The 144,179-nt window shown below is 36.1% G+C and overlaps 1 protein-coding gene and 1 pseudogene across 9 annotated transcripts; both read left to right on the forward strand.

Annotated features, from left to right (window-relative positions):
• Positions 1 to 22,847: 22,847 nt before the first annotated feature.
• Positions 22,848 to 108,163, forward strand: RBM26 (RNA binding motif protein 26). 8 transcript variants are annotated; one of them, XM_081130706.1, is made up of 22 exons: positions 22,848 to 23,384; positions 51,892 to 52,010; positions 53,225 to 53,361; positions 56,223 to 56,311; positions 56,965 to 57,182; positions 58,822 to 59,082; positions 59,341 to 59,580; positions 59,996 to 60,166; positions 60,461 to 60,616; positions 64,188 to 64,299; positions 65,403 to 65,562; positions 67,569 to 67,733; positions 68,621 to 68,752; positions 69,975 to 70,046; positions 78,557 to 78,682; positions 79,022 to 79,096; positions 80,461 to 80,628; positions 82,063 to 82,167; positions 85,655 to 85,870; positions 87,345 to 87,431; positions 98,158 to 98,271; positions 105,430 to 108,163. In XM_081130706.1, exons 1-22 carry the CDS (start codon positions 23,314 to 23,316, stop codon positions 105,451 to 105,453), a joined length of 3,018 nt encoding a protein of 1,005 aa, XP_080986832.1. In that variant the 5' UTR covers positions 22,848 to 23,313; the 3' UTR covers positions 105,454 to 108,163. The 8 variants fall into 8 exon arrangements, with proteins under 8 accessions (XP_080986832.1, XP_080986827.1, XP_080986829.1 ...); XM_081130701.1 differs by lacking the exon at positions 105,430 to 108,163 and adding an exon at positions 99,909 to 100,770; XM_081130703.1 differs by lacking the exon at positions 105,430 to 108,163 and adding an exon at positions 99,909 to 100,770 and having other exon boundaries at positions 60,476 to 60,616.
• Positions 52,229 to 52,666, forward strand: LOC308554017 (large ribosomal subunit protein uL22 pseudogene; annotated as a pseudogene). Its single transcript has one exon. The product of its transcript is annotated as a large ribosomal subunit protein uL22 pseudogene (transcript).
• Positions 108,164 to 144,179: the final 36,016 nt, after the last annotated feature.

Below are 144,179 nucleotides of genomic sequence, written 5' to 3' on the forward strand. Positions count from 1 at the left end.
TTTATAATGTACCCACTTATAATAGAAATAAATAATTAATCAAAGGTGCTGAACTTTGGGAATATGAGCTGTCAGTTTTCCTTTCCTCCCTAAATACTGAGTTCATTATTTTGATCACTTGGGTCAGTAGCTGGGGATAGCCCATCCGCTGCTGAGCACTTAATAAGCATTTGGGGGAAGCTCCATCTGGAAATGATTTAATTAATTTTATTAGAAAGGGACAGAAACTAATTTTTGTGTTTATAGCACTTGTTTAGAAATAGTCCCAAGAAAGAGTTACTGCTGAAAACTATGTGACGCGTTCTTAGGTTTCGTCTATAACTTTTATGATAAATATTAACCAGGTTAACTTCATTCATTCAGTCGGCCCACAAAGACTTGCCAAACGCCCACTGTAACATTCTATCTACGTCAAGTTCCCTAAAAGCAGAGCATGAGATGGGGATTCTTGCTGAAATGATTAGCTGAGGGAGGGGTCCCAGGAGTAGGAGAGTTAGGGAGGCAGGATAGTCCCGAGGAAAGAAACTTAGCAAGGACGTTGTCTCATGGGGACACCAGCTTTAGTCTAGTCCCACAGGAAATTCTGGTCCCATCTTGAGGAAAGGGGACCAACTAATGCGCCCCATGTCAATTACTGGATGGGGGCTGTAACGCTCAGGACGTGGCTGATGCAGTGTCCTGTTCTGCTGGAGGGAAGAGAGCAATTCTCCTGGGTGGCGACAGCTGTGAGTCGCTAACAACGGATACTCATTACAGGTCGGAGGTGCACAGACCAGCCTGATGGGGGAAAGGCATTAACATAGCGCAGAAGATGACTGTGTTGGGTGCAGTCATGATTTGTCTAATTTTTGAAATAGGAAGTACCTTATAGGTAGCAAGTTACCACTCGTTTTCCAGTTTGGCACAGTATGGGTTAAAGCACAAACCTGACTTCTAGCAGTGTTACTTTTACTATATCCTAATTGCTGATTCCAGCAAAATTTTCTTTCAGAGAACTGAAGACCCCGATATCATTTTAGGACTAAATGAGTTTTGTAACAGGAAAGAGTTAACTGCTCAAAAACATATAACTGGACTTTTCCTGCTTGCAATGACTTTAAGAAAAAGAATCCAATATCTAAATTTAGATGAGAATAAAAAATAAACAAAGAGGCAGCCTCAAACTGGAGATAAAAATGAGAAAGAAGAGATCAATTTCTGCCTCTCACAAGTGAGGAGGCAGAAAAACCTTGGGCTGGACTAATGCCTAGAAATGAAAGAGTAGAAAGAGATGTCTTGTCACCAGAATTTTTTTTTTTTTTTTTTTTAACAGCAGTAAGTATTTTAACCACATATAGTGAGGAAGAATCTCGAAAGAAACTGAATTAGAATTCTATTTTTGAGTCTTTAGATTTGATATAGACAAAACCAGAATTTTCCTTTTCTCTTAAAACATCCTGGCTTTACAGATGTATTTATGTTGGCTTTAGGCATTCTGTAACTATACCAAGCAGGCAAAATGGGAAGGTTATAAATTCTGTTTAATTTATCTATCTGTGTGTATCATAAGTTCTTAATCTGGAGTCTATGTCTGCCCAAAGGGCCCATGGATAGAATTCAGAGTGTGCTAAAATATGATGGGTAAAAAATTATACATCTTTATTTTCATTAATATTTAACTGAAATTTAGAAAATTCCTTAAGTATGAATGCTGGCAAAAATCTTAATACCTGTGGCCCTGTAACCAGTAGAAATCATAGAAACTTTAAAATCACAGTGAAGTTGTAGCAGATACTTCAAAATATCATTTATGTTCATCAATCCCTCGAAACTACTTCAGTATCGGTTCTCAGCCTCCCTGTCCACAGACACTCTTGCACTGGTGCTAGTCAACTTCTGTGCAACTCTGGGACTCCAAATGGTGAATCTATATAACTTCATAATAGAAAAAAATTTTAAAGATTTTTAATTGATTTTTTTGAGAGAGAGGAAGGGAGAGAGAGGGAGAGAGAGGAGAGAGAGGGGGGGGAGAGAGAGAGAGAGAGAAACATAGATGTGAGCAAAGCATCGATTGGCTGCCTCCTGCATACCCCCTACTGGGAATTGAGCCTGTAACCTGGGCATGTGCAACTGGGGCATGTGCCCTGACTGGGAATCTAACCAGCAACCTTTCAGTGCCAGGGACAATGTCCAACCAACTAAGCCACACCAACCAGGGCTAACCTCATAATAGAAATTTAACTCAAAAAGCTTTGGAGAATTTTGGTACGCCTTAAAAGAATTTATTATCATTTCTTGCTAAGCAAGCTATGGGAACTTTAATTAAATTTATGATAATATATTTTGGAGAACCTGGGTTGTCAACACTTGTAACCAAAATAACCAAAAATTGGCAGTCAACTGGATGTCTTACATGACATGCACGTTGCCATAAAAAAGTTTATCATTCTTATTCATGCTAAGCAACAACAGCCATCACACTGATAAGTGTTTTTAAAACAATTTTATCTTTGGCTTGCCTATATTTTAAATCTATTGCTATTTAGCATATTTTTAAGAGCTCATATATTGTTATTTTACAAAAATAATATTTTATAATCATTTCAATATAATTTATTTTTTTGTAATCCTATACATTCTATGTATTCAAAACATTATTCTTTTTTTTAATCCTTACTGAGGATATTTTTTCCATTGTTTTTCAGAGAGAGTGGAAGGGAGAGAGAGAGAGACAGAGAGAAACATCGATGTGAGAGACACATTGGTTGCCTTCCACACGTGCTCGACCAGGGCCAGGATCAAACCTGTAACCGAGGTAGGTGCCCTTGGCCAGAATCGAACCCGGGATCCTTTAAGTCTTCAGATGAACGCTCTAACCACTGAGCAAAACTGGCTGGGCCAAAACATTATTCTTAATAGGAGTCCCTAGGCTTTATCAGATTGCCAAAGAGGCCCATAATATAAAAGAAGGTTAAGAAACCTTGATTTAGATATGTTATTTGTTGTTTATATAAATCATATCATTGAATAGTCACTGGCCTTTGCTTCTGTAAAGCAAAAATAAAATAAAATCATTTTCATTATTTCCTTAACTATTTTTTTCCTATTTTTATACCTTTAATTTTATGATATGATTTTACATATCATAAAAATCACCCATTTTAGATGTACAATTTAGTGATTCAGCTAACTATCTTATTGAACTGTGCAGTCATCACCATAAGTCAGTTTTAGAACATTTTTATCTGCACCTCTCTCATGCCTATTTATGGTTCTTAGATCAATAGTAGGCATATTGAAATTATTGTTATTTTTTTAAATTTACATTTATTGTTGAAGGTATTACAGATGTCCCCTTTACCCTCCCCCCTTGATCCCCTTCACCTGCATCCACCCCACCCCTAGGCCTTCCCCACACTATTGCCTGTGTCCATGCATGTATGCATGTAAGTTCTTTGATTAATGTCTCCCCACCCACTCCCCCACCCCTACCTTCCCTCTGAGATCCCTCAGTCAGTTCCGTGCTTTACATCTCTGGATCTATTTTGTTCATCATTTTATTTTGTTCTTTAGATTCCAGATATGAGTGAGATTACATGATATTTGCCTTTCTCTGACTGACTTATTTCACTTAGCATAATACTCTCCAGTTTCATCCATGCTGTCCCAAAGGGGAAGATATCCTTCTTTTTTATAGCTGCATAGTATTCCATGATGTAAATGTACCATAGCTTTTTTATCCACTCATCTACTGATAGACACTTGGGCTGTTTCAGATTTTAGCTAATGTAAATTGCGCTGCTGTGAACATAGGGGTGCATAAGTTCTTTCTGATTGATGTTTCGGGTTTCTTACTATATATTTCTAGAAGTGGGATCACTGGGTCAAATGGCAGTTCCATTTTTAATTTTTTGAGGAACCTCCATACTGTTTTCCACAGTGGCTGCACCAGTCTGCATTCCCACCAGCAGTGTACCTGGTTTACTTTTCTCCATATACTCACCAGCACTTGTCGTTTGTTGATTTGTTTATGGTAGTCATTCTGACAGGCATGAGGTGATATCTCATTAGGCATATTGAAATTATATCCCACCTTTTTATAATTGATTTTAGTGTTTTTTAGGTTGTAAGAATTCATCTATAATGAAAGTCCCATGACTATGCTAACACTTAGTATAACATGACTAGTATACATTTTAGAAACAAGTTTAATTAAAAGATACTCATTCTAATTGATTCAGGCAGTAGTAATCAATGGATGCTAAAACTAGTATGTAAATGCTTGAGGACTAACAGAATAGTTACATAATTTCTAAGTATCTTTCCCAAAGGCATTTATTAATCATAAGAGGTAACATAATAATGCTACAGTGGAGAAACATGATAGACACCACCTTAGCCGAATGATCCAAGTTAACTTCACTCACAATGAGATAAATCAACAGAATATGCCTCCTAATGTGGTGCACTGAGAAGAACATGGCATCATTTCTGTTGTATTCCTGCCAAAAGTACATAATTTGAATCTAATCATAAGAAATATCAGACAAACCTTGATTTGAGGGAGACTCTACAGAACAATTGTCTTGTACTCTTCAAAAATGTCAGACTCATGAAATGCAAAGAGAGTCTCAGGACTTCTGTATTGAAGGAAGGTAAAGAGATATGACAACTAAATGTAATGCATGATCCTAAATTTCTTTTGTTAAGATGAATATTATTGCTTGGCCGCGCATGGCTCAGAAGTTGAGCATTGACCTAGGATCCAGGAGATCATGGTTCGATTCCCAGTCAGGGCACATGCCCGGGTTACAGGCTCGATCCCCATTGCGGGGGGAGGTGCAGGAGGCAGCCAATCAATGACTCTCTCATCACTGATATTTCTGTCTCTCTCCCTCTCCTTTCTCTCTCTGAAATCAATAAAGATTTTTATTTTTTAAAGGATATTGGGACAATTAGTGAAATTTGAATAAGGGCTATAGAGTAAATAATAGTGTTGTATCAGTATTAATTTTCTGATTTTGAAAATTGTACTGTGATTATCTAAAAAAATGTTCTTGGTTTTAGAAAATGCACACTGAAGAGCACAGTAGAAAAGAAGTATCATATCTGGAACTTACTCTTCAGTGGTTCAGAAATGTGTGTGTGTGTGTGTGTGTGTGTGTGTGTGTGTACTTGCGCGCATGTGTAGAGAAACTGAAGAAGATTGTGAGTATAATAAAAGTTAACATTTGGGGAACTGGGGTGGAAGTTATTCTGGAACTCTTTGTATTATTTTTGAAACTTTTCTGCAAGTGCGACATTATCTTAGAAGAAAGCAAAGTAAAAGAAGTTCTAAGTGTGCTCACTCTCATACCAAATATTGAAAGTTTTAATACCTCAGTTTACACTCCACTATTAGTTATTTTTAGCTACTGGCAAATTTCCTCCATAGATTTCTTGCTGTGCCCATTGCTTCTTTCATTTATTTGTGCTGTCCTTTTTTTGTTTATTATTTCCCTAGGACAGGTGATGCTGAGTTTAAAACATATGGCCATTTTCATTCTGCCAATCACCACCACCACGAACAAAAAAGAAATGCCAAAAAAGACCAATCGTTGTGAGAAACTAAAATAAGGTTTGGAAATATGGAGCAGAATGAGTCATACATTTTGGGAGTCAGCAACTTTGTTTGGCTGCTGATTTAACTGGTGACCTTGGAATATCATGTCATTGTTTTGTGCCCTACTCTCCTTATAATCTTTTTTTATTAGAGTGTTGAAAGAATTAACTTATGATTATGCATCACTTTGAATCTCCATGATTTAGGTATTAAGGGACTTATATCCCTATAAATAGCATACCTATGAAAATCCTCTTCTTGGTATTTTGGTAGTTATTTCAGAACTATAAAAACTTTTCGTGATGCTCTCAGTGTTACCAGCCTTGGCTTGCAGTGTACTTTTCGCCTGTTGTGTTAATGAATATTATTGAAGACAATAGGAATTGTGTTAATGAATATTACTGAAGACAATAGGAATCATGGCAGGGATTTATAGATCACCAGTACTTTGCCCATTTTTTTTTTCTTTCATTTCTAGAACTGAAAGTGTCTAAATTAACTCTTTTTTCTTCAGAGTTTTTACCCTCTGCACCAGGCCTGCTGTTGCTGCTTGCTTGGCATTCAACCACCCCTTTCCTGGCATTGAGTTTAACGTAGAGAAACATGCCTGCCCTAACTCAGTTCATATGTGTAGTTGGTACTGACCCAGGAAGATGGGGTCTATGATGTGTATCCAACCAACGAGAGCAGAACATGCCTTGTCTACAATGATTGTAGGAATGGGCACATGATACCAAGGACCATGAGTCCCTCTTATGACTCATTCTAAAATTATTAAGAAACGGGTTATCTCTTTCCACTGGGATTACTGACCTGGGAGACTGTAAGCAGTCTTTCCAGTAGCTGTCTTGCCACCATAAGGGGAGAGTAGTCCAAGCCTGTTTCCAATCCAGATAAAAGCTGGTGTGAGAGATAAAAGGAAGCAGTTTCCTAACGACCACTTGATCACCTACACTGTGTATGCCTACATAAAGATGCCTGAAGTTTGCTAATGGGTCATTATATTCACACACACACACTTTTTTTTTTTGTTGACAGAGAGAAAGAGAGAGAGAACTTCAGTGAAATCATTTAGTACACGTGGCAGAGAAGGTTGATTGCTTATTTTGTATCAATTTCCCCCTTTATCCTTAGTAACGTAATCTCAATTTATTCAAGGTGACAAGTGTTCCAGCTTTTAAAAAAGTACTTCCTATCCTCCTTGGTAGGTAGGTATGACCATGCAACTAAGTGCTGATCAAAAAAATATAGGCAGAAGTTATAGGTTGGGATTTATTAGAAGGATCTTGTTAACACAAAGCTTGGATGAGTCCTTTTACTTCTCACACTTTCTATTTATTCCAGCCTGAAATGGATATATAATGGTTGCAATTCCAGTGGCCATCCTGTGACCTTGGAGATGGTAGCCATGGTAAGAAAGGCACCACAGAAATACAGAAAGGCCTGGATTCCTGTCTGTGGAACTCTGTACTGGTGTGGATACTTCTTCTTTTTTTTTTTTTTTTAATATATCTTTATTGACTTCAGAGAGAGGAGAGGAGAGGGAGAGAGAGAGATAGAAACATCAATGATGAGAGAGTCATTGATCGGCTGCAGCCCGCAACCCGGGCATGTGCCCTGACCGGGAATCGAACCCTGATAGCCTGGATCCTAGGTCGATGCTTAACCACTGAGCCACGCCCGGCCAGGCTACTTCTTCTTTTGTACTTCATTTATGTGAAATAATAAATTCTTAGGTGTTTAAGCCATTGTAGCCAGGTCTCTAATTGCTAGTAGCTGACAAAATTCCTACTTGATATAACATACCCCTGCAGTCAAACATCAGTGGTACTTTAAGACATGTCTGGATTTATTTTTTGTGAATGGAAAAGGAGAAGAAATGGAAAAAGAATATTTTTGCTTAAAGCTATAAGCAATTCTCTTCATTTTTGCCTCATTTATGAATTTTAGGTGACAAACAATTAGTAATTCTGGCTGTTACTATCTCAACCTCTGTCCTGATCCTCCCTATACAATGAAGAAAAATTTATTGTTATTTTTTAAAAATTTGTATGAGTTTATTTAAGACAACTGGTCACATATCAGGAAACAAGATCTCAAAATGCTCCCAAGAAAATTTTAGATGGGTCAAATGTGGCAGTTCAGAGTCACAAAGCTCACCACTATATGCTTGTAGATGTTATCAACTTTTTCCTTCTATATTCTTATGACTGTTGTCCCATTTCAAGTCATCATCAATCTGTTACCTGGGGCTCCCTGCATCCAATGTTTGTTCTCTAAACCCAATCCTCTGCACTCACATCAGAGTAGTCATTTAAATATACATCATGATTTTTTAAAAATTGTTTAGAAAACAACTGCCTAAGTAAACTGGAGAGTGACCAAAATCAGGCAGAAGCTGGAGGGAGGTCAACACTTGAAAGAAGAGTCAACAGGTGACCACTAGAGTTGAAAAGAAAAATATATCATAAAGAATAGGCCCAGAGAGGAGGAATTCCAAATTATCTGCTTATATGTTCAATTAAAGCTTGAACTCTGCCAAGCTGGAGTGGCTCAGTTGGTTGAGCATTGTCCTGTGCACCGAAAGGTTGCTGGTTTGTTTCCTGATCAGCTAACCCCTGGGTTGTGGGCTTAATCTCCAGTTGGGGCACATAAAGATGCTTCTCTCCCACATCAGTTTCTCTCCCTCTCTCCCTCTCTCTCTCTCTCTCTCTCTCTCTCTCATTTTTCTCTCTTTAAGCATGTCCTTGGGTGAGGGTTAAGAAACAAATAAATAAATCTTATGCTTTTCTTTAAAAAACAAACTAAACAAAAAACCTGAACTCTACCTGCACAAGGAAGAGTTAAAGTAACCCAGATAAAGTCAAAGATTTGAACAGAGATTTCAGCCATTGCCCTCCATAGGGCAGACAAATTCTGGAGTATAAAAAAAATAATAAAAACACAACTCTTAGCAAATTAGGAATAAAGGGGAACTTCTTCAACTTTATAAAGGACAGCTATAAAAAAAAATCTACATCTAATATTGTACTTAATGGTGGAAAATTTGAAGCTTTCTTGCTAAGATAAGGTACAAGGAAAGGATGTTCCCTCCTCACCATTTCTTTTCAACATCTTACTGGAAGTCCTGGCCAATACAGTGAGACAAGATAAGGATATGAAGTTATACAGACTGGGAAGAAAGAAATAAAACTGTCCATGTAGAAATGAATCAAGAACAAAAACACTCTTGGAACTAGTAAGTGATTAGAGTAAGGTTGCAGGGTTATCAGGTTAACATACAAAAGTCAAAAAAATTGCTTTCCTGTAAACCAGCAAAGAACAAGTGGAACCTAAAACACATTACCATTTACATTAGCATCTCCCAAATTAAATACTTACGTATAAATTTAACAAAATATGTACAAGAGCTATATGAAGAAAACTTCAATCTCTGAGAAAAGAAAAAAATAACTAAATAAATGGAGAGATATTCCATGTTCATGGATAGAAAGACCAATATTATCAAGATGTCAGTTCTTTCCAACTTGATCTATAGATAGAGCGAAATCCCAATAAAAATCCCAGTAAGTTATTTTGTGGAATCTAAAGTTTATATGGGGGGAAAAACAGAATAACAAACTCAACATTAGAGGAACAAAGTTAGAGAACTGACACTAGCTGACTTTAAGAATTACTATAGAGCTACAGTAATCAAGACAGCATGGCATTGGTGAAAGAATAGACAGATAGATCAATAGAATGGAATAGAAAGCCCAGAAATAGACTCACATACATATAGTCACCTGATCTTTTAAAAAAATTGTGGTATAATTGACACATAACACTGTATTAGTTTCAGGTATACAACACAATGATTTGATATTTGTATATATTGTGAAATGATCACATAATAAGTCTACCCAGTATCCATCATCATACATAGTTACACTTTTATTTTCTTGTGCGAACTTTTGTTTTTAGTCCCCACTTGAAGATATGTTTATTGATTTTAGATAGAGAGGAAGGGAGAGAGGGAGAAAGGGAGAGAGAGGGAGAAACACTGATGCGGGAGAGAAACATTGATCAGTTGCCTCTCATAGGTGCCCTTACCGGGGATCAAACCTGCAACTTTTTTGGTGTATGGGACAGTGCTCCAACTGATCAAGCCACCCTGCCTGGGCTCTTGTGCGAACTTTAAAAATCAACTCAGCAACTCTCAAATATGCAATACAGTATTATTAACTATATTTGCCATGCTGTACATTACATCCTCATAATTTATTTATTTTATAACTGGAAGTTTGTACCTTTTGAACCCTTCATCCATTTCACTGCACCCCCACCCTTTGCCTCTGGGAACAGCCAATCTGTTGTTTGTATCTATCAGCTTGTTTTGTTGTTTTTAGATTAGATCATAGAGTATTTCTCTTTTTAAATATTTTTTCTTATCAACTGATTAGAGCGAGAGCGAGAGAGAGAGAGAGAAACATCAATTTGTTGTTCCACTTATTTATGCATTCATTGATGGATTCTTATATGCGCTATGACCGCGGATGGAACTGGCAACCTTAGCATACTGGGATGACACTCTAACTAACTGAGCCACCTGTCCAGGGCCTTGGAGATTTCTCATTGTCTGACTTATTTCACTTAGCATAATGCTCTCAAAGTTCACTGATATCACAAATAGTAAGATTTCATTCTTTTTGTGGCTGAATAACATTCCATTGTCTACATATACTACATCATTTTTATGCATTCATCTGTCATTGGACACTTAGGCTGTTTCCATGTCTTGGCTATTGTAAATAATGCTGTTATGAACGTGGGGATACATATATCTTTTAGAATGAATGTTTTTTTTCTTTCTTTTTAAAATAAATACCCAGAAGTGAAATTGCTGGATCACATGGTAGTTCTATTTTTTGTTTCTTGAGGAACCTCCATACTGTTTTCCACAGTGTTGCATGAATTTACAATCCCACCAGCAGTGTTTGAGGGTCCCCTTTTCTCCATATCCTCTCCAACACTTGTTATTTCTTGGTGTGTTTTTTTGTTTGTTTATTTTTTGTTTTTATAGCCATCCTGACAGATGTGAGGTGATATCTCATTGTAGTTTTGATGCATTTCTGTGGTTAGTCATGTTGAGCATCTTTTTATCTACTCTTTAGCCATCTGTATGTCTCCTTTGGAAAATGTCTATTCAGATACTCAGACAATTTTCAAAATGGGATTGTTTGGTATTTTTTGCTATTGAGCTGTATGAGTTCCTTATATATTTTGAATATTAACCCCTTATCAGACATATGGTTTGCAAATATTTTTTCCCATTCCATATGTTGCCTTTTAATTTTGTTGTTTTTCTGTGCAAAAGCTTTTTATTTCTTTTTATTATTTTTTAAAAAGACTTTTTATTGATTTTTAGAGAGGAAGGGAGAGGGAGAGAAAGAAACATTGATATGAGAGCAAGTCACCGATCGGCTGCCTCCTGCACCAGGAGTCAAAATGGTGACCTCTTGGTGCATGGAACTATGTACAACCAACTGAGCCACACCCACCAGAGCTCATCAGTTGATTCTTGTATGTGCCCTTACTAGGGATTGAACTGCAACCTTAATGTAATGGGACAACACTTTAACCAACTGAAATATTCGGCCAGAGCCCTATGGTATATTCTTAAAATACACTTGCTATCCACCATACAAATTTTTAAAAAAATGAGTAAGGCCTACAATATAAACTTACAGAAATATTTCCGAGATATATCAGTGATGAAAGCAAGATACAGAACAGGGCGTATGATATGCTACTTTTTGCATAAGAAAAAAATGGATTGGAATAAAACTTTATATTCATATGCTTGTACATTCATGAAGAAATTTTGGAAGGATATATAAAAAAACTAATAATGGATAGTGTTTATCTGTGTATGTGGAGGGGCTGAGAATTGAGTGGATGGGGATAAGTTTATATTATTTTTTATTACAAATGCAAGAATTAAATTTAAAATGTGTCATATTTTACCTATCATGTTTTATGTTTATAACTGGACAAGGTTTCCATTTTAGCTTAGTCCACTTTAAGAAAAGCAGAAATCTTTATATATATATACATATATACATATATACATTTTCCCCCTTTAACCCTCTCCACTCAGCCCCTACCCCTGCTAGGACTTCACCATACAGAAATTTTGGCAAAAAATTTTTTGAAGTAAAGGCTATTGGAAAAGTAAATGGAAAGAGTGTAATTTTAACTGCTTGCCATTTCTAAATAAAATAAGTGAAAGTGATATATTTTTTGTTTGGAAGTGTATTATTTTAAGCAAAAGCACAAAATTATTTTTACTAGTACATTTTTATTATTTAAATAACAAAAGTATTTTTCAGAATCTAACAGCTTTTAGAAGATAAAATAATTTTCTTTAGTAAGTTAAAAAGCAGAAAAATGTTTGAGCTCCCTCTGCTGGTTCAGCAGTAGCATATCAGTGTATTTTGGTTTTAGAGTATTTAGAAATAAATGGACATACGGTTAATTCCACTAACTCATTTGCCAGTATTAAAGAGAAGAGTTTTAAACTGTGTGTTTTTCATACTCTTATAAATTTTAAGTTCTGCTAATATACCACTAATATTGCCAAGATGAGCATTTGAACATAAATGTTCAAGTACCTGTTCCATTTAATACATCCCTAAATATGGTACCACTTAAGTGGTTTGTATAGAAAAAAATTTCTACATGCACCACAATATGTACAGAAGACTTTTAGTTTTTAAATTTATTATGGCTCTCAAATTGCAGTAATCATAAAACCTACATGTTGCGTTAGTATATTAAAATTTAATTGCCTGGCTGGTGTGGTTCAGTGGTTGAGTGTAAAACCATGAACCAAAAGGTAACCAGTTCGATTCCCAATGAGGGCACATGCCCAGGTTTCTGGCTCAACCCCCAGTAGGGAGTGTGCAGGAGGCAGCCGATTGATGATGTTTCTCTCATTGATGTTTCTATCTCTCTATCCCTCTCCCTTCCTCTTTCTAGAATCAATGAAAATAAATTTAAAAAAATTATCATTAAATCTTTAAAAAAAATTTAATTAAAAATATCATATTTTATATTTTATATTCCTTTTAGCATATTTTCAAGCTAAAAGGAATATAAAATATTTGCATAACTAAGCAATGATTTACATGACAATCTATATTGTTTTGTTCTTTGTCATGACAGAGTAATCTATAATATATTAACTTACGACGTGCTTCAGAAAATTACAAGCTACCTCTTTTTTCTTTCTATGATTTCTATTTTTATCTTGCTTATCACTGAGTAGTGTCTAAGTGGTGACTATCTTATCCTTCCATTTATCTACAAATTCTTTAATTTTTTTGCATTGCATTTAAATCTCTTTAAGAATACCTCTTTTAAAAATTCAAGTTTTCAGCCTGGTCGGGTGTGGCTCAGCGGATGAGCATCGGCCTAGGATCCAGGAGATTGGGGTTCGATTCCCGGCCAGGGCACATGCCCGGGTTGCAGGCTAGGCAGCTGATCAATAATGACTCTCTCATCATTGATGTTTCTATCTCTCTCTCTCCCCCTTCCTTTTCTCTCTCTGAAATCAATAAAGATATGTTTAAAAAAAAAATTCAAGTTTTCATCTCTCCCTTCAGTTCTATTTTCCCCTTGTTTGTTCTGATATTCCTTTCTCAAACTACTGGTGCCTCCTACATAAGATGTTGTTTTCCGTAGTGGTTTGCGTTTAATTTTGATTGTTGAAATACTAGGAGTTCCCCATGTGGTGGATGGTAAAGGTGTTTTTAGTCAATGGTGTGTAGGAGATAGCTGTTACCAGCCTATGAGAGCTCATGTCTCAGTTTCTTAACTTTTCAAGAATTTTGCAGACTAGTTGTTAAACACAGATTTTATTAAAACCTAAATTATCTAAACTTAATATTACATTAATTATATTAAAAAGGCAATAAATACTCAAAACTCATTCCTAAATATTCTACTTTATTATTCTTTATGCTCCTCAGGTTATTTACATCTATTGTATCTCTATGGTGGAAATAATGTATAATGGTGTGTCATTGTGATTCTCTTTCCAACTCAGCACTCAGTGATATCATGTGAGAGCATTTATACCAAGGAAACTGGGCAGGTGTTACAGAGCTGGGTTTGATTTATGTTTTGTTGACTGTCTAGACATAAGAAAGTGATGCAACAAATGTTACAGATGCAAGCATCTGGCAAAAATCAACTAAAACATTTTGTGAGAGCAAATTTGTTGTATGAATTTACAGTTAAGAGTATTGTATATTTTGTTGTTATTCATTAATTGTATGCTACACATCCTTTATATCAATAAAGCTTAAATACATACATATGTATCCATTTTGTTTTCTAGAAAGCCAGTTGCTAAACATTAATCAGCACACCACCACCAAAGTCTCTATCCCCAAAGGTACTATAGGTAGGCAAGTAGTCAATTCTCTGCTGAGGCTCCTGGAGGAATCACTGATATAATACTGTACTCACCCAGCCTCAAGGGTAGTGCAGTGGTTTTAAAATATGTCCATAAATTCTTGGATATACCTACTTTCTAAGAGTGAGGCCTAATTCACCTCTCCCTGAGTGTGGATTGTACTTGACTTTAATTAATAGAATGCGGTGGAAGTAATGGTGCTAGATTTCCAAGGCTTTTTCATAAAATACATTGTGGCTTCTGACTTGCTCTCTCTTGGATTGCCTGCTTTGGCGGAAACCAGCTGCCATGTCATAAGGACACTTAAACATCCATATGAAGAGTCCATATGGTGTGAAACTGAGGAATCCTGCCAACACCCATTTTGGTAAGAGATTCTCTAACCCCAGGCAAGACTTCAAAGACTGTGGCCCCAGAAGACATCTTAACTGCAATTTCATGTGAGACCCTGCATCACCACTTCTCAACTAAGCACCTCGCATAGATCATTATTGCTTCTTCAGCTCCCAACAAGTATTCTACAATAATTTCTACTGGTGCCCAGCCGGGCGTGGCTCAGCAGTTGAGTGTCGACCTAGGACCCAGGCAATCAGGGTTCGATTCCTGGCCAGGGCACATGCCCCAATTGCAGCCAATCAATGACTCTCTCATCATTGGTATTTCTCTCTCTCTTTCCCTCTCCTTTCCTCTCTCTGAAATCAATAAAGATATATTTAAAAAAATAATAATAATTTCTACTGGTTTTTTGGGGGTGGGGGCAGTTAACAGGGCTTAAGAGAAGTAGCAGAGAAGATGGTGATGTGCATGGACCATGAATCCAGACTGCCTGGGTCTGAATCCTGCCTCTATGATGTCGTTGTAAACTCTGTGATCTTAGCTGAGTTACTTCACTTCCCCATGTCTCAGTTTCCTCAATAGTGAACTAGGGTAGAGTGGTAGCTACTTCAAAGGCCTATTTTGGAGCTTATATAGAGCACCTAGGATGGCACCTGGCAAATATTTAATAAATTCCTAGATCTATTATCCCTTAGCTGGGTGACCTTGAGTGAGTTATTTAACCTTTTTGCATTTCAATTTCTTTCTTTTTTTTAAAAATGTATCTTTATTGATTTCAGAGAGAGGAAAGGAGAGGGAGAGAGAGAGATAGAAACATCAATGATGAGAGAGTCATTGATCGAGCCTGCAACCCGGGCATGTGCCCTGACCGGGAATAGAACCCCGATTGCCTGGATCCTAGGTCGACGCTCAACCGCTGAGCCACGCCCAGCCGGGCGCATTTCAATTTCTTGACTTTAAAATGAAGAAAAGAAAAATACCACCAACTTCATAGGACTGTCGAGGATTAAATAAAATATTGTATGTAACTTGCCTAACACATAATGTATGTAGTGCCTTGCATATGACAGGATTTCAACAGAATGGTAGTTTGAAAAAAAGTTGTTTCTTCTGAACTCCATAATACTTTATTTATATTGCTAATATGGCAAATATCAAATTATATTATAATAGCCTATACTGGGAACTCCTTGAGGACCGGAACTTTGCCATTAATCTTCTGTTAAAGAGAAAACCAACTTAGCTGGCCACTAAAATGTGACAGAGGAACTGAAGATTGAAACAAAAACTACAACTTCCAAAACAGTATTTTGACTCACAAAATGGAAAAACTGTAGAAAACCATGATATGTAAGGCAAACTAAGTTCAGACTCTTAATACCAGCTCATTTGGACCTGTGGTGTTCTAAATAAGACCACAGACTAACATAACAATGACTCTATGCAACGTCATGTGTCCTAAAGACAAGACCACGAATTATTTCAGCAACTTCCTTATTTACAAATTCTGACCAATCTCTGCCAAGTCCATCCCATGACTAACTCTAAAAGATATTCTTCCCTAACTTCTACCTGTTGAAATGTTGAACTTTTTTTAAAAAAATATATCTTTATTGATTTCAGAGAGAGGAAGGGAAAGGGAGAGAGAGAGAAACATCAATGATGATAGAGTCATTGATTGGCTGCCTCCTGCACGTCCCCTACTGGGGATCTAGCCTGCAATCCCAGCATGTGTCCTGATAGGGAATCAAACTTTGATCTCCTGGATCCTAGGTGGATGCTCAACTGCTGAGCCATGCTGGCCAGGTATAAATAAAGTTTTGAATGTGAAAAAAAAATATTTTGAAATGGGTAAGGGAAGAAGATGGAGTATCAATAATATTGACCATGAGTCAATTATTGTAGAAACTGGACGATAGGGAAAATTATACTTCTTTCTGCTTTTGTATAAGTTTACAATTTTCCATAATAAAAAAACATTTTAAAAAAATCAAGGAAGGTAAGGAGACCCAGAAAACAAAAAGATCACTGGGAAGGCCTAAAAGACTGGCTTGAATACAAGTTCCATGAGGATAGAGACCTTGCCCATCTTGTTTACATCTGTATCTCCAGGGCCTAGAGAAGTTTAGAGCACACACTAGACTCTCAATATATATTCATTGAATGAGTGAACACTGGAGAACAAAACCCATAACCCAGGTGAAAGTGATAGTTCAGATTAAGAGTCAAGACTCCTGGGATTCCTTTCATCTGCCATGCTGCAAATGACATTCCATTAGCTATTCTAAGGATAAATACCTTAAGAAAACCACTCCAAGAGACAACAAAACAGATTCACAAATTTCATTTTGGAATTCCATCAGAAGTAGGTTTTACATGCTTATATGCACATAATCCCTAGAGAGCTTCTGTGGGGACTCTGCCGTATCAGTGCATTTCATTGCTTTTTTTCATTTATTATGGAGATGTCTGTCTTTTGAGCCAAGGGTCAGGAAAAAAACTATGTATACCCTATTCTCCCCTTCCCTCTTTTATGGTCTGGTTAATATAAGTGAGGGGAGGAATAAACACCCTTTTGAAGAAGGTTCACCTCTACATTTTGTTCTTGTTTCCTTAGGAGCCTTAGGACAAAACTGTCCATTACAAAAGTAATGATGCAGAACCTTAATTAGGGCTTTTGAAATTCAAGCCCACTCTTACAGGGGGCCAGAGCTCAGCAGAGGAAAGTGACCAACAACAATGAAACTACAGACATCAGGCACAATTAAATGCCCACATAAGACACTCTATAATAAAGTTTTAAAGCTACACTGCCCAGTACCATAGCCACTAGCAACGCATGGGTATTGAGCCCTTTGTGATGTGGCTTGTTTGAATTGAGATGTGCTGTAAGTGTAAAATACACACCAGATTTCAGACTTAGTAACCAAAAAATAAAATAAAATATCTCAATAACTTTTATATTAATTGTACATTGAAATAATACTATTTTGGATAAATTGGACTAAATAAAATATATTATTAAAATTAATTTATCCTGTTTTTTGTTTTTGTACTTTTAAAAAATGTGGTCATTAGAAAATTTAAAACTACATATGTGGCTCACATAATTTTATTGGACAGTACTTTTCTAAAATGTGAGGACTTTTCCTCTATTGTGAAACAAAGTAATGAGCTCAGTGTATTAATAGCACAACTTCTAGTCTTCTAACTCTATATTGTTTTGGTATATGTATTTTTTAAATTTTTATTTATTGACTTTTAGAAAGAGAGAGATATTTGTTGTTCCACTTATTTATACATTCATTGGCTGATTCTTATATGTGCCCTGACTGGGGATAAAACTTGCAAAGTTCACCAACTTTGGGACAATGCTCCAATCAACTAAACTACTTGGCCAGGGCATATTTTGGTATGTTTTGGATCCCTTCTATAAAAGTACTGCTATGTGAAGTCATTATAATCAATCATTGGTACAAATGGAGTGTCCACCAATAAATTGGTGATTGTCCGCCAAACTCTTTACCAGACGTACTCTGACCTTATTAAGGGGAAAATGATAGTATGTTCTCTGATCCCAGTTTACACTATTAGCCATTGTTGACGTGTTTCCTCTTAAATTACCTAAGGACTTACCTCACCACAGCAAGCATTACTTTTCTTTCCAAGTTATCAATGTCTAGTCTCAAATGAGAAAACTATATTCCCTTTAACATTCTCTTAATTCTACTTCTAGAGAACTAAAAATCCTGGTATTTATTATGTTAAAGGTGATTTGTATCCCTTCTGTTTTCATATAAAAATACCTAAATTTAATTAAGCTTTTTCTTAAAAGACGTACGTGTGTTCATGTTTTCAATTCATCCTGACATACTGAATGAAAACCTTTCATGACTGGGCATTATATTTGAAATAAAATCTAGTTCAAAAATCTTAATATGGCCCATGTTGACCTAATTTAACCTACAGCCATTCCCCCCTCCCCCCCAACTTGATACCCTACCACATTTTTGCCCTTCTTAAGATCCTGGCATGTCCTTACCTCAGAACATCCCACAAGCTATTATGTCGGCCTAAAATGTTCTTGTCTCTCTTTCGTTTCACATGGCTAACTTGTACTTATTACTCACTCTTCTTAATCATTTAAATGTCATATCCTTAGAGAAGCCATGCTTCAACCTTTCTAGTCTAAATTATTACAAAGGTTCATATTTCCCTCTATTTTCTTTCATAATACCTAATATAATTTGTAATTATATATTTTCTCCTATGATTATTTGTTAAATGACCCCTTGTATATTAGGCTATAAGTTCCATGGGCAGGAATCATGTCTTTTTTGTCCACCACTGTATTCTCAGCAAGTATGTCTGAAACAGAGCAGACCTTTAGTAAACATTTGAACAAGGAACTGAAAAGGCTAAACAGAGTGCAAGAGTTGAAAATAGGAGATAAGGAAGTAACTGAAGAAACAAGGTACTTAAGACCATAGGGGATTAAATTCAGAGCATTAGATGTGTCTAGAGAAGATAAAGTGCATGTACATAAAAAAATAAAATGATAGGTGCTCATTAAATGATGGCCATAGGAAGTCAAAGTCTTGTTAGAATGTATGTCTTGGGAGAGGTCACATTAAATTGAGATGGCTAAGAATGATTTAAAAGAAGTAATTGGGCCAGAGGGGTGGTTGAATTTTATTATTAACTATATATTTTTTAAATTCTTAAAATGGAATGAAACAGATTATTTACTTGTGTTTACAGGTTGGGCTCTCTAGGGAGCAGCTGCTGAACTAGAGTTAGAAGTACAAAAGGTTTACTAGAGAGTAGCACTTGTGAAAGGGAGAAAGCAGTGTCGGGCAGGGGGAGCCATCAGTGTACAGGCTTGACAAAGCTTCTACCAGTCCAGTGTCAAGTAGATCCTTATACTATGCCTTACTCACTCTTGGCTGAGGAAGGGCAGAGGGCAAAGAGATTGCCCTGAGAATAGCGTAACTTCGGCTTGAAAGCTGAGAGAATCCAGAAGGAGGTAACAGCTAGAGGCTGTCAGCTAACCACACGCCTTGCAGTTGAGCAGTGAGTCCTTTCTTGAAGGTATGTCTGAGCAGGGCACCTCGGTGACCGCCATACATTACAGGATGCCAATCCAATCCAAATTAATCTATAAATTTAGTTAACTTTTTTTTTTTTACAAGCTCAACAAGTTTTTTCTAAGTATTTGGGAGATCAAAGGTTCACATTTAGCTAAGTCAAGTTTGAAAAAGAAGAGCAAAGATAGACTATTAAGACAGTCTATAAGATGATGGTAAATAAAAACATGGTACTGGTGTAGTCATAGACAAAGAGACCAACTGAGGAGGTCAGAACCAGACCCACATATAAATGGAAATATGAAGATATGATAAAGGTGGCATCAAAAATCAATGGGGAAGGGACAGACTATTGAGTAGAATTATAGAGAAAAATTGGTTTGCCATTTGGAGAAAAAATAAGCTATATCCTCACCTTACACCATATATATGAATGTATTCAAGAGAGAATAAAGACCTAAAAGTGGTTCTCTGGAGAGAGCAATAAACTGTAAAACAAAGAGAAGAAAACATAGAGAATCTTTGTGATGTAGAAATGCAGACTGAGTTTTTAAACAAGACCCCAAAAGCACCATTGAGAGTAATAAGATTGTATCCATCAGCTAGGAGAGAGAACTGGAAGAACCTGAGGAGTTAAGTACACTCTGGAGATTTCCTGGATCAGCACAGCTAAGTAAACCATAAGGATATATAGCTGTTTGTTAGGAGACATATCATTATGACTTACCTATACAAAATATTTTCCCTTGCATCTACTTTCATCCTATTTAAAATGAAGTACATATCCCTCAACAAAATTTTTAGTTCCAGACATTGTGCTAAGTGTAGGAAATATGAAGAAACAGAGCTTGAGTCCCAGTCCTTAAAGAGTTCATAATCTAGGTAGGGAGAAAGATGAACAAAACTAAACAAAATGTTTTAATTCCTATTCTACAGGTAGTAACCAAGAGGCAACTATCTTTGTCTAGGGTATCAGTGAGAAGCTGCTGGTATTTGAGCAATGAGGAAAGTCATTCCAGGCAAAAGGAACAGCACTAACAAAGTTACAGGGCTTTAAAAGAGCATGTGAGCTGGAAAATGTTAAGTCAGTAACCTAATACAGGACATTCTGAAATGTTTGCTACTGAATAGATATAGTAATCTGTGCGGGTTGTTTTAGCCTTTTCTTAGTAGCACTGATTATCACATTAACTAATTATCATATTTGAAGGCAAAGCCAAAGAAGATGAAGCACTGAAGTGGTGAGGGATAAATGTTAATGCGTAAGGCAGTACTAATGACTGACAGTGGAGTGATAACAAGCACTGTATCATGGATTTAGAGGAGAAAGAGACTGCAATCAACTACATTGGTCAGGGAAGATTTCATGGAAGTGGTACGGCCTCATTTGATCACTCAAAAAATAGAGAACTGAGAATTGACTCTAAATCAGGTGCTGTGCTTGGAGCAAGAGAGATTCAAAACTACAGTCTACTAAGGAACAGATAATCAGATAATTGCAAAAATAAAGCAATGAGTGCTATAATAGAAGCAAGCACAGGCTGATGTGATGTGCATACGGGAGGCAACCAATTGATGTTTCTCTCTCACATAGATGTTTTTCTCTCTCTCAAATCATTAAAAATCGTATTTTTTAAAAAAGGCAATGATGATGAAGGTAATTAAATATGAACTGAGACGGGGCAACCTAAGAGGCAGAGAGATTAAAAGGCTGTTGCTACTGTTTAGAGAAAATAAGAGACTTCAAACAAACACTAGCAGTGGCATTAAGAGAGATGTGCAAGGTTTGAGCTGCCAGAGAAAGAAGTAAGTAAAGACATTCTCTGTGGAAATGATGTGAATAAATATTTGGAAAAGTGGAGGATAAGCAAATCAGTTTACCTGGAATTTGATTAGCTTTGGAAGTCTGGAATGAATGGCCAGAGTTATGGAACAGTTGGCGATGAGGTTGAAAGCGTTGGTGGAGTCAGCCAGTGACATGGCTATTGAACAAATAGGTTAAACAATTAGAGTATTACTTTTTCCCTAGCAACATTAAATTTATAATTTTTTTTTTATTGCAGTAAAATATACATAAATGAAACATCATTTTAACCACTTTTGAGTATATAGTTCAATAGCATTAAGTCCATTCATATTGTTGGGAACCATCAACACTGCCCATCTCCAGAACTTTTCATCATTCCAAATTGAATCTCTTTACCCATTAAAAAATAACTCCCCAATTCTTCCCTACCCCTCCCACCACTGGCAACTACTATTCTTTTTGTCTCTAAGAGTTTGGCTACTCTACGTACCTCACATAAATGGAGACATACAATATTTGTTCTTTTGTGTTTGGCTTATTCCACTTAGCTAAATTGCTTTAATCAACATCCTGGTTATTCTGTAGCCGGATTTTAATTTGCATCCTACACTATACGCTATATTTGAACACAAATGTATAGCTTTTCTTACTGTATACTTTTTTCCACTTACTGCTTAAGGATAGTTCACTCCAGGAAATTATAAACTTAGTGTTCTTAACGACAATTTAGTGTCTGCCATAAAGAACTTTTTATTGGTCTACTTACTCCGTCTATATTGTGAATTGTTTTCATTTCATTATAGTTTATGGGCACTAGACGTTTTGTAAAATTCCACCTAGTATTTTAACGGTAGTAATAGCCAATACAGCAACTCGGACAGAAATCAAACTTATTTGACCCAGGAGAAGGGAAGTTAACTTATTTGGGATGCTACGAAGGCCCTCTTTCGAGGCTACGTAATTTCCTTATCTGGGGCTGAATCGCTCTAAACGGAGAGAATTAAAAAGACAAACACTTCTCCCCTCGTCAGCTGGAGATAAGCCCGCAAGTTTCACGCGGCTGGAAACTACTTGAGAATTGTCAAGGTTATCTCGCCTTTCGTTTGAGGCATCCCTAGGGTATGCGTATTCCGCCAACGAGCTGAAGAGTTTTTGACCAGCTACTAATCCTGTGCTTCGAAAACCACTTAAGAGCACACACAGAACGGGGTATTGCGACACAAGTGAGCGGAAGAGACGGCACCGCGCGGCACAACTGAGCCCGCAGGCGCACCCGCGGGGTGCTCTCCAGGGCCCCGGCCCCTAGCTTCCTCCCGGCCGACGCGCCAAGGCCCGCTGTTCCAGAGGACGAGCTGCCGCCCCTGCTGTTTCTGAAATCATCGATCTTTCCAACCTAGTAAAAAAATGAGGCCTTTATCCCTTAAGAAGATTAAAGTGTGAAAAGGTACAAAAGCCGCAAGCCACGCAAATACGCAAACCCAACGACCGCACTCCCAACAGTTCGCTCTCGGAGAACCTTACGTGTCTTCCCAGCAGGCTCCGGGAGTCATCGCGAGACTTCCTCATTTCTCGCGAGAGTTACCGGCAGCCATCTTGGGGTGCTGGGAGCCGGGAAGACCCCCCGAATCGTTCCCATTGAGCTGCTCTTCGTCTTCGCTTTCTTCACTTTGCCTCTTCTGCGTTACCTACAAGCACCTGGTCCCGAGGCTGAGAGAAAGGCCGGGTCTAGGCGCGTGTCGCGCTCCCGGTTCAGAAAGATTAGCTAGGGTGGAGGGAAGGGGGGAGGGCTCTGGCAAGCCGTTGCTGCCTCAGTCCGGGCCGGGGTCGGGGAGAGGGAAGCTCTTGGCACCCCGTGGACTCGCGGCCTGTGGCGGTCCCTGCGGAGCTGTTCACCGATCCCGGCTCGAGGGAACCTGCCACCGGCGCCTCCCACCGCGGCCCACGCGGGCGGCGCGCGGAGGAGGGGGCGGGGGCAGCGGCGGCTGTAGCGGCCGCGACCTGGGCGGGCGGAGGAGTGTGACGGGCCTCCGGGCCGCTGTGGATGGTTTCTAAGATGATCATTGAAAACTTCGAGGCACTGAAGTCCTGGCTCAGCAAGACTCTCGAGCCCATGTGAGTATCCGGGGCTATCTCCTTGCAGGGATGGAAGTGGGAGATTGGCGGGCACAGGTCTATGCAGTTTCCCCAAGCGCCTACGGTGGAGGCCAAAGCGGTGAACGGAGGTCCCAGGGCTCCTGTGTTTTCTCCTCTCCTTCCACTCCAGTCCCCAGGTTCTGCATATCGCTGAGAGACTTTATCTTATGGCTGAGTTGGTCCTTGAATCGATGTCTCCTGCTCTTGTCTTCCCGTTATAGGTAGACCTACCCCAACCTACACACACGCACACACGCACACACGCGCGCGCGTTTCCTGAAGGCCCCCAAATGTTTTTTTGTGTTTTTTTTTTTCAGTGAATCCGAGCATAACCTCCTGCCCACAGACTATTTTATCATGTTTATTTAAACGAATTGAATGGCCCTTATTAAGGATTTGGATAGTTCTTGTCTAAGCCACTTCCATTTTACCTAAATACTATTCCTGAAAGAAAAGCCACGTCTCCCATGTGCTGTCTGGCTCGTCGGCACCTCTCTTAACTGGCTGAAGATGTAACAGGTGCTGAGGTGCTTAGTAAAATTCCCGTTTCCCGCCTACACGTTCGTTCGCTTGGAGAGGAGGAAGAAAATGCAGTCTATCCATATGGAATATTTAGCAGTTTTAAGTGGGATGCTCTATATAGGCTATATATGTGTTTTGGGGGAGGGGGTTGAGAGTGCTGAAATGCTTTAGATGGGAAGAATTAAGGAGTGTTTTAAGGATTTATCTTTGAATACATAAAAATACAGCATGGGTCAAGTGTTTTATCAGAATTGGTTGATATACAATAAAGAACTTTAAATGCATTGGGGAAAATTCACTCATTCAATAAATTTATTAAGCACCTACTTGGTACTGTGGGAAGTGTTGGGGATGGAGCTTTCAAATTCAAAAGTTGACATAATCACATGAGATAACTTCAGATAATAAGAGCAATGATGGTTGCAATAATAGAGGGTCATGTAAAAGAGTGATTAGAAGTCTTTTCAGAGGAGGTGACATTTGAGCAACATCTTAGGGAAGGAAGGAACCATCTGTGTGAAAGTCTGGAAAACAAAATGTTTCTTGAAGGAACAGCAAGTGCAATATCCCGGTAGCAGAAATGATCATAGTGTGTTCCAGGAAGAGAAGGAAGGCAGTTGTGGCTGCAGAGAACCTTGTAGTAGGGAAAGAGAATGGAAGGATATGAAGTTGGAGAAATAGTCAGGGACCAACTCATGTAAGATTGTTGAGGCCTTGGTTAAGAGCTTGGTTTTTATTTAAATTATAATGGGAAGACATCATAATTTAAAGCAAGCAAAGACTGATTTTGTTTTAACTCTGCTTTGTAGAGATTAAGGGAGCAAAAATGGGAGCAGAGACCATTATAAAGGGCATTATAGGCAGAGATGTAGGTAATTTGCATTAGAGCGATAGTGGGGACAGAACTAAATATATTTTATAAGTAGATTTGATAGAACTTGCTGATGGATTGTATGTGGGAGATGAAGAAAAGGGAAGTCAAGGATGATGACTTAACTTAGCCTAAGCAACTACATGGGTGGTGGTAGAGAAGGCTGGGAGACAACAGGTTGACTGGAGGAGGGAAAGGTGGTTGGTTACATCTGAGCGAGATGTCAAATAAGTTTGTTGGGTATATCACTCTCGAACACAGGCCAGGACTAGAGAAATTTGGAGTCATGCAGATGGTATTTAAAGCCATGGAACTGTGGGAGATTTCCTAGGAAAATGAGTAGATAGGGAAGAGAAGAGATCCCAGGTCTGAGGTAGGAAGAAAACTGGGATATATGTCACTAAAGAAATGTGTGCCAAGAGGCAAGTTGTCAACTTGATGGGATGCTGTAGAATGGATGAAAAAGATGGTGGCAGACACGTGGCCCTTCGATTTGTCAAGGTAGAAATCATTGGTGGCCTTAGCAAACAAAAACAGTTTTACTGGAATTGGGTGGTTGAAGCCCTGTTTCAGGGCATTGGAAAGAGAGTGAGCATCAGTGTTGTGTAGTGGTTGAGGGAGAACTCTGGAGTGAGAATGGCTGGCTTTGAGTTTTGCCTCTGCCACTTACCAGCTGTATAATATTGGGTAAGTTGCTTAATTCAGTGCCTCTGTTTCTTCATCTCTAAAATGGAGAAAATAATGAATATGTTGTTAAGGAAATCTTTGAAGACTGCCTGGTTTATAATGAACGCTATTAGATGAAAAGAAAACTTAAAAAATGTTGAGTCAAAATAGTATTCCTTTTTTTAAGCCTCCAGTTTTTGAATTACTTATCAGTTTTACTACCATTTCCCTTTTTCCCATTAACCTAAAAGAAAATTACAGTTACTTGGTGTGTATGCTTATAATTTTTCTTTAGAGTTAACAAAGCATATTCCAGGCATCATGTAGCATACTCAGATGACTAGCACTGCAGTCATTACTGTTTGAATAAATAAGGCATTACAGTAGTAGGAATTGGGATTGGTCCTTTTCTAAGGTACATTGGTGTGATAAAATTGAGCCCTTACCCAGGTTCCTGTCCCTTTAACTGTATTTCAGGTGAATTATTTTAGATGGTGAATTTTAACACTAATTCCAATTAAGGCCTGTGGTTTTCTAACCTTGATTTTGTGAAACTTTCAGATGGGTTCATCATCTGGAGGGATTTTTTGCTTTACTTTAAAGCTGTATAATTGCCAAATAGCATCTATTTGAGGGAGGAACATTTGAAGGACTAAGGGTAAGCTGTAATTCAGATTTGTATACAACTTTTTAAGTAGTTGTACTAGTAAGGAATCTCATGGTTTCGACTTACCCACATTTTGAATGTATTAATTCAGCAAACATTGAGCATTTAGTCTACTCTTTGCTAAAGCATTGTGTTAGATATTGGGAAACTAGTAGGAAACAGTACATGAAGTGACCATCTTCATATTGTTTACCATTTAGCAGAGAAGACAGGTGTTGAACAAGTAATTACAAGACTAGTGAGTGTTATGAAGTCCAGAATGCTGTCAAAATATATGTCTAGGAGATCAGGAAAGTCTTTCCTGGCATGATAACATTTGATCTCAGACTGGAAGGATGAAGAGCAGATTGCTAGGGCAAAAGGATGGGAATGGAGAGCTCTGAGAGCATTCTGGGTTTTGGAGAACAGATTGGATGAGGCCCTCAAATGAAAGAAAGAAGGTGTCTTGGAGGAAATTGAGAAAAAGAGCAAGGGGAAGAATAGCATTGGCTAGCTCCAGAGAAGAACCAGATCATATGACTTTGTTGGGCCATGTTAAGGATTTTGGATGCCACTGAGGGATAGTAGGAAGCCAGTGAAAGGTTTTAGGGTAGGAGAGTTTTCAGATTGGTATTGAAAACAAAAATAACCTTGCAGTTTCAGCATGAAATAAAATTTGGTAAATCTGTATTTTATTTGATTATAGGTCTGTAGGTGTATCAGGGTTCTGAGTTTTCTTTTTCATAAATTATTGAAAATGTAGGTGTTAAAATTGACATCTTGAAATACTTAGCATTGAAGTTTTGTTCTCCCAAACATTTGCTTAGTCATACTGCTACTAATAAATAAAATTAGATATTGGCCTTTCCTTTAACATTCATTTCTTTTTGATAATGTTGAAGTCCTGTAAAAATTTAAGTTCTTTTTTTTTATGCTCAAGTTTTCTGTTTTGGTTTTTTTAAACAAAAAGTTTTCTGCTGTATTTTAAAACTTTTTGTGAGTTTACACATCACTAAATGTGGTACTTTTATAAAATCATGAACTGTTTTCGCTGAAGGGAATCCTCAAGATTTAATCAAACTCCTTAATTTTTTTAGAAAATAAAATCAAAAGGCAGACATTTAATGACATGCCCAGAGTTTGTGACTTTAGTAGTGAATAGAATGCCTAGTTTTGTGCCCCTGCTGCTAATGCTAAGGACTGCTGTGAATGTAGTATGTTGTGTAGTGAAAAGAAAATAAGTTTGTATCCACATAGACCAATGTTCAAATCTTAGTTCTGCCGCTTACTGAGTAATCTAGGCAGGTGAACCTCCCTTTTCCTTATTAGTATAATAGTGAGAATTGTACTTTTTCCTTCTGTAGTTGAAATTATTGAATGAGACACATTTTTTTAGAGCCTAGTCTTTTCCTCCTTCCTTAAATACTGGTTGATTAAACACAAATAGGTTACATTACTATTGCTACTGTTACTATTATCACTATCATTGCTGCTGCCACTACCCCCTAACATTTATATGCATTGATAAAAGTTTTCTATTCCAGGTTGTATAAGGTAAGCATTGTTACCTCCGTTTTGCAAGTGATGACACTGAGGCCCTGAAGCACATAGTTAAGTTGCCCAGAGTCACAAAGTTAGCTATGTGGCATGTGACTATAGCTATCTTGATTTAAACTAAAGCTTTTAGACTCTGGAGTTGTGTTATTAATTTGCTACTATACTATGCTTTCCTATTACTGTTTTCTATTTTTTACTATAACATTTTCTTAGTGATAGCTGCTATTGTAAAGGAGCAAGGTTCTAAGACGTCATGTTACCAGTGCTTTCAAGTTTAAGAAAGAAACCTCTTCGGAGTTTTTGTAGTCTTTTCCCCTTCACCCACACTTGTTACTGTACCTTTCTCACCACATTAAAATGTATTTTTATTCCTGTTTTACAGGAAGAACTGAAAGGTGATCATTTTACTCCTGAACTTTACTCCTGTTTCCTTCCTTTGATCTTTCCCTTTCTACAGATTCTTTTGGGCATAGAAAGTCAATCTTCCATTCTTTAAAAAAGAAAAACTTAGCAACAATAGCAGCAAAAACAAAACAAAAAATAAATCATACTTTTTCTGTAGTCGCTTGCATTCTAGCTTTCTTTCATTTTCAGTGGTAAATCTTGAAATATAGTAGTCTTTAATTTTTCATTTACCTGCAACCATTTATTTCTTAATGTGTTACAATATAGTTTCTTTCTGCTTATATTCAACCAGAAATGCTTACCTCAGTGTTACCAATGATTTATGTTTACTAAATGTAAAGATATATATTTTTTAATATTCTTTTATTGATTTTAGAGAGAGAGAGGAAGGGAGAGGGATAGACAGTTTACTGCCTTTGTTTTCTTTTGGAAGTTTTATGTTTTCCGGTCTTATATTTAAGTCTTTAATCCATTTTGAGTTTATTCTTGTGTATGGTATATGAAGGTGGTCTAGTTTCATTTTTTGGGCATGTATCTGTTCAAATGTTCCCAACACCATTTATTGAATAGACTGTATTTAACCCATTGTATGTTCTTGTCTCCTTTGTCAAATATTAATTGACCATAAATGCGTGGGTTTATTTCTGGGCTCTCTGGATATCTCAGCTGATTTCTGGATATTTCTTCTGTTCCATTAGTCTATATGTCAGTTTTTATGCCAGTGCCATGCTGTTTTGATTAATATGACCTTGTAGTATATTTTGATACTAGGTAGCATGATTCCTCCAACTTTGTTCTTCTTTCTCAAGATGCTGTGGCTATTCAGGGCCTTTTGTGGTTCCAATAAATTTTTGGAATATTTGTTCTAGTTCTCTAAAATATGCCATTGGTATCTTGATAGGAATTGTGTTGAATCTATAGATTGCTTTGGGAAATTTGGACATTTTAATGATATTAATTCTTCTAATCCATGAATACTGTATATGCTTCCACTTGTTTATATCTTTTTCAGTTTGTTTCTTCAGTGTCTTATAATTTTATAAGTACAGGTCTTTTACATCCTTGGTTAAATTTATTCCAAGATTTTTTTTTTTTGATGCAGTTATAAATGCAATTGTGTTTTTAGTTTCCCTTAGGGTTCTCTATATACAGTATAGTGTCGTCTGCAAATAATGACAGTTTTACTTCTTTCCAGTTTGGATGCCCTTTATATCTTCTTCTTTTTTGATTGCTAAGGCTAGGACTTCCAGTACAACTCTGTTAAATAAGAGTGGCGAAAATGGATATCCTTGTCTTGTTCCTGATCTTAAGGGAAACCCTTTGTTTTTGCCATTTTGTATTATGTTGGCTGTGAGTTTGTTATATGTGGCCTTTATTATGTTGAGGTATGTGTCCTCTAGTCCCACTTTGTTGAGAGTCTTCATCATAAATGGGTGCTGGATTTTTTCAGATGCCTTTTTTGCTTTTATTCATATGATCATGTGATTTTTATTCTTTATTTTGTTTATGTGGTGTATTACATTCGTTGATTTGCAGATATTTTACCAACCTGCATCTCTGGAATACATTTCACTTGATCATGGTGTATGATCCTTTTAATGTATTGCTGGATCTGGTTTGCTAATATTTTGTTGAGGATTTTAGCATCTGTGTTCATCAGGAATATAGCCCTAGAATTTTCTTTCTATTTTAATCCTTGCCTGAGTGTTTTTAAACTTGATTTTTAGAGAGAGAGGAAGGAGGGGAGAGAGAGAGAAAGAGATTGATATTGATCACTTGCCCCTTGTATGGGCCCCTACTGGCGATCAAACAAGCAACCCCAGGTATGTGCCTTGACCGGGAATCAAACCCACAACCTTTTGGTGTACAGGATGATGCTCCAATCAGCTGAGCTATGTGGCAAGGGCTCTTTTTTTGTAGTGTTTTTATCTGGTTTTAGAATCAGGATAATGCTGGCTTTGTTAAAATGAGCTTGTGAGTATTATTATTGATTTTAGAGAGAAAGGAATGTAGAGGAAGAGAGAGAAACATCAATGTGAGAGTGTAAGATTAATCGGTTGCCTCCTGCATGCCCTCTGCCGGGGATCAAGCCTGCAACCCAGGCATGTGCCCTGACCAGGAATCAAACCACGATCTCCTGGATCCTAGGGTGATGCTCAATCACTGAGCCATGCTCGCTGGGCATGATTAGAAATGTTTGATATGATTTCAGTCTTCTTAAATTTATTGGGACTTGTTCTGTGTCCCAGCATGTGGTCTAGCCTAGAAAATGTAGGTGTACTTGAAAAGAGGATATATTCTGCTGCTTTGGGGTGAAATGCTCTCTGAACATTCCAATTAAGTCTATCTGGTCTAGTGTGTCATTTAAGGCTGTTGTTTTCTTTGTTGATTTTCTGTCTAGCACCCCTACTCTGACTGTTACTGTCGATCTCTCCATTTGTGTTCAAGATTTCCTTTACATATTTAGGTGCTCCTATGTTGGATGTATAAATGTTTACAAAGGTTATATCTCTTGTTGGATTTCTCCCTTTATCATCATGTAGTTTCTTTCTTTGTCTCGTATTATGGCCTTTGTTTTAAAGTCTGTTTTGTAGGATGTTAAATATTGCTACCCCAGCTTTTTTTGCATTTACATTTGCTTGAAATGTCTTTTTCCATCTGTACTTTTAGTCTGTGTATATCTTTCCTTCTGAGGTGGTTCTCTTGTAGAAAGCATATGTATGTGTCTTGTTTTCTTATCCATTCAGCTGCCCTATGTCTTTTGAAGGGAGCATTGAAGCCATTTTCATTTAAAGTGATTACTAATAGGTATGTATTTGTTACTATTTTATTTTTATAACTGTTTCTCTTTTTTCTTTTTTAATTCATTTGAGAGAGAGAAGAGGAAAGGAGAGAGTGAGAAACATTGATTTGTTGTTCCACTTATTTATGCATTCATTGGTAGCTTCTTGTATGTTCCTGGATATGGAATCGAACCCACAACTTTGGTATTGGGACGATGCTATAATCAACTGAGCTACAAGGCCAGGGCTGCTGCTTTTTAAAGAAGGTCCTTTAACATTTCTTGTAATACTGGTTTGGTTTATTTTTCTTGTCTGGGAAGCTCTTTATTTCTCATACTAGTTGAGGGGTATAAAGTTAGGTTTTCTTAAAAATTAAATTTATTGGGGTGACATTGGTTAATAACATAAATTTCAGGTGTACAATTGTATACTACATCATTTGTATATTACATTGTTTGTTTACAATCCAAAGTCTAGTCTCCTTTCATCACCATATATTTGACCCCCTTTACCTTCTTCACCCGCCCCCCCCCTTCTTCCCTTGTGGTACCCATAACTGTTGTCTGTGTCTATGATTTTGTTTGTTCTGTTGCTTTTTGTTTTATGTTCCACATCTGAGTGAAATCATATGGCCCTTGTCTTTTTTTTTTTTCACTTAGCATAATATTCTGATGGACTTATTTCACTTAGCATGATATTCTCAAGATTCATCCATGTCACAAATGGAAATAGTTCATCTTTTTTTTTATGACGAGTAGTATATTATATTGTGTTTATGTATAACATCTCTATCCAATCATTGGTCAAAGGACACTTAGGTTGTTTCCATGTCTTAGCTATTGTGAATAATGCCACAGTGAACATAGGAGAACATGTATCTGTATGAATAAGCATTTTCAAATTTTCTGCGTAGATAACCAGGAGAGGGATTGCTGGGTCATATGGTAGCTGTTTGCCAGGGTGATTTGCTCAGTTTTCCCTCCTCTTTTTTTTTTTGTATTTTGTGTATGTGTTCTAGATTTTTGCTTTGTGGTAAATCATGAGGTTTACATAAAACATCTCAGATAAAATAGTTCTTTTTCTGCCGAGCATAATTTATCTTTATTTGCCTATAAAGATTCCATCCTTTTACTCTTCCTCTTTTATACTTTTGATGTCACATATCTTTTTATACTGTGATTTTGTTAGTTGTAGTAGCTATAGCTATTTTTAATATCTTTTAGCCTTTATGCTAGTTAATAGTTTAATATGCTAGTCTAAAAAATTATCATATTCATATTCTGTTAATCACAGTTTTGTGTACCTTTGTTTTTTTTTTTTTATTTCAGCCTGAAGAGCTCTTTTTATCATTTTTTTGTATGATAGGTTTAGTGGTGGCGAACTCCCTCAGCTTTTGTTTGTCTGGGAAAGCCTTTATTTCTCCTTCATTAAACTAAAGGATAACTTTGCCGGATAGTATATTCAGGGCTGGAAGTTTCATCTTTCAATATTTTGAATGCAATACTGTGTTGCTTAATGATGGAGGTATGTTCTGAGAAATGCATTGTTAAGAGCTTTTTGTCATCATGGGAACATGAGAGTACACTTACACAAACCTAGGTGGTACAACCTTCTGCACACCTAGAGCTGTAGAAGAAATGGGCTCAGGAAACAAGTTACAGAGGCAAAAGAGGGGCCCTTGGAGCTTAGGAGAAAGGAGGGTAAAGGTGGGGGAAGAGGTGGGGGACAAGAAAGACGTGAACTGTTTCTGTGGGAGAGCACCGAATTTTGCAACCTTTGTGCTGCAATGTTATAACATCACTAGGCAGTAGACATTTTTCAGCTCCATTATAATCTTATGGGACCACCATTGTATATGTAGTCCATCATTGACCGAAACATCGTTATGTGGTACCTGACTGTATGTCATTCTACCCTTTCCTGGCCTGTAGAGTTTCTGCTGAAAGTCTGCTGATAGCCTAATGGGGGTGCCTTTATAGGTTACTCTCTTTTTTCCCCCTGGCTGCCTTTAAATTTTTTTTTTTTTTTAACATTTGCTTTTTAACAGTTTTAATATAATGTGTTTTGGAGAAGGTCTTTTTGTGTTGAGGTAATAAGGTGTTTTTTTACCTGTGTGAACTTATATATCCAGTTCCTTTCTCAGGTTTGGGAAGTTCTCAGCTATTATTTCTTTAAAAACAGTCTCTCCTCCCTTCTTCTTCTGGGATACCTATTATGTTGGCTTTTCTAATGGAGTCTCATTTCTCATAGGGTTTCTTCACTTTTTAAAAAAATGTTAGTTCTTCTCTTCCACCCAAATCGTTTCTATACTTCTATTCTCCAGCTCACTGATCCTCTTTTCCATATAATCTGCTCTCTTTCCAGTGCATTCTAATGTATTTTTAAATCGAATTCATTTATTGAGTTCTTCATTTCCACAATTTCTGTTTGGTTCTCAGAATTTGAGTCTCTGCTAAAGTGCTCTTTTTGTTCATTACCGCTATTCCTGAGATCATTGTATTGCCTTTCTGAGTTTCCTTTTAGCTTGTTGAATTTCTTCGTAACAGCTAATTTCTTTCTTTTTTTAAAGAGCTAATTTATCAGTTAGATTGAAGTATTTCATGTCTTTGGGCTTCTTTGCTGGAAAAAATATTTTCTTTATGTGAATATTGTATTACTGTGATTTATGGTGTTCAATGAGAAATGCCTCTGTTGCTGCATTTGAAGTAGCAAACTCTTGTTTAGGCAAGACCTGTTTAATTTGATTCTAACAATTCAACAAGTTGGTAGTTAGGAGCCTTCCTTTTGTTTTCCAGAAGGTGGCGCTATAAGTAAAATAGCACAGTGGGAAAGATTATTAAAGCAAGGGAGTAACTTGATCAGGTCTCTTTTTAAGAATAAGTCCTTATAGCACAAGTTTTTGTTTTTTCTTACTGGAGCTGACTCACAGCTAAGTTTGGGAGTGGGGACATTAAAAAAAAGGTAAAGGGTGGTGGTAAAGCCCAGGGGAAGTGTGTACTTAGCACTTGGGGCTTGGGATGTGCCCAAAACTCAGTAGGGGGATCATCAAGTGAAGGGGTCCCAGAGATACCTGGGTGGTCTGTTCCCTCTTGCTTCCTGGGGCAGATAATGGGGAGACACTTTTCTTCAGTTCTCTTTGCCTATTTCCCTTTCCCTTCCCCCAGTCACTGCAGTCTTCCTTCAGAGAGAACAACTGGTCTCTCCAGCTGTAGCACTTAAGGACACATAGACCCCCACTCACAGCCTTCACTCTCCACCTCTGCCAGAAATATTCTAGCTTGCTGCTGAACTGGCCAACACCTTCTCTGCCCTCACTGACTGGCTTCTTGCCTGTCTTTGGTCCAATCCACCCCACTTTCAGGTGCACAGATGATTGGATTTCTTGGATGTCCTGATATGTTGTGCAGAGGTTTTTTGATTTTTGTTTTTTCTTTTTTACTTATGGATGTTTGATTAGTTGTAAATCAGAGGGGAGAGAAAAGGGGAATAACTCATCCTGCCATCATGCTGACGTCTGTAATATAGTTTTAAATGCAACAAGTACTTTTAGCCCTATAACTTGAGGACCTTTTGGGGCCATTTTATAAGAAATTGTCAATGTGATTGTTGTTATATGCTTATATTATTTTTCTTAATGATATCTCGAGTACTTATTTTACCCATTTAAAAAGTTTAATTGTTTATAACAGACAGACCATGAAAAAGATTCAATTTTGAAAACTGTTCCATAAACTTTCAGTGACTAGTCTGTCAAGTTTTTCATGCACCCTTTCAAATGTGTTAAAGTTTTGAAGCTTCTGATGACATTAAATAGCCAAAATTGGAAGAACAGTTAGGTTCTCTGAGGAATTATTACTTCATTATGGTTAGGAAGAGGTTTTTGAATGCTCCTAGCCTTTGTTGGTATTACATTAAAAAGAGATTTTATTGCCATGCCAAAGTGTTTGGACATTTTGGGGACTAGGTAATGCACAGTGGGGAAGATTATTAAAGCAAGGGAGTAATTCGATCAGGTCTCTTTTTAAGAATTATACTATGGTGTGCAGAGGATTGATTAGATAGCATTTTGAAGACAGAAGATTAGTGTCTGAAAGGTTAGGGTCGGTGGTGCGCAGCAAGCTAAATAGCCATCTCAGATGGTGTATAAAGAAAAATCGAATTTACTTAAGGACAAGAGGATGGGGAGTGGGGATATCCAAAGGGGAGGGCTACACAGCACTGAGTCAAAGGGTATTGGGTCCATGGTGGCAGCAACAATATACTTAGGATGGTGAAACAAGGAAGGTGCATAGAAGTAACAGGAGAACCTAGGCTGAGCTGCTTTGGTTCACTAAGTCAGAGAGAGAAGCGCGCCTTGGAGAGACAGGTTCAGGGGGTAAGACTGGGACGAGTTGCTGCTGCCCATTGCTCCCCTGGGGTTCCCTCAGAGGGAAAAAGGTGGATGGAGATGGCTCTGGCAGGCTCCCCTGGTGGGGAGGATGCACTGGTCCTTTGTCCTGAGTGTATTTATCTCTTTCTTGCAGGTGGAAATCTTAGGGGAGGTCTCAGGGGAATGTCCAATAGAATATTCGTCAGCTTTCCAGGTGTGCTTTTTCAGGGTCCTGGTCTCCATTGATTGGTCGTTGGCCAGGGTAGGGGGTCATTAGTCAGTGTAGCTGGTCCTGAGGCAGCCACTGCACCACTGGTCTGGTTTTCCTGTTTTTCTGGGCCTGAAGCTGAAATACAACTGAGGCCTAGATGTTATATTTAGGGATGAAATGCTCAGGGAGTTTAAACCCATGACCAGCAATAAGCTGAGGGAAGATAGGTTACCAGGTTTTTGTTATCTCAGTTTTGTCTCTTGCTAGGCATCTGGGGCTTTCTGCCCTGGTGAGTCTCTGTACCTGAGTTTTCTGTACCTGGCCTTTCCTCATGTCTGTCTAACAGTGTCTTTGTTCATTTGTTTGTTTGTTTTAATCCTAGTTTTAAGAATGAATTGTGAAATGCCTGAATTTGGACATTGGCAGGAGGTAGGACGAGGGAAGCTAATATTCTTGGTATATATACCGAATGTACATGAGGGCCATCTCTCACAGTTCAGGATGTGGTGGGAAAGAGCAACTAGGAAGGACTTGTCAAAATGCTGTAAACATTTTTATTGACTTTTATTTTTGTGCCTTAGATTTTTTAACCTAAATATATTTGCCATAACTGGCTTTGACCTAAACTGAGGGGTTTTTTTGGTGAGTTTTGGTTACTATGCCCTGTGATTTAGTTTGTCCTTATATAGTGTGGTAATTAGTAGATACTTCATAACACCTTGGGGTTGGGTCTGGGGAAAGAGGTAGACATAGTTATGTAGAACCCCTATCTGGAAAACAGACAAGCCCACCAACAGTAATAATTTAACAGTGATAGACATATATACAGATCTTAAGGTCTGGCAGTTTAGGAAAAGTATATAAAATGTTTCTTCTTTGTAGAACTTATTTGTTATTTATCTCAAAGGTTTAAAATTTGCTCATGAGTTTTCAGAAAAGGGGATTCTATATCTCTTGAAAAAGACCTAGAGGTAAAATGATTTTTATTGCACACTTAATTATTTTAAAGGTAACTAAAAGTGCCTGGAAATGAGAGGAGGGGAGGGAATGCAATGATGGTGAAAGCTTAGCATTTTATTCTTAAAAAATGACTCACCTTTTCAGACTATATGGTTCATTGCCTTTGTTTTCAAAATGAGAAACCTGAAGCTTAGAGAAATAAAATGCTAATCCAGGATTAGATTTGAAAAGGAATAATACTTAAAACATAGTAACCAGATTTTAATGCCTATTCTAAAGGGGGGGAAGGAAGTTTGAGTAACTTATAACTTTAAAGGTTTATTGTATTCTTTAGTAATCTGTTTTGTAACTAAGTAGAATGTGAATCCACATATGAGTAACAGAAGGAATGGCCTTTGGAAGGCAGAGTCCTTTCCCAGAGAACTCTTCTTCAATTATGAATTGGAATGTGAAACCATATACTAAATATGGGGTTTGTTGTGGGATGCCATGTCAGCATTTCATCTGCAGACCTCCTTTTAAGAGAGATTTTTGTGGCATGATGCTATAATCACACCTGTCAGTTTATCATTTGGGCTACATTCTTTGCACTGAATAGCGTAGAGTTTTACAGTCTAATATTGGGTCTTGTCTTTGAGAAGATGAAGATTGACTTTGTCTTTGAATTAGACACCTAATAAATATCTAAGTAATTTTTAAAACAGTGTTTCTCAGGTGTGGTGTAAGGACTCCTGGGCTTTCCTTTCATATTTTGTAGGGTCTGTGAAGTCTCTACTTTTCCAGCTGGTTACTTGTGTGAGACCAGCAACCTCTGTACTTGAGTTCTGGCTAGGAAAGAATTCAGAGCCAAGACACCAGCTATACGAGAATTTATTTAGTAAATCACAGAGGTAGAAAAAGTAATTCCTAGAAGAAATGGGCTTAGGAAATAAGTTATAGAGGTAAGGAAAGGTCCCCTGGAGCTTGAGAGTGAAGAAGCTAAAGGTAACGTGCCTGGGGGGATGGGGAGGGGGAAGGGAAAGATATTTTAGGGGAGGTCCTAGGGAAGATCTTAACAGAATATTCAGCAGCTTTCCAGGTGTATCCTTTCAGGATTGTGGTCTCCACTGATTGGTCGGCACTGGGGGCAGGAGGTCATTATACAGTGCAGCTGGTCCTGAGGTCATCCATGGATGGGATTGCTGTTCTGGTTTTGCTGCTTTTCTGGGCCTGGAGCTGAAAGACAGCTGAGGCTTGGATGTTATCTCTAGGGAGGAAAGGTCAGGGGGTCCAAACTGAATGACCAGCGTTATGCTAGGGGAGGAAAGGTTCCCCTATGGGCATGGTCCCACCCTACGATTGTCTGTTGCTAGGCACCTAGGGCTTTCAGCCCTGGTGACCTGCACAGGCACCTAGGGCTTTCAGCCCTGGTGACCTGCACCTGGCCCATTGTCCTTGCTCTGCTCATGTCTAGCTGCTTCCTGCCACAATTGGACTTCACATTTATTTGTGTCAGTCAATTCCTCTTTTTGATTATCCCCTCTCCAAAGGGAGGGAATAATCAATATGTTGTAGTGGATTTATTGTTATTTTAAATTAATAATTTTTAAATTTCCCAGTTTTAATTCTTAATATGGTAAATATTGATAGATATAATTCTTTTAAATAAAAGCTCCTTGGAGTTCTCTATAATTTTCTACATGTAAAGGGATCCTGAGACCAAAAAGTTTGAGAACCGTTCTCAGGGTAGGAAGGAATTGCTGCTGTTTTGGGATAATATAGAGAAATGAAGGAACTGACAATAGTTTTCAGTGTTAAAATTACATGTATTGTGATAATTTTTTTTCAGTGGTAAGAACCAGTTTGTATGATTCTCATGGATTAGATATGCTTATTTTGTGGTAGTGATTTTATTTTGTGAAATTAAGTGGATGTGATTATTCTTAATGAGTAACCTTTGCTGTAACTAATTGCTGCATACAAATAATATATTTTTGCCTCCTAATTTGAATTGAATGAAGATATATAATAAACTACAGCAATTGAATTTTTCAGTGTATGTCTTAAATTTGTTGCAGTGGAATTTGAATTTTTAAAAGAGTAGCCTACAGAATGAGAGAACCATGGCTGATGCAAATTAGATCTTTTTCTTGAATATAAAGTGAAAATTTGGTAGGAACAGACATGCATGTATATTGGAATTCTAAAGTTACTACATTAACATATTTAAATTTAATTTTAAATTCCCACTGCCACCTCCAGTTCCTTCTTTTTAAGATTAATGAAAATAGAAGCTTGGGTTAAATTTTATCAATTATCTTCCACCGAATTTCTAAAGCCTCTAAGAAATGAGCAAAACAAAACAGTTTCTTGAAATATTGTACTGGAGTGTTAGCTTTTTTTACTTTATTGTTTTATTACTATTTTGAAAGTTCTAAATTAAAAAGTCAAAACTAATATCGAGTGTGTTAGGAGGAGTAATTATAACCTTTATAATAGGTCTTATTTGATTTATGTTATTTAAAGTATTAAGAAAATTTAATTTTTTGGGAAGACTTTCTTATAACATTTGCTTTTTGCCTTGCTTTTGCTTCTCCAACTTATTCAGTGTGTCTACTTCCCTTTCCATATAACAATTGGAAGAGAATGACCCTTCTTAGAGTGTCACCTCTATGCTTTCCAAAGCCGTTGTTATTAGTTGTATGCTTAACACAATATATTCAGAGATTGAGAAAATTTTATATTTATGCCTTCAAAATCATTGGTTTGAATGACTTCATAGCAATATGGACATTAAATTTGTCAAAGCTTATTGAAGCCTTTAATTTTAAATCCTTACAGAGGTGAGAGATTAGAAATACAAAGGTTTATGAATGCCCACTTTGCCCAGTCCTCATGTATCAGGTAGGCACCCACCTCAAGCCTTTTCTCTTGTTGGGTATGTTGGCCTAGGCCGTCCTTTTTCCATTTAGCAAAAAACTTCTTGCACTCCATTTTGATCCCTGTTTAAATGTCATTTGACCTGAGTCCTTTTCTGATATTACCTAAGATATATTCATTCATTCTTCCTTTTCTTCCTCCTTCCTTTTCTGTATTCCTTTTCTTCTACTTTATCCCTTTACCTTGCATTATTTTTTTTTTTTTTGGAGCACTTGCCTACATAACAATACATTGTTTGTATGTACTTACGCATTGTCTGTCTCCTCCCTACACACCCTCTAAATTCTTTGAGGACAGGAACTTTATTTTTTTCAAAATTGTATCCTCAGGCTTTAGAACAGTGCCCAGTTTAGTAGGTGCTTATTATACATTTTTGAAAGATAAATGTGGTTTTTAGAAGGTAATCAATAAACAATTTATTTTATTCTCAGTAAAAGGGTCCCTGACAAAAGTGAACTATATTGATCTAGTGAGATAGATTTGTACATACTTTCTTTCAATATTCTGTCTCAGGTACTGTGTTAGGCCTAGAGGCTACACACGAGTAAGAAGTTCTGCTTTTATTTTTTTAATATGTTTTTAAAATATATATATATTTTTAATTAATTAAAATCTTAAATCCTCACTCAAGGATATTTTTTCCAGTGTTTTTTGAGAGAGAGTGGGAGGGAAGGAGGGGGAGGGAGTGGGGAGAGGGAGAGAGAGGAACTCCGATGTGAGGGATGTGAGAGAAACATTGATGGGCTCCCTCCTGCAACAAAGCCAACTGGGGACTGAGACAGCAACCTGGGCATGTGCCCTGACCGGGAATTGAACCGGCAGCCTTTCAGTGCATGGGACGACACTCAACTGAGTCCCACCTGCCAGGGCAAGAAGTTCTGTTTTTAGATTTTGATGTTTTTGGTAAAACTTGTATGTAGTGTGTACTTTATTTCTGTAGTGTTGTGTAATTGAACCTTTTTTATTACTAATATTTATAGATTAGTAATTGAAAATAATACTGTATTATATCATTTCATATAGCTGCACAATATCCCATGAACCAAATTAAGGATGATGCTCTTGCAGGTTTGTGAGGGACTTGCTATCCAGTGTAGTGCTTATCTTCCAGGGGCTGTTCAGCTTATGCTTGAAACCATTCTAATGATGGAGAACTCACTTTCTCTCAGTTTATTCTGTCTTTGGGAGGCAGAAAAAGTCTTATTTAAAAAGTCTGTCTCGCCCAGGCGGGCGTGGCTCAGCAGGTGAGTGTTGACCTAGGATCCAGGCGATCGGGGTTCGATCCCCGGTCAGGGCACATGCCCGGGTTGCGGGCTCGATCAATGACTCTCTCATCATTGATGTTTCTTATCTCTCTCTCTCCCTCTCCTTTCCTCTCTCTGAAATCAATAAAGATATATTTTTAAAAAAAAAAAAAGTCTCTAAGCCAAAATCTGTGGCTTCCACTTACTGGTTCTAATTATATCCCATGTGGGTTATATTGAATAAATGTAATTCTTTCTTGCGATAGCCCCTCAATTATTTGAAAACCTACAAAGTTCTCTCTGACATTTCAGTTTTCCAGACTGAGAATCCCAAGTAAGCTATCTGATCACAACATCCATTTACAGTTCTGTTCTTTTCCTAAGCATCTGTTTGAGTTTGTTTATATATTTGTAAAAGTTGTCACCTAGAAGCGAAAGCACTCCCTACTGTGTAGAACTGCCCTGTTTCCTTTTGTAGTTCTCAGTTTTCTTTTTTATTGCATCTTCATGATTTAAATTTTCTCCCAACTATTTCATACCTTTTTTCATTTGACATACTGTTAACTAAAATACTTAGCTATTCCCCCTCCACCTCACCTTTCACAAGTACTGTTGGTAACTCATGTCTCATGCCTGCCTTATTTTGTAATTTCTGGTTTTCTTTGCGTTTTCCCTACCTCCCCATACCCCCACTTGCCCTCCCAAAACAATACACACACACACACACACACACACACACAGACACATGCGCACAGGCGCGCACGCGCACCATGTAATTACTCTGAGGTTAGAATCATGCTTTATTGGCAGATTATGTTTTTACTGGGCTAAGTGCTTATGGAATATAGAATCAGTGGGAATTCAGCATGCTTTCTAAGGTGGGAATGAAGTCTCCCACTCTTTCAGTATTCCTTTGCCCTTACACATTTTCAAAATCTGGGTTTTTTTTTTTGTCTCTCTCTCTGATCTGAGAGAAGATTTCAGCCCCATTCTTCCACGTGTTTCCAGAATGCTAGCAGTATAGCAGAGGGTAAAGTCTAGCTCTGACAAAATATGTATCATTTAGTAAAGTACCTAATGAACAATCAGTCTTACTTGCCATGGAGACAGTTTAAAAAAATATCTAACCCCTTACAATGTGACTGTAGTTCTTTTGATTAGGTAATTTAGATATTTTACATCGTTGATTTTACATAGCAAGTTATCATTGCTAGATGTTGATATAATGCAGCATTAGCTGTTTTAATTAAGACAGAAAAGAGACACATTTTGCCTGTCCCTGATATGTACATTTTGGTATGTTATTAAACTTCCATAGTTCAGATTTATTTTTTACTAGGCTATAATTTGCAAGCACATACCTCTTTGTTTTGAAAAATATTGAAATACAAATAAAATGATTTCTTATAGGACTTAAGAAAAATCTCCCATTCAACGCAGATTTACCTGTTTTGCTGTTAAATGTGAAATTATAAACCTCGTAGTTTATAATTTGCAATCTTACAAATTTTATTTTATTTATTTTATTTTATTTCATTTTTTGTTTAAAATATTACAGATGTTCCTTTTTCTCCCCAATGACCCATTCCACCCCGTCCCACCCCCCCTCCCTAGTCCATCTCCACACCATTGTCCGTGTCCTTGGGTTGTGCATGTATGCATATAAATTCTTTGGTTAATCTCTCCCCCTCCACCCACCTGCCCTCCTCCATCCCTCTGAGATTCATCAGTCTGATTCATGCTTCCATGTCATTGAACCTGTTCTGTTCAAAAGTTTATTAAGTTCTTTAGATTCCACATATAAGTGGATAATGTGATGTTTGTCTTTCTCTGCCTGGCTTATTTCGCTTAGCATAATATTCTCCAGGTCCTTCCATACTGTCCCAAATGATACGAGATCCTTCTTTACAGCTGCATACTATTCCATGGTGTAAATGTCCCACAGCTTTTTTATCCACTCATCTACTGATGGGCACTTGGGCTGTTTCCAGATCTTAGCTATTGTAAATTGTGCTGCTGTGAACATAGGGGTGCATATCTTCTTTCTGATTGTTTCAAGATTCTTAGGATATATTCGTAGAAGTGGGATCACTGGGTCAGAAGGCAGCTCCGTTTTTAATTTTTTAAGGAACCTCCATACCATTTTCCATAGTGTCTGCACCAGTCTGCATTCCCACCAGAAGTGTACTAGGGTTCCCCTTTCTCCGCATCCTCACCAGCACATGTCATTTGTTGATTTGTTGATGGTAGCCATTCATACAGGTGGGAAGTGATACCTCACTGTGGTTTTAATTTGCATCTCTCTGATGATTAGTGATGTTGAGCATTTTCTCATGTGTCTCTTGGCCATCTGTATGTCTGCTTTGGAGAAGTTTCTATTCAGGTCCTTTGCCCATTTTTTAATTGGATTGTTTTTCTTCCTCTTGCTGAGTAGTATGAGTTTTTTGTACACTTTGGAAATTAGCCCCTTATTGGATACATCCTTGGCAAATATGTTTTCCCAGACCATGGGGTTTCTTTGTATTTTGAGGCTGTTTTCTTTTGCTGTGCAGAAGCTTTTTAGTGTGATGTAATCCCATATGTTTGTTTTTTCTTTTGTTTTTTCTCTTGCCCTAGGAGATGTATCAGTGAAAATTCCACTATGTGAGATGTCTGTGACTTTACTGCCTTTGTTTTCTTCAGGATTTTTAGAGTTTGGCGACTTACATTTAAGTCTTTTATCCATTTAGAGTTTATTTTTGTGTATGGTGAAAGTTGGTGGTCTAGTTTCATTTTTTTGCATGTACCTGTCCAATTTTCCCAACACCATTTATTGAAGAGGCTGTTTTTTCTCCATTGTATGCTCTTGCCTCCTTTGTCAAATATTAACTGACCATAATGGCATGGATCTATTTCTGGGGTCTCTGTTCTGTTTCGTTGGTCTATATGTCTGGTGTTGTACCTATACCAGGCTGTTTTGATTACAATGGCTTTGTAGTACAGTTTAATATTCGGTAAAGTGATCCCTCCCACTCTGTTCTTTTTTCTCAAGATGGCTGCAGCTATTTGGGATCTTTTTTGGTTCCTTATAAATTTTCAGAATGTTTGTTCTAGATCTGTGAAATATGCTGTTGGTATTTTAATAGAAATTGCATCGAATCTATAAATTGCTTTGGGTAGTATGGACATTTTAATGATATTAATTCTTCCAATCCATGAGCATGGTATATTCTTCCACTTGTTTATATATCTTCCTCTATTTCTTTTTTCAGTGTCCCGTAGTTTTCTGAGTACAGGTCTTCTACATCCTTGGTTAAGTTTATTCCTAGCTGTCTTATTTTTTTAGGTGCAATGGTAAATGGTTTTTTTTTTTTTTAGTTTCTCTTTCTGAAAGTTCATTTTTGGTGTATAAGTATGACATTGATTTCCGGATGTTGATTTTTATCCAGCTAACTTGCCAAATTTGTTTATTAAATCTAGCAGTACTTTGATAGAATCTTTAGGGTTTTCTGTGTACAGTATCATGTCATCTGCAAATAATGACAGTTTTACTTCCTCCTTTCCATTTTGGGTACCTTTTGTGTTTTCTTTCTGTCTGATGGCTGTGGCAAGGACTTCCAGTACTATGTTGAATAAGAGTGGTGAAAGTGGACATCCCTGTCTTGTTCCTGTTTTTATGGAAATGGTTTTAGTTTTTGTCCATTGAGTATGATGTTGGTTGTAGGTTTGTCATATATAGCCTTTATTATATTGAGGTATGATCCCTCTTTTCCCACTTTGTTGAGAGTTTTTATCAGAAATGGGTGCTGGATTTCATTGAATGCTTTTTCTGCATCTATTTTTTTAGGTGCAATGGTAAATGGTGTTTTTTTTTTAGTTTAGTTTTTTTTTAGTTTCTCTTTCTGAAAGTTCATTTTTGGTGTATAAGTATGACATTTTTGGTGTATAATCATATGATTTTTGTCCTTCATTTTGTTTATGTGATGTATCACATTTATTGATTTGTGGATGTTACACCAGCCTTGCATCCCTGGAATAAATGCCACTTGATTGTGGTGTATGATCTTTTTAATGTATTGCTGGATCCAGTTTGCTAGTACTTTGTTGAGGATTTTAGCATCTGTGTTCATCAGGGATATTGGCCTGTAATTTTCTTTCTTGGTAGTGTCTTTATCTGGTTTTGGAAATAGGATGATGTTGGCCTCATGAAAAGAGTTTGGGAGTTTTCCCTTCTTTTGAATTTTCTGGAATAGTTTGAGTAGAATAGGTGTTAATTCTTCTTTGAATGTTTGGTAAAACTCACCTGTAAATCCATCTGGTCCAGGACTTTTGTTTGCTGGGAGTGTTTTGATTACTGCTTCAATTTCATTAGCTGTTATTGACCTATTCATGTTTTCTGCCCCTTCTTGATTCAGCTTTGGAAGGTTGTATGCTTCTAGGAATTTGTCCATATTCTTACAGTCCTTTGTATTTCCATTGGGTTGGTTGTTGTATCGCCTCTTTCATTTCTGATTTTATTTATTTGGGTCCTCTCTCTTTGTTTCTTAGTGTCTGGCTTAAGGTGCATCAATCTTATCTTTTCAAAGAACCAGCCCTTGGTTTCATTAATTTTTTTTTGTTTTTTGTTTTAGCCTCTTGTCATTAATTTCTGCTGTGATCTTTATTATTTCCTTCCTTCTATTTCCTCGGGGCTTTTCTTGCTGTTCTTGTTCTAGTTCTTTTAATTGTTGTGTTAGATGGTTCATTAGAGCGTTTTCTTGTTTCTTGAGATAGGCCTGTAATGCTATGAATTTTCCTCTCAGGACTGCTTTTGCTTTGTCCCATAGATTTTGGGTTGTTGTCTGTTCATTTTCTTTTTTTCCAAGAAGTGTTTGATTTCTTCCTTGATCTCATTGGTAACCCATTCATTGTTTGATAACATTGTTTGATAATATTTTTGTTTGTTTTTTATAGTGGTTGATTTCTAGTTTCATGGCATTGTGATCCGAGAAGATGCTTGATATGATTTCAGTCTTCTTGAATTTGTAGAGACTTGCCTTGTGCCCTAACATATGGTCTATTTTTGAGAATGTTCCATGTGCACTTGAGAAGAATGTGTATTCTGCTGCTTTGGGGTGAAATGTTCTGTAAATGTAAATTAAATCCATTAGGTCTAGTGATTCATTTAAGGTCTGCGTTTCCATGTTGATTTTTTGTCTTGATGATCTGTCCAATGCTAACAGTGGAGTGTCAAAGTCCCCCACTATGATTGTGTTGCTGTTGATCACCCCCTTAAAGTGCACCAAGAAATTTTTTATATATTTAGGTGCTCCTATATTGGGTGCATATGTATTTGTAAGGGTTATTTCCTCCTGTTGGATTGATCCCTTTAGTATTATGTTGTGACTGTCTTTGTCTCTTGTTATGGTCTTTATTTTGAAGTGTATTTTGTCAGAAATAAGTATTGCTACTCCAGCTTTTTTTCCTTTCCACTTGCATGGAATATTTTATTCCATCCCTTCACTTTTAGCCTGTGTGAATCTTTTGCTTTTAGGTGCATCTCTTGTCGACAGTATATATTTGGGTCCTGTTTTCTTATCCATTCAGCTACTCTATGTCTTTTGATTGGACCATTTATTCTGTTTACATTTAAGGTTATTATTGATATCAACTTATTTAATGCCATATTCCCCCTTTATGCTGATGTACCTTTCTCTCACTGTTTCTTCTTTTTCTTAGAGCAGTCCTTTTAGCATTTCTTGCAGTGCTGGTTTGGTGGTACTGAACTCCTTTACCCTTTTTTTTTGTCAGGGAAGCTCTTTATTTCACCTTCAATTTTAAATGATAGCCTTGCTGGATAAAGCAATCCTGGTTGCATGTTCTTACTTTTCATTACTTTGAGAACTTCATGCCACTCCCTTCTGGCCTGAAGAATTTCTTTTGAGAGACCGGATGTCAGCCTTATCAGGGTTCCCTTGTAGGTCACTGCTTGTCTCTCTCTTGCAGTCCTTAATATTCTCTCTTTGTCCTTGCCATTTGCCATTTTAATTATGATATGTCTTAGAGCAGGACTCTTTGGGTCCCTCTTGTTTGGAACCCTCTGTGCTTCCTGAACTTGTGGGGCTTTCTCCCTCTCCAGCATAGAGAAGTTTCCTGTCATTATTTCCTCCACCAAGTTCTCTATCCCTTGCTCTCTTTCCTCCCCCTCTGGCATTCCTGTAATGCAAATGTTGTTTCACTTCATGTTGTCCCAAACCTCCCTTAGACTGTCCTCATGCTTCTGAAGTGTTTTTTCTTTTTGCTGCTCTGATTGATTGTTTTCTACCTTGTATTCTAAGTCGCTTTTTCTGTCCTCTGCTTCATTGAGCCTGCTTTTAATTCCTTCCAGCATATTCTTGATATCAGATATAGTATTCTTTATTTCTGCCTGATTCTTGTTTATGATATATATCTCTTTTTTCATGTTTTCACTAAGTTCCTTGACCTTACCATCAAGTACCTTGTTGTTCTCATTAGTTTCCTTGAGCATCTTTATAGCCATTACTCTGAACTCTATTTCTGATAACTTGCTTAACTCCAAAGCTTTTTTCTGGCGATTTTCCCTTTTCTTTAGTTTGGGGGTTGTTTCTTTTTCTCCCCATTTTGGTGGCTCTTAGTGTTTGTATCTATATATTAGATATATTTGCTGTCTCCCAGTCTTATGGGGAGGGATTTTGTATTGTGAATCCAGTGGAGCCTAGAGGTGTGTTTTCCTTGTATTTCTGAGCTCTTTGCTCTAGGCATGTCCCTTTTGTAGGTGACCCTTTTATGGCTTCTTTGGGCTCTCCTGTTGTGATTGGGTCTAGATTATTGTTGACCAGTCCTTGGGAGTTCTCTCCCCTCAGGTTGGCTAACTGTGTGTCTCAACCCCAACCTCATCGTGTAAGCTGTTGTATGGCAGGATAATACACAACTAAACTTTCAGGAAACAAGGAATATCTTACAAAATATCTTGATAATCACAATGAAAACAACTCAAGTAAAAATATAACTGGGAGAGGGAAGGGAGAACACAAATTCTAAACCAAAAAAAAAAAAAGTGAAGGAGAAAAAAAATAAAGCTAGAGAGAGAAAAGTATGTTGGTAATAGTGACAAAAATTTAAAAAATAATAATAAACCAAACTAAAATGTAAAAAATAGAGAAGCTACTGGGAGATAAAAGGGGCAGAGAAAAGATTTGAAAGAAGGGCAAGCAGAAAATAGAATAGGAATAGGGTAATAGTTGAAAATGAAAAAATAAAAATACAGTAAAGAGAATAACAAAAACTAACAATCAAACAAAAAGACAGGAAGACAGAAGGGAGAAGAACAAAAGAAAGAAAGAAAAGAAGAAGAAAAAAGTTATGCCACTGGATCGAGAGGAGAGAGAGAAAGTCAGGACAGGGAGGGAGTCCAGTAAGAGATATGGGGGAAACTAGAGAAAGGCAGTAAACCTGGTGGTTATAAGGATAAAGTCCCAGCAGTTAAGTAGGGAATATCAAGAAAGTCTTGATAGTAGAAGCAAAGATAAAACAAAGCAAAGAAGCAAGACAGAAAACAAGCTAAGCAAAACAAAATTCTTTTAAAAAATTAAAGAATTTTAAAAATTAAAAATATATAAAATTTAAAAAGAAAAAAAAATCCAAAGTCAATCAGGTGAGTTTCTTCTGGGCAGCTTATGTTGTCTTAGGATTCAGCTCACTGTTTTGTATGATGATTTCCGTTCTCCTGGGAGGTGCTTGTGTATCAGCCAATGTGAGGAGCTGTCTAGGTTTGGCTCTGGTGTCCTTAGGTAGTTGGTTGATCTGAGGCTGTCTGTGGACTACCTCCTCTTGTCAGCTATTTTGCAACCTTGTAGTTGCCTAGTCTTACTCCAGAGTCTTCTGTAGAGTCTTTAGGGTGCAGGGTGGCTAGTGTAGCTCCCGATATCACTCCCATGACTTAGAGGTTTTGCTGTCAGGCCCTCACTCTGCGGGGGTTAGTCTCTGCTCCCCAGCCAGCTCCTCAGTCCCTACCTTGTCCTCCGATTCTCGTTCCCCATACACTTGCCTACTGCAGTTTCAGATTTACTTCAGTCTGTTGCCTTTTCTGTATGGGCTGTTTCAGCAGTCTGGACTTAGTGGGTTCCATTAAAAAACATTCCAGTGAGCACTTTGCCTGTCCATCCCCCAGCAGGGGTTTTCAGCTTTTCCTCCAGTTTCCAAACAATAGTCCCTTAGAGTCTTATTCCTGTAATGCCCTCCTGTGAGCTGTTCTCCCTTCCCCCTCAGGACTGTGCCCTGTGGGGTATCTGGGGCCTCAGTGAGCTGAACCAGCCTCTTTCCTTTTGGGGGTGGTGCTCCCAGGCTGCAGGAGGGGCAGGCGGACTCCGCTCCTCCCTTCCCAGATCTAATTGTCTGGTTGCACCAGGCGCGCACCTCAAACACTCTACTATGCAGACACAAATCCCAGCTTCCGCTGGTCTGTCTCTCCAATGCAAGGCAGGGAGGTGGAAGCCAGTTCAGCTATCAAAAACTCCAAAATGCACAAAGCAACACACAAGTAGAGAATCCACCCTGCAAGGTCCGTCCCTCTGCCTGTCCCCCGCCAAGCACCCAGCAGGAGGGTACACAAAGTCAGCTCCATGCAGCTCCCCTGCACCGCAGATCTCAGTCAAGCTGGGGTGGCTCCACGCACTCCACCACGGCACCCCTCAGGGATGGTCAAAAATCCCAGAGTTTCCCTACCAGAAGCTCAAGGCAGGAGGGCTCTCTTCCCCTTCCCTGCGCCACACAGATTAAATGCTGTCTGGGGCTCAATGCAATGCTTTACAGGAAGGCAGAGGGTCCCTGTATGTGGTTGCTCAGTGCAGGCCTCTGGTCCCTTACTATTCGGGTGCCACACACTTTGAGACTGCCTTTCCTATGGTCAGCACCCTGAACATTAGACACCGGTGGCAGGTGCCATTAGAGGCTTTGTTTCCTAGGAAGGCGCCGTCCTCCTCCTGGGCACACTGCTCCCGTGTCCTTCTGCCCTTCGTGTGCGGCACCCCTCTTCTCTGCTATGGGTTTGAGATCCCTGCTTTTGGATGCCAGTCTGCACTCCTAAGGGGAGGGAGTTTTGCAGCCTCTAAGCCTTGGGGACTCAGAGCCCAGCCCAGGCTTCAGTGGGCACTCTCCCTTTCTACGCCCCCGCCTTACCGGACTCAGTGATGTTTCCTCAGTGCTTCCCACTCGCAGTATGTCCACTCAGGTATATTTCTCTGTTTTTTCGAAGCTAGTTATGTCGTATTTTAGGAGTAAATTGAGTCCATGTCTGGGAACGGGGGCACTCTGCTTTTCTCACAGTGCCGCCATCTTCCCTCCTCTGCAGTCCTAACAAATTTTAAAAAGTAGTCTTCTTTTAGACAGCTCTGGTAGTGGACTTTGAGCAAAAAAGAAAAAGGGGAGAACTCACGGACATACGCAACAGTGTGGTGGTTGGTTGAGGAGAGGAGTGCGTGGGGGTGGAAGAGGGCATAGAGGGGGTAAATGGTGATGGAAAAAATAAAATAAAAAGTAAATTGAAAAAAAGTAGTCTGCCTTTCAGACTGTCTTAAGCACTTAAATTTTTTGTGTGTGGTTGTGGTTGTGACTTTTATTATTGATTTAATTCCAAGTTATTGAGGAAAGATTGTTTGGGAATTCTTTCTTACCATTTATAAAGCTGTAGCCTTTAAACCATAATAATTATAAAAATCACAAAGGTCTTTCTCCAGATTTTTAGCTGCTGACATTTTAATCTACTTTTCTGGTGTCCTGTTTAAAAACTAACAGGGTGGAGCCCTGGCCCGTATGGCTCAGTTGGTTGGAGCATCGTGGTGTGCACTGAAGGGTTTCGGATTCAATTCCCAGTCAGGGCACTTACCCAGGTTGCGAGTTTGATCCCTGGCCGGGGAGCGTACAGGAGGCAACCGATTGATGTTTCTCTCTCACATCAGTGTTCCCCTCTCTCTCTAAAATCAATGAAAAAACATATTCTTGGGTGAGGATTAAAAAAAACTTAACGGGGTGGAATGGTGTTTAGAGAAATGTAAAGTGACATTACATCATTAGAAAAGCCACTGTTAAATTGAGAATTCACAACAGTCAAACAAATATGAATCAAATTATAGCATTTGGATTCAATGTAGAGACTGAATTTGTTATTAACAGCACTTGCAATAAAACAGTATGACACCGTGATAGTATTACTCAGTGATTTCCTGTAAACTGAAGTATGTTTAGCTTGATGTCTAGTTAGGTTAATGTTAATTGATGGTGTTTATTCAAGTTACCTATCATGCATAAGTATTACTTCATGGTTTCTCATGCAGTAATACCAGATTGCCAGATATACATATATATATAAAATACATCATGAGGTAATTGTCCCATTTCTTCTTGCTTATTTCATCACAGGCCTAAGTCTGTGCTAATTATAATTAAATATGAAAATATTAATTTACCATAAATTATCTATTTTAAAAAAAGTTGTTGGTATAAGTAAATAGATTGAAGCAAAGTACAAATAAAAAGTTTAAAAAAAATCTCTCATGTACCATTGAAATGGATTTTCCCCCCTTCCTTCTTGTCTAGGCTAAAACCCACTTCAAGTCTTTGCAAATAAATGATAGATCTGTGAGACAAGTTGACTTATGATAAGTGACCTAGTAGCATAGTATAGACATTTACCATCTCATGACATTTATCATTTCTGTCGGTCAGGACTTTAGGAACAGGCAGCATAGTTCATCTCTACCTCATTGATTTGGATGCTACTATTATAAAAATCTAAATTTCTATATATATTTGGGTCTGTTTCTAGACTTTCTTTTCCGTTGTTAAAATATCCTCTCCCAAGGATATTTTTTCCATTGCTTTTCAGAGAGAGTGGAAGGGAGGGAGGGAGAGAGAGAGAGGGAGGAAGGCAGAGGGAGGGGGAGAGAGAAATATTTATGTGAGAGAGACACATAGATTGGTTACCTCCCGCATGTGCCCTGACCAGTGCCGAGGATAGAGCCTGCAACTGAGGTACACATCCTTCACCGGAATCGAATGCGGGACTCTCTTCAGTCTGCTGGCTGACGGTGTAACCACTGAGCCAAACCAGCTAGGGCTAATTTCTTTTTTTAATATATATTTGGAGGGATACTGAATGATGACTGCATGTATTGTGTCAAGTATATTAATATAAGGGAGAACTCATATTTCTTTATTGCCTTCCACCAACCAGGTGCTTTATACATATATTAACTCATGTACTTTATTATACTGACTGACTCCATTTGTAACTGGAATTTGTAGAATGTGTAATTATTTATGGCTAAATTTCCTTCCACACTGCTTTTTCTCTTCAGCTGTGATGCAGATCCATCAGCCTTAGCAAAATACGTTCTTGCTTTGGTAAAAAAAGACAAAAGTGAAAAAGAGTTAAAGGCATTATGTATTGATCAACTGGATGTATTTCTTCAAAAAGGTAAGATCTTTGGTTTAAAAATACTACTTTATTTTAATAAGTTATTTAAAATAAGATTATCCAGCTGTTCCCAAAAGCAGCCCAAGGTGACCTCTAGGTGGTTTGCTTTTCACTTGACCCAGAAGACCTCACAAGTTCATGCAAATCACAACATTCAGATCTTACTCTTCATGTTCACTTTTAAGAACACTGGTGAAATTGCCCAGGCCATCAAAGGTATGCATATCCAAAAAGCCACCAAGTACCTGAAGGGTGTCACTTTACAGAAGCAACATGTGCCATTCCGTAGTTACAATGGTGGAGTTGGTAGATGTGTCCAGGCCAAATAGTGGGGTTGGACACAGGGTCAGAGGCCCAAAAAGCGTGCTGAATTTTTGCTTCACATGCTTAAGAATGAGAGTAATGCTGAACTTAAGGGTTTAGATGTAGACTCTATGGTTATTGAACACATCCAGGTGAACAAAGCTTCCAAGATGTGGCGCAGAACTTACAGAGCTCATGGGTGGATCAACCCATACATGAGCTCTCCCTGCCACGCTGAGATGAACTTTACTGAAAAAGAGCAGATTGTTCCGAAACCGGGAAAGGAGGTTGCACAGAAGAAAAAGCTATCCCAGAAGAAACCAAAGAAACAAAAACTTATGGCCTGGGAGTAAAATCAGCATAAGATAAATACTAATAAAAGTTTTTTAAAAGAGATTAACCACAGTATTAAAGGAACTCAGTAAGAGACAGGCTCTAATTGTAATGAAGTTGAACAAATAGTATTATTGTTGATTATATCCATAGCTTATTTATAAAGAAAGCCTTTTCTTTCATTACCATTCTTATGCTCTTTCTTAAACCATGCTTTTTTTCTTTAAAGATTAAGAAAATGACTGAATGCTTGTTTATTTAAAGGTAGCACTCCTTCGGAATCTACTTTGAATGTTGTCTAGCACAGTGCTGCCTAGCTTTTTCACTTTGCCAACATCAAGATGATGGTAATATTTGTGTTTGCATACTGGGTAGGGTACATGGAAACTAGTCATGGCTGAAAGTGACTGTCCCAGAAGCTCTGGCCATTCCAACCCACATCACCCTGAAAATTGAGTGGATTGGTATTACCATGGGACTGTGCCATGGCATACTGGTTAGGCAGGTTTTGAGAGGAGAATAATACCTTAGCAAATGTCTATTAATATGTGGAATTTTTTGTTTTGTTTTATTTTTAGAGACACAGATATTTGTGGAAAAACTTTTTGATGCTGTGAATACAAAGAGTTATCTACCTCCTCCAGAACAGCCATCATCAGGAAGCTTAAAGGTGGAATTTTTTCAGCACCAAGAAAAAGATATAAAAAAAGAAGAGGTAAGGATTTGTGTTAAACCTTACATTTTCTTCAAAACATATAAGGGATAATTAAACTGAATTGTATTTTCTGTATCTGTGTCAGGAGGCTTCAAGACTACCCCCAGGTTTAATGATTTCACTAGTAGCACTCACAGGATCAGCATATAGTCATTCTCATGGTTATGATTTCTTATAGTGAAAGGATACAAAGCAAAATCATCAAAGGGGGAAAAAATGTATGGTGCAAAGTCTAGGGGTAAACAGGCGTAAGCTTCCAGAGGCCTCTTCCAGTGGAGTTACACAGGATGTACTTAAGGAGTTGAGACAATATGTGTGAATGAGGGAAGCTTGTTCAAGACTCGGTACCCAGGATTTTTATTTAGGTCTGGCCACATAGGTACCTTCTCCTAGTAAGTGCCTTCTGCCTAGTATTTTCCAGATTCCCATGAAGAAAGCAGGTGTTCACCGTAAACTATATTGTGTACACAAACAACTCAGGCATAAGTGAGCTATTATTATCAGCAATGATGGGAACCCTCCAGAAATCAAAGGTCACAGGTCCCAGCCAAGGGTCTATCTTGCAAGCAGGCCTTTCTAAAGGCCTGCTTTTAACTTTTCTGCATGGTATCTTACAGGTATAGACTCTTATTGTCTGTATTCTATGAAAATAATTAGATTGACAGTAGATCTGTTTGCTTCTGTTCCGTAAGTATTTTGTAGGGAACTATTTTTAAGGTACAGTAGTTAAATAAAATGACTTTAACAGGCAATGGAAATGACCCATACTTTAAGAGGTTTGAAGTTTTTACCTTTTATACAAAATTACCATTCTTGTTTACTTACTATATAATAATTCAAGTCTCTTCAGTTTGACATTTAAAGATTGTAATTCCAGCAAAATTACAGTCTTTAAATTGACAAGCTATTATATGCCTGCAGTTAGCTTAGCTTTAGTCAAACAAATCCTGGTTAAAAGTTTGGCTTTACCAGTCACTGCTTTGTCACCTTGAAAACATGACTTTTTCAAGCATTAGTTTACTCAGCTGCAAAGTGGAAATATTACAGGGTTGTGAAGAATAGTTAAATAATATCTGTAAAGCACTTGGTATGGTATGGAGCATGTAGTAGGTTTCTCAATAAATGGTAATTGCTATTAGTATTGAGAGATTGTTGTGTGGTGAAAGATGTGATTGTGACCTTTGGTTTGTTTACCCCTCATAAATCTTTCCCCCTCCCAGATTATGTAAATAAAATATGTTTATTATGCAATAATATATATAATATTACATGTTAATTCTTAAATATATTTTTATCCCTGTATACACAAACATATTTATACACATGTATAGGTACACAGACACACACATAAAACACCCCTGTTAACTTCTCTCTGCAGCGGAAGACCAGACATCATTTTATAACTGCTTATTCCATACCAAGCAGTCTAGGGATTTTGTTAGTAAGGAAGTAGGGATAGTGGATATTGTGCTGGCAACTACTTACAAGTTTTGCCCACTGATGGAATTCTGGATTGGTTCCTGATTTTTGCTATTTCAAAATATATTTTAATTCTTTAAAAATCTTTAGTAAATCATGGGCTCTTGGTTTGAGAAGCAGTAAGAAGTCTTTCCCCAAAACCAGTTAGTGGCAAAGTCTTAGTCTTACATGTGTTTATATAATAGTATTTCACCACGTTCTCTTAACCAGTTGTTAAGGATATTTGTCCCTGATCTTTCAGAACTGTCAAAATGTCAGATGGCAATCTGGATTAAAAATGCTGTGGGTGTAGTAGAAGTTCATCATGTACTATGGAATATGGTGATCTGTCAACATAAATTACTTGCAGGTGTGCGTTGAGGAAAATAGAAAGGAAAAAGTGCTTCAGGAGGGTTTTATTTGTACCCAGTATTTTTGGCAGGGGAGGGTTAATGTGGGTGGCAAAAGAACAAAAGTATTAACGAGAAAAAAAGAGGCAAACTGTTCAAATAAGATTTTTAAGCAATGTCAGAGTTTGGTCTGTTAATAGGCTATCCATTTAACTTATCTAATGTGGGATTCTTTTATAGTGATAGGCTTACTGAAAGGGATGCTGGAGCAGCTTGCATAAACTGGAACATGTTTATATTGTCTGTGAAGTACTTACATCAGAATATCTTAGGGTTCTTATTAAAAATGCATCTCATCTTGAGCCCATATTTCTAGAAGCCACTTGTTCAATATTTTCTGAATTTATCCTCTAAACCCTTTTCTTTCTAGTGACACCTATTGTGTCCTGTGGAAAGTGTTCTAGGCAGTACAGTATGGGAAATTCTGGCCTAGACAAAGTAGCATTGAAGAAGGGAATGTTTTCCAGGGCTGCTTTCTATTAATTGTATAATGTGAATGGAGGCCTTTTGTAGGAAAGAGGAATATTAGCTGCCATACTACCATGAGAAACTGAAGAACTATTTTATATATTATTTTCTCAAATGTTCTCTTTTTTTATGACTTGGTTAGTTCTAATGCATTCCCCTATATTCCATAATGTGTTCAGTGCTGAATGAAATCCATGAACCAAAACATGAATGTATGTTGGACTTTTGAAAGAAGGATTTTTACTAATAATTTTAAAATGAACACTTGCTTAAAATGTTTTCTCATCAGTAGATGTTACCTAAGATAAGCATTTATGAGTTTCTTTAGATTCACTTTAACTTGCAGTATGCCTGTCTTTAGTGGTTAAACTATGATGGTACTTACACGAGAAATTTATTTTGTTTGAATACTTTTAGAGGATGACAATTTTGCTTTTATGTCTTAATATCAGTTAAGTAATTGAAATAGTAACATGGCAAGGAATAGCTATTGCTAAATCTTCTACACTTTTTTTGGTATGTTAGATCATAAAGGAGGAAGAACGAGAGAAGAAATTTTCCAGAAGACTAAATCACAGTCCTCCCCAGTCAAGCTCCCGATACAGAGAAAATAGGTGATTAATTCATTGAACCATGTTCGGTGATTAGACATTGGTTATCTTTTACATGACTGTTTAACTTGATTATCTTTTACACAGGGGCAAGTAATGTCTATTCTTTTATTGGTCTAAGAAAGTATAACAGTCCTTTTCTACCAGTAATATCTAGGTAAGATTTGTAGGGCCTGGAAGTGAGATTTAGAATAGTGCTTGGCATTTATTATTGTTATTATTTTTATTCTTAACTTCAAATTCCAGTGAAATCTTAATGAGACCTTTTTTTGCCTTAAGTTTCCCTTTAGTAAGAATTCATAATTTTTTTCATTAAGGCTCCAAAGGCATTTAGAATGTCCTGAATGTGATACATGCCAATGAGATAAAAGTGTACATATGTACAAGGTAATATGTACTATAAGACATATGTATAGATGCCTTTGTGTGTAAGACTAAGGATTAAGACTTTAAGTTTTTCCCTTAAAGGAGTTTTACAATAGTTAAGCAAACCATGTTCAGTTTTTTATTATTTGAGTTTCCTATGTTTGTATTCTGATGGTGCAATAAAGAATCATGATATTACAAGAATTAAATATGACTTCTGTATTTAATTAGAGTTTTTCCTGTATCTGCTTAAAAGTTATTTACATGAAAGTGATCATATATTTCTTTAGAAGTCGTGATGAGAGGAAAAAAGATGATCGTTCTCGCAAAAGAGATTATGACCGAAACCCTCCTCGAAGAGACTCATACAGAGATCGGTACAATAGAAGACGAGGGCGAAGTCGCAGTTACAGCAGGAGCCGGAGTCGAAGTTGGAGTAAGGAGAGGCTTCGTGACAGGGATAGAGATAGAAGCAGGACCAGAAGCAGAAGCAGAACACGAAGCAGGGGTAAATCATATATGTGTATATTTTCGTTGGCATTCTTTTATTGGGAAAATACCTCTTATTTAAGAGTCATAAAACTTGTTCTAGTTTTGTCAGTGTTGTCATCATTTTTTCTGCTTTGATTTTATCCAAGTGAATGCTTTTACAGATTTTCTTTTAAAAATTTTATTTCATGCAAATTAAAGGCACATTGAGTTACCACTGCACATCCGTCAGAATGACTAATATTAAAAAGACTGACTTTATCCAGTACCTGTATTGGTGAGGCTGGAGATTTGAAACTCTTTGGAAAACACTTTGACGGTATATTAAAACTAAAACGTACACCTACCAAATGATCCAGCCATTTCACTCCTAGGTATTTACCTAAGAGAAATAAAAGTGTATTTCCACACAGACTTGTACACAAATGATCATGGCAGCTTCATTGGTAATAGCCAAAAATTAGAAATAACCTAGATGTCCATGTGAATGGATAAAGAAACTGTGGTATACCTAGGTATAAGAAGGAAAGAACTAATGATACATACAACAAAATGGATGAATCTCAAAATAATTATACAGAGTTAAAGAAGTCAGACAAAAAAGAGTATATATGCATAAAATTTTAGAAAATGCAAGCTGATTTATGATGACAGAAAAACCAGTGGTTGCCTGGGATGGATTACAGAAGTGATGGATTATTTAGAGGCACAACGATCCTTTTAGGGGTGATGAATATATATATAGTATGTACATTATTTCGGTTGTGGTATTTGGTTTTATAGGTGTATACATAGATGAGAATTAAGTATTTTCAGTTAATTACATATCAGTTATACTTCAAAACCATTAAAACAGTTAAAAGTTTTTATTTCAGATGTGTGTGATTGCAAGACCGTGTCATTTCCAGCGTGTATAATTTTTCTTGCAATGTGTATTATTGAAAGGGAAATATTATAGCCAATAAAACACCTTTGAGTAAAATACCTTTACTCAAGCTTAGATTTTAGCTACTCTTGCAACCTTTATTGTATAGCCATCTTCAGACTAGGAAATAATTTTATAGCCTTTGTATAAACCCTGTACTTTGTTACTCGTAGAGTTTCCCCCCCCCCTGTGATCTACAGGCCTCTCTGCACATTGCTTCACTTAACAAATCTCCTTAATACCTTTTCTCTTTCCTTGGGACCATATACAGCCCAGTTAATTTCTTTGTTTGTTTAATATGAACTCCTTTTTCTTCCTCTGCTCATCCATTCTCATCGTCAAGTAGTGTTCACTGTAAAAAGGCATGCTCGGATCTTTAGAGGGATGACAATTAAATGTTTATCGCAGAAAAAATAACCATAGTTTTATTTAATTGCATATTTTATTTTGTGGGCTGAAGTTATGCATGCTAACATTGCAGTGAAGAAAATTTAAAAATCGTTTTTTTGCAAAAACAACTTCAAGAAATTTTAAACTCATTAGATAAGCAACTTAAAGTGTGGTTTTATAATTTAGGTCATATTGAAAAGATTGTATTCATTGTTAGTTTTTAAAAGGAGGATTGTCTAAAATTTGAACATTTTCTGTTTAGCAGAAACAGTACTGTTTCTTAGATCTGGGACATGGTCTTTTTTAAAATACAGCTTTATAAGTCATTTATATTTTGTTGCAGAAAGGGATCTGGTAAAACCTAAATATGACCTGGATAGAACAGATCCACTGGAAAACAATTATACTCCAGTTTCTTCGGTACCTAATATTTCATCTGGTCACTACCCTGTACCTACTTTGAGCAGCACCATAACAGTAATTGCTCCTACACATCATGGTAATAACACTACCGAAAGTTGGTCTGAATTTCACGAAGATCAAGTGGACCATAATTCATATGTCAGACCACCAATGCCAAAGAAACGATGTAGAGACTATGATGGTAAGCCTTTCAACTGTTTCATGAAGTATTGAATTAATATAGTCAGCTGACTAAATTCTGTAAGTTTAGGTTGCACACAGTTATTCAAAGACCTTACCTATTGATAAGTATTTTTAAATTACTGGGATTAGTAGGTAGCTGTTGTGATGTGATTAAATACACTTGCCCAATATTAAAATATATTTCTGTTTTTAAGTAATCTTTTGTTGAGAAAATGTATATGTCCAACACTATTCATATTTCCATTTTTCCTCACAGAAAAGGGTTTCTGTATGAGAGGAGACATGTGCCCTTTTGATCATGGAAGTGACCCTGTGGTTGTAGAAGATGTGAATCTTCCTGGTATGCTGCCTTTCCCTGCACAGCCTCCTGTTGTTGAAGGACCACCTCCTCCTGGACTCCCTCCACCTCCACCAATTCTTACACCTCCACCTGTGAATCTGAGACCCCCAGTGCCACCACCAGGCCCATTACCACCCAGTCTACCACCTGTCACAGGTAAGTAAATATGTTTGTTTGCCTGTACTTGTTATCTGTCCATTCATAGTCTTTTTAAAAAGTTAATAGTTTGATGCTTGCTTTAATTAAAAGTATCTAAAGTAATTTTATAGATGCTGGAAACTAAGAGCAAGATATTCCTATTTAGACTATACTCCTACTTTGCTTTCCTGTGCCAAACCTATGGTTTATTATGGTTTGGAATGGCTTGAATTATGCACATCCTGATAAATCCCAGCTGCCTAAAGTCCTTTATAGCTTAAGAGAAACCTGTTTTGGAAACTATTAAAAGACTATTTTACTCTAGAAAACTAACATAGCTGTAATAGCTTGATGTTTGTAGATATTATAGTTTGATGAATGAGAATATCATGTTTGGATATACAAATAACTTATTTTATTTGTTTGCTTTCAGATGATATTTCTTATTCTTTGGTTTTGACAGGACCACCACCTCCACTTCCTCCTTTGCAGCCATCTGGCATGGATGCTCCCCCAAACTCTGCAACCAGTTCTGTTCCTACTGTAGTAACAACTGGCATTCATCACCAGCCTCCTCCTGCTCCACCTTCTCTTTTTACTGCAGGTGCAGTTTCGGCCCTCTCTGTATTTGTAAATATAGTTTTAGTTTTAGATGAGGAATTTTAAAATGTTTAGAGAGTGAATTGCTCTAGCAGGTCTGTTTTTCTCACTAAAATTATGTAGAATAAAAGTGAATGTACATTAAATGTAAGTCTTCAGTTATGTTTTTATAAAACTAAATTTTCTTTTTAATACATATGAAATGTTAGCTTTGTATTAGTAATATACTGATTACTTTTTCTATTATTAGTTTAGAAAAATTATGAAGTGGAATTTTATAATTGTTTTTTAATTACAGTTTTTGTATTACCAGATACATATGACACAGATGGCTATAATCCTGAGGCCCCAAGCATAACAAACACTTCCAGACCTATGTATAGACACAGAGTACACGCACAAAGGCCTAACTTGATAGGATTGACATCAGGGGATATGGATTTGCCACCCAGAGGTACTATGATTAATCTTTTCTTATAATTTTCATAATATCAAGAGTGACAAACATTTATAAAGAACAGTTGGTCCTACATTTATAGGGGTTGAGTAAAGGATGGTGTTTATGTTTGTTTCTTGAATCCTTTGGTCTCCCATTGAGAGAAAAGGTAATGTATGTTTTCCTATTTGTGGTGTTTCCAAGGGGAAAGGAATTTTACAAAAGTACATATTTTTTACTGTAGCTTTTGTTGGGTATTTTCTATAACTTGCAATCTTAGTAGGTTTATTTAAACTCGGGAGTAATGGTTTAATTCCTAAAGATAGATTCTATCCATTTATAATGAAATTAGCTGTACAAACTTGTGCTTGATGTGTATTTTACTTTTGTTTACTTTTGATGTTAGAATTTGAAATTGGTTTGCTTATAGTATTTTAAGCAAAAGGAATTATGTTTTAGGAAGTGACTATAGCTTTTAAATTTTTCTTAGAGGAGACAGACTTTCTGATAAAATTTCTAAACTGGAGAAGAAGATGAATTTAGACTGACATAGTCACAAGCTGAGGCAGTAAAACTGCTATCCTAGAGATGCAAATGGATATGGAGATTCAAAGGAGGGAGAAAGTTTACTTTAATTTGAAAGATGAAGCATTTGCTACAGATCACATTGGATATAGGAAAGTGAGGGATTGTTAAACATAATAGGAAATACTATGTATGCCAATTAATGTGTCTCTTTCCCTATTTCAACTAATTTTTTTTAAAAACATGTCTTTATTGATTTCAGAGAGAGGAAACGAGAGGGAGAGAGAGAGAGAGAAACATCAGTGATGAGAGAGTCATTGATTGGCTGCAGCCCGCAACCCGGGCATGTGCCCTGACCAGGAATTGAACCCCGATCTCCTGGATCCTAGGTCGACGCTCAACCACTGAGCCACGCCTGGCCGGGCTAATGTGTTTCTGATACTTCCTCCTTGAGAATTACTACATTGATGAATGAAGTCATGGCAGTAGATAAGATGTCTTAGGGAAGTGCTACAGAGTGAGATTAGAAAGTCCAAGTAAATAACTGGAGAATGCCTTCACTGAAGCAGTGGGCAAAGAAAGGGGAGCTTACATAAGGCACTGAGAAAATGAATCCTAAAAGGCAAAGACAGAAGCAGGGAGTTTGGAGTCATGAAAATCAAGGGGAGAAAATAAGGAGGGGAAGGTGATCAACAGCATTAAATGCTCTTGAGAGGTCAAGTAAGAGAAAGACTGGGATGTATTCCATAAGCTTAAGCAACAAGTGAGGACATCAGCAATTTTAGCAAGAGCAAGTGCGATAATGGGAGCAGCTGGCAGTTTTCAGAGAATTAGTAGATGTGTGGGTTGTAAGGAAGCAGAGTTATTAGCAAGTGTAGACATCTCTTAGGAAATAGCTGTTAGGGTAAGGAGAGAGACAAGGCTGGAGCTGGAAGGTCAAGTGGTTTTAAGAGGTTTCTTTTTTAAAAATGGAGTAATGTAGATGGGAAATATTAGTATGGAGTTTCCTCAGAAGATTAGAAATGGACCTGCCTTGTGACCCATTGATTCTACTTCTGGGGACTTATCCATAGAAACCCAGAACACTAATTCAAAAGAATATATGCACCCCCATGTTTATTGCAAGTTATTTACAATAGCCAAACTATGGAAGCAACCCAAATGCACATCAGTAGACAAGTGGATAAAAAAGCTATGGTGTGTATGTGTGTATATGTATAATGGAACATTATTTGGCCATAAAAAAGAATGAAATCTTACCATTTGCGACAGCATGAATGGATCTAGAGGGTATTATTCTCAGTGAAAGTCAGAGAAAGGCAAATACCATATGACTTCACTTATATATGGAATCTGAAGAACAAAATAAATGAACAAATAAAACTGAAACAAACTCATAGGTAGAACTGGTGGTTTCCAGAGGGGAGGTGGTTTGGGGCACTGGTTGAAAGAGGTGAAGGGACTAAGAAGCACAATTTGGTAGCTACAAAATAGTCATGGGAAGTAAATCATAGGAAGTATAGTTAATAATATACTTTGATATATTTGATAGCTTTGAATGGTACCAGTTGGGTACTGGAAATATCCTGGGAAACGATATGTAAAGTATATGGTTGTAACCACTAAGCTATACACCTTAAACCAATGCATAATAAAAAAAATGTTGATGGGAAGTGTCAGTTTAGAGGGAGAGGTTGAAGATGGAGGAAAGCAGTGGGGTTCTGAGACACTTATTTTGGTAGCTCTCTTTATAGGATAAATCAATGGCAGGAGAATCTAGAAGCAGAAGCTCATGACAGTAGAATAGGTGAAAAGGAATGCAAATTTGTACCAAAGTTATCTCAATGGGAATTGAGAGGAAATACTTGCAAGATGAATTGAAGGGATGTGGGCAGAGTCAGAAATAAAATAATGATTGGGAAAATGGTAGTTTCACTAATCTAAATGTTTCATACTTAAAAAGCACATTGATAGGAAAATAATTTGTATTTTGTACATAGTTTTAGGATACCTATGGGATTTCCAGAAGAAGATGGCCAGGGAAAACCAAGAAGTTAGAAATTTAGGACTGGTCCTCAGAGCAGAGTTCATGTGTGATAGAGATATTGATATGATCTCCTGCATAGAGATCAAAATGTAGCCATGAGAGAGATTATGCTGAAACAGATTCCAAGTTCTTTTGGTTAGTTATGTGTTTAGAAATACTAAGAATAGGGTTTCTACAACCAGTTTTTATCCATCTTTAAAAAGAACTTTAAAACTATATTTTTCTATAGGGATTAAGGTTTGCATGTTTTAAACTTCAGTGTCATTTGGAAATAACAGGTTAAAAGAACTGACTGAAATTCTGTGTAAATGTAAAATGTTGATAGCACGTACTCAGTAGCTCTTTGGCACAGCATTTCAATCTTGAATATTTACCTTTTAAAATCATGTGTGCCCTAATTATGTTAATACGTTGGTGCTTAACTAAGCAGCCCATTTCAATCACAACTCTGTTATCAGTTCTTAAAGGTCGTATTTGTGGTAAGAGTGATGGCAAAGGGGAACAGTGACATGGATTTTACCACCACCACCCCACTCTTAGAAGTTTTCCACAGAATCATATTTATTATTTTTATTTATTTACTTGTCTTTAATAAAGTTTTTAAAAAAATCTTCATCTGAGGATATATTTATTGATTTTAGAGAGGAAGGAGGAGAGAGAGAGAGAGAGAGAGGAAGAAACATCGATCTGTTGCCTCTCGTACACACCCTGACTGGGGATTGAACCTGCATCCTTTTCATGTACTGGACAAGGCACCAAGCAGCTGAGCCACCTGGCCAGGGCCAGAGTCATATTTTAATTTGACACGTGAGAATTACTAATTCTTTAGTTAGGTTGAAGTGAATTTGAAATAAGTTAAAATCCCTTAGATTACTACTATATTTGAAATTACATTTATTTCTTTTAAAATATATGTTTGGATAAAACACCAGAACTTTGTTTTCAATATGAATTTAAGGAAATGTAGCTATGATAAACAGAAAATATTAATCTGTGTTTTCTTTTCTTTTCAAACAGAAAAGCCTCCTAATAAAAGCAGTATGAGGATAGTAGTGGATTCAGAGTCAAGGAAAAGAACCATTGGTTCTGGGGAGCCTGGAGTTACTACAAAGAAGACTTGGTTTGATAAGTAAGCTGGCAGGGGAAATTGAGAAATTTTAATATGCAGTAATTTTTAGGGTAGTTGGAGTATTATGATAGGATAGTATTATTTTTTAAAATATAATTTTGTTCTGTAGGCAATACCCCACTAAAGTGTAAGTTTTCTGAAAATTTGTTAATTAGTTGTCTGGTACTTGGAAGATGTTTTCATATAGAAGTGGTGTAGTGGCTGAGGACATATCTTTTCCTCTTTTCACCTCCCCCCACCTACAAAATAAACTCCTTATATTAGAGATGCCATTGAATACTACCTGTATGAAGGGTAGTCATAAGCTTGTTATTAGGGAAAAAAGTGTGGGTCAGGTCTGGGAGGAGGCGTTAGCCTGGGGCAGTTGCTGGTAAGAGCTAGAAAGGGATCTTTTAGGGTTGTGGGAGAGGCTGGATAGGCATTGAAGTGTCGAGGAAGGGCTTTAGGAAAGAGGTAAGGAATCAGAATGTTGGGGTGTTTATGATAATTCATTTATAAACTCATGTTTGAGGAGAGACTAGGATCGCACATTTTTGGAGCTTTTTATCATCACTCAAAGGTGGATAATTTCTAGTTCAGGCTCTGCCTTTAATTCTGTGATTTTAGGCAATTATTGTAACCTCTTGGGCCATCGTGTTATCCTTTTTTTTTCCAAGTGCCAAACGTATGGCCTACAGTTCTGACTTTTTTTTTTAAGTTAGGAAGCGGTTGAGACAGCCACTCCTACCTTTTAATAAACGTTTTAAAATAGGGTGCATTTCAGTAAGCTAGCTTTTGCAGAAATGGTACAACGGTTATATAGGCAAATTGACTAAAATAGGGTGCCAGGACCTTTCCTGCTAAGAATTTTAAGTAGGAGTGGATTCAAAGTGCCAAGTACAAGTGATATAGTAGAATCCCTCTCAGTTGGCTTTCATGAAAGATGCGAACACTACTAATTTGGAGACTTCATTTTTTTGTAAGAAAATTTAAATTTCCATTATCAATCAGTAATTTCAATTTTTAAAAAAATAAAACTTAAATAGTAAAACTTTATTTCTTTGTACTTGATAAGGGATAGGATATATAAATGAATGTATTAATTAACTTGATTTTTGTTACAGACCAAATTTTAATAGGACAAACAGCCCAGGCTTCCAGAAAAAGGTTCAGTTTGGAAATGAAAATACCAAACTTGAACTTAGAAAAGTTCCTCCAGAATTAAATAATATCAGCAAGCTTAATGAGCATTTTAGTCGATTTGGAACTTTGGTTAACTTACAGGTAAGAGCTATGAAGTGATTCTTTTGTCTTTTCTTAATTATTTAGGGAGGGAACTTAATAGAAGAAAACTACTTTTGTAAAGAATTATGAAAAATTTGGTAATCTAAATTTGGAAAATTGCATATGAAATAAAACTTTTTATATTTTAGATGTATGATTTTTAATAACTTTTGTACTCTGAAAAGGCAGGAGTTTTGATTGATCAAAACTCCTTTTTACCCAGTAGAGGTTATCATAAAAATTATAGCAAAGTTAAATAATCATACTGGTAAACTCTAATCTTATTGTAGTTTTCACTTAATTTCTTAAAGTCATCACAACAAGATGCTTTAGTCAGATTATTTTTGCTGCTGTCTACGATGGGATACATTTAACAGATGGGGCCAAGATACTATGTAATCTATAATTGGTTTAAACATTTGCTTTTCCTTGTACCATTTTTGAACATTTTTCAAAATCAGTATCAGTGTAGTTTGTATTTAACTTCACTAAAATTAGACCTTGGCTTTGGTGTATGTAACTTGTGAGGTTATTTAGTATTGAGCTTACATTGTATAATATGTGGAAAGGAGTGAAATAACACTGGGCTTTTTTAGAGAGTACAACTAAAGTTGATAATTAGGAAAATTTTGTCTTATTGCCATTTAAAAGTAACATAAAAGTAATAGATGAAAAATGCATGCTTTGTTGGGGCAGAGCAATAGAGATTTATATAGAATTTCTTTTAAATGTTTCTACATCAGTCAACTCTTTGTGTCCCTTATACTTCTCTCTCCATATATCCCCATAATATAGTGACATCACTGTTAACAGTTTACTATGTATTCTAGATTTTTTTGTTTTGTATTTCTGTATCTATATACTTATCAATCAGCTATTGATTGATAAGCATAAAGATACAGAAATTTAAGAAATTTTTCAAAGCTGAGGGGCAAAACATGGTATCTCACTTGCTCAATTTGCATTTCCTTAATTACTAGTGAGGTCGATATTTTCTCATCTTTTTACTGGTCTTTTTGCTGTATCTGCATTATTATTTATACATGTTTTTTTAAAAAGTTTAAAAAAATCCTTTAACTTTATCCTAATAAACATATTGATGAATTGATGTTTTAAGTCCCAATAAATGTATAATTTTCAAAATACTACCAAAAATCATTCTTACCAGAAATCTTTATTGAATATGGTAATAAATACTTACTATATATTCTGTTCTACACGAATTACCATTTAACTCAACACTGTAGTGTGATTATTATTATCCCATTTATGGAAGAGGGAACAGGCACAGAAAGGTTAAATAACTTGCTCATGCTCCTATGATAGTAGCAGTTGAGATTTTAGTCAGGCAGTTCGATTCAGAGTCTGTGCTCTTAATCCCTATTTTGTATTGCTTCACACCACCAGTAGTTTATATACCATACTTTGGAAAATACTGCTATTATTGGGAAAAAAAAATTTGAAGTGAAAAGCCTTATATCTGCTTACTAATATGGGTCTGCAGAATCATATACTCTCTGAATCTCAGTTTCCTTATGTGTAAAATTTCATTTTTTCCCCTTAAATTTTCTTGCACTCTTGGAAATAATTTAGTGAGAATTACAAATTTAGAAAATTTTACAAATGGCTTTTTTGTAATTTTTAATTAGGGATTACCCCTTTAAAAGTGTTTATACTGTCTTCTCCTGGCTCTGGATCTTGGCCAAAAGTCACTCATTGACATAGGGATTATTTATCATAGTCAGTATTAATATTGGGAGTAAAAAGTGAAACATTTGAATGCTTGTTTATAACATCTGTGCAAATGAGCATTTTCTTGTTCTACTTTCAACAGTCCTCAGTTACCATTTCTTCTGAAAGTAGGCTATGGTAATAATCTAGATTTAAGGAAATATAAAGATAGAATCTTACTTAGAAGGACCAATATTTTATTTGTTGAGGAATTTTACTGTATGAAGAAACAGATTCATTTGGAAATTCATTGTTCTTAATATTTGACATCTTAGGTTGCCTATAATGGTGATCCTGAAGGTGCCCTTATCCAATTTGCAACATATGAAGAAGCAAAGAAAGCAATATCAAGTACAGAAGCAGTGCTAAACAATCGCTTTATTAAGGTTTATTGGCATAGAGAAGGAAGCACCCAGCAATTGCAAACTACTTCTCCAAAGGTAAGAGATACATTTGTGTGAAATTAAATGCTTTCTTAGAAAGCATAGTATTTAAGAGCAGAGGCATTGCAGTCAGGTAGACTTTGGAGTTTAGATCCTGCCTCTACCACTTCTAAATGCATAGACTTGAGGAAGTTACTTAATATCTCTAACCTCTTTTTTCATTTTATTGGAAGTTAATTCCTAGTTTAGACAGTTATAAGATGATATGTCAAAGCATATAGAAAACTCCCGAGTAGATAAGAGACACTCAGTACATGATAGCTTTACATATTCCACAAAGTCAGATTATGGGTTCATCTTGGAAATCATTCCTTCCTTCCCTCCCTACCTTTCTCCCTCTTTTTTAATCAGTGAATCAGTCAATATGTAGTGTTAGATTAATTGCTTGTAGAGGTGTCTTACAGCGGTTTGCTTCTTTAACTTTCTCCTGCTTGTTTAAAAAAAAAAGAAAATAGTTAAGTGTAGATTTTATTTTATTTATTTTTTTAAATATATCTTTATTGATTTCAGAGAGAGGAAAGGAGAGGGAGAGAGAGAGATAGAAACATCAATGACGAGAGAGTCATTGACCGAGCCCGCAACCCGGGCATGTGCCCTGACCGGGAATCGAACCCCGATCGCCTGGATCCTAGGTCGACGCTCAACCGCTGAGCCACGCTCGGCCAGGCGTTAAGTGTAGATTTGAATTTTTTTCTCCACTTTACAAATAAGTTATATAATGCAAAGAAAAACATCTTATGTGATTTGGAAGGGGCTAGATTTTGGTAACAAACTGCACTTTTAAGACTTTCTCTGCATGGGCAATTTAGTAATAAAATAACAAAGGTGACTTTCTATGCTCATGAACTAATCAGCTTGTTTAACACTTTTTTTCTTGTTCTGAGGTAATGCAGCCTTTAGTCCAGCAGCCCATTTTGCCTGTTGTGAAGCAATCTGTTAAAGAGCGGCTGGGCCCAGTACCCTCAAGTACTATTGAACCAGCAGAAGCCCAGAGTGCCGGTTCAGACCTTCCTCAGGTAAATGAAAAGTCTTATTATTGTGCCTGTCACATAGTAGGTTCTGAGTAAATTAGTTTCCCTTGGTGATTTGAATTATAGTTAATTATATATATTTTATACAGAAATAGGATAGTATATACATATATGAACTTCACCTGAAAATATTTTTGTTACTATTATAATATTTTCACATTCTACTTTTTCTATAGTATTTGAATCTTAAATTCTCTCTAATATTTATAAGAAAGAGCTCTCTTTCACTTTGTGGAGGAGGTATTTTCCAACAAGTCTCCCTGAAAAGTTAAGGTCCATATACTGAATCTTATCTTTTCCATCATCTTTCACTTAACTAGAATTCTATTCCAGAGATAATTATGTGCCCGAACTGAAAGCTTTTGGGACAGGAAGGCTTCAACCATCAGGTTTTAGCATGCTTAATATTATACGGATTCAAGTTGCTTATGCAGCTCTCTCAGAACTTTGCATCACTTATTCCTTACTCTTGGATTTTCTTCTCCATATGTCATTCCCTTCCCACGCCCTTCCATACTTGAGTAGCAGTTTCTTATTTCTATACCCTCAGTCTCTGAAACTTAGAGTTCTTTGTCTCCAGATGTTTTCAGCATTTGCTGTATAAAGTAGAGTTAGGATATACTATCCTACTTAGCTAATGGATGCCACCTTATTAAAATTTTCCTGGATAGTTCCTGAAAAGTAATATATTGAGATTCTATTAAAAAAACATGCAGAATGTAAATTGGTAAATTATTAGTTACTTAAAAACACACACACCCCAATCCTGTTATTACTAATCATCAGCAAATGCAATGTATTTCACTAAAAACAAACATACTTTAAGAAAGAATGGCTTTTATTTTTAAGCTCAAAAAGCAGACACATCCTTTATTTACTCAAAGCTAATATTTACAATGTTCAAACTTTCTGTTTGTTAACATAGAATTCTAAGAATTTATGATTCTGTATCAGTGGAGGGGACTTTAGCAACCACCTGACTTAAACATCTTATTTTACATTAGAGTTTTTCATGATTAGTACTGTATACTGTTTTTCCATACGTATTTTCTTCCTGTCTCTGTCTTTGAAAAAGGCCCAAGTTTTGTGATTAACATCAATATACTTACAGAGTCAGTATATGTGAGTAGAATCAGAATGTTCATAATCCCAGCAGACTTATATATGTTTGGGGAAACACTGAATATTTCCATTTTAATTTTTTTAGAATGTAACTAAATTATCTGTGAAGGACAGGTTGGGTTTTGTATCAAAGCCATCTGTTTCAGCAACTGAAAAGGTAAGAAGAAGCATGATGTGTTTGTCTTGGCTTCATAAATGTTTTCAGATGGCATCTTAATTTTTTAATTTTTTATAGTCCCAAACTTTTGCTTCTTAATAGTATCTGTATCTCATATTCCTACCTTTTTCTTTCCATTTGCTGAAAAAGAAAAATATTTGCCTATCTTTTTTTACTTTTTGCATCAGCATTTTAATACTTGCCGCTCACTATAGTTTCCATGTGCTTCATTTTTTTCTTTTTCTTTGTATTTACTATATTTTCTTTAGAGATATTTTACGTTTTATTTTGAAAACTCTGGCAGTCTAATAGAAAGGGCCATGAAATAGGAGTTGTACTTGAGTTTGAGCTTTGACTCTTTACTTACTAACTGCATGATGTTGGGCAGTGTTGTTAATCTTTATGAATTTTTTACTTCATCATAAAATGGTGATGGTAATATTTATATTGCTCATAAGGTTTTGTGAGGGATTAAATAAAATTTATTATTTAAAATTATTTTGTAAACTGGAAAAGATGATGTAAATGTAATATTTTTATTTATAATTAATAGCTATTGTGTATAGCCTGACAATACATTTAGTCATTTTTTTTTTTTAAAGGGACAAGTGCTGATTAAATTAAGACCATTTGTGTATCTATCTTATAGTTCTGTATAGATGTGGGGTTTTTTTCTTTCTTTTTTCTATTTAGGTATGAGTGAATGCCCTAATCTGTAGTCTTATTTGAGTTATATCAAATCACAGAATATTAGAATTAGATAATCTTTTTCCATTTCTATACCCTCACCTTGAAGGAAGATAAAACCCAAATAGTTTTTTGGTTGCCCTATACACTTGAGTTACTGAGCTGGGACTGGAATCTGGATCTCTTAATTTTACTCCATGGCTCTTTCCATTATGAAGACTACGTAGGAAATTGACTTCATAGGTAAATAGAGCACCCCATGAGATAGCTTACCTGTTCTCTTCACTGCTTCTTAGTATATTTTCCTTATTTACTGTGTAAAACTTTGGCAGTTCTAGATATTTGAATACGAATCTCATTTTCTAAATCAGATTTCCCTCTTGGGCACCTCAGAATTACTTCAGGCATAACATTTCTAAGAAAATTCATTATTTCCCACACAAGTTAATGTTTTCTCCTAGCCCTCACCTCTGGAAGTGATACCACGCATTTCCAGTTTGTATTGTCTAAAAGCCTGAAGAGTCATTGGCTTGTGTTTTTAGTTCACATCTCTTTCTCTACCACCTTCAGGTGACTTACTATGGATGCAGTGTCAGAGCTGCCATCCTTTCCTCTAGTGTACACTGCCACCATCCTACTCTCAGACTTATTTTAATGTGAGTTGCTTACAGAAACCTTCATTTCCTCAGCTAAATGACTTAGCTTGGTTCACAGGTCATCATACGTCAATTATTCTGATTCTGTTACCTCTGCTTTAGTCCTTTCTTTTCTAAGGAGTCTTTTTCTGCTCATTGTCCCTTGTTGTTTCCTGCCCTTTTTTTTTTTTTTTGTGGTGGTGGTTTTCCTGGAGTGCATTTTTCTCTGCCTAACTGAATTCTAGTCATTATTTTAAAGATTGAAAAAAATCTCTAACCTCTTCTATAAAACCTCCAAACCTTTCCATATGATATCCCCCTTTTCTCTAAATTTGTATCCTTTATTCTTTTAAATTTAGCAGCATGTAAATATTTACTTTGGTTAGATTTATTTTACTTGATAATGAGCAACTAAGGAAAAAATTAACAATATGAGGTCTTTTATACTTAGCAGTTCTGGAGAGGTAAAAAAGCTGATTATGTTTAGGATCTGTTTATGTCGAAATTTGGACTCTGAAATCGAAGTGTATTAATTATAGCTTTTATAAAACTTTTCTAATGTGTTTTGCTACTGTTTTTATTATTGGTTTTTTTAAAGCATGTTTTGTATAGCTTTAGGATAAAAGGGATACAAACTTGGGATTGATAGTATAATTTACTAATATAGTTACCACTACTTAAATTTGTGAAAAATCACTAATGGCAGTGGGCTATTTATGAAAAAATTTACTTGGAAAATACTGTAAAGGATTTTTTCAGGAAAGCAGTTATTTCCAAAATACAACTTTCAGTCATCTTTAGTGGACCTGTTTAAAAAAGAACATTTTATTTTTGCTTACTCTTGGTGATATCTCTTCCCCTAGTCCATAGTGATTTTTGCTGCAGAATCCTTAGAGGTCAGTGATACAGAGAAGCTTTAGGAAGAATAGAAGAATGTTCTCTATAATCAAATATTACCCAAAAAATAAAATAAAAATAAATTTTTTAATTGAAGGCAGGCGTAATCTCAAAACTAGTATCCATCCAGTATCTTCTGTCATTTTGAAAGCAAATAAATACACAAATGTAAAATTTTATCCCTTTCTTATGTTATGACATTGAGTAAACCCTTTAGTGATTTGTCTTTATTCTAAGTTTCCATTTTTGTGAGAGGGCTAAGAGAGAGGGAACTTAAAACCTGATTGATACAGCTAAATATTAAGATATTGCAGTAGCCATTAAATAGGTAGTGTTTGAGTGATCATTTAGATGATAAACGTTTGAGTGTTTCTGCTTACTATAAGGAGATTTATGAAGAATAAAGGCATCTACATATACCATCCTGGTTAGGTTTTTTTTTTAATTTATCTTTATTGAAAGTATTACAGATGTCCCCTTTTTCCCCCCATTGACTTCCCCACCTTGCATCTGCCCCACCCCCAGGCCTTCCCCATACCAATGTCTCTTTTCATAGATTATGCATATAAGTTCTTTGATTAGTCTCTCCCCACCCACTTCCCCATCCCTTCCTTCCCTTTGAGATCCCTCAGTCTGTTCCATGCTTCTGCATCTCTGGATCTATTTTGTTCATCAGTTTATTTTGTTCATTAGATTCCACATATGGGTGAGATCATATGGTACTTGTTTTTCTCTGACTGGCTTATTTTGCTTAGCATAATACTCTCCAGTTCCATCCATGCTGTCCCAAAGGGTAAGAGATCCTTTTTTACAGGTGCATAGTATTCCATGGTGTAAGTGTCCCACAGCTTTTTTATCCACTCATCTACTGATGGACACTTGGGCTGTTTCCAGATCTTAGCTATTGTAAATTGTGCTGCTATGAGCATAGGGGTGCATAAGTTCTTTCTGATTGGTATTTCAGGTTTCTTAGGATATATTCCTAGAAGTAGGATCACTGGGTCAAATGGCAGTTCAAGTTTTAATTTTTTGAGGAAACTCCGCACTGTTTAGACTGTTCATATTTTCTCCTTAAAGCCCTTCTATTTTTGATAAGCAAGCTGATATTTAATGTTCACTTAAATATTTAATGTTCTTATATCAGTTTTAGGTATATCAAGCATATGAAACAGGATGTTATTATTTCTTAGCAGTATTTTTTTGGTATCTGAAAATATATCTTGTGGGGTTTTTTTGCATGATGATATGTTAACCTCTCTACCATGGAACTTTAAAAAGGGAAATTGTGTGGTATAATTGAAGGAACATTGCATGTCATATAGAAACTTATGCTGTTGATTTAGCAGCTGACAATCTGTATGATCCTGAACAAATTTACAGTTTCCTTAACTGTAAATGCAGTTGTTTAAGTAATCTTTTGATTTTTAAGTTTGTCTTTATTGTGTAATTTTGTACTTTAAATAGATTAAGGAAATTTATGATAGTTGTTGTTTTTTTTTGACTAATTTTGACTTTTTAAATACATTGGCCTCTGTCAAGATTACTCAGTCAAGATTGTTATCAAGGTTGTTTTTTCTTCAGAGAAATGTGATTTATATAAAATTATTTATTATGCAGAATTTTCTGGGAACCAAGCTATTGTAGCAAAAATTGATTACTGACTACACATTTTTTCTTTGATATTAAAATATTTCTCTACAAGATCTTTAATCCCTTTGTCTCTCTTAAGGTGTTTAGTATTATTGGAAGAAAACTGTTAATCTTTGAAAATATTTTATGTATTCATTAAAAATTTTTTTGATCGATTGAATTTTGGAGAGAGGGAGGATAGGAGAGAGAGAAAGAAATATCGGTTTGTTGTTCCACTTATTTATGCATTCATTGGTTGGTTCTTGTATGTGCCCTGACTGGAGAGCGAACCCGAAGCCGTGGTGTATCAGTCTAACCAACAGAGCTACCCAGCCAGCGCCCTGAAAATATTTTATAAATTTAACTTTAAATTATGTTGTTCTCACTAGAATTTCTAATTAGATTTCGCTATAGAGAACACATCTGTGTGCTGCTGGCAAAAGACTATCATAAGTGAACATTCAGGTTTATTGAAAAGATTATTATTTACTTAATATAATAAAAATTGACCATACAGTAATTATATTAATAAGCTTCCTTCATGTAACTCCTCAAATACTGTATTTTTATTGCATTTAAACAAGGCACATCTGCTCTAGAGTGTGGCTGTGAAGCATTGCATCTGTGTTTCTTTTGTATTTGATTCAGATTTGGGCATTGCTTATTTTAAAATGATACTTAGATGACTTTATTTGTAATAACCTGTTTTTGTAGTACTTTTTACAAAATACTTTGTTTCCTTTCATTCTCATCCATGACAAAAATCTGTTTTTCTCTGTCTTTAAGTGTACTAATAATAGTTACGGCTGGTAATATTTTACAGAGGAAGTAAGATAAGGAGGTGTTAATGGATTATAACCTCTATTTTGTTAGGGAAATGGCCTTTGGAAAGGTAAGAAGGATTAGTGATACATATTTTAACATCAAAGTATATGATATTTTTCAACTGATTTTATGAATTCAACATACCTTTGATACCAAACCTGAGAAGTATTACAAGCCATTGTCTCATGAACCATAGGCACAAAAATCCTAGACAAAGTATTAGCAAAAGTCCAGTGATATGAAAAAAATAATACATCCTTGCCAGGTAGGATTTATTCTAGAAATGCAAGGTGGTTGTAACATTTGGAAATCAGTTTAATTTCACCATATTAACAGAATAAAGTTGGGGTGGGGGATGGGAGGGTAAAACCCATGTGATTATCTTAGTAGAATAAACAATATTCATAATAGCATCACACTAAACACTAGGAATAGAAAGAAACTTGATTAATTTGACAAAATATATATGCAGAGAATCCCTACAACTAACATACTCAATGATAAAATAGTGAATGTTTTCCCTCTGAGATCAGGAACAAGAAAGGATGTCCACTCTCCTCACTTTATTTTAGTGGTATAGGCCTCACCAGTACAATAAGGCAAGAAAATGAAATAAATGACATAAAGATTAGAAAGGAAGATACAAAACTATATTTACTCATAGATGACATGATTGTGTATCTAGAAAATTTAAAAGAACTTACAAACAATTGGAATTAATAAGTGAATGAAATAAGGTCATTGTACATACAGTCCATGTGTAAAAATACAGCACATACAGAAACCTGTTTGGAAAATTGAGAAGATAGGGTAGTTTGGAAAGTCCACTGCCTGTGCTTTGACTGTGTTCTTAGGAATTGTAAACTTTTCTGTTGGTTTGTTAATTCCCTCCACTGGTTTTATTTTTTAACAGATCTTCTTCCTCTTCTTCCTCCTCTTCTTCCTCTTCTTCCTTCTCTTCCTCCTCCTCTTCTTCCTCCTCTTCTTCCTCCTCTTCCTCCTCCTCTTCCTCCTCTTCTTCCTCCTGTTCCTCTTCTTCCTCCTTTTCTTCTTCCTCTTCTTCCTCCTCTTTTTCTTCCTCTTCTTCCTCCTCTTCCTCTTTCTCCTTCTTCTAAAAATACAGATATATTTTGCTATCCAAACTCTTACTGTCTAAACTCTGGAATCAAATAGATTTAATAGTGAATAATATTTGCAATCATGTAGTTCATTGTTTTAAGGCATTCTATTTTTACACTTTACACCTCTGAAATTGGGCTAAATTTTGGCACTGGTGTTTATGGTTGTAATTGGCAGCCTTTTTATCTTTAGTAGGGGTATATAAAATGATACTGTGTTTCATAGTCAGTGATGGATCTTAAGCTCAGTTAAATATGTTAGCTGGTGTTCTATTTTAGCAGAAGGAAGTTTCTGAATAAAACAAGGAAGTGGTGTCTTTCTAGGAATAAAGGGACCTTCTTATTCTCACCAGATACTTGAATTCACTTTGAAAAAACACTGTTTAGTCTAATATCTGATGCTGATAAAATAACTTTGAAAAGGAGCATTCCCTACTCATTGAAATTGGAGAAATGCTTGCTTAAGTAAAGAAACATTTCTTCTGGCTTTCTCACAGCTTTTACCCTAAAATACATTTCAAAACTAGAAAATAAGGTTATGATATTCATTGTTTCCAACTGATTTGAGTACAGAAATATTTTCCAGCTGATTTAAGTACAGAAATCTTTTCAACTTACTATGGAACTGTCATCAAGAAAGTTTCTGAAACACTCAAACTCTGTTTTCAGCAGATTATCTTGTGTTTCTCCCTGTAAAGTTATTGTCTAATTCTTTATGTAATTGTACAGTTTGGTGTTGTGTGGTGTGGTAAGGTCATGGAAGAAATTTTTCTCTAGAGAATGGTGACTGAAGTTAGACTACAAACTAAATCTATCTTTACTCTTATGTTTTACTGAGTAAACCATTTTATATTTGTCAGTGATTTCTGACTATTAGTTTTCATTATTGCAAAAAATTATCAGTGAAATTTTGATACAGATCAAGTATTATAAAGAACTTTTATGTTTAGCCTGGCTGGGCGTGGCTCAGCGGTTGAGCATCGGCCTAGGATCCAGGCAATAGGGGTTCGATTCCCGGTGGGGGCACATGCCCGGGTTGCGGGCTTGATCCCCAGTCGGGAGCGTGCAGGAGGCAGCCGATCAATGACTCTCTCATCATTGATGTTTCTGTCTCTCTCTCTCTCTCCCTTCCTCTCTCTGAAATCAATAAAAATATATTTTAAAAAAAAAAAAAAGGAACTTTTATTTTTAAACATCAGTTGTGCTGTATGGAACGAGTATAATTGCAGTATTCTGGGATTTTATTTTACTTAGAAGCTAGCATTCTTGAAAACTAGGAATAGTGATGAGTTGCCTAAACTTTGTGATGTTCCCTGATCTTATTTCATGATAAAAGATTACAATGCAGTGTCCAGATCGCTACTTCTCTGATACCCAGATATTTACATTTTAGTAGCTAGAAAGTGGGGCTTTTTTTCTCATTGGTACTTTTCTATTTATATCCTCTGGAAAATTACATTTTTAATATATATGGTTTCATGTTTTGTTTTTATAACATTCATAGATCTCCCTGAAGGGATCCCTAGACTCCTTTCCAAGAATCAGTAACCAGCCAACCCATGGAACTTGCAACTTACTGCTTTTGAAGGATAAAATAGGAGGCCATACACTTTTCTTAACTTCACCCTTGTATAGAAAAGTTTGTCCCCTCAGATTTATCATCATTTTAGTTGAATTTAGTGCACAGTGTTTATTGAATATTTACGGTGTGCCCTGGCACAGTTCTACGCACTGAAGATATAGCAATGAACTGAGCCAAAAAAATCCCCCCTTTCATGGCCTTGTTAAGAGCATTAGATATCATCAAGCTGAACTTCCTCCTTTTATAGGTAAACAGACTGAGGCCCAAAAAGGTACTTGTACTTACCCAGGGTCTTATAATTAATTAGTAGCAAGAAGTAGGTACTGGAAGAGAAAGTGTAACAGGAGAAAGACATGGTTTTTGTTTAAAGGCTCTTACAGTGTAGACAAGCAAGAGAAATTACTATATCATCATGTCATTTTTACTAAATGTTTTAACATTGTTTGCGGGTAGTTTTTATCTCGCACTCTACTACCAGTCAACGTAAAACGTATAAATACGTTTCCAGCATACAATGTGTTAATAACTGTAGGAATAAAATCTCATGGAAGGACTTGGGTAGAAGAAAGAAATGATTAGGACTTTGTGGCGGTCTTGGCTGGTTGTGCTGAACCTGAGCTGGGTTTAAGGGAATAAGATGACATGAAGCAGATGGAGCAGTGCTAGAAAAGGAATGGAGAAAGAAAGCAACAAAGTTCATTTCCAAACTGTAAATTGCAAATGATCATGAGGTGCAAACAGTTGCTAACTGTTTGAGGAACAACATCCAGTTTTCTCCTGTGCCATGCTCTTGTTACAGATTTTGCTTTAGTTAGTAGGAACACTAGCACATGTATTCAGTAACGAATATTTTCTCAGTGATGTAGTAATGACTCTTTTTTCTTGAAGTTTTTATGTTTGTTTTTGCTTTTTTCCTATAGGTGTATTAATTAAAAACTTTTTATTTCATAGTTTATCCATCATTCATACCCTTCTTTTCAAATCAATAAATGATTTAGTTACTATATGTATGTAATACATTTAGTTCACTGCTCTAAATTCTGACAGAAGTGCTTTAATGTTGTTTTATAAGAAAACAGGACTTAGAAAATCGTGAGTGCTTGATACATTTTTTACAAACTGAATTTGTATTGGTAGGTGTTATCTACATCTACTGGCTTAACAAAAACGGTGTATAATCCAGCTGCTTTGAAGGCTGCACAAAAAACCTTACTTGTTTCCCCCTCTGCAGTTGATAATAGTGAAGCACAGAAAAAAAAGCAGGTAAGTACAACTACTGTACAAAATTTGCATGTAGGAAAACTTTTCTGCATGTGTGTGTTTTTTCAATGCTCATAACAAAATGGAACTAAAAGTATGTTGGCTGCCACTAAACTTTTATTTTCCACAGTGTAGCAGTAAATATTAATTTTTTTCTTGGAATGAAAGTTTTTCCTGATTTTTTAAAACTTGCATACATATTTAAATTTTACATAGGAAAACTTTGCATTTAATTTTTGTTGCCAAGCTTCTGCAGTTACAACCATTTCTGTCCTCTTGAATCATTTTGTTTATTGGAAAAATTGTAAATACTCTAAGGATATTTTTTATCCCTTCCTCTAGGAGGCACTGAAACTTCAGCAGGATGTAAGGAAAAGAAAACAAGAAATTTTAGAAAAGCACATTGAAACACAGAAGGTAAAATATTAAAGCTAGATTTGGCAAAATATATTTATAAATGTTACAACTTTGAGTGAGTTTAAGCTTACACTATATAGATATTCCTGAGAAACATATTTACGTTAATTGATAATGGTAAAACTGAAATATTATCAATGGTAAAATATATTATCAATTGATAGTATATTGGGGATGAAGAGCATAGATTTAAGGGTGGGCTGGGAATTGGAGTAGTTTAAATGGAACTATGGTTATCAAATTTGAAATGAAAATGAGTATTTATCCAGGTATGCTGCTGTGCAATACTTTGTTCAGCAGATAGTAAATGGGGCCTTTCTCTTAATATTGAGATAGGACCTTTATTTAATTGCCACACCTGACTATTATTTACTTGAAATGTGTCTAGTCCAAGTTGAGATGTGCTGTGAGAGTAAAATACATACCAGATTTCAAAGATGTAGTATGAAGAAAAAAAGCAAAACATCTCAGTAATTTTTGTTGAAATGTAACATTTTGAATATTTTTGGTTAAGTTGAATATGTTATTAATTTTACTGTATCTTTTTTATCTTTTTAAAGTGACTGCTAGAAAGTTAAAAATTACTTATGTAGCTTATAGTATTTCTTTTTTACAATGTTGCTCTAGTTGATGACATTGAATTGCTCTTAATTATGTCTGGTAATAATGGTTATGACATTTCAAAATATTGAAAATATAGAAACTATACATTTTATTTAAAATGTTTGTCTTTTATAACTTAATTTTGAGTATGCTTGATAAAGAGAAATCACAATGCTTTACATCAAAAACTGAAACCATCTTGACGCAGAGAACCTATAATATTGGGTGGTATCTTCTACCCCATAATACCTTGTTTATCTTCTTGTTCCCTATCCATGTTGGGGATATCATTCCTAGGCTACCAGGTACTGTTTCCCTGTGACAAAGAAAGTAATTAAACATTTCATTTTCCTAATACCCCATTATATGAAGGGAAAGCAAAATTTTTCCTATGATTCATTCTAGGTTACAGACTCCATTTGGAGCTGGAGTATTTAGAGGTAGTAATATCAACAAATGGATTAGAAAGTAAAGTTGTTTATACTATTTCAAATTCACAACTTTTCAGGGATTGAATTGAATTTCTTGTGTTTTAAGAGACTCAAACAGTACTACTATAGTTCTTCAGAAAGTAAACCAACTTTAAGGCTTGAATTGAGATAGTTAGCATCACTGATCTATTTTAGTGATTGTAGTCCTTGTTATGAATACATAAACTAAAAGTAGTAGATACTTATTTTCAATTTAGTTTGCTGTGTTTATTTTGTTAATAATAATAGGAATAAGTATCTTATATTTTTCTCTTTTTAAAAATCTGGCAGATGTTAATTTCAAAACTAGAGAAAAACAAAGCAATGAAGTCTGAAGATAAAGCAGAAATAATGAAAACTTTAGAGGTTTTGACAAAAAATATTACCAAGTTGAAAGATGAGGTCAAAGCTACTTCTCCTGGACGCTGTCTTCCAAAAAGTATAAAAACCAAGACTCAGGTACTTTGTGTTTTTCATATTACTACTTAAAAAAACATTAAAACACTATATATTTTAAAATTCATTTTCCTTTTAGGTAATGTCCTTTGCTCAAAATTTGACCATTGTATGCTACCATTCTCTCTTTCCTCCATTAATTAATAAGTAAATAAGCACAAACTCTACTAATCTTTGGAATCTTGTGGATTACAGTTGAAAAGTCAGTAATTAGGAGAATAGTTAACGGATAATCTTGAAAAGGTAGTATGAATACAAAATGATATAGGTACTTGAGTGCTTGACTGAGGAGTTTGAGCTTTATTTTGTAACAAGTTTGTGGTATAAAACATTAACGAACAGAGAAGTCACATTCTGATAGCACAGTACAGGATGTATTTATTGAACTAGGGGGAAATTAACGAGATAACAAAGAAGTGAGCAAGTTAATTTCAGATGGTAAGTGATTAAGAAAAAAACATACAGAGTTATATACAATATTTATACTTGGTGTGTGTGTACATGTATAAATTCATTAGTTACTATTGATATTTCTGATTCTAATCCAACACCACAGGGTTCTTCCTTTCCTTCTCTCATTTCCTTATTTTATCTCCCTGTTACCATAATGACAACTTGGTTTCCACTAACATCAACACAGCATTCATTTGCTCATTCCTGTAGTACATTCCAAGTAGTCTCAGAATTGTTACAATAATACCACTTCCACCAACTAACTAAATGTAAAATTTAGAATTTATTTGTGTTCTTTATAACCTCACAATATATTCCACTAAAGATATAGAATCAGAACTGTGGTCTAGGATTACTTTTTCTTTTTGTGTGGTTATATTATTAATTTGATAAAGTTGGATGTATTTCTGTATTGTATTCAGTTTTGGATCCCCCTCATTCTTGCTGATTTAATTTTACTTTTTGAATATGTAAAACATTAACATCATTCAAAAGCTAAGCTATGAAAAGGTATATATAGAAAACCTTTCTTTCGCCTTTGGTGCCTGACACTAATCCCTATTTTCCCTCCTTGGGGGGGGGGGGGTTTGTGTGTGTGTGTGTGTGTGTGTGTGTGTGTGTGTGTGTGTGTGTTCTTTCCCACATAAAAGTATTCTGTATATTGCTTGTTAATACCGTAGTATTTTGTTTTTCTTTCACAGTTATTTCCTGAAAATTACTCCATATCAGTCCATAGAAATCTCTGGCTTCTATACGGAAAATGAATTACAGGGAAATCAGTGGAAGTAGGAACAAATTAGGAAGCTGCTAACAGTAGGGTAGACTAGAGTTGACTGATGGCTTGAATTAGGGTAGTAGGACTGGAAATAGAAAAGAAATGTACAGATTAAATGGGAATGTGTAAAAAAGTTCTTTGTAACAAAGTTTTGTATAAATGTAGGATATTAATTATTGTCACCTAAAATATTAATTACTGTTTTCTAGATGCAGAAAGAATTGCTTGACACAGAGCTGGATTTATATAAGAAGATGCAAGCTGGAGAAGAAGTCACTGAACTTAGGAGAAAGTATACAGAATTGCAGCTGGAAGTATGTTTCATCATAGCTACACAGTGTGCTAAAGAGGAGCGGTTGTATTTATGGTGGTTAATTTGAAAAAACATTCCCTTCATTCTAGTCAACAATTCTTGGCAGTCTCTGGCATATATATTGAGAGTTGATATAGGAAAAGGGAAGAAGTTAACGTAATTTTCAGAGCTAGTAGAGAAAATCGGTTACATAGTGAGGGATGGCAGCAGTTCTACCTATACACACGAATCTTTCTACTTCTTTTGAATTCTGTTACTTTTTAATTTTTGGTCTGTCCTTTTCCCTGGACCAAAATCTGTTAAAGGCTTTTCAGGTATTCTTTCAGAGATATCCTATGCGTAAATAGGCATATTGTATTAAGTCCTGTAAGGATCAGACTTCTAGTGATCGAACTACATCAAAGAACATGCTTACTTAAGTTTTGCCTATAGATGGTGCTGTGGATGTTTATAAAAGAGAAAAAAACTGCTTTCTTAATAGTCATATGATTATTTATATAAGAAAAATCAAGTGAAATTGATTCCTGTACACGAGAATTTTTAACATTTAGCAAAATGATGTTTAAAAATCAGAATTTCATTTTTAAGTATGGCAACATTAATGTTAATTGGTACTTTTCTATATTTATCATTGTTTGATGCCACAATTTAATTTTATATTTTAGATGATTACTTTTGCTTAATTTGAGAACAATACTTTTTTCCAAGTTTTCTAGCAATTTGGTCATCTTTTTCTGACATAGTACAATCTGTGTTGAGTACTGGCATCCAGCTATTAAAGATTTAACATTTAGCAGCCACTGTGTGTGTTTTAAGTCTCTATCTTATCTAACAGTCATAGGAAGCCATAAGATGATATCCTTAACCTGCACATTTTGCATTCTCTGGAAACTTGATATGGTTACTTGTGTGTCCTGCCCAAGGTATCAGGTTTTAGAAAAGATAGACTACTTCTATGTTAATATAGAAATTGTGTTTTCTCCAATTCTGGAGATTTAATGCCTGTGTTGGTGGGGTTTTATAAAACAAATAATTTCAGAAGTTGTGGCTCATAATTTTAGTAAGTAAATATTATTATCAGTATGTTTATCAGACTGTGGTGTTTTAAGTTTTTTATCATGACATAGCTAAACAGTGAATAATATTTCTGGGGTTTGTTTTGTTTTGCTTTGTTTTTTATAATGGCTAAACTTTAGTTTGCAGTTAGTATATGCAGTAATGCAGTATTTCCCAGAGTGTGGTCATTCACCACACCAATTCCATTTTTTGTTGACAGGTATTAGTGAAAAAAAGCTCTGAGGCCAAATAAATTTGGAAAAGGTTATTTTAACATGATTTTGTACTACCGGGTTTTTTTAGAGGCGATTTTAATTTGAGGATCTCCAAAAATACGTATTAAATACTCAGTATTGCTTAAATTTATTTGTCCATTGACTCCCTTTTTCAGGGAGCACTGTGTGCTTCATAGTGTACTTTTGTGTATGCTACTCTATTAACAATCCTTGAACTTTGAAGTTTATTTGGATTTTAGATTATATTAGCTAATGTTAAGATTTACTGTCTTGAGATGAAAAAAACTGAAATCCTTGCAGAAATTTGGCAGTGGTGCCTGCTTGACATTTCTCCTTGAATGCTTTACATCCTCAGACTCAGCAAGTTCAAAATTGTGCTTATTTTGCCCCTAAACCCCATCTACACAATTACCCAAACCCAAAATCTGAGAGTCTTCATTGACTCTCTCCTTTTATTCAGTATTCATATCCAATTAATTACCATGTTTTCTACGTTACTTCCAAATATATCTTAAATATGTTTGCTCTTTGTCTGCATTGCCACCACTTTACACCAGCGGTCTTTATTAGCTTGGGTTATGGTGGTAGATTACTGACTGCTGTCTCAGCTGCTCTCTTACTCCTTCTCTGTTCTTAAGACCCTAGCCAGAATACCATTTTGAACCCTGATTTGATTTCATCACTCTACTTCTCTGCTTTAAATATATATTAAAGATAATTCTCTTGCTCTAGCAGTTTTTCCTCAATGGTTAGAGCGTTGGCCTGTGGACCGAAGGGTCCTGGGTTCGATTCCAGCCAAGGGCACCTGCCGTGGTTGCAAGGCTCGGCCTTGGTTGGGGCACGTGCAGTAGGCAACCAATCCATGCATCTCTTTCACATCGCTGTTTCCCCCCCCGAAAAGTGAGGATTAAAAAAAAGATACTTCTCCTTTTTAAAAAAGTTATATTTTTATTGATTTTTAGAGAGAGAGGAAAGGGGGAGAGAAAAAGAAACATCAGTTGGCTGCCTCCTACATGCACCCTGACTGGGGATTGAACTGGTGACTTCTTGGTGCATGGGATGATGCTCAATCAATTGAGTCACACTGGTCAGGGCTCTGCTTTAAATATTTTAGTTGATGTTCGTGGATCTTGGGATAAAATTCAAAATCCTTAATGCGGTCCTTAAAGTTATTCATGATCTGGCTCTTCCTAGTTCCCCAGCCTCATCTCTCCATCCCATGTGGTCCAGATTTTATGTGTTTTTTGACGTACTATGTTCCTTTCAGCTTTGGTTCCTTTGTTCATGCTGTAACCCCCGCCCCTTACCCTTGCGTTGCTTGTTCTTTGTTCTTTCTTTGATTCATTGAGCAAATAAAAGGATCTACAATCTGCCAGGTACTATTAAATGTGCTGGGGATGAAGTAGAGAAAAAAAGGGGGGGGTGTAAAAATCCTCATGAAACTTCCATTCTAGTAGTTTATTTGTAAATCTTAGTGTTCTGTGCAGATCTTTAATGTTCTGTTCTTCATTTTTTTAGTCTCTTCATTAATCATGTAATATAAACTTAGTTGCTTAATGTCTTCTTTTTACTCCTCTAGGATTTGAGTTTCATAAAGGTAAAGACTTGTACATAGGAAGTACTCATTAAATATTTGTGGAATGAAAGAATGGTGTGCTATTCATATAGAGTGATGTGATAGAATATAAGTTATTATACAACATTGGTTGTATGATGTTACTGTAAGTGATCAAAATGATGAATTTGAGATAACTACCTAATGAAGTCAACAGGGAAACAAATAGAAACACTGTTTGAAAGTCACAGTGGGAAAATACATATATTGTGTGTGTAAGTACTTTATATATATGTATTAAACTGACTTATGAAGTAACAACACTGTATTATTTGGAAATCAGGAATTGCTAGCCTTTTTGTGATAATGTCTGATGTCTTAGAGAGTAAGAACTTAGTAGAAAAACACCTTTAATAATTTCAAAACATTGCTTAAGTTAATGTTATTTTGTTTTCTAAATTTATTAGCTACTTAAATTTGCTTTCACTTTAAAACCCCAACTTAAATTATGAGGTCTTTTTATAAGGCATTATTTGAATATGATGTCAAATTGTATAAAAGTTCGTCTAATTTGACAAAGTATAACACTTGGCTTATGTTAGTTATTGTGATGTTTAATCTGTGTGTCTCATTTCTTCTAGGCTGCCAAACGAGGGATTCTTTCATCTGGTCGGGGTAGAGGAATTCATTCAAGAGGTCGAGGTGCTGCAGCTCATGGCCGAGGCAGGGGTCGAGGTCGAGGTCGAGGTCGAGGTCGAGGTGTGCCTGGCCATGCTGTGGTGGATCACCGTCCCAGGGCATTGGAGATTTCTGCATTTACAGAGAGTGATAGAGAAGATCTTCTTCCTCATTTTGCGGTACTTTCTTACTGCCCAACAAAACAAATATTAATAATCGTTGGGGATAATAGATACATTAAAGGGGAAATTTTGAAAGTGACATGAGTAATTTAAACCTATTTATTTGACCAAAGAGTTTGATTAATTTGTAATAATCTTTTATTAATTATTTTAAAAATAAGCTATAGGAGTTTTTTGTTTGTTTAATTATTATCTGGAAGAAATGTTACAATTCTTATACTTAGTGGGCCTTCAGGTATTGTGAAATGAGTGATTTAAACTATTGCTTTAGAGAGGGAAGTTCTATAGTTTAGTTTTATTTGATATTTATTTTAAAGGAAAAATTAAACACATTGCATGGGTCATCCAGATTTTTTTAATTAAGATGGAATTTTATTTGTTAATATTGTATTCTAGATCTAGCCAACCTAGAAATGAAACTGCTACTGGTCCCAGTGGATAACAATTATAGCTTAAAATTTTATAGAGCACTTCTTTTTTGAGAGGTATTATTCTGAGTGCCTCATATAACTCACTATGTTATGAATTGTCTTGACAACTCCATGAGGTAGGTACCTTTATTGTGCTTATTTTAGAGATGAGGAAAATGAAGCATAAGGAAATTAAGTAAGTTATTCAAGTTTACACAGCTAGTAACTGACAGCTTGGATCTAACTGATTCTAGAGTCTATTCACTTTACTATGCTCTACAGAATTTTTCTGTATCGAGTGCATGTATCGAGTGATGAGATTATGTTTATAATTTTATTTTTGGGTAAGAAAGAAGGAAGGTATTAGTAATGATTTATAAAGGACTAGAATTTTATATGATAAAAGTTGCTGTTTGTAGAAAAATCCTCCTACACATGTAAAAAATAAAATCTAACAAAAGAAGCATAATTTCCTATGTTTAGCTTTTAAATGTCTTAAAAGAGTGTGTGTGTGGTCTAGAGGAGTCTATGGTAAGAGTGAAAGCAGGGTCAGAAGACCTGGGCTCTTATCCTGGTAATTAACTTAATTACTTTGGGGCAAGTAACTTAAGTTCTCTTAGTCTTTTTCACCCCCATCTTTAAATTGGGAATGATGTAAAAAAACCCAAAAACCTCAAAGAATATTCTGAGGATTAAATATTCTGCTTTAGAAAGAATTTGGCATATTCTGGCATCAAAATAATGATTATAAAAGGAAAGATAATAAAGAAGCTCAGTTTTGATCATTGTTTCGTTCATTTAAAGAATAGTTCAATCAAGTATAATTTTCCTTGATTCTAGAAAATGTAGAATTGTAAATTGTATTTGGAAGATAGAACCACCCTTTATCTTACAATATTAAGTACTAAAATGAATTATTCACCTTTTTTTTTCCTGTTATTCACCATGAATTGTTATGTATTCTGGGTTATATTTTGGTATTTTAATATTTTAAAAAACCATTAGGATTTTGGATATTTCAAAATATTTATTTGGAGGAAATACTTGTTTTTAATTTAAAGCAATATGGTGAAATTGAAGATTGTCAGATTGATGACTCTTCACTTCATGCAGTAATTACATTCAAGACAAGAGCAGAAGCTGAAGCAGTAAGTATTACAAATAATCTAGTTTACTAAAGATTCCTATTTAAATGTATTATAAATTTTGCTTTTAAGTTTTAATATGTGAATTTTTTAAACTTACTTAATAACTACACTTTGACAACAGACAGAACATATGAAGTAGAACTCATGACCTAAAGAATGACATATATAACATGATATAGTTAGAATATATAGTCATCAAGTTGAATGTCAAGTTGTATTGTCTTGAAACACCAGGAATATTGCTTCCTTTCTCTTTCACAGGAAATAGGGCTACCCTACTTTCCATTATCCTTTTTCTCAGATGGCCCATAACAGTCTTCTTTGGCAGACTGAGTGGTGAGTGGTAAGGTAGAAGTTGAGATACCTGCTGCTTTCTAGTCCCAGTTGGCTGAACTCTAAAGAAATGTCCCAAGCTCAGCATACGCCCGGTTAGACCTCTACAACTTTTTGCCAAGACATGATATAAAGCTTCAGCTTAGGGTCCTTTTAGTATAGTTGTCTTAAACTGTTAATTTTGAATTGTCTTTCCAAATAATGACCAGAAGTATATGCAACCTTGTCTTTCTTCTGAATTTAAAAGATTAAAAAGGGAAATGAGTATGAGGTGTGGGGGATTTATAGAAACCTTTTAAGCCTTGTTTGTTCTTTGTTCTGAATTATAGAGAGATAGATGTACCATTTTGTCCTTAGAGAAAATGCATTAAATGTTCCAAACAGTTAATCTAATGTGAATGAAAAGCTGGATGGTTTTTAGAAGTTTTAAGTTGATTGTGGTCTAAATAAGTTTTGAAAAACCTTCTAAAAATTGATTTATCCTTTTTGTAGTAAAAACTTCCTACCAGCACAGTGGTACATTACTGGGGCTTACCTGGTAGGAGTTGCTCTTGGGGCATTGTACCCAGTAAAAGACTGTGATTCTGATAAGTCACAGAAAAGTGTTCAGCTGAGCCCTGAAATAACCTAGTTTCTAGGTTGGTGGGGTGGGAATTTCTTATCCTAGAGTTCTATTTTTATAAATTTAGTTTTGAGTAATCTTTTATTTAACTATCTTCCATTAAATGATGGCTTCAATGATAATTTTCAGTGTAATGTTAGGTAGGTAGCTGAGTTCTGTTTATTTTCCAGAAAGTAGTCACATTATAAAACAATGGTAGTTATTATACAGGTGGTTGAAATATTGTATTAGGAACTGTATTAGTAACAACTTTTAAAATATATGTACTACTTTTTTCTGCTTGCTTATGTGGCTAAGAGGGGGAAAAAAACCTGTTGCCTTTTAAATCATTTTTGGAAGTTTTGCCCTTGCTAAGATTTATTAACATCCACCTTCTTTCTTGAGTCTTGATTTTTCTACCTCAGATGTATATTTTCATATATGTGTATATAAATTTATATGATATATATATTTTCCAAATGAACAGCCGTGGATTCCAAAGACCAGGGATTAATGTATAAGAAAGACTTTAACACTGTGTAAGTGACAAAATAACTTAGGCTAAGTTAAATCTAATGAGAGTTACCTTTTCAAGGTAAATACCATTTTATTTTATTTTTATTTTTAAATATATCTTTATTGATTTCAGAGAGAGGAATTGAGGGAGAGAGAGAGAGATAGCAACATCAATGATGAGAGAGTCATTGATCGGCTGCCTCCTGCACGCCCCAGACTGGGGATCCATCCTGCAACCCCTATTGCCTGGATCCTAGGTTGATGCTCAACTGCTGAGCCACGCCTGGCCGGGTGGTAAATACCATTTTCGTTGGATTTACTGAACAGACTAAAAGGAAAAACTACCATTGCTGTGATAAACATTTGGAATTGAATTATAGAAGTCGTTAAACCATAAACTTTTCTTTAAGCCATAAAATTTCTTTAAGTTTTATAACATTCTATTTTAGAAGAGAATAGAAAATTAAGTTGAAGTTAATTTAAATTTATGTGTTTGACATAAGGGTGCTAATTTTTTTTTTTAAATAAAATAATCTGATGACAAAGTGGATCCGGAGACATAGAAGCATGGAACAGACTGAGGGATCTCAGGGGAACGGTGGGGAGGGGGAAATGGGTGGGGAGAGATTAATCAAAGAACTTACATGTTTGTAAGCATAACCCATGGACACAGATACTGGTATGGGGAAAGCCTGGGGGTGGGATAGATGCGAGATGGAGGGGATCATTGGGGATAAAAAGGGACATCTGTAATATTCTCAACAATAAAGATAAAGAAACTTAACAACAACAAAAAACAAAACTAAGCCAAAAAAAGGGTGCTAATTTTTAATTTTTTCAAGGAAGAATGCTTAAAATGTAGAAAAGATTGCATTTATTATCATCATCATCATGTAAAATAAAGGAAATTTTAACACCAAAATGTAGATAAAGTCAAAATCAAGGATAGACTTTCTCAAGAAACTTGTCAACCTTTGCTAATGTTTATTTTCAAATATTTCATTTTTCTTATTTTCTGAACTCTTGTCAGAGCTGAATGAATGAATGAATGTCTCTTTTCTATAATCAATAGATGCATAGTATTTCAAAGTGAAAGTACAGGAATAAGGTAATTGAGACATTCAAATATAACTGAAAAGAGAAATTTTCCCCAGGAAAAAAGATAAAATACTTTAAGGAACAATAATATAAACAGAACACTTTGAGCTTTAGGTAAAGATGGTTATTGTTTGATTCTGGTTAGTTAGAAGATGGATTCTACTGCTTTATTTTCTATTTTTCTATCACCACCCCATGTACTAAAGTTGGATAAGTACCCAAATAAGACAGAAAAAGTAGTCTTTTTCCATGACTGATTAGAATGTTGTTTTTCCTACTGAGTTGTTCCTATACCTCGTAAGATACAAGGATCCAGTTTTAGAAAAGGAACAGTTCCTATTTTATAAGAATCAGTCCCATACACAAAGAGGTCTATAGCTTTTTATATCAAAAGGAAAGGAAATCTTGTTCTAGTGCATTTTTGATACCCATGCCGCAACTCCCACTAGTTGTGAGGATTCACTAATTCATAACTTATAAAGTACCTAAAACAATGCATGGGACATAGTAAACCCTCTTATCATTGGCTATAATGTTAGCTGTTATTAATATCATTGTGGTGGTATTTCAGAATGTGGAATGATTGGAAACTAAATAGAGGCAAGAAAGAGTAAATTATTTTAATACTCATTCTTTAGACCTGAAGATACAAAATACAAAATTGGGTTCATAGAAGATAGTACAGCATTAACAGTCAGTAGTTGAGGTTGACTGAATAGCAAGAACAGTATGTGTAAGTGGGTTCAATCAAGAGAAATCAAATCACACATAGCAGAGACGTTTGTGTATGATTTTACTGAATTTACTTTAATAGTTGTTAAGTACTGCTATATGATGGGCACTGTGCTGCCAGAATTAGTAAATCTAAGTCTAAAACTTGTTGGAAAGTGGCGGCCATGCAGCTTGAAGTCAAGAGTTAAAGGAATGAAAAGAAGTCTTTCCCTGTAAGTTCTAAAAACTAGAATTTACCTTTTTTTTTTTTTTAATTTGTGTTCGTTTAATGTAACTCCTGCATAAACATTGTATACTGTGGTTATTACAAACATTAATAAACTTGGTTTTAGCCTTCTTTTATAGATTAATTTTAATCATTATGGTTACTAAAAATGTAAGGTACACTAGGATAGGATTGCAGCTTTAACTCTCCTGACCTTAGGTCAGCTTTCCCACACTGATTTTACAGGACACTGGTTCTACAAGAGCTCCCCTAACAAAGAATTCTCTTGTCAGATAAGTTAGTGAAAAGCTGCATTTTGTATATTTCATTTAGATTCACAATTTAAAGTGATTTGAAAAGGCAGAAGGTAAAAACTTCTTTTAATTTTGCTTAACCATTTTTTTCCAAATGTTAATTATTTCCAGAACCATTTTTCATGTAAGATATTGAACCCACCTCATAACTACTTTTCTTACTATTTTCATCCTCTATCATTTGTCAGACCTTCAGCCTTTTTTCCTTCTGTTCTGTGTATGCCTGCTTTCTTTAGTTCCTGATTTGCTTCAAACTTTGAATGATGATGTGCGAGAATAAATAGGCAGAGGGCTAAAGCAAGCCTATGAATAAAATGCTTTAGCTTTTAAATAGAATTTTTCTTTACATTTCATAGAGTAGAAATTAGAATTGTGAAATGAACCCCCATATACTCATCATACACCTTCAGCAACTACCCACTTATAGCCTTATTTTGTCTATTTCTCAACTACTACACTCTCTGTCCTTATTTTGGAGCCATTCTTAGTCATATCATTTCATCTGTAAACATTTTAGTGTGTGTCTCTCAGTGTTACAGCCTTGAAAAAACAAAACAGTACTATTATTACACCTAAAAAATGATTGATATTCCCTAGGTATTATCAAATACCCCAGTCAGGGTTTATATTTCCCTGATTTTCTTAAATTTTTTTGTAATTCACTTTAAGGATCCAGAATAAGGTTCATATTTTGAGATATAATTAGTATTATACAATCATGAACCCATAGATTGAAACACTTTATGGGTATTGATTCATTGTTCTCAGTTGTTTATGTATTGTCCCATTTTTGTGTCTAGTATACAAGTTTGTTAACTGAGTCCTTTTGAAAGGATCCTAAATGGGTTATGATAGTGACTTTGCTTTCTGGTATGAAAAGGTATTCTGGGTTCATCTTATACATTTTCTTTTCTAGACCTGGAAATTGGTCATTTTTCTAAGGAGCTCTGATTCTTTTTACTGAGCAAAGGTATTTTAAAACCACAGTATGAGTACTAGGGGTACTCATTACTACTGCGTATGTTAGAGTCACTAATCCTTTTCAGTGGTCGTAGCTGGGAGTGAAAAAAATATATATGCATTCGTACACACATGTACACATATACATATACACATATATACACACATATGAAGAAAATGAATTCAAAGCTGCTACAGATATTTTCCATTCTAAACTATAGGGGTTTTGTACACACATGCATATACACATATATGTACACATAGAGAGGTAGAGTGGTAGAGAGGTAGGAAGAAAAGGAAGGAAAGGGAGGGAGGGAGAGAGGGAGGGAGGAGAGGGAGGGAGGAAGGAATACTAACACTTGCAAGTTAAGTTAATTCTGGATTATATGGTTTTTAATCTCAGGGGTCTTCATATCTCTGTCTCCTTTTTTCATGCTGATAACTCAACATTTCACTGAGACCAGCATAATTAGTTAAGTGCTCTATATATAAATCTAAAAATAAAAATATCACCTTTACCACAAATAATATAATTGCTGGAAATAAGAGTTTAATATTCTGAATTCTTCTTTCCCTTATGGTGTATTAATTAGATGTATACTGCATATACATATTGCAAAGTCAGTATTTGTAGCCATTGAGACAGTCTTAATGTAAAAAATTTAAATTGAGAAGGAAATTTTAGATGACAATCATGTAGTTTCCCTGGTTTATTGTTATGGTTGTAGTTGTTCTTACAGTGGTAATAAGAAAATGCCCATTTGCCTAGATAAGGAATTGTAACTTTTTTTTTTTAATTCCTCTGCAATTTCAGAATATGCTTCAGTCAAGGAGGGTTGGCACAGCTATACAAAAATTACTGAATCTGGGAGTATTCTTTAATTTATTGATAATGTTCATTGTGTAAAAAGCTGCTGGTGTACACTTTTGAGTGTTTTTTACTACTTTAAAATATAGCTTTATATTTTATTTTATTAAAAAAAAATTTTTTAAAAACATTTTTATTAATTTCAGAGAGAGGAAGGGAAGAGGGAGAGAGAGATAGAAACATCAATGATGAAAGACTCATTGATCTGCCTTAGCCCGCAACCCGGGCATGTGCCCTGACCGGGAATCGAACCCTATCTCCTGGATCCTAGGTCTATGCTCAACCGCTGAGCCACGCCCGGCTGGGCTAAATTTTATTTTTAAAATTAATTAGTTTTTGGGTAGACAACACATGTTCATGATATAAGAACTCCAAAGGTTGTGAAGTTAAAAGTAAATCATCTCATCCTTATCCTTTCTCTTTGCCCAGAGATATAAACATTTTTAGGTGGGTTTGTTAATATTTTCGTACTGAGTCTATGAGTCTACAAGAATACATCAATAATTCCTTTCCTCCCACAAATGGTGGCATATGTGCAGTGTTCTTTAACTTTTACATATTACCAGTCTATCCTCAGGTCATTTCATATCAAGAGCTGCCTTATTTCATTATTGCATAGGTATTTCATTATGTGGATATATCAAATGTAATCAACCATGTTGGTGGACTTTAATTATTTTTATTCTTTTACTGTACAGCAGTGAATATGGTGTATATTTATCTGTACATAGATGAATATGACTATAAGAGATGTTCTTGATATATTACTGCTGGGTGAAATGATATGTTCGTTTAAATTTTTGATGGATAGTTCTGAAATTGCCCTCCGTACAAGGTTGTATCAACTTGCTTACCCACTAAAGATGTGTCTTTGTAAACAGTAATATTTTGAATTTACTTAATAAAATCACCAAAGATGTTTAAGAGTACCTTGTGTAGTATATATAATGATTTTATCAATTTTCTTTTAGAAAGTCCATGGATATGTAAGTCACAGTGAGGTATTAAACAGTTTTACCTTTGTAAAATAGCAGCTCACTTCAGTTTTAACTCACTTTTCTCTTATGATTGAAGTTAAGCAGTTTTCAGGTTTGTTTAAATGCTATTTATTTCTATTTCTCTCAGTTGTTAATGTTACTGCCTATACTTTTGGTGAGTTATGTATTCTCCTGATTATTTTTTCTGAACGGATTGTGGGAGGTCTTTATATACTAGAAAATTAGTTCGTAAGTGTTAAACATTTTTATGACTTTTCATTTGTGTTGTATTTTACCATGCAATAATAGTGAATTGTTCAGTTAATTTTTTCTGCAGTTTGAAAGGTTTTTACCAGTCTGAAATGATAAAACATTTTCCCTAGTTCTACAGTAGTTTTCTTTTTCCCTTTTTTGTTTTTAAGATTTTATATTTACTTTTTTTTTTTTATTCATATGAAAGTTATTTTGTGTAAGGAGTAAAATAGGGAGTCTACTTAATTACATTGAGTAAAAGCTAGTTTACCTTAGTATATAAAAGTTTCTTATGTTTATATGGACATGTTTTGGACTATTCTCTTCTATTGCCAGTTTTCTGCTCGTGTGCTTCTTCCTCACTCTTTTAATTAAACTAACTTTATAATGTATTTTAAGTTTGTCAGGGCTGTTGTATGGATTCCATTTAATGCCTAGTTATCATTCATTTTCAGAATCTTCTGGTAGCTTTTACATGTTTACTTTTTATGTGAACTTTAGAATAAGCTTACCTGGTTCTAAAAAAATAAAATAACTTAGGAGAGAATTATTTTTATCAGGTATCAATATTACCTGGTTTTATAAACAGTAATTGAAAAGTTACCATCTTTATTATATTATATTGTTATTATTTTTTGTTAATCCTCACCTGAGGATATTTTTTCCATTGCTTTTTCAGAGAGAGTAGAAGGCAGGGAGGGGCAGAGGGAGAGAGAGAAACATTGATGCAAGAGAGACACATCGACTGATTGCCTCCTGCACTTACCCAACCAGGGGCGGGGAGTGAACCCTCAACCGAGGTAGGTGCCCTTGACCAGGAAGTGAACCTGCGACCCTTTACTGTGCAGGCCAATGCTCTAACCATGGAGCAATTCCGGCCAGGGCAGAAGTTTCCATCTTTATACTCTGAGTTAACTTAAGTAGCATTGGAGATATATTTTCTTAGAAATTCAATAGAATTCACCTGTGAAATAATCAGCATATACTGATTTTAGACCATGTATCTTTTTAAAAACCTTTTCTTTAGAAATCTGTTTAGATTTTTTTTTTTCTTTTTCTGTTTTTTGTTTAGTTCTTTGATAGTTTTTTGTCTAAATTATCAGCTGTATTTTCATTGAGATTGAGCAAATACAATTTTATCTTCATGTGAGGCTATTTTCCCCACTTTTCTTTCTTATTGTATTTTAAAATTTATTTTTTGATTACAGTTCACATTCAGTATTATATTTTGCATTTAGCTTCACTTTCACCTTTATGAGTTCTACCACCTTTGCTCAAATAGACATCCTATAGAATACATTTAAACATGATTCTTGATTAAAATTTTTATAGTTAAAACGTTTATTTTTAAAATACACTTTAATGACACTTTTGCAGAACTTTTGAAGCAGCTTCCATAGTATACCATTATGAAAAGCATTTATCTGGTTCATATTATAAGTAACAGTAATTAAGACAGTGTGATACTGAACTTGGCCAAAAGATTTCAAAGTCATAAGGACAAAATAGTGTCAGAATAACTAAGAATATTCTGAAAATGATGAGGAATGATACGGAATTCATTATGAAAGAAAGAATTAATATGGTATGGAATAGAACAATGGTAGGATAAAATAGAGTCCAGTAATAGACCTAAGTAAAGACAAGAATTTTAGCGAATTACAAAGATGTTTTATTTCAATTGGAATAAAACATTATTCAGTAAGTAGTGTTGGGACAACTGACTAACGATTTGAAAAAAAATAAGACATGTCTTTATTTTTAATATCAAACTAAATTCAAGTTGAATAAAAGGATTATGTGTGTGTGTGTGTGTGTGTGTGTGTGTGTGTTTTAATACCTAAGACTAATAAAAACCCAGGGAATTTCTGAAAATAATCTTATTGCACAGTATTTGGAAGCCATAAAGATAAATGTTGATAAATTACCATACATGAAAATTTAAAACTTTTTTATAGCAAAAACATAGCAACAACCCTTCCTTCAATAAAAACATGCATCATGAACAAAATCAATATCCAGTTGAGAAAAAAAAAATACTTTGTGAAATATGACAAAACTATTGAAGAAATTGGTTTAAATTAATGGTAAATGTGTACATATGTAGGTGTGTGTATAGTCATTCAAGAAAATTGACAAATCTGTTGGTATGGATATGGAAAGGATCTGTGAAAAACATGGGTTAATAATATAAGAAGGAAGTTGTAAAACCAGTAAAGTGTGTTCCCATATATGTATTATACATATGTTTGTACGCAAACCCTTTTATTATCTATGTAGGACTTTTATTCCAAACTCTCATAGACTAGTGGTTACTCTTAGGGGTGGGATAATCATGGATTATGATTTTCTTTATGTGACTTGAAATCTTTGAATTTTTTAAAAAATATAATGGGTGGTTTGCAGAATATATTTTTTAAACTTTATAAAGATTTTGTGTTGCAGATTACCTGAAGTAAACTTATATATTCAAAAGGCAAGAACTCAGTAATGTAAAAATTTATACAGCCAAATAGTAATGAAACAGTTAATAAAACGTTAAATATACCAAGTTTTGAAAATCATCCTGTAAATAATTTTTAAATTAAAACTTTAGAGAATTGTAGACTTACCTTATAAATCTGAAGAAACGAATGCTGAATATAGAGATTTACAAAATTAGGTCATCAGAAGTTTTTGTCAAGAACTTATAGAAAATGTCACCAACGTTTTTTGCCTTTTCTGGCTGGATAAAAAGATGAGTTTTATGAGTAGACATTTTACTCAATTAGAATTCCTTACAGTAATATATTTTTATGTAATAGTTACAGCTTCCAGAATTACAAATTGTTTCTGAACTTAAATCTCATATATAAGTACTTTAAAATTTTTTAGTTGCATGACATTGTGAGAAGGCCATGGACTAAAAACTCCTGAGCTGCATTTTAATAGGCATGGAATCTTTTAAATTTATCATAAATTTATATGTGTAGATTTAAAATTTATACCTGGGGACTTTAATATCACACAACTCATGGTCAGATGTCACTGAACATGTAATTGTTTCTGCATTTCACATTATGCTGTACTTTGAGATTGTGCTATAAATCTTTTGTGACTATGAGTTATTTCGGTATGTTGCTTACATTGATTTATGCTAAGTTCATGTTACTTTAATTTGAATCCACTATTTCCAAAGCAGCCACTTAATGTAGCAAGTACTTAGACTTTACTGTTTACTAAGTTTAAGTTTTATATGCAATTCTGAAAGCTTTGTAGAAAGTACGTTAGTTTATACTAGAAAAGTTTAGGATTTTTTCCCTTGAGATATTTATATTTTATAATAGTGATATATCAAACAATTTGTAATCATGTGATATAATTAAAAAATAATGTGATACTTTATACATGCAAAATTACTCTAATTCTGTTAAGTTTCTAGTTACTATATATGCCATTTGTAAATGAACAAGAATTAAAATGCAGAGAAATACATTAAGCCTGTTGATTCTAATTTAGACTTTGATTCAGGATCTTTAAGTACTTTGAGACTGTTGCCTTAAATGGCAGTTATCATTGCATTGTAAACATGTAGACATAGTTCTTCTAGTCAAAAATTGGCCAGTAGTGAATTAGCTGTAATCAATTATGAGAAATTGTTCTTGTTTTCTTTTTAAAGAAATTTCTAATCACTAGGCTGATTTTAGAAATAACCATAAAAAGTAAATTATAATAAGTAGTAAAGTTAGAAGTATATAACCACAAAGCAAATTAATAGACAGCTGTCTTTACTGTGTTTAGGTAATTTAATTTAAATATTAGGTGCTATTACATTTTATTTTCTTCAGAAATTATTAATATTCTATATTCTAATGTTCTTAATTATTTTAGGCTGCAGTTCATGGAGCTCGTTTCAAAGGGCAGGATCTAAAACTGGCGTGGAATAAACCAATAACTAATATTTCAGCTGTTGAAACAGAAGAAGCTGAACCTGATGAAGAGGAAGTATGTTTGTTTTTTTCATTTGGTTTTGCCCTTAAATGTTCACATTTTTATATAAAATGTGGTTTTATGGCTGTGATTTTAACATAAAGCTTTTATTCCTGAGCCATATTTCAGGCAGGGGATATGAGATAAATGCAGACAACTTTAAATTTTCTGGATTAATGAAATCTGTGGATTGCTAATACAAAAAGAATGCAAATCATATGTGTGTGTGTATATACATATATACACACACAGACACAGTTTTCATTTACTCTTAAAAGACAATAATTCATTAGATTTTTATCTACAGGAAATCTTGTAATATTTCAAGTTTTAGAGTATATATTCTCAATTGCTTTATTAACATTTCAGGTATATTTTATTTTAATTCATATTGTTTTAGTTCATTAGAATGCCTACTATATGGTAGATACTGTGATAGGCATAAAAATGAATAAGACACGGTCCCTATCATCAAGGAGCTTATAACCTGGAAAGGGGGGTAGTGCTGACAGACACGTAAGAAATAAATAATAAAAGGCAGACTGGTATGCTGAATAAAGATTTGAACAACATGCTGTCGGAATCCAAGGGAAGGAGTGATTATTTCTGTCCGTAAGAATCTTGAAGGAGTTGGTGACAGTGGAGCTGAACCCTAAGTGATGATAAAGTTTTCCATAACCAAGAGCTTGGATGGGGAATATAGTTGAGAGGCATATTTGAGCAGAGGGATAGGTGTGTAAGATACATTTTTCTTGGGTAACAGCAGTTAATCTGATGACTGAGACTTGTGAGCATAAAGAATAGTGAGCCCTTTGAACAACCCCAAACTTAAAAATAAGCAACTCTATTTTGTTTAATCGTGAAATAAGCTGTAGGAAAATGTTGAGGAAGTTAAAAAATAAAGGTAAGATAGGGACACCAAATGAACCCATGTTTTACCTTTGTTAGATTTTCAGTGTCACTTCATTTTGTTTGAAGAGCATTCAAGGCTGTTAACAGATATCCATAGTCAAATGCAAGAATAAATTGTGTGTTTTGAAACTCATATACATGATTTGTCATTTTATATTTTAGATTATACCTTTGTCCTTCCATGAGTTTGAATTGAATGGGGAGAAAAGCAGGAGAGCTCCTGGTATTAGGTATTTTGAAAAGTTTGAAAAGCAGTCTGAGAAGCTTTTATGAAAGGAATGGAGAAAAGAAAGGAATGCTATAAAGAATATGTTTGCTTACATACAGTAGAAAATCTGGATAGACTTTTATACAGCTTATTGGTTGATTTAGTGTCCAGTGTTAGGGTAAGTCAGAGAAGACTTACTGATGTTTTCTTTAAATAAAAAAAAAAAGATATTAAGTAGTGTTTTGTAGGTATAGAAGGTAGCATTATTTGGTAAAGAGAGGAGGGAGAAACGGCATGTATGAAAGCTTACTTTGATAATTCTTTAGTGCCTATTTGATACAAGCAATAGAATAGATACTGTAGAGAAACCATTGAGTCAGTAAAGGTTGCTTTTCTTTGTTTGTTGAATGTTCTAGCTGTAGAAATACCTTTTGTATTCAACTCTGTTGAGAGAAATCAATATTTAAAAGTGTCACCTTTTTTCTTTTCTTTTTTTTTTTGGGTAAATTCCTAAATGCATTTTAACCTAAAGTTTCAGGAAGAGTCTATGGTGGATGACTCATTACTTCAAGATGATGATGAAGAAGAAGAGGACAATGAATCTCGTTCTTGGAGAAGATGATTTGACTGATCATTGATCTGCATATGCTAGAACTCTACCTGTGTTTCATTAGTATTATCTAATGTACTTTTACATATTTGTAAAAACAATTTTTGGTAAATGTGATGAAGATGGATTTCACAAATAGAAGAGAAGAAAACTACCTTCTGATCCTGTATTTTGAAAGATTGATGTTTGCATTTTATTTCAGTAAACAGTTGCTAAAGACATCACACTAGAAACATGCAATGTTTTTATTACGTACTTCTACTGAACATTACGGAATTCTTTGGGTTCTTTGTAATTTAATGAATAGGTCTGAAAACTTATGACCAATACTTGTAATAATTTAGAGGATTTTGTTTTACTCCAAATAAGGAATGAATTTGCATTTAAAATCTTAATGAATGTTTTAAAAAATGAATAGATAACATAGTACTCTAACTAAAGTCTCCAAGTATGTATTCATAATATTACATAGTAGTATGCTTAGGCTTTACTATGTATTAGCCTTTTGTTGGACTTGTGTATGTATTTTACCATATGGGTTTCAATGATAATGGTGTATGACTGCTTTGCATATGACTCTCCTTATGCATTCAGATGTTTAAAATAAAGTGGAATGGTCTTTTAAAAAGAAAAGAAAAGAAAAAAAAAAGCAATGACAAAAAAACCACACCAAGACAATGTTCTTTGATTCAAAAAAAAAAAAGAGAAAAAAAGAAAAGAAAAAGAAAAAAGAAAGAAAAGAAAAAAAGTTAAAATAGACCATTCCTGATGGTGATCTACCCTTTCCCCCAATTATCACAAAAGGAGCTATAATCACTAACTTATTCTTAGTAATAATGGTTACTTATACCTTTACAATAATGTACAATCCAATGTTTAAAATTTATACCACTTCAGTTTGGTTTGATCCTATAAATTTTCAACAGATGTCTTAAAATTTAAAAGCAGGCTGATTAGTTTGGAACCAGACTTCAAGTAGAGCTAACATTTGGTGAATGAGAAAACCATCACATTACATTTTGGATGTATGAAAGAACACTTGACCATTTGAAGATGTATGAATAAAGAAATGTACTATAGATACTACTTTAGGAAAACACTGTTTGGTAAGTGTTTCAGTCTGATATTTTAAGTGTGTGTTTCCTATACTTGTATAAAAATCTTTGACATTTACAACAAATTTTGTGATTTTTAAGTGGATTTCTCTGGCAAGTGAACATGATCACTTAAAATTGATATAGGAAATAAATGCATTCTTTGTAGAATGAGGGGGTGGGAGAATACATATTTATATTTTTTAATTCATCATTTGTTTACAAGTGTTTCTGCTCCTCCTGAGATTATAGTGATTATATTAAAAGGCACATTAAAAACATCACTTTCTTTCCATACTGTGGTCCGCACAATCACAAACTAATGCCACCACCCACAGTCTTCTATCAGTGGAGTGACTAGTGGATTTTCCCCACACTTAGGGTTAAAGTTACATATATATTCTTGATGGTAATACTATTTCTTAGGAATGTTTGACTTGCAGTTTGCATATATTTATATTTAAAATTTCAGAATCAGATTTCTTTTGTCAAAATAATGACCTTACTCAAAAACTTCTTTACTAAGATCTGTGGTATATTTTTATGTAGTCTCTTGTCTATTGACTGTGTACTATTCTGATTTGATAGGTAAGTTTGTTTTCTTTTCTTTTTAGTAGTCGTGAAAGGTGCCAAATTGGCAGAGGCTCACGTTTCTTCTCTTTACACCAAACAGGTATTACAAAGAAACAATCTTTCAAAGGCCAGTTAAATCTCCATGCTGATTTTTGGCTTTATAATTTGATTAGTAAATTTTAGCCTGATACTTTAAAAATTACTGTAAAATCCCTTATTATGTAACTGAAATGACCTATTATTTATTTAAATTCATAAATAGGTAATTCTCTTAGTTTTACATTTCTCTAGTAACCTAAAATTAAAATGTTTTAAGCCATTTTTCTATGAATGAGTCAGAAGACAAATATATTTCAGTTTGGTCCTAAAGTATGGGAATTAAATATTAGCAATGTTAATTAGGCTCACAATTATATTTTTATTAGCAATGATTTTAATTATAAATATTACCTAGATTTTCATTGCTATTGAATTTTTAAAATTAATATGTTTATAAATACTAGTACTCTACATGTACTTTCATCTGTTCTCATTCAAAATTTAAGCTATCTCTTTAAAGTAGTTAATTCCCATTTTACAGATAAGGAAACTTGGGTTAATAGAGATGGAGTGACTTGTTCAGTCATTGCTAGTCATGGAAGGGCTAGGTTTGAATGCACGCATTGTGATTTCAGTGCCAGCTGTCTTTATTTTTTAAAAAACTATATTGCTACCTCCTTTCTAATTATTGATTGAGCTTAAGATTGTGTGTGCAATAAATGTGGTAGTTCATGTACAATATTAGTAGACTTCTCGGTCATTAGCCAGTTCATACCTTTACCCTCCCTTCTAATACAGCGCTTTGTTCATATCTCTGTTATAAGTACTTATATTGTAATATAATTTATCTGGTTTATATGTCTGTCTTCCCCACTAGATTATAAGCTCCTCTAGGAAGGGGACCATGTCTTATTCATCTTTTTATCTTTAGTGATTATCACAAAGCCTGGCTCATAGTTGGCACGAAGATGTTTGTTGGATGAATTAATGAATGAATGCACATTTGAATCTCCAATAATGGAGTGACAATTACCTCCCTTGTTAATTCTTATCAATTTTTCAAAAATATCTGTTGAACGTCTTCTCAGTCATATGGGACCATTTTGCTAAACCATTGTTACAGTTAGGTATTGCACCACTAGGGTTACAAATGCTGATGGAGGAATACACAGGTAGTCTCAGTGGAATTTCCATAACAGTAAGCCATTAATGTTTTTAGAGAATTAAATGTTGTAGTCAGTTTCAGGAGTAAAATAGCCTTTTGGTTTCTATTAGTATGTAAGAATAGAAATGGCAAGAGCCACCAATCTAGTCCATCCCACTAATTTTTTATATCCAAAGATGACCTAATGTAGAATACTGGATAAGGGTTAAGAGATTTAGCTTTTGGTCCCAGCTCTGTAACTCACTCTGTGGCCCTAGATAAGTCTCTTAACTTATCCAGGGCTATTTCCTTCTCTGTAAAATGAAAGCGGTTGGACTAGACAATCTCTAAGGTTCCTTTCACATATATAGCTTCCCTGGTGTATATTAGTGTTTAATCTAAAACAGTTTAATATATCTATACCAATTCTCCACACCTGTTGTTGCTACTGTTTTTGTCTTACCAACTGAAACAATTTCAATTTGGTTATGATAATTCATATTATGTTTCTTAGTATAGTTTTATATATAGTGTTCTCAAGTGCTTGCCTTTGCTGGCACAAATTCTGTTCAGCCTATGAAGTATAGAGTAACTGCTGTATTCACTAGCACTTTATTCCTTTCTGCTTATAACTCTTCCATTCACTTCTGAACTCCAAGTTTAAAGCTCTTCCCTATTACAGTATGCTTCCTAAAACTTGAAACTCATTTTTAATTATAGTTCTCATCACAAGTTAGGTCTGGGCTGAGTTGGGAGTGAAAAAAGGGTTGAGAACAATGTAGTTAGCTATTTCTTACAGGAAAAAAATGAGGAAAATTATGTATTATTGGTTAAAAGATTGATTAGGATTACTTCAAGGGATGGTTGAGTTGTCATTTTACGTATTTCAGTATTTTATGTCTCTACCTAAGCATTGTTGTTTTAAATGTTATTGGATAATTGTAATACTTTAAAAATTAATTTTAGTATTTAACCACTGCCCAAGCATTTATTGAAATCATGTTGCAGGAATGGGAGAGTATTCCATAATGCTTGTTTTATTGCAATGTGATCAAATGTATCAACTGGTAGTTTACTAGGAAGACAAGATTTCACTGTTTTAGCTGATTATCTGTAGAAAGTATGGTTGAGCTTAATTGAAGGAAATCTATTAACAGAACTGTGTTATGAGGACTGTATTTCCAGTCTTACTTGGAACACTAATCATTGGCTCCAAAAGTTACAGAAAGAAAGCAAACAGTTTCTTGTTTGGTATGTTAAAATATCAATGGCTATTTTACAGTATTATACAAACTTTATTATCTGTATTTTCTTTTTTCCCCTTACCCATAATGTGAACTAATTATAGAAAATTATTTTTACTTCTTTTAGAATTTATATAAATATTAAAGATTTTTTTTTCCTCTCTTACAAAAGTCTTTTAACCTTTTAAAACAAAAAATGTCCTAAACGAAATTCTGGTTAATTAAGTTAGTTCACTTTTTGGTCTTTCAGGGTTTTTCTTATTCTTTTAAAACCCTATAAATTAAAAGTGGAAATTTAGTATTAAATCATGAGTGTATAATTGTAAGGCAGAAAGAAATTTTCCTTTTCCCAGACCTCAGGAACTACCTTGTTCTTGTTAACTTCTTGAGCTGGCTAGTTGCTCTCAGGTATGTATGCAGGCTTGTAGAGAGGAGGTTTTTTTCTCTCTCTGATTATTATATTCCTATCAGATGACAGCAGATAATCTTCCCAAATAGCTACCTAAAAGTCCTAAAAAACAAATTTTGGTAAATATGACTGCCATGCGCAGTAATTTCTAATGAAAACATTGTGTAGTTGAAAAATTTCTAATTTGGTAAATAAATTTCTTGCAGTTTATAAGTATTGTTCATTACGTAGTGTAATTGAAGGCATTTTTTATTTTAATTTTTTGGTGTCAATTTATTATACTTGCTTCTTCCTATCCCTCCTTCCTTGTTACTTCATTTCATCTGTCTGCTGATCTCCCCATCATACAGAATTAGTCTTCCTTTGTATACCAAGCACTGTCTCATTTTGATGTTTCTTTTATTTATTTTTGTTGTTAAACATTGTGCTTAGTATAGAATTTTATGTCATTTAGTGTAACTAAAGGATGAAATGATTATCATGTGGAGTTTAAGGAAATTGGATATATCTTGCAGTTACTTTGAAATCTTTGGAGAACTTAAGATAATTGTTTTTGCTTTCATTTTAATATATAATATCTTAGAATTTGTTCATAATTTTTTCAAATTATTTTGCCTATGCACACCTCTATAAAAATTTGCTACCTGGTCAGTTATTGCATTTCCTAACCATAATTTTTAGATTATAGTCATGTTGTAGAGCTGTGATCTTTGCAGCTTAATATTTTAAGGAAGCATGATGCAGAGAGATTTCGTTAAAATTATTTTAAGCCAGAGCTGATTTTTTAAAAAGTTTATTTACAACTTTGATTTTGATCCTTTCTCAAATAGACTTTTTTTTTTCATGTTTAGAAAAATTGGAGGTCAATTTATGGTGTGATTCAATTTTTAGATTATTTACTATTTTCTAAGTTTTTTTTAATAGTCTTCTCTTTTTCCAGCAGAGAGAGATCATCATTGCCTGAATTTAGTTTTGTGACTACAACAGCAAGACCTGTTCCTGTCTGGAGACGACTGTTATAATAATATCACTCTATCATTTTATGTTTGCCCTTTATCGATTTGAATAGGTGTTTACATGTATTATAATTAGCATTTTATCTTTACAGTTCTCTAAGGGCACATCTGAGTCCAGAAGTGTATCTTAGTGTGTGCTTTGTCTGACCTTATTCTTAAAATGTTTTCTTCCCTTTAAAGCCATTTATTTTTTTATGCACCATAAGAAGGCAAAAGACCTCTTGGTTTCCTAATATGACATAAGTTCAGTCTTGTCCAAGTTGAAAATTGTGTCTAGGAAATCTATAAAGCCATGACGCGGTGTTAATTAATATGAAACATTTAGAATGAAGAAAATGATTAAAAAGTTAAGCATGGGTTTAATTTTAATTATTCTGGGTTTTAAAAGGGTGCATTTCTGGGGTTATAGTCACTTAAAATAATTTTGAACAGGTGGTAAAATATTTTTTTACACACTCTTGCCTATTCTAAATATACTTACTGAAGTTGTTCCCAAGACCACTGCGTAATTTTTTACAAAATTCTTAGCTCTTTAAAACAAACAAAGAGAATATTTTTTCTTTCTTTTCAAGTATTGCAGGATGACTTGTGAAGTATAACTATTGAAAAATATTTATTAAATGTCTAATTTACACAGTTTTTCCATATTTTCCTCATAGTCAAGACATCAAAGACAATCTTGAAAGCAAGGGGAAATAGTGTGTGTCTAACATTATTAAAGACTATAGTTTTCCTGTTTTAAAAGGCATATGCCCATATTATTTATTAATAAGCAATATGGCTTAGAATTATTTAGAGTCTGATTAAATTTAATACTAGATATTTACCCAAAATATCCTTTTTTTATAATGGGGACCATTAAAAAACAACTTCAGAAAATCAATTTTTGAGTATTTCTTCAGATTCTCCTGAGGCATTTGAGAAAACTGGAAGTTAAACTTGGTAGAAATTTTATTAGGAAAGTCCAAATTACACTTGCTTCCGTTCACCCTTGTCCATGCTATATTTTCACTTATTTTGCGTGCTAAGTTGACTATCCTGTAAACACTTTCTTGAGTATGCACTGCATTTGTCTTCATGAAAAATAAAAAGACTGAACACATCAGTCATAATGTAAATGAGCTATTTTGATCCACATTAATTGGAGGCAGCATGGTTAATATTAGGCTTGGTTTGAAGGAAAAGTACAGATTTTGGAAGGTCTTCTAACATAATTATGACCCAGTAGTGTACCAGGCCTTTTTAAAATTAGACTTTAGTTTTAGTTTATATTTGCAAACTAGCATATAGCTGCAGGGAGTTTATAAATATTTTTCCAGATCAATTCACTATTTTTTCAAGGAAAGATTCTCTGCCCATGTAATGGTGGTTAACGTGCTAGAATAGAAACCCAAAGAACGTTGTCTGAAGAGACCATATTTGCTGTTAACAGTTTTAGTTCGTTAATGGATGTGGACCACATACTACCACCCTCAATTTTATTTTGTCATCTTCCTGTTTTTCCCTTGCCTTTAAATTAAAAACAAAATAAAGCAAAACAAAATTGAATATACCATTTGAATCAGAGTCGAGGTGATTTGATTCTCATTAAGATCATTGCGCTTTTTGGAAATTGCTATAAGATCCAGTTACATAGTTAAATTTCTATATGTTGATTAAGATAAGAATTTTTATTAATTTTCCTGAATAAGATTCTCATGGAGCTGTGTGTAGATAACTGTACAGAATCACTTTTGTGTAATTGAATGACGAAGTTTACCTCTGCATGATTGCATTATGGAAGCCTTTTATATATCTTTATATTTTTCAATATACTTGGATTTTACACTATTAGCTGCTCTAGTCATGCTATATTTGTTTTTTTTTAAATAGAGTTTATAAATATTTATGCTCAAACTACAGATTGAATATTTTGGTCTTGTTTACAAGATAAATAATACTTTAAAGTGATGCAGCCCCAAAGTGTCTTAGGAAAAAGTCATTGGTGCTATAAAACCTCTCAATATCATTTTTGAGTCTGTTATTTAGACTTCTAGGCTTTAATCTATGATCGCTTGTGACTTACTTTATTCTAATAACATAATTATAAAAGTGGTCTGTGGTGAGTAAAGAGCTCTGCCAATTAGAAACACCATGATTTAAAGATAAGCAGAATGACATTGTAGTTATTTGTGCCCACCTTCCCCAAAAGAAAATAGTTTCTTCAGTTTGTCATTGGCTCTTTGATAAGAGGAACGGTGTTAACCTGTCTGGAATTAAAAATATGAAACATTCAGCATGGCTCAGTTTTCCTATATTTCAAATAGAAAACTTTTCTAGTCCTAAAATATGGTGTAATCCTGCTCTGCTTTAAATTCCCATTTGTCTTTTACTCAACAGGCAGCAGGGTAATTCTTAAATATTTATAGAACATTTGGTGAGTTGGAAAGAGATGTATTATTTACATTGTACAAGTTTTGTGTTACTGTGTAGATTGTTTTCTACATCTACAAAACTTTATTCCAGCACCTTAGTGAATGTTCTTAAGATACAATTTTTAAGTATCAGCAAAGCATTCATAGATGTTTATTTTTGATTCTCAGAATCCTGAACCTGTTTTGGGTGTGATAGAACATGTCTGGCACAAGATTTCCTTTAATAAATGGTTTAATTTAACTCAATTTCTGTGGATTGTTGAACCTTAAAACACCAAAGGAATCTTTTCTTGCCTGGAGACTGGATTGTTCCAGTGTTTAATACCTGTGCCCATAAGTATCCATTTCATGAATGCGTGTTGGCATGGGGAAAAATTTCCCTGCTCTTTGAGTGGAGCGAAAGTAATTGGTTAAGCTGTAGCAGCTTTTTTTGTTGTTTGTTTTTAAAAGTATGAAAACTTGAACTGACAAAGGTAAAACTTGAACTAGAAAACTACTCTTGTATGCTTAGGATGTTTAATTACATGTTTATGTGGGGTTGTCAACATTTTTATTTATAGTTGAATTATGTTTTGTTTGTTAAATATCCATAATGTTTATTATTTTTATATTTTGAAAAAATTTTTAAATAAAATAGTCTTACTTAAAAGCAGTTGTTAACTTTTTAAAATTGTCCATCTTGCATCAATAGAAAAATTTGCAGCCCTCAGGCATTGCACAATTGAGAATTCTGAAAATGTTTATATAAAGAAATGGCTTCACATTGCCTCTTTACCTCTTTGCCATCCATTCTCGCTTTCAATTGTTCTGAGTTACCTTTGGTGTACCAATGTGTTATTGGCCTAATGGCTTTCTCTCTCACACATACACTTCCATACCCTATTCTCCCTAATTCCTGCCTCTGCTGCCAGAAATTTTCTCTTTATTCCATTTGGGAACCAAAAAATTTCTCCTTATGAGTGATAAGCATAAAAATATAGTTACGACAAAGAAGGACTGCTATAGATTCTAAAGTGAAGTTTGACGTAAAGTGCTTATACTGACGTCAACCTATTGAAAGCTTTCAGAACTTCCCTCCATAATTTTCGGTTTTCATTTGAACATTTCTTCTCCTGATTTAATCTGTTTTTCCAGTATTCACTGTATTCATTTTGTATTTTATTTTATCAAATGATAAAATCTTTTTTTCATTGCAGATACACATTATCTCCAAGTGCATAAGCCTTGAGAAAAGTCTAGTTAGATCTGGTTCTGAAATAGCAGAGGAGTCTGACTTGAAATAGTATAAAGGACTTTGGTTAATAATGACACACTTAGTAAAATTATTTAAAAGAATTATATATTTTACATATATATTGCTAGCCCCTGTAGAATATTTGCAGATTGAGCGTGTTGTCCGCTTTCACTTAACCTGAAAAATATTTCTGTATAAAGTATGAATGAATTTGGTCTTTGAATTGTTTTTAAAAATCACGTGTTATAGCTAGACATTGAAAATAAAAAGACAAAGGTAAGATGATAGAAAGCCTGTCATCTATAAATGATCACTAGACATTTTTAAGGGGTTATATAATGTAGACTATTCTGTGGTCTATTTTTTCATTTATAATAACAGATTGACACCATTTTCAAAGCCCCTCCATTTGTAGCAAACTTTTGGAATTAATAGATTTTTATAAAATGTTAATGGCATTTAATAAATTTTCAAGAACCATTGTAATGTCATAACTAGTCTATTTGAAAGGTAGGGCAGGTAATCTTTACCTTAGTAAGATAAAAATGGCAGAATCGGGATGGGGATTTTCATTTCTTAATATATCTACTATAAGAATACACAAAAAAGGTACCAGTTTATTAAAAAACAAACTCCCCATATTTTAATCTCAACTCTCCAAACTGCTTTTCTTCAGCAAAATATATTTTCCCCGTGAAATTCATGAACATTTTTACTGAAACTCATAAAGCATGAAATAAACTATGAAAGAATATAGAAATGGGAAGATAGTGAGTTCTAAATACTTCCCTTCTATGTCATAAATAGAAAAGTCCATTATTGAAAAGATAATCCATTTTATTGGGGAAGAATACAGTTTCTTGCAAACAACATTTTCCTGAGCTATTCCTGTAATGGTCATGTTTTATCTAATACACAATGTTGTGTTACATTAATTCCAATATTTGAGGGTTTGCAATGTTATGGCAGTTTTCTTACATAGTCAAACTTTGACTGACTTTTACAAATTTAAAATGTATTGAAGTATGCAAGAATATATTTTGTGTTCAATGATATGAGGATTGTGATTCTGATTGAAATACAGTACTCAGTGTTTTGAAGATTTTATATTTAGGATGTGGAGTTAATGAAAAGACCAAATTCCTACTTCTGATTTCAAGGACAGTAGAGTACAGATTACATACAAGAAAAGAAAGCCTTTAAAGTCTTTAACATTCTTGAAACATTAATGTTAAAATGTTATTTATGCCAAATATCTCATTCAAATAAAAATTTACAGTGACATTACTACCTGTTTTTTTAAAAAAGGACTATCTATGACACATCCTGTATTTTTCAGAAGTCAGTGTTAGGAAGAAATATGTAGGAGTTGTAGATGTTTGCAGTTCTGGAGTTAGAAGTGGATAGCTGTCAAATTTGTACTAAATTTAATGTGGTATTTGGTTTTGTGTGATAAGTAGTCTAGTAGATAATGTGCCAGTTTTACATAAAAAAAAAAAATTGTCAAGTCAATATTCACAGAAAATTAAAGAATGATCAGAAGGAGGCTCTCTGGCACTTAGCAGTTGCCATGTCTGAATGAAGTAAGAATTTAAATAAAAACCAAGCAGGTAACTTGACAAAAATATTCTTTGAGTACTGACTATTAGTCATGATAACCCTCACACAAGTCATACTTGTAAGACTACATAGATGAAAACTACAGATGCTAAAAATGTAATATAATCCTAACCAACCATTCTTTGGTTAACCTAGAGGAGTTTTCAATTTTGTTAAGATCTCTAGTGAAAAAGGGGAGAATCTCCAAATGAGAGTGCTCACTAAAGAAAGCCATCTAAGATTCCAAAGCTGGGAAGAGCACAGTGGATTACAGATTTAGTCCTGCATTCGTGAGAGTTCTGAGAAAGCAGCCTCGAAACAAGAACAGCGCCCCCAACTGATAAGCATGAAAATTTCGTAGAAATGCCTACAGCCAAGAGCACATTTATTCAGGGTAACTTGTGTTCCTCATGAAAAGCACTCCAGGTAGAGATGATGATAGCAACCTGAGTTCCAAGGTACTTTCCCCCAAAAGAACTCCCATTTGTCTGCCTCAAGCACCTCAGCACAATTTATATCATCACAGGAAGCCATAAGCCACATCATTCAGACCTAATATCCAGGTTCATTGTTTCAAGATAATTGCTTTGTTATGAAAATACCTGTGACTTTTCTTGCCCAGTTGGACTTAGGGATTTTCCAAATGTGAACACTTAGGCCCTCCTGTGTGTATTTCTGGCTATGGCTTACCACAAGCCATAAACATACAGAAATTGTATTTCTGTATACTAGCATTGAACACTTGGAGCCTGAAGTTAAAAATAACAATGCCGCCTGTCTGGGTATGCCTCAGCCATTGAGCATTAACCTATGTATGATCCAGGAGATCGCGGTTTGATCCCAGGTCAGGGCACATGCCCGGGTTGCAGGCTCAATCCTCAGTAGGGGATGTGCAGGAGGCAGCCCATCAATGACTCATCACTGATGTTTCTATCATCTATCTCCTCCCTTCCTCTCTCTGAAATCAATAGAGATATATTTTTTAAAAACTGCCAATTAGAAGCACTGGTGGGAAAAATGACAGGTGTAAATCCAACAAACCATATACAAGTCTTGTATGCTGAAAACTACAAAGTGCTAATAAAGGAAATTAAAGAAGACCTAAGTAATTGGAGACACAAGGTAATTGGAAAACACAACATAGTATATGTATCAAAATCACAGACTTCTTTTTGAAACTACAGACAAAATTATCCTAAAATTCATATGGAAAGGCAAAAGAACTAGAATAAAACAATTTTGAAAAAAGACAAGTGAGAAAAATCAATTTATCCAATTTTGAGACATTTTATAGCTACAGTAATCAAAACTGTTGATGAAAGGAAGGGATCTTGAGGGGTTGACACAGATCAATGGCAGAATACAGATCTCAAAAGTAAACCCACACAGATGCCCAACTGATTTTTGATAAAGTGCAAAAGCAATGAATGGAGGAAATGCGACCTTTTCAACAAACGATCCTGGAACAACTGGACATTATTTAAGAACAAGCAGAAAACACCTGACCTGAATCTTACACCTTACAACTCAAAATGAGTCATGGACAGATGTAGGATTATAAAACTTTTAGAAGAAAAATATTTGAGATCTAAGGCTAGGTAAAATGTTCTTAAGATTTGACACCAAAAACATGATCCATAAAAGCATGATACATTGGGCTTCATAGAAATGTAAAACCAGCTCTCTGAAAGAATCTGTTTGAGGATGAAGATAAGCTAGAAAGTGGGAGAAAATAATGGCACAGCACACTAATATGTGTCAGCACTGGTATCTAGAATATATACATAGCTCAAAGCTCAACGATAAAGCAAACGACTTAATTAGAACATGGGCAAAAAAAGAGGCATTTCATTAAAGATAATATTTAGATGGCAAGCACCTGAAAGATACTCAACATCCTTTGCCACGAGGGGAATGAAAATTAAGGCCACAATGAGATATCACTACATGCCTAACAGAGTGGCCAAAGAACAGATAGGGACACTAAGTGTTGGCAAGGATGCAGAGAAATGATCACTCACATTGCTGGTGGGAATGTTTCTCTGGAAAACTGTGGTAGTTGTATAGCCTCTCTGGAAAACAGTGTGGTAGTTACTTAAATAGCTAAATATGCAAATATCATATGAACCAGCAATTATACTCCTGGGCATTTAAATTCTTTTCACACAAATACTTGTACACAAATGTTCATAGAAGCTTTATTCATAATAGTAAAAAACTGGAAATAACACATGCTTTTCAATGGGTGAATGGTTAAACTGATACATTCATTTTATAGACTATTAGCAGTAAAAAAAGAAAATATTTTTGCATGCTGCCCCTGAATTGCTGGAAATTATAAGTGAAAAGCACCAATCCTAAAAGGCAACTGTGATTCCATATATAACACATTCTTGCAATAACAAAATTATAAAGATGAGGAAGAGATTCGTTGTTGCCAGGGGTTTGGGAGGAGGTGGGGTGGGAGGGAAGCGAGTGGCTATAAAAGGGCAGCGTGAGGAATCCTTGTGGTGATGGACGTCTATCTTGGCTCTCAATATCAATAAGCTGGTTGTGATATTGTAGTACAGTTTTGCACTGCATTACTACTGGGGAAAATTTAGTAAAGGGTACATGGAACCTTCTCCTTTCCCTTACAACTGCATGTGAACTTAAATTATCTCAAAAAGTTTGATTTAAAAAGTAGAGGCAGAGTAGCATCTGCCAAGTTCTATGCTAGGGCCCAGTCTTGGAAGGATGTGTGCTCGCCAAAAAGAATGAGGTCTTGAGAGCGAGTATTTGAGGGGTATGAAAGGGGTAAGTTGAGTTTGTGTGCTTGAGAATTTCTGGAAATACTGCAGACTTATTTCTTCCACCGGTTACACCACACCCAGGGCCAGGAGTCCTACATACATGGTGACCCTCGTTTCTGCCTGATGGGGACTTTGGACTGCGAAATGGCAGAGTTCACCTACCTATGAAAAGGTGAGTGAGTATTAAAGCAACGGATGCTTGCCTTGCTCTCCTTGCCCTTTACCATAGTTCAGGAGGGTTGGAATCATCCAAAAGGGGGAGGAAACATAGAACAAAAGCAAAATTATAAATTAAATGCCCTGAAGGAAAGAAATAGTTATGTGAAAGTATAAAACCTATGATGTCAAGAAAGGCTCCCCATAAAAAGGGATCTTCACTTGAGATCTGAAAGCTGAGCAGGAGTTGAGTAATGGGGAGCATTTTCTTCAGGGAATGAACAGTTTTGTGCAAAAGTACTATAGAGGGGCCCAACGTGGCGCATTTGAAGAACAAAGAAGCCCAGCGTGGTGGTCTCGTGGAGATGCACAGTTTTAGAATTAGTACAGAAGTTTTCATCTGTGGGTGAAGATGAGATTCCTAGAGATCACATAAATCTACATCGAATCCAGGTAATGTGGGCAGTTTCTTCAAATGATTAGAAAGGGATAGCCAATCAGGGAGGAGTTATAGAGGCCAAAGTAAAAAAAAAAAAAAAAAAAAAGTTTTAGGAAGAAGGGAGTGATAATATCAAAAATTGCAAGGTAAAGTAAGATGAAAGGTGAAAATGTCCACTGTATTTTAGGAGAAGGGGGCCATTGATGCCCCTGGAAGGTGTTTTTGTTTGGTTTATTTTGTTTGGTTTGTTTTAAGGAGGGATAGAGGAGCTAAATGGATAGGCTAAGGAGTGAAAGGAAGGTAAGGATATGGAGACAGTACAGGGAGCAGGTTTTTTGAGAAGAATTTTAAGGGTAGAATAGAGATACATTAGTAATTTGCGAGGCATGTGGGATAAAGGGAGGCCAGACAGGTAGTCATGTTTAAATCTGTAGAGAGAGGAGTTCTAACGGGAAGGTAGTGTGGCTCATACTGAGAGCTGCCTTTAGTAATAGATACAAGTCCTCCACTGAAACTGGAGGCAAGGAGAGGAAGAGAGGTTCAGATGGTTTCAGGTTTGGTAGTGGAATTCAAAGAGTTCCCATCAGACGGTTTCAGCTTTCTCTAACTAGTAGGAAAATCATTTGCTGCATAGCCCCCACCTGTATAACTGCTAAATAGCACCTCGCCCTCCACTCTACCGTCTTTCCCAGTCGTAGCTGAGAGTCCCCTAAATATCTAGTCTTACCTAGTCCCCTCACGTTCTTCCACACCAGACTTGCCTGGGCCCTTCGCCATAGCCTCCACTGCCAATCGCAATGGCCTCTGTTAAAACGCGGCTTTACTGGCTATACCCAGCCCTCACAGCGCCCCTCTGCCCCAGCCATACCGCACCTTCAGGGCACCAAAGCTGCACTGTGGTCTGAGGAAGTTAGTGACCCTTCTTCAGATGTGTCAGTCATGGGGCCTGGGATGCGCTGCGTAGCATTTGCTCAGAGCCTGTCACTTTTGAACACAGCTCCTCCTTCTTCGTGCCCTGAACGTCTCAAGCCAATGGGTAAACATCTTGCCATTCCTTCCATAATTCTTTTCTGCTCTATCCACTCTCTTTCCTAATACCTAATTTATGGGGGGAAAACTTCCCATATAAATATCAACTAATGCAAATAACTACTCAGAGAAGTGACAAAGAGCATGAAGTAATTAGAATGTAAAGAGTTTTAAGGAAACTAAAAGCTAGATAGGAAGAGCCTGGAAAGAAACAAGGTTCAGAACACGCTAAGAACTTTGAACTTAATTCTGAGGTGTTGGAGGGGCCCCTGAAAGGTTTGAAAGTTTAGAAGAAAGGAGATGGAATGGAAGGAAGATAGGGATGAGAGCAGGGAAGTGTGAAATGATTGTATTTCATTTTTGATTCTAGATCATTCTTGCAATCCCTGTGGGATATGCTGAGGAAGATGAATTGGAGGCAGGGAGGACATTGGATATAAGGGCAAAGAGACCCCAGGTTTCTGGGCTGAGCAACAAAGTTGAGAGTCACATCATAGTGTGAGATGGGACATGTGGGATTGGGAGCAGGGTTGTAGGACAAGAAAAGAAGTTGAATTCATTTTTGTCATATTGAGGTTTAGGGCCTTGTGGGGTATCAAAATAGAAATATTCTGTAGACAAATGTCTGCTATCTGAAGCACACAAGAGAAGTCTGGGATGTAGATTTGGGTCTGGGAACCATATATATGAATGAAATTTCCCAGTAAGGACATTAGCATGCAAAGAGGGAAGACTAAAGATGTTGAACCCCAGTATTTGCAAGGGCCGGGGAAGAAGGTACCCATAGTAATACAACTGACTATAGGCAGTTCTCTGCTTTAGAGTTTAGACTCTAAATTCCTATGTGCATGAATTTTATCACCAGTCCCCCAACACCGTGATTCAAAATCAGTGACCATGGTATATTAACTGTGATCAATTGTTTCAAATGCACACTTTCCCCGCTAGCTCTTCAGTCCACAAATCACTGTGTAAATAAGAGATGTGCATCATGGTCAGTGACCAACTGGTCGTGTTGCTTTGTTCCAAGTCTGTTGTGATTGGTCACGGCATCTTTTATTCAATTCACACACACATAGCAAAGCACGTCGATGTAGCTGTGTTGCCGCCTTGTCTCACAGTGATAAATAAACTTGTAACATTTTACGAAATGGTTAATGAAGTGTTTAAGTAAACAACAGCTTAAAAGAGATGGAGGTGGTGGTTCTCTGAAGAGCAAAGGCTAGAAGGGAACAGATAGTTGTCGTGGAAGAGAGAACAATTCACAGGGGCTGCTTGGACTTCTGAGGGGATCACACAGCTGATTCGGAAAGCGATAAAGATGCTCGGAAGGATGCACACAAGTGGGGGAGGTGGGAGCATCTTTTCACCCTTGGTTTCCCCTATAGTCTCCCAACAGTGCCTCCCAAGGGCAGTTAGTCTGGGAAATGTACTTTGCAGACCTCCAGCGTCACAGAGTCCAATACAGAAGGGTTGGGTTGGGTCTGAGAGGCAGTGGCTGCCATCACCATTTTTCCCAGGATTTTCAGAAAAAGAGGATTGTTAATGCCTTAGTTTGGTACCTCCGGTCTCCAAAGAGGCATGTTGTCTACAGGACCACTGTCATAAATCTGCTACACTTGTAAGTCATGCATTGAAGCAAATGGACACATGTTGCTCAAATATCAACGAGAGGTCAGTTACAACTACTTTTTCTTGGTCAACAAAAACCAGACGCTTCTTTTCCCAAAGGCTATCATTGTTATTCACTAATAGTTTCTTTTCTTTCTTTCTTTTTTTTTAATCCTCAAATGGCTAACCTTTGTCGGATTCCATGTCCAAGAACTTGGTTTGCCTTCTTTTATCTGTTCTTAGGCTGTGGGCTGGCTTTTTCTTTGCTCCCTTTCTCATTTGCCTCTCTCTTTCTGGTAATGAGGTGTCTTGGGTGTTGATTCTCTGAGAGTATTTTTCAGTTTGCTACTCAAAGAAAAAGAGACTGAGGAATCTGAGATTTTAATTTATTTCAACTTTCTCTGTTTCTTTCTTATGCCTCTTCTGGCCCACTGGGAAGAAACAAGTCTACCCTTTAGGAGAATTTTAAGTTTATGCACTGGAAAAGAAAACAGTGGCTTGCACTTCTTAATATATTTCTTGTTTTCTTTTACGTGCATTCTTTGACACATAAGCATTTGTGTGTGATAAAGATAGACGCCTACAGCATTTGTACAATTAAGGCAGTTCTGGCGTCCTCCCTGACACCCACTTGTACTGGTGGCAGTGACACCTGGATGGAGAGGATAATGTGAATATACAGAAAAAGTTAATAAAAATTACTAACTGAACACCCAATTGAAAATATAGATGATTGGTCTTGCTTATATTCTAATTTCCATAGCTATTTTTTTCAAATACATTTTTGATATGCTACAAGGCTAGCGGTAAAATACCAAACAGTTAAAGTGACCAGTGCTTTTTGTTTTTTCATTGCATTTTTTGTGTGTTTTACTACTTTTTATGGCAGACTTTTAAAGACACCTCACTTTTTTTTTTAATCCTCACCTGAGGATATTTTTTCCATTGCTTTTACAGAGAAAGTGGAAGGGGGAGAGAGAGAGAGAGAGAAACATTGATGTGAAAAAGATACACTGATTGGTTGCTCCCTGCACATGCCCCAACCAGGGCTGGGGATCGAGCCTGCAACCAAGGTATGAGGCCAGAATCAAACCTGGGACCCTTCAGTCCTCAGGCCAACACTCTAACCACTGAGCCAAACCAGCTATGGTGACACCTCATTTTAATTTTAAAAAATTAACATGTTTGTCCCAGAATGCTCGACCAAGCTGCAGTCAGTTTTGAAAAATTATGCCTCCATGGCGTTAAGGGAAGATTGGCTTGGTATGACAAACCAGTGAAGTCTCTATGATTCATTAGTCTGCTGACACCATTGGTTGAAACATAGTAAGTGAAGGTTCTAAACTATTATATATAATATATAACATATATACAGGGGTGGGCAAAAGTAGGTTAAATTACTAGCCATCAGTACCTAAAAGATAAGTCATAAGTAAAGGTACAACATAATAAGACAAATAATACAAATAAATAATACAACAATAAATAAATAATAATATAAGAAGAAACTGTTTCAAGTACTCATAACTGTAAACCAACTTTTGCCTACCCCTGAACAGAACTAACATGTTCTATGATGTATTCATTTCTATTAACCAGCTATAGAAATAAAAAGTGTATTCTATCTAATGAACAAAATAAACCAATGAACAAAATAGATCCAGAGACATAGAAGCATGGAACAGACTGAGGGCTCTCAAAGGGAAGGTGGGGGCAGGTGAGTGGTTAGGGAGAGATTAACCTAAGGACTTATATGCATATAACCCATGGAAACAGACAATAGTGTGGTGAAGGCCTGGGGAGAGGGGTGCATGGTGAAGCGGATTAAAGGGGAAAAGGGACATTTGTAATATTTTCAACAATAAAGATAAATTAAAACAGAAAGAAAGAAAGAAAAAGTGTATTCTAGAAGACAGAGCTTTAGGTGACCAGGGTTCTAGTTCAGGCTGTACTACTAATTAGCTCTGTGATGTAGGCAAAACTATTCAACCTTTCTGTACCTCACTTTATCTGTAATAAAAGAACAGAAACTAGACCGGGAGTGACAAGCAGGATTCATCTTGACCACCAACTCCAGAAAGCAGCCTGTTAAGTGCTGAGTTGAGAATTCTAAGGCTGAGTCTGGGCTTAATGAGAAGGAGTGCCATAATCGATTAGTGCTGTTTGCCATGGGTGCAGAAGGTGAAGAGCGGCATAGCTCAATATTAGTTGTCTCCCTAGACTAGATTACCACCAAGGTCACTTGTGCTATGCCATATAACTCAAGTTATTCATCATTTAAATTTAAGTGTATAAACACAAAACAAACTGAGAAAATAAACCTGAGGCTCCCTCATTTTGGAAAAACTCATCTTTTATTTTTTCTTTTGGACCTAGGAGTGAAAAAAGAACTTTCTGCCTGAACTTTTTTGAAGGAGTTTTAAAATAATGTAAATTTATCTCCTTTCACTCTTTCATAAACTATTAAGTACCAACTTTGAAATTGACACAATTCTGGGTGTTGAATATTTGCTGAATTGAGCTGAAATGGGGGAGGGGGGTACAAAGATGAAACAGACACAGTCTTTCCTCTTGTGGAGTTCATGGCCCAGTGGGGAAGGCAGGTGTGCAAGCAGGTAATTCCAATACTACTCGTTAAACGCTATAATGGTCTTTTGAAGCTTAGAAAATGAAATGACTAACTTTGTCTCAAGGAGTTGCTACAGGTTCTGCAGAAATGACATCTGAGCTGTGTTAAAGGATGAATAAAAATTTGTATGGTGGAGGAAGATAGTTTAGGTATTTGTTATATGAAATGATTTCTCGTACTTAATGTGACCAACGCCATTCTTCCAAGCCAGCTGCTCCAGTTCATTGCAGGAGGGGCGGCCCCTATCACCTGAATGGAATGTTTTTACATAGAAAAGTGTGCCCATTAAGTTGTTTACTTCCTGTGTTATAGGGCTCTTAATAAGCACATGCCACATGGCTATAAGCCACCTGTATTAGCACAGGCTGCTTGGCTACATAAATATGAGTCTTCTGTCTCTTTTCAATGGAGAGATTTATTGTCCTGCTGCCTCTGAAGTCTGTCTGTACATTTCTTTAATCAACTCTTGATGTAATTCTGGAGTGGACTAGAGTGGTGTGAGGAGAATCCAGAGGGGCTGGCTGGGGGAATAGATCTCAGAGGGCACCCATCTGGACCCTGGTGCTGAGTCATCCCCCCATATGGCAGACGACATCTTTCTCAGGCAGACATTTGCCTTCCAAGCAGCTTTTGCCTGGGGGGGAGGGGGGGAATTACCCCACCCTGATGTAAAACCTCTGGCCCCACCCCTTGGAGTTTCTACTGCCTGAGTCTCCTTAAGAAACTGATAACAATCAGCCACCCCAACATGTGGAGTTTCTACAGTCTGAGGCTCAGTAAGAGACTGAATAACAGCCTCTGGGTGCTTTGAGTCTTTGCCTGATTTGCTTTTGGACCCAGGGCTTGGAAAAACAGACCTTGGTGCATATCTTGGTCCTGTCCAAACACACTCAGCCCCAACAGAGGAAACCTTAAGCTGTGGAGTGTGGAAAACTTCAAGCAGGGTACTTGAGGCCAGTCACAAACAGCATCTGACATTGGCCTGCACCAGAGATCATCTAAAAGCCTGGGAGTCCTAGCAGGTTGACCTAATACACAGAAACAAATCCAAACAAGCAGCCAAAATGGAGAGACAAAAAAATCCCCAAATGAAAGAACAAAAGAACTCTCCAGAAGAAGTGCTAAATGAAATGGAGATAAGCAATCTATCAGATATAGAGTTCAGAATCATAAAGATGCTCAACAGCATGAAAAAATATATAGAAACTATGAAGGAAATTAAGAATGACATAGTAGAAATTAAAAAAACATTGGAAGGAATGAAGAGTAGATTAGGGGAAGCTGAGGATTGAATCAGCAAATTAGAAGACGGTAGACAAAATCACTCAACCAGAGAATCAAAAAGAAAAATCAATTAAAAAACAGGCGGACAGTTTAAGGGAGCTGTGGGACAACATGAAACGTAACAATATTTGCATCATTGGAGTGCCAGAAGAGGTCAAAAGTAAGCAAGGGTTAGAGAACCTGTTTGATGAAATAATGGCAGAAAACTTCCCTAACCTGGTGAGGAAAAAGTCACACAAGTTCAGGAGGCACAGAGAGTCCCAAGCAAGAAGAACCCAAAGAGGCCCATGCCAAGACACATAATTAATTAAAATGCCAAAAATCCAATACAAAGAATCTTAAAGGCAGCAAGAGAAAAGCAAGCTGTTACCTACAAAGGAGTTCCCAGAAAGCTGTCAGCTGCTTTCTCATCAGAAACTCTACAGGCCAGAAGGAAATGGCATGAAGTATTCAAGGTAATGCAAAACAAGGATGTGAAACTAAGACTACTCTATCCAGCCAGGCTATCATTCAAAATAGATGGTGAAATAAAGAGCTTACCAGACAAAAAAAGCCTAAAGGAGTTCATCACCACCAAACCAGCATTGCAAGAAATATTAAAGGGACTGCTGTAATTAGAAGTAGAAGTGGAGAGAATGAGAAACATAGGCATAAAGAAATAAAATGGCAATAGATAAGTACCTATTGATAATAACATTAAATATAAATGAATTAGATTTCTCAACAGAAACTTTGCAGGCCAGAAGGAAGTGGCAAGAAATATTCAAAGCGATGAAAAACATGGAACTACAACCAAGATTGTACCCAGCAAAGCTATCATTTAGAATTGAAGGTCAGATGAAGAGTTTCTCAAATAAGGAAAAGCTAAAGGAGTTCATCACCACCAGACCAGCACTACAAGAAATGTCAAAGGGTCTTCTTTAAGAAGAAGCTAATGAACAAAAGAATCTGATGAACTAAATAGATCCAGAGACATTGAAACATGCAACAGACGATCATATTTCAGAGGAAAGAGGGAAGGGGGTAGAGGGTGGGAAGAGATTAACCAAAGAAGTTATAAACATATAAGCATAACCCATGGACACAGTCCATAACGGGGTGAAGGCCTGGGGAGGGGGTGGGAGCGAGGTGGAGGGCGTCAATTGAGGGGGAAAAATGGGATGCCTGTAATACTTTCAACAATACAGATAAATTTAAAAAAATATATATAAATGGATTAAATGTCCCAATCAAAAGACCTACGGTAGCTGAATAGATAAGAAAACAAGACCCAAATATATGCTGTCTACAAGAGACCCACCTCAGAACAAAAGACTCACACAGGCTGAAAAAAACAAAAAAACTTCTGGAGGACTCTAAAGGAGAGATCGACAGCAATACAATCATAGTAGGGGACTTTAACACCCTACTGACTTTGCTGGATAGATCTTCCAGACAAAAAATCAACAAGGAAACAGTGACTCTAAATGACTCACTAGATCAGATGAATTTAATTGACATTTACAGAACATTCCACTCGAAAGCAGCAGAATAGGAATTCTCCTCAAGTGCACATGGGACATTCTCAAAGATAGACCACATGTTAGGACACAAAGCAAGTCTCTACAAGTTCAAGAAAATTGAAACCATATCAAGCATCTTCCAGACATTTACGCAGTGGAATACTATGCAACTGTAAAAACGAAGGATCCCTCACCCTTTGAGACAGCACGGTGCGACCTGGAGAATATTATGCTGAGCAAAATAAGCCAGTCAGAGAAAGACCAGTGTCACGTGATCTCACTCATAAGTGGAATCTAATGAACAAAATAAAGTGATGAACAAAATAGATCCAGAGACATAGAAGCATGAAACAGACTGATGAATCTCAGAGGGAAGGAAGGGTGGGTGGGTGGGGAGAGATTAACCTAAGAATTTATACGCATATATGCATAACCCACGGACACAGACGACAGCAGGGCGAAGGCCTGGGGAGAGGGGTACAGGGTGGATGGGACCAAGGGGGGGGAAAAAGGGGACATTTGTAATACTTTCAACAATAAAGATAAATTTTTTTAAAAAAAGATAGCTGTGATGTCTTGGATTTCTAGACATTGTGCTTCCTTTAAAAAATTTTTAAACTTTGCTTCAGTCCTAAGGCCTGTGGCCCAGGAACACAGCTTTCCAATCTTATCTATTTTTCCATGTAGGATAAACATGTTGGGTTTAGTTAAATTATGAATGCTGATAATATTCATTTGGTACAATTTATATTCTTCTGTTATCTTTTTATTTTTGACAGTTTAGGCTGGGCATAAAGCATAATTATATTCTTGGCATCCTCCCTCAGAAGTTTTAAATCAGTTCAGGAGGCTTTCAGCGCCGCTCCTGTCATTTAATCCATCAGCGTTGGGTCCATTCAATCCCGCCTCGCAGCCCCGCAGCCCCTGTTGTGAGTGATCGGCCTGCTCCAGTGCTCCCAGCTTCTCCTGTCACATCGCATTTGCATAAAAGAGGACAGATAACCAAATTTGAGCACACAAATGAAAATGCTAAGCGCTAAACCTGTCACAGTTGTTGTTCAACTAATTGTGAAAAATCTGATTTGCCCGCCTTTCGCTGTTTGTCATGTGGGCCCCCTTCTCAAATGTGCCCCGGCTTCTGCCTCTGTGTGTGCAGCTTTTAAACTCTCGAGCACGAGCAGCCCACCCTGGGGATTACTTACCTCTCCTACCAGCTTTTAATGTTGGCTCATCTTCTTGACTAAATTAGGCCACCGTGGCAAACAAACACATAATTAAAAACCCAGGAAAGACAACTGCAGTTGCACTTCTTAAATCGATTTTTACAACGTTGGTGTGTGCCTCTGTGTGTGCTTCCATTTGGTATTTTATTGCTTTGTGTAACCTTTTTGGTAGGAGAAAATTAAGGATGGGTGTAGTAGCAAGCTTTATGTTATTTTAAAACCTATGTGTTGTTTTGCTTCTTACTTTCTGTTTCTCAAATAATAAAAATTGTATAATGGGTCTTAAAAAGCACATTTCTATTTCCCAATACTTTACCTGACATACCAGTATACATTTTTAATCAAGGTTTCAAGTGAATCCATTTGAAATAGTGTTAGAAACAATGGATAAAATTCCTTTGCTTACAATACTCAATCTCATGAGCTCTGTTTAAATGGTATATAATATGGGTGTTTTGAAAATTTGTATGTGTACTGTGTACAATCTGATTCATATTTGTTATGAAGAGGCTTTAACTATTTTTTTTTTTTTTACAGGCAGCAGGTTGGTAATTTCTTGATGCCCATTAAAACAATGCATATGGTGTGTCTATAAAGTAAAAAGAAAAACTTGTTTTCCAAGAGTCACGCAAGAAAAACGTCTCTTTTGTTTATAACAATGCTTTTGATTGCTTTACTGCATTAATTTGTCCCTAATATTTTAGGCATGTAATGTTTAAGCAACAAGGAAGGTGGCATTAACTAAAGTTGAAACCTTTTAAGGTTGAATACACTTAAATTACCTTGGAGATTTGGTGGGTTATACTCTTGAAATTGGGTTGAAATGAAATGTGACATTACAGTGACATTTGTGGTTTGCAAAAGTTGGATGGAACATCATTTATTGCAGTTTCTTTTGGATTTATTTTTGGAGCTCATATGAAATGGATTCATTAATAAAAAGCTAAATATATATATAATTTTATACAGTAATATCCTAAAGAAACAATCTCTTTCTCTTTGCCACAGCACACGAAGATGCTAAGGAATTAAATCTAGCTTGAAAAATTGGGTGCACACAAATCTCTTTACAATGTTCAATCCCTTTTTAGTTCAAAGAAGTTAGATTAGGATAGGAAACGTTCATTACTTTAAAAACATAATACATTTAAGAATTGAACTTTTTTTTTTTTGACAGAGATAGGGGAATAATTTTATTCCTATTATATTTTGCTTATACTTTACTATTTTATGTTATTATAATTTCTCATTCTGTGAATGGAAGTCTCTATGAGTTGTATATATAAATTTCAAATAGATATAGCTAGTTAAAATGAACAATATTAACTATGAGATATTTTAATGACTCTAAACCAAAAATCTGGAAAGAACCGCAAAAATTGATTTAACACTCTGGGAAGGACTGAATGAAACTATTACCAGAGAAATCTTTTATTACAACAATTAGTACAGGGCCTATATAGAGTAGGAACAAAATAAATTAATAAGTCTACTCTATTGTCTACTTTCACTCTACTTCCAAGGAGTGCTAATTGCTCTTCAGTAATATTTCTTATTCTTTATCCACACATACTATTTCATTTTTGCCCTGGCTTAATTATGGATCTTATAATTATGGAGCCACCATTAACACTGGTTAATAGTTTGGGCTTTAGAGCCAGGCTGCATTGGCTGGAATCCTGTCTCATGCTCTCAGTAGCCGTGTGACCTTGGGTGTAGCTCGTTGTTAACTTCAGATTTCTCTTCTACATAATGGAGATGATGATAGCACCTTCCTCATAGAGTAGTTATTAGAATAAACAAATTAATGCACGTGATGCTTTTAGATCAGAATTTAGCACATAGCAAGTGCTCTAAATTAGCAGCTATTATAGTGCATACACTATTAATGCTTTACTTTTGCCTTTGACAATTTATAATACTTTTCTGAGGTCTTTAAGCAATCACTTAACATTTTAATGGTTTTATATGATATTCCATAGTTTACCTAATATTTCTCCAACTATTGGATATTTGTATTATTACTAGTAATTTTTTTCCTTTGATAAATAAACACAGCTATCTGTACCTCTGTTCATTCAGGCCTCTCTCCTTTTGTATTATTTCACTGGGTTAAGTTTCCAGAGGTGAGATTCCTGTTTCATATGGCATAAACATTTTGTGGATATTGAACTGTACTGCAAAATCACCATCCAAAAAGCCTGAACCACTTTACAATGTCAACTGCAATCTCTGCCATCACCAGTGTTGGTCCGGTCAGCATTCCCTGACGTTGAGTATTCCTCACCTAAAAGTCACATTCCCAGGTCGAGGCCTCTCCAAACTAGCCATAGTCTTTCTCGCAGTCCTATGCCTGACACCCCTTCTTCATTTCACATCAGAATAATTCTTCTTAACCCTTGTTTATCTTCTGGCACTGTTAGAATTATTCTTCTGTGGCTTCTTCTTCTTGAATAAAGTTAAAAGTTTTTATCAATTAAAAATAAACTATTGAGCCGGGCCGGGCATGGCTCAGCGGCTGAGCATCGACCTAGGATCCCGGAGATCATGGTTCGATTCCCGGTCAGGGCACATGCCTGGGCTGCGGGCTCCATCCCCAGTTGGGGGCGTGCAGGAGGCGGCCGATCAATGACTCTCTCATCATTGATGTTTCTATCTCCCTCTCCCTTCCTCTCTCTGAAATCAATAAAGATATATATTTTTAAAAACCAAAGAACTATTGAACCAATTGTCATCTACATAGCTTACTATTTCTATTTCATTCTGTTAGGAGACTGCAGCCTAGTTCCACAAATGTAGACTTCAAGTCAGACAGATCCTGGTAGGAATCCTGATGCTATTATTTCCCAAATTGTGTAACCTCAGGTAAATCCTGTGAACTTTAACTTCTTGTTTAGGGTAAGAATTAACATCAGCCTTGGATGGTTTACCAGGATACAGGCACCTGAAATCCTGGCTGACATTATTTAGGCATTCAGTAAGTATTAATTTACCCTTTCCATCACTATTATGTTCCTGCTCTTGCTATTTTCTCAAAATATTTCCTGTGAAGATTTTTCCTCCTCTATTTCCAAATTATTGTAAACACTGAGATTCTTTTTCCCTTCTCTGCTGAATTTTCATATTCTTTTTCTTTGACGTCGTCTTTACCCATGTCTCCATGTCAGACCCACCTGCTTCAACAACCACTTCTCTTATTTAGAATGTGAAGGGCTCGCAAACGGATGCTTTTTTTTCTTTCATTTTAACAGTTTTTAATGAAAGTCCTATATAAGAGCACTTTACTCCTGCATCTTCTCAATTGTTTCTTCCTTGCATACACCCTTTTCCTTTACTACTGGGTGAGATCTGGCTCTACGTGCCAGGGCTTTTTTGTGGTCTTTGCCAGCTTTGGTCTAGTGACAGCACCTGGCTGGGGTGTAGGCCTGGACCCCTTGGCCAGTTTGCTGCCCTTTGCAGTGCCCTCGCACAGCCTGAACTTCACCATCCTTTCGCATGGGCACGGGCTGGCATCGCACTTCTGTCTCAGCTCGATGGAAAGAGAAGACATAACCTTCCCGCAAACTTGGGTTCTTGCTCCCATCAGGAGTCACAAGGGCTTACACTTCATTTTGACCTCTGGCGTTTCAGTGATGGCTGCGAAAGGGCGGAGTCCAAATGGATGCTTTTACACATAGATTTTTTTTTGCTTAAATATTATCTTAAATTGGGAGAAAATCGGCAGAAGAAATCCATGAATTAATATGAAAATAAACGTTGTCAGTTGGGTAGGGAAGAAAGAAAAGAGGAGAACAGTCATTTATGGGGTCATTTCTCTTGCCCACCAAGTAAAAGCGTTGTGGGTCCCGGCTGCGGCAGGACTGAGGATGAGAGGGCGGTGCTCACCAGCATTTTCACTAATTATGTTTACAAACTGCTTTTCACTCATCTTGCCCTGTTTAAATTTTTTATTGTATGAAAACATTTCCCTTACCTTAGGAAACATACATGATAGTTGGAAAAATAAACAAAACATCTATTTTTTAAATCACATATAAAGATTATGAGATAAACAATATCACCAGCATGACATGCCACAGACCAGGGTTTTCAACCTCAAGTGTTAAGGCAACTGAAGAGTGGATGTGGTCCCTAAAGCTATTAAAATTTAATTTAAACAATAGCAACAACACCACCATGTTGACCAAACAAAACATATCTGAGTGGCATTCCGTAGGATGCTGCTTTCTGATTATTTGTACAGGAATTATGTTGCATTTACAGAGCCAACCATGGTTCAAATGAGTTTATGAAGCATTTGTTTCAGGTCGTAAGTGACATGTGAGGTTTGACGATGGGAGGCCACATGCTTGGTAGAAGAGATGGATGGTGAAAGGTAGAGAAAGAAAGCAGGTGATCTTTCCTAAGATCAGTGGGTGTTTTTTATTATATTTGGTAGAAAATGTATGCTTAAGACAAAAGCTCCAGTCAGGAAAGGAGTTGGTGTTGAATACTGTATGCAGTGGCAAGTTATAGAAGGGTCTTCTTCCCCACCCTCTGGAGATTAACCTAAAGGAGGTAATGTTTTAGGATGAGTGTGCAGGCTGATGCTTAAGTAGGAGAGAAAAGCCTGGAGAAAGGGGGATGAGTTAGAAGATCATTTCAATGGTCCAGGGGTGAGGTACTAAGTGTAATGGTGGTGAAAAGTGGAAAGGGAAGGGCACACAAAACAAAGAGTCCATAAAAAGAATTAATAGGCCTTGATAAAATTGGGGGCCAAGAAAGATGAAGAAATCAGACTTCATTGCCATCTCAAACTTGGGCAGAAGATTAACTAAAACAATGCAACAGAGATGGCTGGCTTTGGGGGGATATTCTGAGTGTGATTCTAGATCTGTGAAGTCAGATACGCGAGCGATGCAGTGTGTATGTAGCTGGGGTGATTGAGATTGTGGGTGCAGATCTGGCGATGAAACATGAAAGTTCCGTGGAAGGAGGACATGGAAAATAATGAACAGGACTTGGGATATAATTTGTTTCAGTAGTTTGACAGTAAGAGGGAAAAGCAAACTAGGAAGCTAGTTTGAGCAAGAAGAAATACAAAAGTTTTTATTTTATAACAAAAGGGAGGGCAATTGGAAGGAGTCTATAAAGTGGGGACACTTCTTTCGCATGAGTAAGTGATTTTCTATAGATTGTTCCCCTGCCTAAAACAAGTAACATGATCCTATGGATCAAAGTCCAAATCCCACATTGGATTAGATCTGCTCTGGGGACAACATAGAATGGAAAATCCCCATCTTTTAGCATAAAATAAGATCAGGGTTTAGAGTGGAAAAAGAAGGTACCATAAATCCCTGAAATTGTGCGTGAATTTAAAACGTTTTAGTAGAATTCTTCTTTCATGACCTTTAATATCTGCTTTGGAATTTTGTTAAGTGTTCTATTGGATTTGTAATGTAACGATAGCTTTTTATTAAGAGCTTTGAGGGAATGTAATTGCCAGGACCTAGTCCCTGGATGAGTGATTATTATGATCATTCATAACCCTGGCAGGCATTTCCACTCCTCCTCAGTGTCTGTTTCTCCTGGTCTGTGGGCCGGTGGGTGGCGGCTTTTCCCACCTGCTGCTTGAGGATGGGTGTGCTACACAACTTGCTTCGGCCAACACCTGTGAGTGGAAGGGCTGTGTTAGAGTGACCCCGCCTCCAGCCTGCTCGCCACTCCCAATGTGATTGATCATGGACATGAACATGGATAGGATATGCCCTGAAACTCAAGCATGTGGGGATGAGCTGCCTGGAGTGTTGTCTGTCATGGGGAGAGTGAGAGAAAAACTTTCATTGGACCTTTTTTTTTAAATTTTTTTTTTTTTTTTAACCGCGGCATGATTTAATTTATCCTGGTTAATGAAATGATGAAATTGAAAAAAATAAAATATATAAAAAAACATACAGGATGCCTAAAGTCTCTCTTCAGTTACCTGAAAAGTTTATAGTGATTCAAAGTTTGAATCCTTATACTTAGAATATAAAGTTTTATTGTCATAATAAGCAAGGGTCCAGAGGAGCATAATAACAGCTAACACCTAACAAGCTCTGGCTGTGTGTCAGGGCCTATTCTAACCCCCTCTCAGCTCTGTGTATTGTCTCAATTAACCCTCATGGCAATTCTAAGAGGAGACTGCTGCTAATAGGGCCATAATACAAATGAGGACACTAAGAACAGAGAGGTTTAGTAACTTGTCCACAGTAGATTCAAGGTTCAAACCCACGTATCTCTCAGTTTAGATTCTGTCTGCTTAACCACTACAATGTGGCTTCCCGAAGGCCCATGAAAGGTGAAGGGTGATTGACATTCTGAATGTCTGAATGTCCTGGATCCTGTGCTTTTTAATTTGTAAAACCTGGCTTTTTCTTCTATCATAATTATAGGCTTCCAACTTTCAAACTCCAGGTCCTTTCTGCTACTAATCAAGAAATCTCCTAACTAAAAGACAAGATACAGATTATTTTGAAGAATGATAGTCTATAAAAATAAGAATCCTCAACTGGCCTAAGGGTGGGAATTAGGCAAAACCTGGCCAAAGTGATTTAGTCACACCTTGAGAAGTAATTTAACTGATTGGTTGGTTCTATACAAAAAGAGATGAAAAACGGATGCCACAGATAAGGTGAAAAATCTTTGATAATGCAGGTCACTCAATTTATTTAGCACCTCTGATGTGCAAAGAACAGTAGTAGGTGTTATGAGGATTCAGAAATGAATAAGCACAACACCTTAAGGAACTCACAACCTAGGGATTATGTGACATCAAAAATAATAACAATAGCATCTAATATTCCTGAGCATGAAAAATGTGCCAGTATACTAAAAACCATTGAACTGAGCACTAAAAATATGTGCCAGGCATTTTCACATGCATTTCTTATTTAATCTTCAAATTAATTTTATATAAAAGTTTTCTACCTTATAAAATATGAGGCTCAGGGAGGTCAGGTAACTTACCTGAGGACACACAGTAGGTGGTGGAGCTGGGATTCAAGTGTAATTTTCTTGGACACCAAGGCCTATGCCTTTCTTTTCTTTACTAGTATTTCTAAAGGGGCATTAGGTTTATATTGGTGATACATCAGAGGTTTTAATGTGGTACATAAACACCTTCTTTAGAGAGGTATGGTTTTTACAGTTAAACTTACTGGAAGTGATACTGGTTTTCTACTTACAATAGTGATAATGTAGTTTTATTTTTAAACTATAAGATTTTGGTAGATAAAATTAAATCGATTTAAATAAAGATAGTATTTAGGTATGTAAAATATTGTAAAGATAGCACAAGTGCTTAAGTGTGGAAAACATTGCTCTAGGCCACACTGAACTGTGGCTGGTGGAGGGCTGAGGGCAAGGAAAGGCTATGCTGCCGTAACAAACAACCCCTGAATCCAGGAGCATAAGAAAAATGTTTTAAAAAATGCTTTATTTATTTATGGCTCACAATACATATACAATATAACTGGAGGGAACAGTGGTCGGGGTGGAGGTGTCTCTGTTCCATGCAGTCACTCAGGAACCTAGGCTGTCAGAGGTCCCACTATTTTATGTCACTCAGTGGGAGGTGGGAGGATTAGGCAGAGACCGGATCCATGAAAGGTTAAAGAGTTCGGACCTTATCCTGATGGCTAGAGGGATTAGTGCTTTTAATGCCTTTTGTTCTATTCATTGCAAGCTCCCCATCAAGGCCTAAGAAGATAAATACAATGTGTTGCCTGGGGACCTATCACTAAAATTTTTGAGATTCAAACCTAATATATGAAAATCCAGGCTTATACTGCAAATAAACATGGGGATTGTTCAAGTCGCAACAGGATTCTTTGCTTAAATAAAGGATTAATTGCAGGGTGCTCTTTAAGAATAAATATCCTTTAGTATGGGCTATTTGAAATGATTATTTAATTCTATGTAAACTCAACTTTTTAGAAGCTCTTCAGGGATGTGGAGTTTCAGCTGGTTCACAATGAAGGTAAGTAACAGTGTAACCATTTAAAATGTGAATATTGTTCCCATTAACATAAAGAGCAAAATGGAATATTTTCCCCTGTGTGAATGCAATGAAAGCAAGTGTAATTTAGATTCTAAGCATCGTGACAAACAGAATTTTGAGTGGCAGGAATACTTTTTCAGTGATTATTTGAGCTCCCAAACTAGTGGTTTGTGTTTCTATCACAGCCCCTGTGAACTTTCATTGCTGTCTTCCTCACTGGCTCCCTGAGGGCACGAGCTTCTAACTTTGTCTTTCCAGCACCTGGCTCAGGTCCCCGCTCCAAGTAGGTGTTCAGTAAGTATTTGCTGAGTTACTAAATAAACACCTGCTTTCATTTTTCACATCAACTTCTAATGCAGAAGGCTTTCCCAGTCAGTTTTACCTCTGCCAACCATGACTGTTTTTTTTTTTTTTTAATTCATCAGTACCTTTCTTCAGATTGTACCCTTGCTAGAGAGAACAGCTAAATCTTTAAGTAATCCAAGATAAATAAGAAATACACTTCAAGAGAGCCAGTGCTTTCTTAAATTGTTGATTCCTGTGACTGAGAAAAATGAATAGTCAAGAAACACATCCCAGGGAACCTTAGCATAGTTGAGTAGCGTTGAAACGTTAAAGCCAATTTATCAGCCATTCACTCTACTTAAGTACTAATCAAGTTTATGTTTCCCCCCCAAGCTAAGTAATAGAGAAAAACTCTGATTGCAGGGAAACACTGAAACCATCTATTACAAGGTCTTGAAATGCCTGTGACTTTAATTTCTACGGAGGATATACGCTTATTGCGCTTAAATGCAAGTTGCACAGAGGCAATGCGTCTCAAGTAGGACAGTCAAGTCACTGAGAAATGATTTGCAAAAAAACGGAGTTCCTGCTTTGCCGCCTCCCACTTTGCAAGCACCAGCCCCCTGCCCTTTTAGGCAAATCTCTAATTCGTCTCCTTATGTTCCAAAGTGTACGTATTGATGCCGATTCCAAATTCTGTACTGCTTGTGCCTTAGAGAGCTCTGGTTCCCAGATGATCTCCATTTGGTCTTTCAAGCTTAAGCATCATTTGTTATCCTTGAAATCTATGTGACAAGCCAGAACTGTGGCCACGTATGCATTTGCTCCTGAGAGCGCAGAACTTACAAAGAGTAGACGTAGAAAGCAGATGCGCTCAGGGCTCAGATTAGCACTTGAGCTCAGTAATAAAGGACCTGCCAGTAATTAAACCACCTCAGAATAATGAAATGATTGTACACAGGGCTGGAGGCCCACCATTCGAGTGCCCACCATAGCTGAAGGAAAGGAGGACCTGGGCCTAAAGAATGAAGTACTGACCTGCCAGATGTTTGCTTTTGACATTTGTGAAACATGATGACATTCAGAGGCCTTAAATCTGCATCTTTGTTTAGAAGAAATACAACGCTGGCCTCATAATATAGTTATACTTTATGTTTTAGAGCTTCTTAGTTTAGGGACCAACATTTTTGGAGTTCTTTGTTAATCAGAGAGGCAATAAGTAAACTGGAACAAATTTCCTAGGGGTGGAGACCAGCCATTGTCTTGTAAGTCTCCTCGCTCACCTTATTGTAGTTTCAGTTCAGAAGGCAACACTTAAAGCTATTTAGATGGAGGGGAGTGAGTAGGGATGAAGAGACCAATTAACCAATTTTTCTTGGCCTTTTCTCACACATAGACACATTCTGTACAACACCCCAGTTTTGATGTATTATTTTAATTAATCCCAGTCTTTTGATTCCTGGGGAAAGAAGGTTAGCAAATGTAACAATGCTCGGGAGTTTCTTTATCGTAAAAGACACATAATTTCAAGCATTTAATAAGGTAGATTTATTCTGGGTAGTTTAGCTTGCACATTCACTCAAACAGCCCTCCCCAAAGACAACATTAAAAATGTGATTAGTTAGCTGCCATCAATAACACAAAATAGGAAAATGCTCTCTGAAGGGACAGCTTTGTGGAGGGCACTGCACAGTGTGTAGTAAAAATATATGGCCTAATAAGTTTACATTTGCAGGCTCATTTGTTAAAACTCTTGAATTTCTAATTTGTGTCGGAAAGATAAATGGATGGAGCCACAGTAAAGTGTGAGATTAATACTGATGGATGGGGATTCAGTTTTTTGCTAGCTTCTTACTTCCTCACAACCCAGTAGGCAGTTTATAGGAAAACCAAATGTAAATAAAAAGAAAAACGTTATTGACTGAACCTGGTTGAGACCAATTACCAGTTATTTTGTTTCTTTCAACCCTACAGTTAAGGAAATTTCTATATAATTTAGTTATTATACTTCAGTAATCAAAAGGCCTACAATTTATAATTTGATGCTTCTAAGATTGACCCGCAGAAGATCTACTCTGTAAAGAGCAGTTAGGGATAATCTTTCTAGTTGCATTGCACAAAGTATTTCCTCAGTCAGATGGTCCCTAAAAAAAGAAATTCTGGGTACAATGTGGGAATAAGACGTGGGTTCTGAGGAAAGGCAGAAAAATTGTGGGCTTTTTCAGTTGAAGATTTAATAAAACAGTGTGATTTGTAGCAAGGGAAATTGGTAGCAGGAGGTAAATTTAATGCTTTTTTTTTTTTTTTGCCACCTTAAACCCCCTCCCCCAGTGCCCAACACCCAAGGCCATAAGAAGCCCCTGCCATGCAGTTTCCTAATGCCTCAGGAATTCCCTGCTTCTCTGTCACTGATGGCCATCAGATCAGAAATGGCAGCGATGGTCAATGGGAGAGAGAGGGAATTAACACCCAAAACACTTAGTTTGACAAAAGTCGCCATAAAATTTTGAATGAATGCCCAACACATTTGTAAACTGTAGCTCCTTTGACTGAAATGAGACATGTTTCTAATTATGAAAAATGCTCTAAATTTTGTGCCAACATATCGTAAGGTCTACTTGGAGGGGTGGAAATCAACAAGTTCAATTTCCCTGCCCTCCTCTTCACCCCACCCCTCCTCTTTCTCTCCCGCCCTCCTTCCCTTCTCTGTCTCGCCCCCTCTATCAGGGAGTCATCACACACCTGAAAGCATCTCCAGGGGAACCCTCCCGCCCTCCCTGAGCTCCTCACTGCGTCCACTCGTCTCAGCAAGCCAGAGGCAGCATGGCACGAAGGAAAGAGCGTGGGCCAAGGACACAAGAAGACCTGGGAGGTGGCTCTGGCTCTACTGCTTAAAAGCTATATGATGGGCAAGTCACGTACTTTCTCAGAGCCTCACTTTCTTCATCTCTAGAATGGGGACAGTATTTATTATAAGGGCTGTGTATGGGATAAACATAGAATAGTGCTTTAGAAAGTACTATCAAGGCTCTATCTTTAAGTAAGCTGAAAAGTAACCTTAAAATATTAAAAATTATAAAGGAGAATTAAAGAAAAATCAGTGTAGAGTAATTGTGTGGTCACACCTGCAGGTGTTGATGTTACCCACAGAGTGCCTCCATCAGCGTGATGCCCGGGGTCATGGTTAACAGGTGTTGGCTGAGGAGCTGCACGGGGATTGCCATGCACGGGGTAGGAGCTGGGCCTCTGCTTCTATTTCTCTACAGCAGAAGCAGCCCAGGCTGTAAATGTAACATGCACCGGCCTCGGGCCAGTGGCCTTCAGGCGTGGACTGGGCTCTCCTCGGCTCCAGTGGCAATGTTTAGTCTGCGGCTCTCTGGAGAGATTTCTGAATAAACTACATCTGTCCATCTGGCACTGTGCAGTTTTGCTCTTCAAGGAACATTCCCTAACCGGCAGCCCAGGTAAGGCTAATTCTAGTGCTGATTGGCTGTGCGTGCTCCGGTTAGATCAATCCTAAGAAATGTGGCCCTATCTGGAGATGTGCTGCTCCTCTGTCTGCTTAGAAATTAGCAGGTGCTCGTAAGTCCAGCAGTCAGCATTTATGGAGCACTTACTATGCTTTAAAAAAGTATCTCTTTTCATAGGAAAGCAAGAAAATGGGCTTCACCCAGGTGTAAGAGGTGACCCCGAGTCACGTTTTTGCATCTGACATTGAGTGCAACAGAATGCGGTCATTGTCAGGACACATAACCACAAATTGGATTGCTGAAAGGGCAGAAGATTCAAGTATATTGAAAATTTTTAGTGGGAGACACTGGTCCTAAAAAAACAAAACAGTAAGTAGAACAAAGATGAGAGACTTGAGTTTTCTTCGGTGAATATTATTTGTAGAAGACCCAAAGCTGCAGATTACTTTAGGAAATTCTAGGAATAGATTTAGCATGCACTTAAGGCCCCCTTGCTCGGGGCTAAGCGGAATTAGAGGGTATATAAAACACACAGAAAAGGTGTATTCTCTCCTTTATGGGCTCTTGATCTAAGGCCACGAGAGGAATTTGTGTTGGTGAGTGAATCCTCCTATCAACTCTAAAATGGAGATAAGAGCGTTTTCAGTCTTCTTAGGTGAATTTGTGGTAAAACATGGAGAGGCAGATTGATTTTGAAACTTCTAGGACTATATTCTCTTAAAAATTCTGAATGGTTCCCTATTCACTGCAAGATAAAAGTCCAAGCTCCTTCGTTCAGCATACAAACCTTTGTAATTTATTCCTAGAACTCGTCTTTGCAGCGTCATCTCCTTACCTTCTCTACCAATGCATCCCAGCCTCAGTTACGTGGAACCGGATTATAGGTTTCTGAGAGCACCGTGCTTGCAGGCAGTGCCTGCTGTTCAGATGCCGTTCCCTGGACTGGAGTGTTGCCCTTAACCCCTGTTAGTGCCCCTGCTCCCCAAATCTTCAAGGCCACACTCATATGCTGCCTCAAATGGAGCTGGAGCGAGCACCTCCCCTCCCCTGCCCTTCCCTCATGCTTACTTCTAGCACTCAGCCATTACCCGGCCATTCACTGCTTGGCTGCTGTTTCTGCACATAAACTAAGCCCTTTAAAGAGAAACCTGTGCTATTGTCCTCACGGGTAGTGTAAGGACACAGGCTCCAGGAGTCGGAAGGGGAGCCGTTTTTCTCAATGAGGCCTTGGCATTCGTAACTGGGAGCAAGACAAGGTGGAGGGGCAGAGTGGTGGCTGGAAGCAGTCAGGCCCTTGTGTGTTGTGGCTAAACACATTTACAGATACCTTTTCTAGTGTGTGTGTTTGGGTTGGGGCGGCAGGGGTTGGCTAAGCCAGAAAGCAAAGACACATTTAAGTGCTTGGGACGAGTGACCGGTATGGAGGTCTGGGATAACATTTCCCATCATTATTCTGAAAGGCTTACATGTTTTCAAGAGCTTTTCAGACTCATTAATGAGCATGTTTGAGGCCTTTTGCTCCTTAACGTGATAAAAGGGATGCAGCTCTTCAGGTGAGAGCTCTCAGTCTGTTTCAGGTCGGAATAGACTATGTCACATTAATTTGAATAAAGCACACTGTAAATGTCCTTTATTTGGAGGTCACAAATTTTCAAATCTGAAATTTCATTCGGTCAAACAATAAGGAACTCCAGTTCCTATGTCTGTAATCAATAACTTGAATCCCCTCCAAATCAAGTCCCTTGTCAAATCAGAATTTTAGGAAGGATTAGTTCTGTAATGAATCCTTGTAAATTTGCTTTCAATCTTCTCCACGTTGATGACATCCTTGCATATGTATATCCACATTTGCCTCTCAGTGGGAAGGCATATTTGACATTTCAAAGACTACGAAATATGATCTAGAAAATAAACACCGCGGTAGTAATTTTGACGGTTGATCATCTGTTTAATGTAATGTCAGTTAACTTTGAGGCTGTAAATTAAGCTGGCTTGATTTGTCAACAGTTTTTGTTGCTGTTTAGCATCTTGAACAAAAAACAAACCGAAACAAAACCCTATAAGATCTAGGGAGAAAGGGGGTAAGGGTGGGTTTTTATTTCTGTGAGATGAACTGCAGATATTTTCCAGTATCTGAATGTAGGTTACTTAGATTAATTCTAACACACAAAAGGCATTTTATGTTCTCAGAGTTAAGGAAATGATATTCTAGATAATGGACCTATTGCTTCATTCTTAATTTTATTTCAAAATATTGGTGAACTTCCCTCCATGGAGAGAACCAAGGCCTCCCTTTTAGGTTCCTATGTCTGTATTCATAAAAATAATCTTTTGTGGAATTCTGTAAATAAGTGTCATACAGATCTCATTTTAGAATTGAAGTTGTCATTGTATTTCAGATGCTGTTTTTGTGGAAAACTTACTTGAAATATAGAAACATTTATGTCTACCAAATTCCATCTTTTGAAAATAAAGATAGGAATTTAAGAATCTCACATGTGAAATAAATCTAACCCAGTTCAAGATTTGGTGTATGCTATTGAAAGAACCAGTGTGATTCTTGCCTTTCTGCCCTGTGTTGTTCATTATAAGGGGATGTGTTTATGGGTGTTTAGAATATAAGGAAAGGAAAGAAGGAGAGTGGAATCTGGAAAGAAAAATTAACTTCAAAATTTTTTTTCTGCTTTTATCAAAATAACACACATATAATTTAAAAGTCAAGGCTTTTAATGAAGGCTAAATTAAACCCATAGTCCTCCACCCTGTTCTTCTCAACCCCTTAGAGTTGCTCCCCACAGACAACTAACTACCTTCAAGCCTTTTAGTTTGTTCCTTATGGTCTTTGCCTCTGTATTTCTAGATAATATGCTTATACTGCTATTTACTTAAAATAATTTAATCAACTTTAAATTGAATTATCAATTTTAGAAACATCTGTTGCCTAGCTGTTGTGATAGATGAAGATATAGCTCTCTTCACTACCCGTCCGCATATACTATAGTTATATCACCTTCCTTCAATATAGTTGAATTTTTGATTTAAAAATGTTAGTGTTTATATTATTCTGACAATGTATATATTTTTTTACTTCTGAGCAAAATAGTGCACTATGACAAAAATTTTTTTCCGAGAAAATATATTTTCCTGGTGTTAATAAATTGCCAGTTTTTTCCTTGCTAATTTTTCTGTTATTTTCATGAATTCTTCTAATCTTACCAACACCCTCTCAATACCATTTTTGAAGTGATCAAATGTATCTGATTGTTCAGTAAGTCCTTTACCCTCGTGCCTCACCTCTGACATCGGCCCTGCCTCCCTTCATTCACTTAATCCAATCTAGGAATTCTCTAGACTGATAAATGCTGTCACCTTGGCCCCCCCTACCCCCCCCTTTTAAAGCTATTTCTTTTTTCTCTTTTTAGAGATTTAAAAATATTTGCTTTTAGTGATTTCAGAGAGAGCAATGGAGAGGGAAAGAGAGATAGAAACAGCAATAATGAGAGTCATTGATTAGCTACATCCTGCATGCCCACCCCCACCCCCTGGGGATTGAGCCCGCAACCCAGGCATGTGCCCTGACCGGGAATTGAACCTGGATCTCCTGGCCCACACCCACAGGGCAGGTCCTCCTTCTATTGTCAGCCTGAAATTTAAAAAAAAATTTCTGTGTTTGATCCTTTGATTGCTGAACCCAGTGTCTTCTTTCTTGATTTACTCTCTTTGATTTTAGTAGAAAATATATCAGTAATTTCTGAGAAAGAGCACATGGGAAATAAATGATTTGAGAAGTTGTATGGCTGAAGTAGTTCTATTTACTCTCTTTCTTGTTTGCTACTTTGGCTGGGTATATAATTTGAGGTTGAAAATAATTGTTCCTTAGAATTTTAAAGGTATTACTCCACTTTTTTAGTTTCTAACTTTATGCTTAAGAACCCTAATGCATTTTGATACTTGTTCTTTGTATGTAAATGGCCTTTCTGAAAGCTTTTAGCATTACTGCTTTCTCAGGTATTCTGGAAGTTAATGATGTGAGAGGTCTTTTTCATTTACTATGTTAGATTCTTCTTGGCCCTTTACATCTAAAGATTTATGTTTTTCAGTTCTGAGAAATGTCCTTTAATTATTTCTTTGATAATTTCATTCTCTTTATTGTCTTTGTTTTCTCTCTTCAGAATTTCAGTGTTTGGTTGTGTGAATTCCTAGACTGACCTCCCAATTTTTAAAATATTTTATTTCTTCTGTCCTATTATCTTTCACTTTTATTTTTCTTAGGTTTTTTAATATTACTTCAACTTTGTCTTCCAATTCTATTTAAGTTTATGTAGGTACTTACAGCTTTAATCTAGTAGGGTGCTTTCATGTTCCCTGACTGTCTCCTCCTTATCTTTATATAAAAAAAGAGCATCTTGTTCTTGTTTTATAGGTGCAACCTCCTCTTTTCATTCTGCCAAGGAGGTTCATCTCCCTCCCTTCCTTCCCTTCTTTAAATTCTTCTGTTCCTGGTAAGGCCCCTGCTTCTATAACTGCTCCCCGCCCCCAGCCTTTTTTGTATTCTAGGTTTAATTTTGGAGGGCTTTATCAAATTATGATGATCTTTTGCTGTATGTTTCTATTTTGGAGTTATGTTAACCAAACAGTTAATTAGAAGTTCTGAGTATGAGTGGGGCTTGTCAAATAATAACTGTTTTTTTAGAGTGAGTTCATGGCTAGCCTATGTATTTTTCAGAAGTGTTGTTAAATATCAGCAGCCATGGGTCTTTTCTCTGGAGCATTTAATTTTCTCAGGAAAAAAATTCTTGAATTTCCTATTTTGGTGCAGAATGTGGAGTAGAAACTTGGTTACCAAGATCTGAAAACTGAGGAGTTGAGGGTTTGTTGAAGGGCTGGGTCTCCTTGTTTTCAATCTGATGTCTCATCTCTACCTGTCCATAGTGCCTGTAGACTCTCTGATTCAATTTCCCCAGATCTCAAATTCTCTAATAAACTGTTTGGAGGGGTTGGGAAAGCTTGGTCATTTGGCATCACATAGTAGAGATGGGTTATTTGGTCATTTCCTCCATTGCATCTTTTATCAGCTCTGTGTCTATCTGCCAGTTTGTGTATATTATACTTGATATCTTCAAATATTGAGCCTTTCTGGGGCTCAATGACTGACACAACTTGCTTCTTGTTGGAGAGCATGCAGGTTTCAGCTCCTACAAATCAGAGAAACTTCAAAAGTTTTTTATTTTTTGTTCTCTTTGTCTCTGTGTGTTCATAATTTTCTTTTTATTCTTTATTGTTGTTTTAGTGTGCTTTTTGGAGAGAGTGGAGATAAAATACATATGTTTAAATTGACATGTTTAAAGAGAAGTCCAAACATTTAACTGATTAGTAGTTCAATTTATACTTTTTAAGATACTTTCTAGGTATCTCATTTACCATCACAACAAGCTTCAAAAGGAGATATTAGCATCTTTATTTTGTAAATGAGGAATCTGAGTTTCAGAAGGAATAAGAAATTGGTCCAACATCATATGATGCGAAAGTTACTGAGCTTGGGTTTCAACCCTGTGCACCTGACTCCTGAGAGTCATCATTTTCTGTGGTGCTATAGTACCTCTTCTTCATGTGAAAGACATTATGTTAAATCTTAATTTTAGCAGGTCCATCGGGCCCTACAGTTAGATCTAATGTTTTTACTTCTTTGCTTGCAGGAAGCAGAGCTAAAGCTCGATTCCTAGATAGGCATCCTCTTGATGGACCTGAGTACTAGGTCACCACTCCCCTTCTAGTCCTGGCCCTCAGTGGCCTCTCTGTGCCTAACTCATCTTCTCAGTGGGGCTCTCCCTTTGGTGGATCACAGTCTGTGTGTCACTCCCACTTATCGATCACCTCTGTATCCAAATGTTACTCTGGTTCCTGATTTTCATTCTCCCAGATGATTGTATTACACTCATTCTGCTCTCCTCCAGCTTTAACTTCCTCTTTTCCATTCTCCTGATCAACTAATGACTTGGCTTCTTTTATCACTGAGAAATTGGAAGCTATCAGAAAAGAACTTCCATGTCCTCTTTCTGTTAGATTATTAACCTGTATCCATACCAAGCATTCTATATTCTCTCTTCTTGCACCAGATAAACTGTCCTTTCTGCTAATTGAGGCCAACTCCACCTTGGGGTACTGGATCCCTTTTAGCCTATCTAAAGTCTCTCAAGTCGTCATTTTTCCTTCTCTATTGGGGCACTTCTATAAACATACATCAAGCTATAGTATTCTTTATTAAAAAAAAATTCTCCCTTGACTCCTGCTCCCTCATCTAGCCACCCTTCCATTTCTCACCTCCCTTTTATAGAAAACTTCCTTATGTTGCCTGTATTTGCTTTCCTCACCTTTCTTCTTACATAATTTATTGAATCTCCTCAAATCAGGCTATATGCACTTAATACTTCATTGAAACTACTTTCCTCAAGAACACTGGGAGTCCCTGGATTTCTTCTCCTTCCTTTGAATTTTCATGTCCTAGATGATACATCCATTCTTGAGGCTTTACTACCATCTATATACTGATGATGCCAACATTTGTTTCTCCACCTTGAACCTCACAGACTTGCATATTCTATTACTTGTTCAACATCTTTACATAGTCATTTAACAGGCTTCTGAAATTTAACATAGCTAATAGAACTCTTGACTTTCCCCCTTTTACACCTATTCTGCCCTCCGTGTCCCTTGTTTATGTAGGATGGGAGAGGGAGAGAGAGATAGAAACATCAATGATGAGAGAGGGTCACTGACGGGCTGCCTCCTGCATGCCTCCTGCCGGGGACCAAGCCCGCAACCAGGGCATGTGCTGTAACCCAGAATCAAACCGTGATCTCCTGGATCATAGATTGATGCTCAACTGCTGAGCCACGCCGGCCAGGCTCAACGATTCCTCTTACATCCAATATTTCTCAGTCGCCAAACCTTGAAATAGTCCTTGACGCTTTTCTTTTTCTCATGCTCCACATACAATCCATTGGCAAATCCTTTGCCTCTGCCTTCAAAGTGGATCCCGCATGTGACCCCTTCTTATCCCTTTCATTGGTAGCACTCTAATCCAGTTGTACTTACTTGTCTTGTTTAAGACAATAGCCTCCTGACGAGTCCCTTGCTTCCATAATTGTCTTATTATAATTTGTTCTTTACACAGAGGTCAGGATGATATTTTGAGAGTATAAATGAGATAATGCTGTGCTCTGCTTAAAAGCATCACACTGCTCTGTTCTGCTTTCTCTTCATAGCCCCCGCTATATAGTCTGGGACACTATGTAACTACGTTCTAGTTTGATTATTTACTTTACTTACCACCAGAATGTAAACTCAGTGAGGGCTGGGACATTGTTGGCCTTATTTACCTCTGTCTTAGTTTGTTTGAACTGCTAAAACAAAAATACCATAGATTAGGTGGCTTACACAACAGAAATTTATTTAGTTTTGGAGGCTGGAAAGTCCAAAGCTGAGGTGCCAGGCAGGCTGAGTGTCCTGCAGGTGAGGACCTGCTTCCCAGTTCGTAGATGGCCATCTTCTCACATAGGGAAAGGAGTGAGGGAGCTCTCCAGGGTCACTTTTATAAAGGCATTAACCCCATGTGTGAGGGCTCCACCCCATGACCTAATCACCCCCCAAAGACCCCACCTCCTACTGCCATGACACTGGGGATTAGGTTTTAATATGGATTTATTTGGGGAGGGGGCAAAAACATCCTGTCTATAGCAACCTCCATATCCCTACTGTCTAGAAGAGGGGCTCGTATGTAGGAGGTGCTCGTAAATATTTAATGAATAAGTGAATGAATGATTTTAGAAGCAGCCCACTCCTGGGATCCTATAATTGTTTCTTCAAACCATTGCTTACTGCATCTTCCTACTTCATCTAAATAGCCACTTTCCCACAGATCTCTTAAATATATAAAAATTTAATGTTGTGCAATTCGTTCTATTGCCCTATTCAATTTATTTAAATATAGTTTAGAATGCCGGAGAATGGAATAAAGTATAATAAATAGGTGATTAAATGACTTAAAATATGATTGTTATGGATTTTTGTGTAAAACTCTTTGTTTATGAACAAAACTCTTATGACAGTTTTGGGGGGTGGGTAAATTTGAGTTAAATTATTTTATCTCACGGAAAATTTTCTTTGAACATGACCTGTGGTAAATATCTAGGTGTCCTTTGTGCCTTGCAGTATGTGTGCCTATGTGTGTGCAAGTGTGCATGTGTTTTGGAAACTGAGATGGTTATAGAATGGAAGACATAGTCTATGCCCAACATAATCTCTAAATTTTTTGATACAGAATAATGTTTCATTACCTGATGCCCTTCATTTAAAACAGAAGACATGGTCCTTGTTATAATTAAAGGCAAGCACAAAATATTATTCATGAATCCAGTTGAATTGGGCACAAAGTTTCTTTGCTTCTTTCATGTGACACTCTTTTTTTCTTGGAACTGTTTGTGCAATGGGCTTTTACACATATTTACGACAAAATGTTGAGGCCTTTGCAGATAGGATTCTATTTGTTTAACTTAAGAGCATATGGCAATTTACATATAAACTGCTTTATGTTTGGAATAATAAAAATGTCAGGACAAACAGGAAATGCTAAACATGGTGATATTTTTATACCATGTAAATTGATCACTCCATTTGAAAATTAAACGTATAAAGGAATATGATTGATGCTACACAATGTAGTTGCCACAGAGACTGTGCAGCACCATTGACTTGTGTGTTCACTTTCAGGCTGAGTGAGTTTTACTGGTAAATAATTTGACTGCTGCAATACTCTTATCTTGTAATCCCGTATAAGCCTACCTAGAAAGCATAAAGAATGTTTTGGGTGTATTGACTTATGTGTGAACAAGTTTCTTTCACAGTCTTCCTCACAGAAACAGGAGTGAAATCAGTCTAGTTGCTTCCCTCTGTGGAGTTTATTATGGTTTGGTGTTCTGAGGTCCTAA

Source organism: Miniopterus schreibersii (assembly GCF_964146895.1).
Source record: "Miniopterus schreibersii genome assembly, chromosome: 2".
Taxonomy (NCBI): Eukaryota; Metazoa; Chordata; class Mammalia; order Chiroptera; family Miniopteridae; genus Miniopterus; species Miniopterus schreibersii.

What these genes read in the sequence shown, in the direction of transcription:
- RBM26 (XM_081130701.1), top strand. Translation starts at nt 23,314, where the DNA reads ATGGTTTCTAAGATGATCATTGAAAACTTCGAGGCACTGAAGTCCTGG. An exon ending in TGCAAACTACTTCTCCAAAG is followed by an intron (nt 67,734 to 68,620) that starts GTAAGAGATACA and finishes TCTTGTTCTGAG; the next exon opens with GTAATGCAGCCTTTAGTCCA. An exon ending in ATACAGAATTGCAGCTGGAA is followed by an intron (nt 82,168 to 85,654) that starts GTATGTTTCATC and finishes CATTTCTTCTAG; the next exon opens with GCTGCCAAACGAGGGATTCT.